This window comes from Rhyacophila brunnea, unplaced genomic scaffold, assembly GCF_057557595.1.
Source record: "Rhyacophila brunnea isolate RB1 unplaced genomic scaffold, BYU_Rbru_1.0 scaffold_7, whole genome shotgun sequence".
NCBI lineage: Eukaryota > Metazoa > Arthropoda > Insecta > Trichoptera > Rhyacophilidae > Rhyacophila > Rhyacophila brunnea.
Window position 1 is genome coordinate 36,983,908 of NW_028233339.1, and position 144,179 is coordinate 37,128,086.

The following is a 144,179-nucleotide window of genomic DNA, read 5'->3' on the forward strand; positions in this document are numbered from 1 at the left end:
TCACCCCACCCGAAATTATCCATAGTTAAAGGGACAGGTCCTGGGTCCTTGGAGGTGGACGGTTGGTCTCCGTACCTACTAGTGTCGTAAGTAGGTGAGGTATTGTATAAGGAGGTACTATCGCCCCTTTTCGTAAGTCCACTCCCCAAAAGCATTGTTTTCATCTCGGTGCCACTAGTAAGTTCTTCCCTTTTGCTGAGTTCAGGTGCGCTAGAACTCGTGGAAGTAAGTTTGGTGGGGGAAATATCCACGCCAGTCTGAAGTCCTATACTCGGCTGAAGGCGTCGTGAAACAACGCGCCATTGTCTGCAACGTCTCGTGAGACGTATGTTGCAACGACATGTGCTGTTTCGCTTGCGAATATATCCACCTCGGGAACTCCCCATCTTTGAAACAGCGGGGTGGTTGCGGTGTTGATGAGGTGCAATTCGGGAATGAGTTGTCTGCGGGAGAGATGATCTGCCACGCAGTTGTAATTTCTGCGGGGTATTGTGCAGTAAACATGATGTTGACTCGATTGGTAAATACTAGTATCTGCCGGCATAGGTTTAGGAGGTTGGCAGATTTTGTGCCGCCCTCGTTGTTAATGTATGCCACCACTGTTTTGTTGTCTGTCTGCAGAAGCAGATCTGAGGATTGCTTGTACCCGAGATTGAATTGCAAACATTTCCTTTCTGTTGGAATGCCATGCCATGCTAACTGGTCTTGTTTCCACGTACCTGATAGGTGGTGTTCATTCAGTTGGGCTCCCCAGCCTGTGTCGGCTGCGTCTGTCGTCAGGAAGTGATTGAATGTCGTTCTGTGTGTCAACTCTGAGGATCTTCTCGCCTAGAGCCACCACATGATGTCCTGTTGGGCCTGTGGTGGGATTGTCATCAATTGGCGAGGATGGGACCTCGGCCATATTGATGACTGGAGCGTTGTAGCCATCGGCAATACAACCTTCCTCGTGGAGGTAGGATGTGAAGTTGAGTCGTCCCAGAAGGGAATATATATGTGCCTGTCTTACGGACCAGCTGCCTTTTTGTACCTGCGTTAGCAGATGGTGACGGAGTGCTACACACTTCTCCGGCGACAGAAACCTCCGCTTGTAGTGTGTGTCCCACATGATGTCCAGGAACCCTCATTGTTGGCTTGGGATCAGACAGGATCTTTTTATATTTATTAACCACCCTAAAGACTGTAGGAAGGTTATCCTGTATTCCATCTGAATCGAGACTGTTTCTCGGATTGGTTGGCTACTACGCTTCTTCTAGAGCCCCTGAGTTCTTTAAGTCCTCGATCTCGAGAGTGACCTCTGCTGATTGTTGCGTTTGAAATTCTTTCCGTATGGTGATGTCCGCACAAAAGGTATGGGGGCTACGGCTATTATTTTTACCAATGTTGGGGGGGGGGTACACTACGCCATCAAGACTCCCCGAAAGTCTCTTAGGCGGCCTCCAATGTTGTTGGTCGTCCAGATGCGGTCACCTCCGCTTAGAGTACGGATCCCTGGTGGAGCCCGTATCTCCGATGGAGAACTCCCTTCCCACAGTACTTCGCCCCTTGGGAGTACCCCCGGCCATAATGTGAGTTCGAGGGCCTTCCGAGACTCTGAGCTCGGAGAAATTCTTGATAGTGCCTCCCGAGTGAAGTTATCTTTCACTGAGGACGAAATTACCTGGCGCCGAGCTTGTATAATCTCGGCGCGCTTCCCGGTAAGGATCTGAGTCATGTCCTCGCAAATTTTATTATGCGTTGTACCCAAAACCCTCTTCGATTTTTTGGTACAGGCCCATCGCTGTTATAATGTTTAGGGATTGGTTGCCCAATCCACTCACCCTTGCGTACCCTTCCAGAAGCTGTCCCGTTGGGAAAACATCGCATTCTGGAGGGCTGCGATTGTCCTCTCCGTCAGATGGTTATCTGATGACGAGTGGTCGTACCGACGCAACTCGTCATTTAGACCTAACTCTACGACCGTAGGGGCCGCCAAGAATTGTTTTTGGGCGTTGTGCTACTCCTTGCCAGTCCCCCTGCTGAAATAATGTACGTAACGAGGATACCTAAAACATCAGCATCTTAATCGACGCTCGTACGTTGAACTTTTCCTCCTGTAGCAGTTCTGCTTCGCCGTCTGTTGTCCATTGCTTTTAGAATATCCTCCTCACGGTCATTCAGATGTTGCGCCACAATCACTGATCACTTAACGTTCACTTAACTATCACGTAACGTTCGTCCAAGATATTTTTTTTTTGATAGTTAGAAATGAAATGTCACCGCTATATTTAAACAATAAGAAAGTCAAATCCATAATGAAGACAAAGGAGTCCCAAACTCCCTACATACCACCACAGACCAGGAATTAAAAAGGGAGGAATGACCAACGACAAGAAAAAGGAAATTAAAGTAGTAGAATAACGCCTCACGCGAAGAAGGAAGAGCAAACCCTGTCTCAAGGACTTCAAAGTCAAATTCGAATAATGATCATTTCAGAACGTGACCTCGTACAGAATGTTGAAAGCAGTTGTATCTAACCTGCCTATAACAGTTGTGTAAAACTATAAATTGCACATTTATTTTCATTTAACTTTCAAATTGATTTACTCCAAGGTATCGATCGGTACAGTAATATTATATTCGTCAAACCTCAGCATCTCATTTATTCAAAATGCCAATACAATTCATACCGATCAACACAAAAGGTACCGAATTATCTACCGATTGAATTGACCAAATTTGAGAAATATCCGATGATTTTCCAGAAACGTGACGTTTATATCCGATATTTTCTCATATACCGTGTACGATTTCCCATATTTCTTTTAACGCACAACAGAATGACGTCTTCGTCGCTTAATAAAGACCTTCTTAGCCTGATTTATCTCCTTTCTGTCATATGAATTTCTGTATTTATCAAAATCGGTGATATTATATTATATCTATTTATATTTCCATTATCATCATGAGCCTGAATCAATCCACCGGTGGATGAAGGCCTCTCTAAGTTCTTTGAATTTCTGTCGGTCATATGAATTGCTATATTTATCAAAATTCCTGATATTATATTTACCCATTCCCATCCATCTATTATCATTATCAACCAAGATCAATCCACTGCTGGATGAAGGTTATCCGAACCTAATTCTACTCTTCTTGGTCATATAAACTGCTGTATTTTTTTAAATTTGTGATTTTATATACCTACCCATTTATATTGTCATCAACCTGTATCGATCCACTGCTGGATGAAGGCCACTTTAAGCTGATTCCACATCTTTAGGTCTTATAAATTCCTATTCTTATCAGATATAATAGGTATTGCTTCATTATTTATCAACATTTGTCTCGATATGAATGTCCCGCACCGGGAAACTATATTGTTTAAGGTTAATTTTTAATTCAAATTTTGATTTTTTAAATATTATTCTATGGCTGCAAGCATTTATTTTTTATAGATAATGAAACAAAATAATGTTTAAATTTTTTTACACTCCTAACCTTCTTCTATTATCTCAATGGGACCCGTAGGATATTAATATCACGTTATATTAGATCGCTATTTATGATAATCACATAATATATTGCTTTATATTCGAATGATTGAGATGTTTTATTTATCATATTTAACTGCACATACCTACACATAATATTGTATTAAAATGTCAGTGGTAGCAATCGGCGATTGCCAGCTGTTCTGCTAGGCATAGCAGCCTAAGGTGGTGTAAGACGATATTGTGAAGGCCAGACTCCTGAATATACTACGCATATGAGTCCAAATTTATATATTATGCAGTGACGATTTGCAAATCGTAAAACTGACAAATCAGCGAAATGTCAAACTGTCTGACGTTAATAAAAAAGCCATCCCGAAGGATAAACTATGGCGCCATCTAAGCATACTTCACAATTATATTAAAATCCAACACCGCCAAGCCGTCTGCAAGACCTAGCGAGACAGACTGGCGACCGCCAGCCGGCTCAGCTAGTGATTATATATTATAATGTATCGTAGATTGTATGCTAAATTTGTTAACACCCAATAAAATAATAATAAAATTGAAAAAGTGATAGGTACGTTTGTCTCAACTCAAAGAGATGCTCAGGCATATTTTTTTCAATTTGTTTTTCTTTATTTAAGTCTAGCATCCCCATCGGCTCATCTTTGAGAAAGTATGGAGAAAGTATTTAGTCTATGTTTGTTTACATTTTACTGTCAATATGTAGTGTCAATTTTATGAAATTTGCGTGAATGCTGAAATGATTTAAATTAATTACAAAACCAAGATTGTATCTGTTCATAAGAAAAAATAACGTTGATATTATATATAATATAAAACATGAAACGGCAACGACATAATGAAGGTTGGTCAGAAACAGATGAACTCAGTAGTAAATCTTCAATTGAATATAATAGTAATCTTGATGACAATAAACCAGTATTTCTAAAAGAGGGTGATTATGGATCTACAAATTCTACAGAGCCGACGATAGCCACACGACTTCGTAAATTTATCGATGGTAATACGAACGATTCGAATAATTTCATATACAAAAAAGATGTCGATAATAATTCAACTGATCTTCAAATTATATCATCCGACGACCCCCTTCTATTGGAAAAACATACATTTAAAACAAAAAAACGGAAAACTGATAATTATCAAGACCGTAGCGATGATAGTGAGAGGCGTATGAGATTGGCAAAAATGGCTGAATACGCAGCCAGAAGATTGGCGAAAGAAACTCCGCATCAAAGGGCGATGAGGCTAAAAAAAATGTCATTGTACACATCAGAAAAGCTGGCGAATGAAACAGTCGACGAACGTACGATTCGGTTGGCCAAGATGTCGGCGTACACCGCTCGGAGGTTGGCAGCGGAAACCCCAGAGCAAAGAAGACTCCGCTTACAGAGAATGTCTGCTTATTCCGCTCGTCGAAAAGCTCAAAAAACTAAAATTAATCTGTTAGAATTCTCAGAGTCTTCAAAATTAAACGAATAATTTAAATTAAATTAAAGACTCCAAACTTTTTTGATTCCGTACCTCTAAGGCAGAAAATACCCCCAATACAATATAAATCTTTATATATTATATTTATACTTATTTGCGAATTAATTTAACAGACATCTAGGTACAGTGAAAAGTAATGTAAAGAGGAATCTTCATATAATAAACAAACAAGTTATTATGCATGGTACTTACCTATTTATTATATAAAAATCGTGCGTACACATTTATTTTTCTCATTACAATTTAATGTGAGGACTTCGACTGGGTTTGTTTAACGTTTAACCTATTAAATAATTAGAGGTATTAGCTTGGCGGGACACAGCGGGGCCCAAATTTCTATGAAAATATAAAACCTTATAAACATATTTTTTTTGTTAACCTTTTCTATGCCTCACGATATTACTATGGCAGTCCGCAGATTTTTTAGCAAAAATAAAACCTAATATACTTAATTATATTTTTTTGAAATATTTTGAACTTATATCATAAGGGAAATGGAGATGGGTGGGGGCACATTGCTCGCCGAAAGGACGGCCGCTGGACAAATGCTGTCACCCAGTGGTACCAAAGGGGCACGAAACGGCCACAGGGTCGCCTTAAAAGCCGCTGGATTGACGAACTGGTAAAGTTCGGCGGAAATACGTGACAGCGAATGACACAGGACCGAGAGAGTTGGAAGAAGCTTGGGGAGGCCTTCATCCAGCAGTGGATTGAGCCCGGCTGATGATGATATGATAAGGGCATAAGGGTCGAATAAATACACTATGTGTCGTTTGTGCCGCCAATTGCGCAGAAGAACACATTTAAAATTTTTACAAAGCATCAGGGTTGTCGCAAAACTTAATGCGAACTTTCGCCCAGATGTTCTCCTTCCATTTTGAGGCCGAAAAAATCAGAAGTTTACGACGTAAAGTAAAAAAAACACTTGACCTTTAATTATGAGTGGATAATATAAAAATATAGACAATAAAAACTTAAGACAGTGCACTTTATCCTGATACTCTAAAATCTTATGAAATACACAAACTGCACATCGCAGATATAAAACAAATAAACGCACCGAAGAATTTCCGTAATAAAGTTGTCAATTATTAAATACATACGCAATTTCCTTTTCACAGGTAATGTTTTAAAAACACACAGGAAAGAAATAGACTATAAAACCACAATATTCCACCCGCGAAATATGTCAAGTAATATTAGATATACCTCAACGAAAAATGCTCCAGCTATTGAAAGGGGAATCCTCTCTGTTTATTTTAAATAGTCTGACAACCCTGCAATAATGACACACGTTGAATGTAGAGCAAAGCTCTTATTAAAATCGCTGTAATACTGATAATTTTCATAATTCTTCGTGGCTTAGTATTTCATAATTCAAACAGATGTCAGTGAGTTTAATTTTTTAGATTATGCAAATCAACTGACAGTGGCTAGTAATTTGAGTTTAAAGTCGGACGAGATAACTCGCGAAATTTGTAAGTGTGGCCTGTCGATCACGGCCTCATATAGCGAGAAAGCTCGCTGAAGGCATAGAACCGGTTAACCGGTATATCTTAAAGACTTATATTTCAGTTAAGTATTTCACCATGATTCCAAGAGATGGCGGTGTGTGTACAATATAATAAATAAATTGACTGTGGTTAATATAATAAATGTAAAGTACAGTGTGTATTCTATGGCCGTTCTTGCGCGCACAAAATTGTGGAGCGCTTGTGGCATACATCCGGTTAATAATATCTAAAAGTTCTGGTTTGATGCTCTCTGATACAGCAATACGCAGGTCCAGTTGCTGTTAAATATATTTTGATACTCGATTCCTCTCACACAAGATACGTAGAGCAAAGTAGTAGGAGTGTATTGGTAACTGTGTTTACTGTATTGGGGTAGTATGTCTATATTAGAATACAATATGTTTAATTAACGTAAGAAGTTAATATTTGTGATTCATTCATGATTAACTAATTTCCTATAACTATTCTTGTCAATGTAAAACTTGTTTTTTTGGTGTACGTACGCCAACGGATTTCTACTTTGGAAACTACTGATTTAAATTGAGTAAAGATATTTATGTTTGTTTATTATTATTAGTCAAAAGAAAGTGTTATCTACTTAGGCCGAGGCCACACACGTAGGTGCTTCGCTTGGTGCTTAGTGCTATGCTACGAGCTACGTGACGTGTCCTAGCGAACGGACGCACACTAAGTATACTATCGCAATGGCCACAATGCACGCTTTGTGCCTCGCTACGTGATTATTACTCACCTAGTGAGTCTCCTGGCGAACAGACATGTTGGTTAATTTTATTGTGTCACCTAGTGATTTTGTAAGATGGAGGAAGTTTTAATAGGAGCAGTTTATAAAAGAAAGTATATAAAGTTGTTCCTCGGGTGTTATAGAACATTTGAAATGCGTATCATCATTTTGTAATGTCTCTTTTAATTTGCCCAACAAGTCAAATGTTTCCTGGTTCATCCTGAAATAATTAAACTTTTCATCGTATTTCCGAAATTGACGAGTTGAATTTGAGAAGAGTTTTTTAGAATTGAATCCGAGAAGTTGAAACTCTCCAAGAGTACTTCTAGATGAATTGACATTATGCACCCAACAAGTTAGAATTTGAGACTTTCGAAATTTTAAACTTAAATTCTCTGTGAGAAGTAGCTTTCTGGTTAGTTTTGAGAGTGACATTATTGTTGAGACTTGAGCACTCCCAAATGTCAACTTGTACGTAAGCACGTAGCGTACAATGTGGCAGTAGTGTTTTCAGTAGACAAGCATAGCACCTAGCTTAGCACTAAGCGAAGCACTTCGGTGTGGCCAAAGCCTTAGGGTTCACTCATAATGTCATTCAACAATGATCTTATTTGTTTTTTAAATACAACATTATATTAATTTTGAACATATATAATTCTGAAAATACAAAATATAGCCAATAGAAAAAATCTTTTTTTGAAAAAAGTTAAGACACCCAGCAGGAATCGAACCTTTATCCCTTAGGTATCGCGCCCTGTGCATTACCACTATGCTACGGGGGGTGGATTTATGGTATTCTGAGCGGGCACGCAGCAGATTCTAAAATAATTTTTATATTTATGAAATTTATCATAATCGGGTGTTGCAAATTGCTTGTAACTGCTAAACGGACAGTAAAAGTTTATATTGTATACAAATAAATAAAAAGTATGTTTCCTCAATGATTTATTTAATAATAAAATTCGATATAAAGTCACATTACAATATGGGCGAATTATTCACCAACTTAATATAATAATGGAAAAACATGGAATATTCTTATTAAAAGTGTTGGTACATTGGGCCAATTTAGTTAGTTATTTAACTGAGAAAATAATATCAGGTAATGAGGAATTCTTTTCTGAATATACTATATTATTAAAAATAAATACTTGTTCGGTGAAATACCAATTTATTGCACATAATTGCATAACTTTACTGAGAAAATGCCAATTAATATAAAATATTGGAAATTCGATTGACCATTTAACTCATTATTCACTTAAAATTAAAAATAATACATTCTTATAATAAGTATATAGAATAAACAATATTTTGCAATTCCTTCACCAGTTAAATGCATTTCTTATGAGAAAAATAGTACATAATGTAGGTAGTATAGATTTCTTCATTGATCAGTTATTTTCAGTATACTCTTCAATGGACGCTTCTAGTATATAGTATATTAGTCTATGGACGCTTCCACCGGCAACATTTATTTGAGAAGGGTATTAGGAAGAGACCACGGAGACATATTATTCTGATATGATGTTACACATATCATGGTATTCATTTCTTTGAATAGAAAAGTTTATTGTTTATTCTTTTGAGTATATTATGAATTTTGTACATCACAAGTTTCACTATAAAACTACGATTTCTCTAACTGTACAACGATAAAGTTTAAAAACTTGTAGCAATACATACAAAAACACTATCAGTCGTTGAAATCAGTTGTATAGTATTTTTCTGGCAAGCCGAAAATCATAAAAAGGCTCCAAACTATTACATACTTTTCTTTGTGGTGTAATTATTCATATATCTTGGGTGACAACTTTAACTTTTCTTTTAATTTGGTTAAGGGTGCCTTGATATGGGTGTTGATTTGATTTGTCGATGAAATCTACCTATAAATAATATTTCATTATAATGACTACAATATAACCAGATCATCCCGGAGCGTTGTTAAATCACAACCACGTTGAATGAAAATAGCTAGCCACAAGAATATTATCCTAAAATAATTCAGCGTGTGAAAGGTAAAGAGATATAAGTATAAAACGACTACTTTTCAGGAGAGCAAAAAGAAGTTTTGGATAACTCATCCCTAATTAATTTGACATCTTATTAAGTCAATTCTCCATTTACATACTCTTATCTTTTTTTCCTTTCACACAGATTTATAAAGTAGGACAATTTATAAAACTGCCCTGGACTGGCTGGTTGCCTGCACCCTATACTATAGGATATTCCAAATAAATCTAAAATATAAATAGATAAAGCAAATAATTTCATTTACACAATATATTATGCACGTATTTATGACATAATAATATGGAGTTTATTCTTACAATATTAATAATTCACCTTACCATATCCCCCCCGTTTAACTTACATTTCAATCAACTATCTACATACTAAGAAATAATTATAATACATAATGTACAAAAGAACACATACAAAATAAATTAACAAAATAATAGGAGTATAAAATTATCCATCAGTTGACTTGATTTTATAAAAACTACCCTAACTTGGAATGTATCATGAGATTCAGTTTGTTGCGTCACATCTATTCACGTGACATTGTAGATTGTCGAAGGTGTTACAATCTATGAAATATATTCTAAAATAAGACGAGTTGCAGTATTTCGATCAGCTGCACTGATAAAGGATGACATTTTCAAAGAATACAAGAAGAGGCCCGAATAAATATTAATTTAACTCTCAGAATTAATATTCTGCGGAACGGCGGCGAGCTGGTGGTGCAGTGTCGTCGGGTTGGTCGCGGCCGAGGTCGTGTTGGGGTTCGCCAGCAATTGTCTCGTGGAGGAGGAAGAGCTATAGGAATCGCCCGAAGATCTATTGCTCACATGGCTAAGCGGTGTTCCTAGAATAAAATAAAAAAAACAATTAATTCTGTTATGCAATATTACATTTTCTTTAATGGTGTTAACTGCCAATTCTCAATGGGGACATTGTATTAATTTAAATAAACACAATATGCAGTACTTAATCCACATAGTTTAATAAATATTGCATATCATGTTTTATTATTAATGTAATATTACAATTTTAACAAAACTCATCGAACTCGATACGCAAAATATTATGATCCTTTTGTAATGTCCACGATAAGGTAAAATAAAGAGTTTTGTTACATGCAATTTTTCATAAATTCAAATTCAGTTTTAAAATTTAGTTTTTCAAGAGTACTTTTTTTACATCAACTTGTTATCGAGGCGTTTAAATAAATAGATTCAAGCCTTTAATAACACTGTAAATAATGCAAGCAAATTAATTAATAATATTATTAATAATCATCTAATATTATAAACTCATGCCTGTCAACGGATCCGTGTGCACCATGACACACAAATAATTCTCAAATTAATATCATTTTTGAAGTTATACTTCTTTAGGCGCGTTTGGAAAATCAGATCAGAGTGTATTTTTGGTGTGTGACATGCAACACATAATTTATTCTTTCACATGAATAAAATCGAGCTCGATTGGATTCAAAGCACGATTTCCACAATATGATAATGCAATCGTGACGATTATACAGTATAATATTATAGTTTATTCTGTTGCCTAGGCAGCGAATTTATTATTATATGTACGGAGAATTGTTCCGTTACCTAGGAAACGAATTTATTATTGTTGGCCAAAATAAAATAAAAACACCGAGAAATAATTAAATAATTTATTTAGTGATATAACTTAAACTGTCTAGAAATAAACCAGCGGCACTCCAATAAGCGGCCCTCCTTTATTCTAGTTTTTATTGATATGGGGCTATTAAATCATCAATTCTATCTTATATCACTTTATTATTTGACAGATCTGAACATGACGTCTCGCGCAATGATGTGATCATAGCCGACCATAGTGACCATAGCTGGTGAAAAATATTCTTTCACTTTGTGAATTGTACCTACTCCTTTTTATATGTGAATAGCTGTCAAAACTAAGCTTAATATTTTTAAGTGTGGTAGGTATGTTACTTTTGTTTGGTATTACATATTTAGTTTATGTGAAAACTATTTTCTAACTGTTTGAATATTTTTGGTTGATGTGAATTTTGACTAACGCGGTGTGCGATTATTTTATTTTGTTACGCCAAAGAAGTATAACTTCTAGCACACGTACGTAAGTACACACACTGATCTTTTTTTTTTAAATTATCATTTATTTATTTGATGATTCACAGGCCGTCAGTAATTTTGAAGAACGCTGACTCGGTGAGAAAGGCGAAAAATAAGTTTGTTCATTACATACATTTTCTTGTATACAAAATTCAGTCAAATTACTTCTTGTAAGAAAGCACTTTTCCACCTCAGTAACATTATTTATTAATGTTAATATATTAAAAGTTTTTCTCACCAAAAGCCTGGGATACTTGTGTAAGCATTTATTTTAACCGTGTTGGGTTAAATATAAAAGCTAGAACAATCTAACAAATAGCTCACTCAATAGTCTCACTTAGTAATCTCTAAGAACTATCTCACTCCACTACCAAAGTAGTGACTCCGAGTTCTTCACACGCATAATCATCAACTCCTCACGTCACCCATCATTCCTCTCACCTTCATGCCAAAAATTTGAATGAATACCTGGCAATGATGTAACATGGTGCGGTTTGGCCCATCTCTGAGGCGTGCTCTCAGTTGAACTAATAGATACCATGTTCCCGACAGTATCCTACCAAAAATAATCATAATATGGTAAGTATCAGTAATAGTGCTAAAAGAATCAACACAATACCTACATAGTAAATATAAAAATAATTGTAAAAAACCTTCCGAGTAATACAAATATGTATTTGTGGTTGTTTTACATTGATGAAGATTGTAGAGTATAATATTGTGTATTTCAAATGAAGCATTTTGCTGTGATGGGTTTCTTCATCCAAGGCATCCGAGCAAAGTTATTTTATTTATTTAGCACAAAAAGAAAACATCTCAAAATGTGCTAAATGCTAAAAATAGCAATTTACACACATTAATAATGGTTCACGGGTATAACATAATATATGACTGAAGTAAGTATATCAAAAGTACTCGACATTTAAAATGGTTTATTTTTTCACAACAAGACTGGTTGGCTACATTAAAATCATAACTGAAAACTTATTGTGGTATTTGAACCTTTTTTCCAAACATTAAAATAATAAACAAACGCCGAAAACATAGAATTCCTGTTTTCAATGACAAAATAGAAGATTTAAAGGTAGATTTATATGGGTAAAATTACTCACATGCTTATTATTAGGCACATGGTTGGGAGATGTCAAAATGGTTGTATGAGTATCTTCGGGGGTGAAATAATCGGAATCCTCCGCAGGTGCCCCTGTTTCATTTTCGGCTGCGCATGGGGGTCCTCCAACGGCTATAATTGATGGTATTATTTATTAATTACAATCCGTGTTACTTTATTTACATATCTAAACCATCTTGGGTTAACGGTGTTTCTGCCAAGCTCTATCTATGTAATATAAGATGAATGTTAAATCAGCTAACTATTTTCGAAACTACGTACTAGGGTGGCCATACATAAAAAAAATGGTGATTTGCTGTGACGTAGATAACAAAAAATCAGTCCAAACTGATTTTTAAACTCATATTATTATAAATTCTAATGGATATAAATTCAAATTCCATCTAATGTTAATATGATATTTTTTTTTATTTTGCAGACACGCTGTTCAGATGTTTGAATTGGACTTATTTTTAAATTCAAAATTTAAAATTATAAATATAAAAATATTTTTATACAATACTAAATATGAGTTGTGAGATGAGTTTATTCGGTCGACGGCGTGCATCAGGATTTTCCCATGGCTCCCAAATTCAGAACATACCTAATAATTCACATTCAACATATTATAATTTTATTATTTGATTAATAAAAAGTTGGCTTGAGCCATTTTTCAGTTAATAAAATTGTTATTTGAGATTTCAAATCCGAGTATAACTCACACAGTAAAAATTATGACTTGGGCCATATTGTCCTTTATACAAATAAGTTGATTCTTCTATAATAGTTAAGATCATAGATACCTCCATAAATTTACTGACTGGATTTTACAAACAGAACTAGTAATAAAAAAATAAAATAATGCAAGGTGCAAGTAAAACCTTAAAATTACATAAAGGATAATCAAACATGCAACAATAGAGATCCATGTTCTTTTGAGGGAGTTTTGAATTAAGTGCGATTCCATAAACTTTACATCTGAAGCCAAAGGACCGATGAATGCAGTGATTGCTAACATTTTTTTGTCTACATATTGGTAGAGAAATGAATGTCGTCCAGGTACCCAAACCCTACAGAAATGTATGTTTGGAATTGTAAAAAAAAAACAATAATATCCGGTTTGTGACAAGAAAAATAGAAAAAAACATACATAAATTTAACCAATATGTTGAAACAATTTCATCATTACATATTTTGCTTTCAACTTAATAATTTTTAAAATGTGATAATCGATCTTTTAGTTCTAACCAACAGTAAGTATTTAAAAAATAACTATTTCCTGAAATTGTCACTTGATCCAATCCAATTGATACCATTATTATGTCGTTGACATGGAGCCCTCAATATGTAAACTTACATGCGCTAGATAGCTGCTCAGGTTCATCTGTATCGGTATCATCGATAGGTTCTATGACTGCTTCCAAATGCAAAGGCAGCTTATTGACCGCCATAGGACCGTTACTCGTAACACTAACAGTGACCGGTCCATTTTTGGTGACGCCGTTGACTCGATTATTGGGATTTTCATTACTGGCATCTGTCAAGAGGAGAGACAGTTTTTCCGCATCACTATCAGCTTCACCATCAACTTCCACCTCTCCTTCTCCTTCTTGGCTATCAGCTTCCAAATCGTCTGTACTATACTCATCGGTAATCTGAAAAGTTTAGTGTTTGTTTCAGAACTCAGGAATTTTGGACAAATATGTGTTCTGCAATCAATATTTTTTCTAACACAGTCCCAGGTTAGCCAATTTATTATTTAAGGCTGTTTAGTGTGTTTTATTCATTACACGTTTGATGTGTGAAAAAGTATCTCAAAACCTTACGATTTTTTGTGTTTCACTGAAGTTTCCTCTTAAATATATTGAGTATTTAAAAACAGTGACTAAATAGTATAACAGGGTATGTTAGATGCTAATGGTAAATCCGTACAATTCCTATTTATATTAACAAACTCTTGGCGAAAAAATCTATATAAACCCAGCATGAATGAGCCCATAAGGTAATTATTTTCAAAGGATTGTATCTAGGTTTGTCACTGGCACTTAGAAGACACGTAAAATATTGTTAATTTCATAAAATATGCGAATGACTAATGAAATCACAAAAATAATAAAACAGCATTAAATCCTCCAATAATTTGGAACCAGGTAGCTTATGAACTAATTCTAAATTTATTGAAATAAGCATGTAATTAATGACTCACACCACCATAGATAGATACTGATTAGTAAATAATATAATATTTTTTTTGTTTTAATTAATAGTATCATACTGTTAAAATTATAAAAGTTATACCTACCTAATAGAAAATATATGTAAAGTTTTCCAACTTTTGTCTTCTGCGATCATTTGGCAGCCAGCATACATATTTGTATGAGTAATATCAGTGGCTATCGTTCCATCATAATAGTAAATTAAATATTATGTACAATAAACTAAATATAATGAAACTCATATCCCAATTCAAAATACAGTAACATGTGATATTTCACAACTTTCATGTAGCAATACATACTGTATTGAACTAATTAGATATTGTTATTTGGGATAACTTACAATATTAAATGAAATGTTTGTTTTTAATGCGGCATGTCTAAATTACGAGACAACAGAGTGTGGAAAACACAAATGGACACAATAACCATTATTTTGTGATTGCACAGGTCGTAGCTACTCATAAGTGAGCATCCCACTAGTGGTTGTTTGTTAGCCCAGGTAATTTTGCTAGAATCGAAGCGCTGAGTATCTAGGCATGAGGAAATAGTATATTCCACCACGGTGGAAGCAATGAAGCACAGCAAGCAGTAGGTGAGGTTAGAGCGGCAGTATCAGTGGCACCGGCAAGCTGCAGACTTTCCAAACTCTGTAGCAAGACATATCTGACTGTTGTACACTACGATGCTCCTCAAAGGTGACAAGGCTGTTGTTGGTGACTTTCACCTAGCCTCCAAACCTTGATACTGAAAAAGCATCCCTGAGGAAGCGGACAATACATCTTATGGCGCTAGATGTGGCATCGAAGACCTGGCAGCGAAAGTAGGATGCTTCTACCATGGGCAGGCACACATATTTGTTCTTTCTATTGGAGATAACCAAATTGACTCCTGACCACTCCACCAGTCAGTTTTTGACAGGACATGGTGGATCCGCTGCCAAGCTCTCCGAGCTTGGACTTGTTACCGAGCCAACATGTCCATGTGGCGGAGAACTACAGGATGCACATCACATCCTCTGGGTCCCTCCGTCTCGTCCGAAAATGTGCTCAGAGAGGGAAGAGATACAAAAGTCGGCCAACCAGCTGTTGGGCCCATCGGGCCATCCAACCTAGTCGCCACAAAGGCCAATTATTTAAAACATTTGCGGCGTCTTATTGCGGACGTGAAGATCTCTTCACATAGTTTTGTCCATATTGTTTTTTGTACCTCGTATATCATTAAATTCATTTATTTTTCCGTGCTTTCTCTCTCATGGCACTTTTTATTAAATTACATTTTTCATTAAACTCAAAGCTCATTTGAGAGCCAAGACTTGGGTATCTGCTCCTGAGAGATTACCAGGTGTAAACAACTGGTGATGATTCACATCCAAACGTAGGGCCTCGTGATACGCTCGATTAAGACCGAGTGTGATGCGGGGCAGGTGAGTTTAAAGGGTCCTTGATGGGTTAAAGGGTGTTGTCGTACACTACCCAGCACGTGCAGACGATTATTTCACAATAAAATTGTCACAGTAAAATAATATTTGAATACATGAGTTTCAAATTAAAATTGTGTTGTCAGTGCTTGCGTTTTGTGTACTTCCTGTTTATAATATTTATTGAATTATAAATAATAGTATCATCCCCCATATCATTTTTCTGGACGGGACAATCATTAAATACATATTCTTTTATTAATGCTTAAGTTACCCCAAATGACACATCATTATGTATCTAAAATAGATTTCGTCTCAGGCTACTAGAATATAATGACACGTTCCTGCTTTGAATTGGGTCATGAACAGTATAAGTGATACATATTGACTTACTGAGTTCTTGGCTTTAGTAACATCGGCTTTTGTCTTTTGGCCAACCGATAAAGGTGTCACCGCCATTTTGATGTTAAGGGGTTTAATACTCTCTTCTTCCCTTGCCAATAGTACAGACATACGGAACTATAAATATACATGCATTGTTATTTAAGACTCTGCTAAACCTGTAGCATTATAAAAAGCATTAGTGGTAAGCATGTCGAGTAGATGGAGAATTTTAATGGTTTAATTAAAATCTGCATGAGCATGGAGTAAATATGTATATAGAAAATTTTATATAAATGGTTTTAGGTTAATTCGACAAATAAAATGAGCGTCCTGATTATCAAGAAGAATTCATTAGACAAAGTTTTGAAAACATGATGAATAGTAATTAAAATGTACTATTGAGAAGCACTGAAAGACGTGGCACAAATTATTTATAGACCACGTAATCGTTGCATTTGATTTTTAATCATTTTGTTGACACACTGAAAAGAAATTTATTACTTCTGGTGTATTTGTTTGAGCGAGCGCTCTGTCTCGAGGACTTTTCCCTTCTAAATCTTTTTGATTGTGTTTAAAGGTGGCTCCTTGAACACCTTTCACTTTGTTACTGCCTCCGATGCTTCCTGAAGAATGCCTTTCAAGATTACAACGGTTTAAAGCTTCAGCCGCCTAAAATTTGAAACACGGTGAGGAAGATGAATTAACAAAATATAAACACTTAAAATAAAAATGTTAAAAACCAAACTCCGTAAACAAAAAATTATTCATGAACAGAAGATGAAAGCTTTGTTCCACACCCAGGAAAATATGTCACAATTGTTTTTTACTATAAATTTCATTTTGAAGTATTTCCATACAAGTATATAACTGTATAACAAAATGAATAAAATATTACAATAAAATTATTACATTCAATCTTACTTTATATGAATGTCTTTCAATTTACAATACCTTGATAAGTTTTCAATGGATTGACAAGCATGACAGACTTTCCTATGACGCATTAAGTTAATGTACGATAATATGGCCGGGTTTAATCAGAGTATAAGATCCCTAGACCAGCAGCGATGGGTTTTTTGACTAATTGCGAAAACGAAATGTAAAATAAAAATATTAAAGGTTTCTTCAATATTTACATCTGCCTCTGGACTGGCATTGGTGGCCGTTTGATGATTAGACTGCGGAGTGGGAGGCAAAGCCACCCGTACCGGACCCGGCCCGTTTAGTGCCTCTATCAACGACACTGCTTCATAGCCGGCCGGAATATTCTCTGAACTTCCCTGTAATAAATTGCATTATAATCTTTGATGTGTGTCTGCTATGAGTATATAGTAGAAAAAAACGCATCAACCATCATCATAATGTGGTTACGACCATACACAATGAATCCTTCAAATATTGGGTTCAAGAGAACACGATTTAAAAGTAAATTATCATTTCACTACTTAGCGGAGCATATGGACCTCCACAGATCAAATCTTTTTGTTAGGCATTCTTCCAACACATTGGGTCCTTGCACCGGATCAAACATATATTGAAAATACAGCATGCATAATTTGTAAAAGTCACAGGCACCGTGGGTGCTTTTACTGTACAACATTTTGTGTTTACTAAAATATTGTCTTGAATTTGCATTTGATGCAGAATATTATTACAATTTTGAAGGTGTTATAGCAGCAAAACTATAAATGAATTATTAGACCTGTCACACCGAATGGCCTACTGCACGATGCTTTAAGGAGGTTATTTCCATTTCTATTCATTTATTTGTCAAAGTAAAAATAGTCTGGACATTACTCACATCGGGTGGGCTTGCCGGTAAAGGCTGCGGTTGTCCTGACTGCTTTTGCAGTGCCCTGATTTGCAACAATGCACGGAAAGGGGCCCGGCAAATAGGGCAGTTGTTGGCCTGATAACGTAAAGAATCAGCGCACGAATTACAGAGACAGAGATGGCGGCACGGGAGAATGAGGGTGTCGCGCACATCGCACATGCAGATTACACATTCACTACCATTGTCATCAGAGTCTTCGTCGCCATTTCCCTGGACAGAACAGATGGCAATGAAAGCAATTTTTCAATTGTTTTATAACAATGCATCTTATATATTACTTATTTGTTATGTAAAAAAAATAATTTATACACATAAAAAATTTTTCTTGCTAATACTTGATGGCAAGACATTATATTATAAAAACAAACACTTACATAAATTATGAAAGTTATTATAAAGTGTTTCGACTTGTGGATCCTTCATTCATGTTTTGAGCGAAACCTTAACATCTACTTTTACTGATGAAAATAGGACCAGGTAAGGTATGACAACACATGAACCACAGGCAGCCTAAAATCCTTTAAATGTTTGATTGCTAATATGTATGTAGAATTTTTCTTGACAATTAATGCGTATTCCATGTTATTTGATTGGATTTCTAATCAAATTGACATGGACAATCTCATACACTTGTAAAGGTTGCATATTACTCAGTGATATTGATTTGTATTTCTGCAGCAGAAAAAATAAATAGACGACCAGTACATTTATCTTTTACATTTATTCCCTACTTATATGTATTTGATTCCATCAATTGTCTTCAACTTTCATTTATACCATTGGACTAACTTCGGTTAATAGTGTGATTAAATTGTAAATGTGTTACATATACACTAGATTAAAAGTTCTGGTTAGATAAACCATTGAATGTAATACATAATTATATTTAGTAGAATAAACTTATACCTTGTTGCTTTCTACGTTTTTATTTTCTATGCCGTATATTTCTTGCAATAAATAACACAGACCATCCACATAGAGCTTCTGCTTAAGAGCTTTAAGCACAAAAGTTCCATCTGAATGTTTCTCTACTACCGCTATGGTGGAGTGTGATTGACGAATATCTGAAAAAAATCATTGAAAGAATATAAATCAATGATAATCGAGAAACAATTGAAAAACTTGTCAATTATCTTTTCTTTTAAGCATTACGGGACAAATATTAAACATCGATTAGAATTAACTTCGAGACGGAAGTCATGTTTTTACATTTTACACGCTTGCAGATATAAACTTGAAACGATCGCAACTCGCCAACTATTCAATTTAATTGATGTTATATTATGATATAATATTCACAAATCACATGTACATTAAAGTACTGATGCATACAGAATGGCCTTAGCATTATCGCTTGGAAAAAACTCTACGTGCGGTTGCAAAAATTGGAAGGCGTGTTTGGGATGAGTATCGTTTGTGACTTTAGTTCATATAGTTGCCGTCACCAGTTTGTCAAAATACGAAAAATTCATGGTGACCAGGCACGATTGATTATAGATCACGTATTCTCTACAGATGACTTGTAAAAAACATCTTTGCGTACGATAGATTTAAAATGTTCTTTCGACAAAAATTAAAACACTGTAATCAGGATCTCAATGATTGATAGATGTACCCAGTACCACCACCTATTTCATATTTTTCTTAAGCACAAATACAGAATCATTGCTACTTTGCCTGATGATGCTCACTAATATTGAACCGGTTTGATTGTTTAATGATTCGATCATAGAAAGAAAAATTTTCTTGGCGTTCATACGCTATAATCTAAGTATTGAATGAATTAATGCTAATGCATAGATAGTTAAGCAAGTCTCGCATTATATGGAATAATACGAGGGTGGTCCGTAAACTAAGGTCTCCAATTTTTTTTCACAAAGAAAAACAATAATTGTTTGCAATGAATTATACATTGTTGGAAAGCCTGGACTTTCTACTATTTTTCTACATAATCCCCGTTGCGATTAATGCATTTTTGCATGCGGTGTAGCATTTTTCGTATAACCGTGTCATAGAACTCTCCCGCCGCAGCGAGCAGATAGCGTACCTCTTCTTTCAACTCCTCGTCGGTCCTGAAATTTGTCCCACCCAGGTGTGACTTCAACGCAGGAAAAAGGTGATAATCACTAAACTTGGTGCTAGGTCCAAGCTGTAGGGGGGGTGTGTGACGTTATCCCATCCAAATTGGTTGATGAGGTCGGATCGTGATATTCGGTGAGCATTTTGGGGACCCACCTAGCACATACCCTGTGATAATGCAAATGTTCTGTCAAAATCTTGTCAATAGTAGTCTTACTGACATCCGGGATCAATTTGCACAGCTCCCGAATCGTCACCCGTCGATTTTCAAGCATTACCCTCTCCACTTTTGCAATCGTTTCGTCTGAAACCGATAGCCGTCCGGCACGCTGTACATCATGGACGTCTGTATGTCTGTTTTTAAACCCTCTGCACCATTTTCGCACGTTTTTGATGTCCATACACTTCACATAACTGTCGATAAATTCGTAGTGTCCTTAGCACATAAAAAACAATAACAAAACGTAACTCACACCTGGCGGTAGTGGCGAGTGGAAGCTCCATCGCGAACGGCTACCAAACCAAGACTAAGCGTCGTAGACAGCTCGGAGTTGTAGGGATTTGTAGACAGGGAACCAAGCTACACACCAGTGTTGCCGAATCTTGCATTAAAACGTTCCTCGCGACTCCAGCGGCTTGGAGACCATATTTTACGGACAACCCTCGTATTATAAAATAACGAAATGTTTCCTAAAACTTAATAACAAATACTAAATCAAATAATACCATCCGGTCCATCTTCCACGACACAATGTATTGCTATTGGAAACATGTCCTTGTCTGAGTTGTATATGAGATCCTCCTCGGAATATTTACTGGGATCAAATATGTGAGTGGCTTGAGAGAATTGCTGGTTAGCACCTCGTTTATAACGGTATGTGTGAGAGTTCATGGTTTCATCACGAGGATTATAACTGAAAACAGCAAAAATATATACATATAAAAACCAGTAGCGTGTAGTGACTTTTGGGATTGGGGATGCTCTTCTTTAAAAAGTGGTTTTATCCATCAAATAGCAATTTATTAGTTGCTTTATTATTACTTATTTGAACTTGATATCTAAATATATGGAATTTGTGCAGGAAGTATAATTATATTTTGAAAAATAATATTATTTACAAACAATGTGTCATCACTGCCCCGATTTCAAGCAAAACACCCGGTAATCCCATGTACCTTTATTTAATTACATATACCCCTGGACTACATATTATAAAATTACTGTTTATAGGTATGTTAAATGCTTACATGACACCGTTTGGAGTGAATTCTTCGGTACAAAAATAATATATAGTGATGGCACAACGTGAATCACAATCGAAGGTGAACTCGATGTTGAACTGTGTGGATTTGTTCAAGATGTCACTTTCACCGTGCTCTGGTATCTTTCCGATGGAATCAGCGCAGCGGACAAACCGAAGGGACTCTTTCCTTATATTTACCAAACTCTTCAAAGTCTTCGTTGGTTCGTTCACTTGAGGGGGTGGATAGGGAAACTAGTAACACAACACAATATTATAGTCATTCCACATCAAATCAATATTGATTATAAGTACAGTAGGTGCTCGGTAATCCGGCACCCATATTTTTTCACCTATCGGAAATGCCGGATTATTGGACGTGCCGGACTGGTGAACGCCGGATTACCGATCGCCTACTGTACATAATAACAGTTAAGACATATCTACCAGTATAAGTTGTCCACCGAGTGAGGGCATTAGTTAATATTTAGCATATCATTTAGTTGTTTTATTTGGTGATGAGCTTAGTTCTAAATTTGAACAGTGGACAACTTATGTTGGTATCTCTCGGAAAAAAGACCTGTTAATTAAAATAAAACACAATATTTACGTATAATTTAATAATGATTAGATTGATAATTTACTTATCATTTTACTTTTAAACACATCAACGTCATTATTTTTTTTAACTCTTAGTCAATAAAAAAGTATGACGTACTAGTTTAACCTGGAATAGAGGGGTAGAAATAGAAAAGAAGCTTTTTAAACTCTTTATCTCTTACATAGAGTGCACATACTATAAATTGTAATCGTGGATCTGTTCAACTAGGTAGGTAGGTCTGTTCATACATTTTAATTATTGACGCATTAGCTAACAAATAATTGTAGTTTAATTGTTTATTGGGATGAAAATGAACCTAATAACGAATGATATTCATTACTCTCAGACGACTGACAATATTTATATTACCGGGGTGGGGCGACTTCCTAAAAAGTTTAAATCAGCGTTTTCTCCAAACAGGTACGCCTCAGGCTGGGGGGTATCAAACCTCTCTCCTCCCATTATGAAATGACTTCCAAAGTAATTTCCTACAATACAATACAAGGGCATATTGAAGCTGACTAGTCAATTAAAATGTCACAGAAAATAATTTATTTCTGCCAAGTTTGAAATAGTATATACCAGATCTTGGAGGATATTTATATGCATGGTTAGATATAACATCTACTTCTTCTACTCCTGCATTTTGCCTGCTGGTTAGAGCTCCCATTATTAAAATTTACAACAAAAGAAATATAAAATAATTAAGAATGGATTAAAACGTCATTCGGAGCTAAATATTATGGCTTTTTCTAATGTTGGCAGTCTTACAGCAATGTTGCTATTCCTCGAAACACCTTCTCACAATAAAATAATACTTGGTACAATATTATAAAAGTAACTATTTTAGAGATATTATATTATAATAATAACAATTATAAAAACACAATTTTATAATAGACTAGTGTGATATGTCGATATGTGTATATTTTTTGATTAAAATTTCATAAAAATATTTCTAGACTATACGAGTCGAGTGCCGACGCAATTTTAGGTTGTATTATGGCTACATTAATTACAGCACACTGGTACCAACAGTAACCAAACGAAGCCGACGGCCAACCAAACCTGTCAATTCGTATTCCGGTACTAACCTATTTTCATTTATTTCTTGTTGATATACTTATTAAATTGTATATTAAAACTCATATCCTTTTTATATTTGATATGGGATAAGGCTATGGATTCGGTTAATAATGAACTGAACAATGAGCCAAATAATTTCACTCCTTTAACGGTTCAGGAAGTTGATATAGAGATTTTGCCAATCGTTTACGATATAATAAGAAGGTAAGATTCCACTCATTCAATTGACGTTTTCAAATAATCACCGAATGTTTTTTGCGCATTTAGTTATTATTAGATTTGAAATACTTTGGCTTGTTGGTAAACATTCAATCAGATCTTATATAACCTATTAAATTGCAGTGTGGAGCGTGATGTGTCAGACAAGGCTAGGGAATCTCAAGACTGCAGTTTGAAGGTACTCGAACTGCAAAAAAAGTTGGATTCCGCCAGGGCACAGGTAAACAATATTTTTTTTGGTAAATGTTCCGCAGCTGCCGTCATGAGATTTTATAACTTTCTTTTTAGACCAAACCAAACCTAATCTAACCTACCCCAACCTAATATTACCTAAGTAATATAATCTTATAGTGCCTGTACACATGCATGGAATTACTGTCGGCAATTGTGCTTATTTTAAACTGTCATGACAATAACTGTTTACACGTAAAAGTGCTGACTGTCTCTGCAATCTCATTCTTCAAGAGTAAGCGAGGCGCGATGTTGTCATTTTATACAGTTCATATTGAAAACCGGAGCTCAAAATGAGTGGTTCATTTGTTTACCGGCATGTTTGCCCCTATCGCTCTACTGCGCTGGCGTAGATCGGAAATAATCTTACTTGCGCGCAATAAATCATCACAATTTGGAATCTTCCAATCTTGTTTGATTTATGCACGCAATTTTGCCAAATACATATTTCCCCATACTTTTTCTTACTGTGCACAGTACATCCATGCACGTCTAACGGGGTATGAGTTTGTGATAATGATGCATCAAAATGTATGAATATTTCAAATTTTTAATTAAAACAGCTTAATGTCCGCATGTTTTTTCATTGAACTACACCTGGCGGCCCGGCGATTTTGCAAAAAATTCGCAAAAAATTGTCATTTCACTAAATTCACTATAACTTGTAAACCAATTGAGATATCTTAACCAAATTTGATTTGATGGCTTCCAGATACTTCGCCGCATAAATCAATGCCATTTGAGCAGTGGTTCTATATCTGTGGGTTGCATACTTATGTGGTGTAGTGAAAAAAACTTAAATCTACTAAAAGGTCTTTTTTTTAAATATGTAAAATCTACTTTTTCACATTGTTTTCTTTGCTTTTATGATCATAGGTGTGAGAATTTAATTGGATGAACTCTTTAAATACAATTGTAGAATACAAGTATTTTAGAAAATCATAAAAAAATATATTATAGATTATAACAAATTCCACCTATCATTTATGGGTTGATTGGTAAATACACAATTGCAACTTGTGTTTACGTCATCGATAGACCTATATTGAATCTGAAGATGCCGAAAGGTGAAACCCAGATGGTTAGAACGATTTAAACCACGAAAAAGTACACTATTCTCAAGAATTTAGCTGTAAATAGATTATTTTACTTGAAACCATATTTGTTTTGATGAGGAAGTGGAAAAAAAAAGGTTTTCCTACCCATACTGTATCTTTTGTGAGTATTATCTGCCCGCATAGACCCACAATAATATCTAATAAAAATATAAGAATGACGATAAAATCATGCTACAAACATTATCGAACAAAAATGATAATGTTATATCATATTATAAATACCCAAAGTTTAAAAATCTCTGCTTCTCAAATCATCCCTGTTGCAGATTCGACCCCATCCCCATGTAAGTTTGTTTCCTTATTTTTTTCAGTCATTCTGAGAAATCATAGGTTCATATTACTCTTATTAGTAGGTATTAAAGAAATCTGGGTAGTGTCTTATAAGTTTTTATACAATCTATATAAGTAAATTGTATTCAGTCTTTTTGAACTATCGGTCAAAACATCGCGAAAATTGCTCTTCTCATGCTAATCTTTTATGATATAATATATAAATTTTATTTTTATTCACCTCAAAAGGGGCGGAGGAGATGGAACATATTTAGAAAAATTTCAAAGAAATATTTTTTTATTTGTTTCGTAAACATATGTTCAGAACCCCTGCCACTAAGTTTGAATAGGTCATAATATTATCAACTTCCCTATAAACACGTCAATAATTGTTTTCGGTTATCTGACTCTGCACCATAAAAAATGCCATGTGGCCCATTCCATAAATCACTACGTATAGTGTAATAATAACCAATACTACGATATTTAGTCAAAGGCCCCAAGGTGCATTCCAGCATCCACTGCTTGTATGTATTACGTATAATAAATATGTGTGAGAATTCACTCTCTCGCTAAGCAGAGACACAAACCAGCAAAATTTAAAAATACAAACATTATTATGAAAAGGCACGTGTTCTTCTCACACACGTTAGTCTACCATCTAGGATTAGTTTTACAAAACTATTTAGTAAAAATAATAGTTTATTTTTTGTTAAATAATACGTTGATGTGTACACTACCATCTATCATCGACATTTGAAATCAAACTCAATTATAACCCAGTATTTTTTCAATAGAATGTAATGTATGACGTAGGACGCATATACGCGTCCACGGACAGCAAACAACGTACTTCAAGGACGCAAATACGAGTCCGCGGACATTAAGCTGTTAAACAATTATTGGATTGAAGAGCCTATGCGCTGACAGAAAAGGGTATTTATTATAATTGTCTACATGATATAAACTGTTTTCGTAAAAAAAAAAAATATAAAATCTCATGTGGCACAATTACCAAAAAAAAATTGCGTTTTATTAAATAAAACAGCAGCACGTTTATTTTTTTTATTATTTGTACCCAATATTTTTTTATTGTATTACCTACATTGCATAAACTGGTGCGGTATACATTCATTGTGAGTTCTACGTTAAAAAATGTGAATTACTTAATTACGGGCCATTTAAAAAAAAAAATCAACGATATTGAGTAAATACAGTCTCTCTAGCACTTTGGTAAAATGAGAGATTTAATTAATGGTAGGCTTTGCATCTAAGCTGATCACAATTGAAAAATGTCAATGCTATTATTTAGAACGAGGGAGACAAAAATCCCACTTGCAGTTTTGACTTAACTGCCATTAGTGATATAAAACCTCTTTACTAATAGGTTGAGAACTATGTACACGTCAAACCCACCCCATATGGTAAATCAATGTATTGACCAGTGTTGCTATCAATTTGACTACCTAATAATTATGTGTGTGTTCATGGACCTCAAAAAGCTAAAGTCATGCATGGAAGAATAAAAGTACCAATCTATGAGCATTTTAATTCCCCATTGAGTGTCCTCAGCTATTTATTTTAACAGAATAATGAAAAGATTTATCACACTGGCCAATTCGCACCGTGAGTGTAAAACCAAGGCATCTGCAAATTTTTCATTTTCGAGATTAAATGCAAAACAACTGCAAAAGTCGTAATCTTGATATTGTAAAAGTAAGGTAACTGAAAGAACATGCAATATAATGTACCTAGATATAAACTAAATATTATGTTTTTTTTTTTAGAAACTCTATTTGTCCTTACAAAACGAAGACTTCAAACCCTAATATATGCAAAATATGTCTTTTGCACTTGCCTTGGTTTTACACTCACGGTGCGAATTATTGATATATTATGTTTTCTTTACTCTTTATCCAATTAGAATTTTGAAAACCCCATGGCAGAACATGCCAACATTCTTGTCGTATATGAGTTATAGTATGTATCAGTAGCGAAGGGTGTAGGTAGGCTGTTTAGATCCATTATAAATAGTGCACATTAAACTTTGTTAGTCATACGTATTTCTTTCTATTGAACCAAGACTACAATTTACAGATGGTGTTGGTTAGTTTTTAAAAATAATTAAACCCTGTCCCATACCAAATCATAATAGTTTTGGTGTGTTATGGGCGATTCGACAAAATAGTGCATTCATACTTATTTTGTTTTCATTGAATTAAGAATACATATTACGCATATTAAATTGTTGGTTCATTTTTTAAATTCATTAAGCCCTGCCTAACCAAACTATAATAGATAAAAAACATTATTCTATCAATAAAATATCTAAAGTTGATTTAATTGCATAATTTTAGATATTTTATAGATAGACGAGTATTTTTTGACTATTATATATTATTATGGCTTGGTTTTCGCAGGGTTTAATTGAAGTTTAAAAACTAACCAACACCATCGGTAAATTGTAGTCTTAGTTCAATGGAAACAAATAGGTATGACTGACAAAGTTTAATGTGCACTATCTTTGGCGGATCTTAACAGTCTTCCTCCACCCTTCGCCACTGGTATGTACTAGCCTTAATTTTGAATGCTCTTTCCAGTGAAATAATTCTTATTGTTCGAAAGTGGCCACAACATATTAAACTAAATATTATTAGGTGTTGAATACACTGGCGCCCTGCTTAGGTCATTCGGTCATTGACCTGCCAAAATAAATACCTTACAATCGACATAATAATATTAATAATATGTGCAATGTCATATATAATAATATTAATAATAATCGGTGGATTTGAAATTATAGGGCGCGCGATATTGTGTCGACCCAGTCTATTGGGCTTTTTTTTGTTTGGGCGATAATTCCTCGAACAAAAATATTGTGTTCGCCGGCAATCTGAAAATTGACCCAAATTGAATATTTTTTTTAAATTTTCTCTCTCGTTTCTCATACATATAAGACAGAGATCGATATAACACAAAATACGAGATCGAAGCTTGTAATGGTGCGTGAATTACTGTAATATCGGCAATGCCCGAGTGTGAGACAAAAGATTTTTTCACCTAATTAAATGAAACAGAATGATAACACTGACTAGATAATTGGTCTCAAGACGCAACTGTGTATGCGGTTCGGATTCGTTGACAGGTTTTGACGAATGCCTTTGGTTATTTTAATCATATGTAAGGAGTTTTTGGTGCAGTTATTGCATATATACACACAACGTTTGGTTTTTAATGATTTATAACATTTTTGTGAAGCAGTTAGTACGCACGCAGTAGCAATTGAAGTCTGTGATACAATTATAATGGAAATGGAAGCACGATTCGCATCCAACGATCATCTCATTATATCCGATTTGTTCAATAAAGAAAATTACACTGATTTTAAAAATAATTTTCCCACACGTCAAGTAAATTTGGTAAAACTGTTAGAAGAAATAAACATAATCAAGTTAAAAAATGAATTATTGGTGTTTTATCAACGAGATGATTTGCATGGCGCTAATAGTGCAGTTTCTCTTCTACATTTTTTACTCAGCAATAATTTCAACGAAACATTTTCCGAGTCGATCAAAGTTCTCCAATTTATTTGCGTCATACCAATGACAACAGTTGAAAGTGAAAGAGGTTTTTCCACTCTCAAAAGAATAAAAACCTTTCTACGCAATACGATGGGCCAAGATAGACTGACCGCTCTTGCAATGCTCAGTATTGAAAAAAAATATGTGGGAAAAATAGACAATTTTTATAATCGTGTGATTGATGATTTTTCAAAAAGCAAAGAAAGAAAAGTGGACCTAATTTACAAAAAATTATAACGCGTTGTGTGCAATTTCGATTAACGATGGGTTGGTGTTATGAAAAACGGACATTTTTTGAAGGGTAAGTAGGTACCTACCTATAACAATTTCTAGCACTTCTTCTATAATGTATAAAAAGTCAATTTGCAATACGTCTTTTCAGTATACAACGAAAAGGCAAATTAAAATAATATATTCAAAATTGACCTGCTAGTTTTTTTCCGGATTAAGCCGCCAATGGTTGAATATGTTAACTGCATTTTTCTATGAAGACCGAATCAATAAATTATGGCATATTTTCATGTAAAACTTGAAGTTAACATGCTTTGCCATAATTTTTTCAGGCAACATGTTCTTTACATTAGCTGCGTCATCAAATTTATGGTTAACATATTTTTTTTAGTTACAGTAATACCGTTGTTGATTGAATGTTTTGACGCATGTGGGAATTGTGGATTCCTCTCGAGAGAAATTCCTCCCAAAATTTTTCTAAAAACAAAATTACTTAAAATAGAATATTATAAATTTTATATCAATTAGAATTTATATTCAAATTCATCAAGTACCTAAGTCATCAGTATCTATTTTTTAGAAAGGCTATTTATAGGCCATCCATGGACTGAAACGGTATGCGGTTTCGAACCGTGTGCCATACTAAAGCTTATCTTTTCTGTTCATGGAAATATATTTTCACAAAGTATATTATAAGCATCTGATCGTATCCGTTTATACCATACACTTACGCATTTAGTGAAAATATATTTTCATAGACAAAAATCATAAGTTTAGTATGGCACACGGATCTAAACCGCATACGGTTTCAGTCCATGGATGGCCTCTCAAATATTATTTTAAATTCTAATAGATTTAAATTTTGTACCATACCATTTGAGTTGTCCTTTACTTGGTAGGTAGGTAATAAGGTTTTTACCTACTTTTATTGGAATAATTTATTATATAAGCAGGAATTAACTGTATTCGTTTGTCAGTGTGCATAGTGCCTGAAGATGCCGAAAGGCGAATCCCGGGTCGCAAAAAATTACTCAAATGGAATGGTACATACTTTAAATCCATTAGAATTGAAATTCCATCAAGTATCCTCGGACGATAGTATTAATATTATAAAAAAAAAATATTCCATACTGAAGGTTTAAGAATTTTCGATTCTTTATTAGTTATAGAAAAAACACAATTTTGAAAAAACTCAGAAACATACATAATATGTGTTTGAAAAGTAAGTCCCACTCGGTCTTTCTAATTGTGTTTTTTTTTCTAGAATATTATTTTATAGAAATATAAATTAAACTGGTAGGTATTATGCTATGGTGAAAACACTATGATACAATACAAATTTGGTGAAGTTTTATATGACCGTCATTTCAACTTATCATCACTTTGTTTATTATTAAAACTAAATTTCTGTTTGCACTGTCAAATCCAGTAGATTTAATAGTCTCCATTCCCATTATTCGACTAATGAACTATGTACCATCTGGTATTAAATAATATGTAAAATTATAGACCTGTACATTAGCTACATACTTATTCAAATATTATGATTCTCCTCTTTGATGGCACTACACCCCTGGCCTCCTCAATCCTCCGTCTCCACAACACCCGGTTCCTCGCCGCTAACCTACAGTCGTTTCCCAGCAACAGCTACCTGACATACCTTCCCACATTGTCTCTCCAATATTATGATTGGTATTGTCATAAACATCCAACCTACCGGTATTATGATTGATTTTGACAACATAATAAGTTTTTTTTTAAATTTGTAATTTGTCAGGCAATCTATGAAGGATGAAAGGTTATCTAATCAGTTGGACACAGTAACATAAATAATATTTTGTTATTCCAATATTAATAACCTGTGTTTTGGTTGCCAATAAAAAAACAAAAATAAGTAAAGTAGTCCAATGTGACAGGTTATTTGATATGATATAACAGTAATACCATTGTGATTTTTTAAACCATTCTTTTTCATATTATATTATATAAGGCATCCATTGACAAAAACTGATGGTTCCACAATTCAATATTATTTCAAGCGTAAATGATTGTTTTTAACTTTGTTAAGTTTCTTTTTTTCATCTTATATTTTCAAACTAGAACAATGTGGCCACTCTTAATTCTTGTTTAACCCTTTATTGCAATATGTACAAAATATAAGAAAAATTTAATTGAACATATTGTCATCATTTTAATTAATCAGTTTCTTACAAGTTTTTGAACATTTTTTTCATATGGCGGGTTTTTTAACTCTGTAGATTATTACATCTTGTATGATAAGACATATTTAATATTTCTAGTCTTTCTAGGGCTTTCTTTCTGACTAGGGCATAAGCTGATATTTTAATAAGCACTATGTACATAATAATAATAATTATGTACCATTTTGAATTTATTTACTGAAATAAATGTTTTATCAGCTTATAAAAATGAGTATATTTTTTAGATACAAGAAGATAGAAAGAAGAACCTGATGATAAAACCAACTATCTCCACTTGAAACACAAGTTTTACACATTGTGTTTAATTATGGATTTATCGGTATTTAAGAATAGAAGCCTCATTCCATACAATATTGAATAATATACTAGGGTTGAGCCTGACCATATTTAAATATTATTTATTATTTTATAAATATGAAATCTATAAGTATGTACCTACATATAAATGTATATATATATATATTCTTTTTAACACTACAAGTCATGAGACCCAATGACAGTATTGTAGTGAAACAATGAAGCACCCAGGCTTTGAGACAATCACATAAATATATTGCGACTTCACCGGGTCAAGCCAAGAGCCCCCGGATGAGAGGTCAGTGCCTTACGCACTGGACCACGGAAGTTAATTATGTTAATTTAGAATTCGTTTCTTGATTTCAGGTGAGGCGTCTGCCGGGGATTGATTTTAATAAACAGGAACAACTCCGTCAGTTTGAAATTCTCCGCAGTCAGTTAAACTTGAAGCGTGAACTGCTACAAAAATATAGGAATATGTGCTCATTCGATACACCATTCAAATAATTAGAGTACATAGTGTAAATAGAAACCAAAATGCCGCTGAGATTTTTGAAATACCTCGCCAATAATGAGCGCCTCGTCCAGCGCATCGCTGAATCGTATCCCGTGAAGAGAGCGGCCCAATTATGTGTCTCACTTTATTATCGGGCGCAGACCATAATAACAAAAGAGAACATACCGCCGCCTGATAAAATAAGTTCTACTTGGATTATTTCATTTTTAAGACGTTTCCGAGCCAATCTATCTGAAGGGCTGAAGGATGCAAAACAACAAATTAAAGACAACGATAAGAAATTAAAGTGATGAATTACCAAAAATAGTTTCTAAAGTAATAACATAAATTAATTAATTGCTTAGGTATTGTCCATACACCCCAATTTGATACTTGTATAAAAATGTATAGCTTTGTAATTACAATTTTTCCGTATTTAAAACCATTTGTCAGTTGTGTAGTTTCTCCTGTTTGTCAAAATAAATCAAGATAAAACATTTAATTCTTTCCTTTGACCATGACCATGACCTACCAGGATCATCTTAATTTACTATATGTAATATTCCAAAACAATTATTATGCCTAGTCCAGACAAAGATGCATCTGTCCGCAAATAAATGAATATTGTATAAAAATTGTTGATTTTATATTTGTAATTCGGGGCAGGACTGAACGTAAATCGTTGTAAATTAAAAAAAAAAGTTTTTAATGAAAAATCATACAAATTGGTTTGTGCTTTGTAGTATATTATGCCGTGTTCTTTCACACCTTTTTGGAAATGTTTCTTTTCTTTTAAACTGACAATGTTTTTCGTAAATAAGGAAAAACAACAAACTTAATCGCATTGTGTATGACGTAACCTCGGTTTCGTCCACTGCTGACATGACTTCTATAAAAAGAATGCGCATCCGGAATTAGTAAAATAAAAACTAAAATAAGACTAAAATAAAAAACAATTTAAAATGAGATATCACTCCTTAATTTTTATTCAAATAACATAAAACATCACATATTTCATTAGCGCAAGTAGTGAATTTAGATACATATTACACTAATGAATTCAATACAATTAAACACCAAGATTCGATAAAAATATATTATAGGTACTTTGTATGCTGTATTTCGAAAATTAATATTAAGATAACTTAGATTTTGTACTTTTTCATTATGGATATTGAATATAGACGTCTTTCGCTCTTGTCTTTAACAAAGGTTGGTGAACTAACTTTAAATGAGATTATTCTATCGATGATCATAATATGTACCTTAAACAAATGAATCAGTAGTTATAGTTTGTTCCTAAGTATCTCAAAAGATTAATATTATATTCAACGTCATTGTTTTGCTAATGACATAGAAACCGCCAAACACGTAATCAAGTCTAATTTATTATAGCAGACTCAGCTTTAGATAATGAATTGATTTGTAAGCATTTCCCAGGAGAAAGGGTTCAATATTGTTACATTGTAAATGATATGCGGGTACATAACACACCCATCTCAAGTTTATCGAACCCCTGCTACTTGAATATGTGTACAAAGAAATTGTCAGAGATGATTGAACAACATTAGGCCTTGCACTCACGAAGTTACCGCAGCCGTATAATGACACCACTCATCTGCAACAGTAAACTGTCTTAGTGTGCTTAATAGCATTTTTATTAACATCAAAGGGTTTGCACATGGTTGTCCAGTTGCAGTACGTATGTTCTAAAATCTGAATGCTATTACAGCACATCAGTAAGAACACTCTCTAACATGTGTGAAGGTCTACAGAAGGCGGTGTGGCGAGTAGAATCATGAAGTAAACAAAAATAGCACACTGCCCATTTTAGTATCGAAGTAGTGAAATATTTGCCCCTCTGTATCCAGGCAAGTAGATCGAAGGCATATTTTTTTTATTTCTATGAGGAAATCCACCAAGAAGAATTGATTAGTGAAAAATTCAGATCGATAAGACCAACTACAAATAAATATAGGTAAGTGTACTATGTGGTGTCTTCGGTTATCCACACCTTCAATGGTGTAAACTATTAACTTGTTATACTTAGTGAGCTCTGCGGTATTTGATTACATTGTATTTTTGACTGGACGCTCTGTTAGAAAAATCGGCACACGCTGTCGTCACTCCTGTAGGCTTTGCACCTATAAGTTGTTGTAACTGAGTGCAGGGTCTAACATGTTGAATAAATGTAAATGAAATAATATATTATACACCTACTTAATGTCATTTCATGTGTTCATTATTTGAATTGAAAGCGACTACAATAATATAAATTCTATACAAAATGTTTTGTACAAAAATATAGACAAAACGTGCCTGGGACTAATCTTTTGATAGCAATGTCTGCATTGCAAGAAAAAGATGTCTAGGTGATGTTATTATAATTATTGTATTATTTGTGGACTAAAAATGGTACATTCAATTGTAAATTTATTTGAATATAACAGTGTGCTATAAGTGACTAAGAAATTATGCGGATCATCGTAATTAATTTTGTCTAAAGTAATATTTTTCTAAGTTATTAATTTTGCAATACTTATATAAAAATAGTGTATGACACTAAAGACAATAATTTTTTTTGTACACGAAAGTGTTGATAGTTAAAATATTGAATTTTAAAATTACTTACTTAAAATATTTTTATTTACGCTACGGTTCAAACCCTGATCTAACTTTTAAAATAGTACTTACTATAATACTTGCCAATATAACACTATATAGGCATCCCTAAAAAAATATAAACATCTAATTTTTTTTTTTAACATAAGTATAAGAAAATATTTATTTAAAATCTCTACGGAGGCTCAAAGTATGTACTAGGAAATTAAATAATATGTTTGTAATAATTCCGTGTATGGCATGAATATGTTGATAAGTCTAAAAACATAAATTCTCAGGGCAGCTATTTGTACCCTTAGCTTTCTGTGGTAAATCAGATTAAGTATGTTTTTAAATTTTAGTAAAAAATTCCTGATTTATCACAAAGCCAAGCGTACAAATAGTTTCCCTGAGAATTTATGTTTTTAAACTAGTCAACATATTCATGCCACACGGAATTATAGTCGGGCCAAGTGGTGTAACAATGCAACAACGGGTGATGTCAATTTGTATGAATGTTGTATTGACGTGTTTACTTATGACAATGTATCACTTTGAGGCTGTATTTTATGCTCAGCATGTTTCCAACCTTATGTGTCCATATACCAGGGATGAAATTTTCTTATGCATATATTGAAAATATAATAAACATACTAACTTGCTGGATACAAGAAAACACTACGCTTATCTGATCACACAAACAATAAAAAAAAAAAAAATTGTCAAACTAATATATACTAAATAATGAAATTATTTGAATTTTTTTGTTCATTTGAAATCGAATCAAGGAATAATAAAATATAATATATTATGTAGTATGGAAGAATTTTGTCATAGCATTAAAAACAACATATTGTGAAGACGATTGAGATATAAATATTGTATGTATCTGAATAAATAGTTATGTAAATGTATTTGATCAAAATTCTACATAATATCTGGTACCTGGGATCCTCCATTATAAGTAATAATTGTAATCATAAAAAATTGGTAACAAATGTCACTTCATTCTAATGAAGGTGCCACGTTCCAAAGCATCGAAATGATACTTGAAATGAAGCGCCTAGTTTCAAATCCCCCTAAAATGGTTTTTGAAAAATTTTGAGTTAGATATGTATTTAGATGGATATTTTTGTTACCTATATGATGGCCAAAGATTGAACTTTAAAAAACGCCAAAAACCGTCAATACGTATGATCATAAATTATGGTAAATTTCAAAACCCGTTGAAATGGTTGGGTGTGCTTTTCAAAAACCAATAAAATGGATAAGACAAAATACTCTTTAGAATGTACGAATTAAATAATAAATACATACGTTCACAGATTTCATAGATATGAGTTTTTCTCATTTCGAAACTACCTAAAATCGTTAAGGGGGTTTTGAAACAAGGTGCTTCAAATGCATCTTATACAAAACACTAAAAAGACCAGTCGTCGTGTATGGCTTGGAAATCTGGTGTGTGACCAAAAGCATGAAAAGAGTGCTGGGGCTATTTGAGCGGAGCAGCATCATCAGACCCATTATTGACACAGGACAGAGATACAATTACGAGCTGTACAGGAGCCCACACAGCCGAGTCCATCAAATTGAGTTGCCTTAAATGACTGTACACACAATATGGATGAGTCACACATTGGCAGTGAAGCACATTCAGGAAAGGCAAATGAAGACCTAGTCGATAAGATGCGAGGAATAGTGTTGAGTTGGATTTAAGACCTTGGGCGTCCAAAACTGAACGGAAGCGGCTTTGAATAGACTTGGATGGAGGCAGATACTAGCGGATGCCAAGACCCATATAGGATTGCAGCTCCAGGAAGAAGATGGAAATTTAATTAAAATCATCTACACTCACTGTATTCAGATTCACTAGGATAAAAAATAGAATAGTAGGTCACATTTACAAATTGTAGAAATATAACTAGTCACCCATTTTTATAATAGGTATACAGAAAAAAAAACAATTCTAAAAAATATTGAAGCATATTGAGGAAATTCTTAATACATATGTAAATAAATACATAAAGTGCTAGCTTCAAAAAGTTGCCTGCAGTTTCCAAAAAAATATAAATAATAAATGAAATCAATTGAACTTATACGAGGAAGCTTCTTTGCATTAAACACTCATTTTCAATGCTTGTTGCTCTGGTGTGGTGATATTTTGATCGGTTGAGTCTTTCGGAGAGTCCTCGGCATTCATGTGAGAAGAATGATCGCTTTTCTTCCCCCGAGATCGCCGACCTGTCGATCGCTGCTGCAAGGAATCTTTTCTTTTATCGTTTTGGACTTCAAATGGTGATCCTGAGTTTGTTACGTCAGAGGGCTAAAAACACATTCTTTGATATACGCAAGAGTCTAATAAATTCAATTGTGCTAATTTAATTGTGAGTACAAATGATGAAAATGAAATATGCATACGAAAAATAAAGAAATAAAACTGAAATTCATATAGAACGGACAACTGATTATTCTGAATTATTAATTAATAGTTTTAACCTGTTCTGCCTAAACATGAGAAATTCTCGTGTTAGAACAGATACTTGGTAATGTTTTTTTTTTTTACACTATTAGGTCTTTTATTGAAAATTTCTGGTATTAAATGTTTTGAGATATAAATTTGCTACAGGGTGACTATAATAGAAAACAGGGATTCTTACCAACCATATTTACATTTTGAAGTCAATAAAAAATGTTACATTCTCAAATCTTATGAATTATTCGTTGAATGAAAACAACAGTTTATTCGATCATATTAGTCCAAAACTGTGAATCAATATGAATATAGGGCATGTACATAATGTTTTGATTAATTCTAACTATGGAAACTGAGGTTTATTCCTGGCTGCCTCTACAGGCGATGTATATAGATTCTATAATAATATTATGTTATTGTTTCGAACAAAGATGTTGAAGAAATTCTTTTTGCATAGACCACATCCGATCCTAATAAGATCATTATTATGAGAAATGGATATTAGCCATTTGCTCAACATATTGGATTCATACTGACTCCAACCACAAACTGAAAAACAATATGTGTATTTACCAGACCCACGATTCGAACATTGGACCCACAACATTATAAGCCATCGCATAAGCCGTTCGGCCATCGTGGGGTAGAGATGGAGCATAAATGTATGAAAGTGAGACAAAAAAAGGGACATCTAATTATCATACAAACTCTCAGTGTTCTTCAACATCTTATTTCTGTCTTTTATACAAAAATAGCACTTACGTCAAACTAAAACTTGCTTCAGTAATAATATTTATAGAGAAATCACTGAAGATTCAATATCATCAGTTTCAAAGGACTAATTATTTCAAGATAAGACATATCAGTCACATGTATCACCAATAGCATTTTAAAATCAGAAAGTTACGGGAAGCAACGATTATAATAAAGCAACAGACTTAGCTGACCAGTGGTAAATTTGGTGGATGGGGAACAGACGCTGTATTATTTGACGCGGCGTTATTAGCTGCAGTGTTGGAGTTTTGCTGTCCTCGACCGTGCATTTTATTCGCTTTCGTTCTCGGAGGTTGCAGAGGGTTATTAGAATGGATCAACTTCAGTACATTGCCAACTGCTTTCGTTCGTCCCTCTCGGAAAAGCTAAAAATTAAATTCATTTATTTTTACTTTTACAAATTAGTTAAAAATGTATTCAGTGTGCAAACACTGATCATTTGTTACATAATATGAAAAATAAAATGTTTTCTTACCATACGTTGACCGGGTTTAATATACTCTGGATGCTTTATGAAACGGAACCGCACATGCGCTTTATCACCGGTTCGCAAGAACTCTTGAGACATCCCGAGTATAGATGCGGTTTGTCTAATGCTTCCGCAGTGTACTGCAATGGAGAAGTTTGTTATACCAAGTGATTTGTCTTTCATGTAGGTACTTAGTTTTCTGTACATTATATAAAATAACATAAAACCGGACAATGAAGTGAAGATTACATACCCATCGCTTGATAACTCGACAGTATTGTTGTGGGATGGTGTAAAACTAAAATTTCTCCTTCAAATTGCCAACATGCCTGTGGGTTTAAAGCCGGGGATACCATCACCATTCCTTTACGTATTTGAGATCTTTTTATCTGAAACAGTTGAATTTTGTTTCATCTTCACCTTCGCATCATCACATATCTTTATGAGTCATGGTAAACATTAAATAATCATTTGATATTGAGTCTTCGCTACTGGTGGATATAGTATTCACCCTTATTTTGATAATGAGAAGATTGCTTACTAAAACAAAATAATAATGAGACTACGGGAGCAAATGTGGTGTGGTGTGAGATTTGTTATTTGCTAATGAAAAATAAAATTGGTACATATAGTGGAAATTACAAGTTCGGTTTTAATATTACATGAAACTGGAATAAAATATCTGTTAAAAAATAATTTGTAAATACCGTAAACGTTTAGCTTGCCCACGTCACACGCATTTTTGTTAGATGGCAATTCTTAGATCTATACTGGCCATAAAACTGAATAAAAATGTAGCATAAGTCAACAGAGAAAAAATATTTTTAATTTCTAAGAGCACTCAAGTTATTCTGCTGAACCAATAATATCATCACTTGATAGCAGGTCCAATCACTTGGATATGCTGCTGTAGTGCATTTTAATTTTTTTGAAGCAGCTTGTTTACCTTGCCCACTCCACATGCAATTTTGTTTGATAAGCAATAGTTCTTAGATCTAACTGAGCTCGGAAAAAACTGAATGAAAAATTATCAACAGTAGATAGAAAAAATACATTTTAAAAATTCTCAGGGCACCGAAGTTGTTTTAATAGGTTTTAAAATTCGTTGGATCAAACAAAATTTCTGACATTAGAGAATAAATTGTCATATAAACAGTTTGTATGCAAGTGACAAAAGATAAAATAAGTATTCGTTTTTCTTTTTAATCTATAGTATACAAGTGACAGTATTTACGACCTTCTTTTGTCTTTTTGTATAATATGAGCGGATATCAAAATAATGCATTTTGAATTTGGAATGGTAACATATTATAAAGATATAAAGATATAAACATATATCGGAAAACGCCCCTTACACATTTAATATATAATTGATATATATACCTTCTTGAGGGCAAAGCTAGCAGTCTGCCCGCCCCTGACTTCACGAACGTTCATTCTTTTCCTGTGGATACTTTTGACAGCGATAGGTATGAAATGACCCAAAGGATCTGGTCCGAGTAGTAACGTATCATTTAAGCGTATAGTTCCTTGCAGTGTAGTCCCCGAGACGACAGTACCGACACCCTGAAACACAGAATTTATAAAATGATGATCATCCTTGTTTTTGAAGAGTTTGTACATATGTTTTGAAATCAAAAATACCAACCGGAACGGAATAGGTGTCATCGATTTGAAACTCGGCCGGTTCTTGGTCGCGCGATGGCATCCGAGTGTTCAACAGATTCAAAAACATAGTCAATAGATCCAGATTTTCACCACTCATATTAGAAACTTGGAAGATTGGACATAACCTACAACAATATTCATATTAAGGAAAATATTCAATTTGTATATTAAATAAAAAGTATATAATATGTAACTAACGACTAAAAACATGATACTAATCAAAATCATGTTACCTTTCAGACACGAAATTGGTAGCACTTAGTATTACATCGTCGCTCGTTTTTACCATTACAGGAACTTTACGGCATCCGGGGGATTTCAATAAACGAATTAATAATTTCAAATTTTCCTAAAAAAGAGAAGGCAGTCATAATTATGTTAAGTATTATATTATATTTCATTAATCGTGTTGTTGATTCTTGATGGAATGACATAGTATCAATAAATATTAAACTGATGGTAATCATCAGCCAAGAATATACATCCGAGTGGATGACACCAGTTCTGTAGCCCTATTTTAGCAGTCATGTTCACCGTTAACACAAAATTTAGCACCTGTCCGCATGATTAAAATGTGTATGACAATTATTTACAACATTGACAATATTTTGTATGTAAACACAATATGTGCTACAATTTCTGACTGTTATTAAATTATGTGGATTAAGCACTATCAGCACTTCATTACATACAATCAGGCTTTTCACTATAACCTTTTTTAAATTATGGAGCAATTTCAATTTACAGCCCCATTTTTTTCGAACGATTATTTTTACTGGCACATTTATTGTGCCAGTAAAAATATGTGTATGTATAGTAAACATTTGGTGATAGAAATATTTGGACCTGATGCAAAATAATAACAAATTATGAGAACACCTGCATTATAAACATGGACAAACTACACTTGTGCATCTATTCTATACACGAGGCTGCTATCGGCGGCTATTGATATTTATGTATTGAAGTATTATAATTGTTACAATAAGTTAGCCGTCTAAACTGTCTCACTCTAAAATTAACACAGCCAACAGAGGTGCTGTTAAAACGAAGCATTTATTATAACAATTATAATACCTCAATACATAAATATGATAAACTACCCTCGATAGCGGCCGATAGCAGCCTTGTGCATAGAATAGATGCGCTAACAAGAACTACTCGGCGGAGAGTTCACCTCAAAGGATTTTGGTGCTTTTTTCTTTTTAAGATAAACCATAATAACGAATAACAGTTGTGTAGTAATAGAATTGAAAAACTTCACTGGGTATTGAGCCCGAAGCACTGGATGAGAAGCCAATGCCTTACGTATTGGACCATAGGACCATGAGGGCTACCAAAATTTTTCGGCATTTCGCTTTACAGCCAAACTTTGTACATGGTGTATTATAAAATGTGCTTTATTTTAACTAATCAAGTACGATTAAAAGTATTTTTGAAATACTAACATTGGTTTTTTCTACTTACCATTAGTACATTTGGTGGACACATATCAATTTTAGTTACGACAACAAAAACTGGGACTGATAATGCTAACGCAAGTCCTAAGTGTTCTTTAGTCATTCCAACTATGCCAGCATTTGCACCTATCTGAAATTAATTAACATTGAGAAATGTATTATATGTTTCACAGTTGCGAATGAACGAAATATCTAATTGGAGTAAAAATGTTTATTATTTACCATCAACATTCCGAAGTCGGGAGCATGACCTGTCATGCCAAACACGGTTGTCTTCAAATAACGCTCATGGCCGGCTAAATCGATAAACGTTATCACTTTGGAGGATTTAGTGCAAACGTTGACCCAATCCAAGGTTCCATGCGAAGGTTTATTTACGACATTTCCTTAAAAATAATAAAAACTCATCAGTAATTAGTTGTGCTCAAACGTTCTGACACCGATTATAAAATTTAAGGAATATTTACCTAAGCTGTCAAATCCTAAGATATCATTTCCAACAGAACTAGTACGCCCACTTTCCATTTCATGTTTATGACGAAATAGCCTCTGACGTGCATATCCTCTTCCATTATCTAATTCTCCATGGGTCAATACTCCTAGTAAGGTTGATTTTCCAGCATCAACGTTACCTACTACAGCCACCCTAAAATCAATCAATGCTTTTAACATCATGCTAACAAGACAATTTTATTATTCTTTGTTTCCAGGGTAAGTTCTTATATGTTACGTTTTGACGAAAATGATATTTTAAATCCATTGTGTACAAAATGCTGCTCTTTTATGTGTATTTTGACAAAAGTCAGCAAACTACAGTAATTACAAAATTAATATAATAGTTGGTACATATCTATCTAAGTAATGTACCAGTCTAGTGTTTCCAAAAATATTTTTTCAAAATTTATAAAACAAGTTTTTATATTTGCTTCTTTACTTAGTAATAAAGTTTCATGTTATTTTATTGTATTGATAATCATATTCTGTGTCAGTGTGGATTTGCCATTCATTGGTGAGTGCGCACAGTGCCTGAAGATGCCGAAAGGCGAAACCATGGTCTCAAAAAGACTCAAATGGAATAATACAAAACTAAAATCAATTAGAATTTAAAGTTCGTAAGACATGAAAATATGTAAAATTAAATTACTTCAGTAATACAAAAGAAATAGAGTAATGAATACCATTAATATTCCTTACTGTATTTCTTGTTTTCACTTTAATCCTTTCCACGCGGACGGCACACCTGTTGTGCCCTCATTAATTGGCATTCGATATAATTAGCGTGTTATTTAAATGTGGTAATTAAATAGTAATTAAATGCTCCGCGGTCAACAAGTGAAGATGCAACATTTTGAAAACTTCAATAATACATTAATTAAAGTCCGATTATCTCAGCTGCAACAAAACTGACTCAAGAACTTTTAATCCAGAACCACAGAATAATTATAGTAAGTATTTAAAATATTTAATTCTACAACAGGGTATTTAAATAAAAACTAAAGACATTCATGTTTTCATAAGTTTGTTAACCATAAACTAAAGCAATCAGTACATTTATAATTGTCTATAGAGCTATATGACAGTAAAAATATGGGTAATCAACCTTATTTCCATAAAGTCAGAGTCTTCCAGTTTTTTCCTAATTAAATACTGCCCAGTTTTCAGTTGTTGCGGTTGCGATCCGACCCGTCTCCTCAATTCCACACAAGATGCACCTAGAGCGGTAGCGAGCATCTGGAGAGTGGCCAGTGATGCATTGTAGTCATCGTCACACAGCCCACTCTCGCTGTCATCTAAAAACCAGGAAAATAAAATTAATCAATAAAAGCACAGATTAATATATGAATTTTATTTTGTATTTTCAAGATAAAATAATTTTCTATTTCGTTCTCTTCAAATGTAATAAAAATAGTGAATCTATCAGAAATATTTAGCCAATAGATACCTAAATACTTATTTTGGAGAGTATCCCTTTGTTCTATTAAAACAATGTTTGAATATTATTATATACATTGAGGTGATTTGGTACCCTGTCAAATAATGTGAAAATGAGTTATATAATACACAGCATCTTTCAACGTTTATTGTATTTCAATTTTTGTGTAGATTAAAATGATATCTCCTCACCTTCATCCACACCAATTTCATAAATTATTTCACCATGGCCGACCTCTATCCTCTCCATTAGCTGCTTTTGTAAGAGGTCATATTGCTCTCCTGTAGGACTCACCAAAATGGTCTAAAACAATAAAAGATATCAACTTTAAAACTACTTTCTTATAAGCGTTACTCATTGTATCAGAGAATAGGTATTTTAAAATGAGCGGTCACATAACACAAAAAGTCGAAAATAAAAAAGTTGAAAACCATCGTAAAAATCCCCGAAACAAGCATGGCATTCATAAACTACAAAAGAAGTTGTTTATTGTAATGAACGCTGGTAGTTACCTACGGACTGCACAAACCTTGGATTTTCCAACCATATGCGTAAATACTTCTTCATTATTGTCGGCGAAAATACCAATTAGGTAGGTACTTAGACACTTAACTAGTGTCATAAACGTAATCCGACCCCGGCGGCATCCTGTCCGGTCGGATTTTATTGCTTAGGGTCGAAATGTTTTTTAAACGATCGACACATTAACAGTTTTAAGAAAAATATTTTAGCTCGGTATATCCGATAAGTTGCTCGTTATAACAGTGAATAAATGTATGGAGAAAATCATAAACAAAAATGTCAACGAATGTTTCCTCATTACATCTGAGATCTCGCTATGTCTGAGATCGTAATAACCGAGTTCGACTGTATATCAATTATGGTTTGGTTAGGCAGGGCTTAATGAATTTTAAACAACTAACCAACAACACCATCTGTACTATGAGTTCTTAATTCAACGAAAACAAATAAATATGACTGAAAAATTTGCACTATTTTTGTTGGATCGCCAATAACATACCTAAACTATTATGGTTTAGTTTAGGCAGCGTTTAATTGAATTTAAAAAACTAACTAGCGAACTGCAAATTGTATTCTTGATTCAATGAAAACAAATAAGCATGACTGACAGTTTAGTGTGCACTATTTATGTTGAATCTTAACAGCGTACCTCCACCCTTCGCCACTGAGTGGTAAGTATATACATAATCCTTATCGATGATCGTGCGTTGAAAAAAAAAGATGAACAAGTATGTAGTATAATAGTAAAAGAAATAGTATAATAAATCTTAATAGCCTACCTCCACCCCTCGCCAATGTAGCACGGGTCTATTAATTTTAATAAACTAAATAAGTATACCAATAAAATATGACTATTAATTACTGTGTGTTTTGAAATCATTACCTACTTAACGAAAGATATACCTACTTATTATTAAAAATAACTGTAAAGTAGCATTGTTTTTATAAAATAAAAATGATAATGCAATAAATATTACTCAAAACAATACTTACAAAGAAGTCTAATAAAAAAAATGATGAAATATAGTGTCAACAATGATGACATTTTTTATTAACATTACTTCCTTGATTAGGTACTTAGGTATTGGAATAAAAATTTTGTGGGTAAGATAAACAATCAGGTATTATTGATATTTATTGAGGGTATTATAGATGGGTATAGGTATATGAGGGAACAAACAACATTCGTGTCATAGACATACCACATTAACAGAGAATAATTCATAGTCAAAGCGACACCGAGCGAGAGAAAGCGATGCAATAGGCATGATGTAAGTGAAATCAGGAATGGAAATCGTAACCATAATCTAATTCGTGCACACTATAAGAAATCACATCTGTGCATGTTCGAGGTTAAATTGTACCACTATAATTAAGTATTCTAAGTAATAATTATAGAGTTTTAAACCAAACGTTTTAATGATATAGAAATCTTTGTGAGTGATGCAATCATTATATCGTAATTACACATTGTTGAGAGGATTAACATGTCTTCCAAGGTATCTACACTCTTATGATTAGTATATTGGTCTATGAGAGAATAATGAAGATACTATTTTTTTAGTAAATTAATGATAGACTCAAGAGTTCATTGAAACTTTTTATTTTACAAACTTTTATGGCGATTCCGGAAAGGGTAATTATGCTGCCGATGCCCGCATGAGCTTTTATAAATTTTTTTTACGAAAAAGTTTATTCCATGTAGACAATTGTATTAAATACCTATTCCTGTCGGCGCAGATGCTTTTCGATCCAATAATTGTTAATTTAAATTTTGAAAATTTCATACATTTCGATGCATCATTATCACACACTAAGATTATATTAGGTTGGGGTAGGTTAGGTTGGATTAGGTTGGGTTTTGTCTAAAAGGAAAGTTATAAAACTCATGCTGGCATCTGCGGCACATTTACCCACAATTCATCCCGCCGCAATGGCGAAAGCTCATATTCACACTGTTTAATTAATATATAAATAGAAAAACAAACCTTTCCACGGATTGCCGAATAGTCAGTCGATGGGATATTGCCATTGCTAGATTCCACATCGATACTCGGTTCGGCAGTCGTATTAGAAGGTGATGGTTTTAAAGGTTCCATTGTTAACGGGATCTGGCACTGAACAGTGTTTTTTTCGAATTAATTAACTTGGCCCTTGGCAAATTTCACTTTAGATGTACAATTTTCATTCAAAATAATACAAATAATCGCAATCTATTTGAGGAACGACTTGTAACAGCAGAGATTCGAAAGTCAACTAATGTAACTGTATTCATCCCATCTAGACGCATTTTTCAACACAAATGAAGATAAAAACAAGGCATTTACTTATTTTACCGCTCTTATCAACTGAGTTATTGCACAACAATGGTTAAATTTAACATATTATTTTGGAAGCTTTGTTGCATGACAGCTGTCAGATATTTTCTCGGGATACGTCACCGGGTTGTGGGTTTGTAAACGTATACAAAAATCTAAAAAATACAGTGTATCAGTTCTCGGTCATGTTCCAATTACCGTTGTGTATAATTATTATAGAATAAATGTGTACCTAAATAATAAAAACACAAGAGTAGTAAAAAAAGATTTTACCATTTTATAAATTTTCTGAAAATAAATATGATGAAATCAATTGATGACAAAATTGAATTCATTTTAGATATCATAGATAATATATCTCCGGTGATGGCAACACTGCAACAACCTGTCAGGGAATTGTGGTTCGACTGGCGAGTGTTTTTCTAATATTGGCCCGATATAATATATTTTTATTATTGTGCCATGAATAATATTAAAATAATGGCATAATTATTCATAAAATGGTCGGATGGTCCTGAGGTTGGACATTTCTTTGGAGAAAATTATGCATTGCTTCATAAATAACTTATGTTCGTTCGATTTTGGCATGATACGTAAAGTATGAGTGATACTAATCGTATTTATCACGAAAAACAACTCAAAGAACTATGCGCGCTCCATGCACTTAATAATTTATTTCAAGTAAGTATAATAAAGAAAAGGATATTTAATATATTCTTATATAATATGTAGAATTAATGTCGTATTTATCCAGAATAAGTACACTTAATATCCTATGAAAATCTCATCAGCCTATTAAGTTAAAAGTTGTCATCTAAATATAAACAGACTGTCAATTGGCTCAATTAAAAACAACGTATATGCAACTATTTGTAACTCATGGCCATGGATTTCTTATAACTTGTTATTTCACAATAATAATTATAAAAACCTTCCTTATTAATTATTATTCATTCTCTATTATTGTGAGAAATTCTTTTATATATTACTTATAGGTTTTATTTGAATATTGTTTAATGAAGCTTTAAATTTATTTTCAGACTCGGGGATCTTATTCCAAAGCAGAATTGGATTCCATCTGTAATAATTTATCACCTAATGTATGGATCAATCCACATAAGTCAATCTTGGGTCTTGGAAATTATGACATCAACGTTATAATGGCTGCTCTTCAAAAAAAGGGATACGAAGCTGTTTGGTTTGATAAGAGAAAGTATGTTTTTATTCAGTTGATATACTTACTATATTTCATCTCTTGTATTAGAGCTCAGATATTGACTAAAAACAACATATAATTTTCATCAGCCATCAGGATTTTAACCTGTAACTCACCAATCAAAAAAGCAATGCGATAACCTATGATCCACAGAGTTTGGCAATTTTTTAGTTAAGGCTATAATACTTCAGCTGGGGCACAGTCTAAAACGATCGTGACTATGCGAAGCGAAGATTGTGCAAACGATATAATTTGTCATAAAAATTCAACACGCGTCCATTTAATGTTAGGTTTATTGTTCTATTAGTAATAATAATAATATATTCATTGACATGTTTTCTTTTTTAAGTAAATGGGTAACGTTTTTTAGTCATCTTTACACGATTTAAGAATTAATTCCTCCGACGCCATCACAAAACAAATTGACGTGTTCACAGCTCGACTATCGCTCTCCGATTGGCACCGAGTCATAAATTTCATTGCACGTATACTGCCGTACTAAGCACAGAGGCCGTAACTGACGTATTTAGGTATTTTCATGTTTTTAGATATTTGAATTCTGCAGAGTTTTTGTATAAGATCGGTGAATAAATCCAAGCCGTAACTGCTATAGTTACGGAGAAATCAAGGGTTTTAATAGCCGTATCTACGGAGTTTGAGAAATAAACTCGATTAATACTAAGCGATTTGGTTGTAACTATCATTTACTAAGGCATATTAGCCGTATCTGACATATATATGGCTAATATCAATACATAATAACGATAATAATAATAACATAAATCAAATTTTCAAGGTATGTAAATAAATCTTAAACCAAAATTAACTATTATAAGCAAATAAAATAAATAAAAAGTTCCCCAGTATTAGCAGGAAAAGTAAAATAATATGAAAGCTCAGATCTCCCACTTGCCTAAAATGCAGATACGGCCTCTGTGCTTAGTACGGCAGTATAGTTGAAAATTTTTTGCCGTTTCACAGAAGTATGCTCTTAACAGTAAAATCAACATTTTATTGAATATACATAATTCGGAACACCTCAGAAACATAAATATTTTGAGAAAATATTGGTACCAGACCGGACTTAAACCTGCATCCTTCGGATTCCGGCCAACGTGCTTTATCAATCCAGCCACCTGTACATAACTAATCGTGGCAAAATTTACCAATATTTGTTTTAATGGGTGATTGTTATAGATACATTATAGGTATTATTTCAATAAATAAACATTTTTTTCCTCCTAACGGCCACTACAGAAAATTCCTATCTAATATCAATGTATTAATGCGCAAAAGATTATCTATGTGTGATGAAATGAAATCACACTTCCGACAGCATACACAAACGTGATTTCGATGTGTACATCATGTAGACAAAGTTGATATAATGGTGCAGTCACACCGAGTTTGTATGTGCGATTGCAAAACACTATCGATCACAGTTCATACAATTTTCTATCTCTGAACAAACGGTTGTGTTTTTTAGTTGGTATCAAAGTATTTTGTCACTCACGCTCAACAGTTATGAGACTCAAAGGTGTTCTTTCAAATATAAATTAATTTCTTTCAAAATTACATTGAATAGTTTTTACTTTTCATTAATTATTTTTTAATGGTTTCTTCACAGGGACCCAGGGTGCTTAGACTTGACAAACATATGTGGATTTATACTAAATGTACCATCAGAATACAAACTAGGCTTTGTAATGCTACCCTTAAGACGGCGTCATTGGATAACGCTAAGGCAAATTCAAGGAAACTTTTATAATCTAGATTCAAAATTGGACAACCCTCTTTTAATCGGAAGAGTAAGTATTTTATAATTTACTCGAAGCTCATTTACCATGGACCAATTGTAAACTTAAGCTATTTTGGCCATGCCTTAGATCTAAACCTCCATTGATTGAGAAAAAAATATGTGGATTTTACCCATATACAATCCATAAGAGGCAGGCATTCTAATATCAACCATGATTGACAATAATATATCTGTTGTTTTATCTCTGTTTGGGGACAGCATATGCGGTGGTGTAGTGACCGAGCGTCCGCTTTAGAATCTGAGAGTTGTAGGTATGAACGCATTTAAAAAAATCACATGATGCTTTTCAATATGTGCTTTCAGAGCAAAGATCCAATGAGTTAACAATGACTCCCCTAAAAAACCTCCACCGCTTCATTTATCTATGCGGCGCCCAAATATCTGTCGTTCATTTGTCCTGGTGTCCAATCGGCGGTACCGAATTGTCCCATTTTCTATATAAAGAATGCATATTATATTGTAATATTAATAGTCTTAATTCTTTCAGGGTAGCGACTTAATTCTATATCTTAAAGAACAGTTAGCGTGCAAGGACAAAGAACTCTTCATTGTGGTCAGTAAAGAGGTTGAAGAAAAGCATTCGTGGAAACATCACTACGCGATGCAACCAGAACTCAACTTCACCAAGTACTCTTGCACAAATAACAAGCAGTATAATAGCAATAACATACAACATGTGGATAATCGTGATGCGGAATGCATAACCCTTAACGATGTTCATCCAATTGAACACAGTGAATGTGTTAACAGTAATAATAAAGTATCCTCACACAATATTCCATTACGGACAGATAGCTAAAGAAAGTGTTTTGAGTTTATTTGTTTGATTTGTTTAATTCCTCCAAATTGTTAAATACTTTATTATGTTTTCATATTTTATAGCTGTAAAAAAAGCATTACCTTCATGTAGCTTCTAATATATTTTTGTTAAGTTTTTTTTCACATTTAATCTTCTACGGTGGAGGGAAAATGATTTCAGCTTTTTAATGTTTTTTTAATAATATTCTGACTTTTCCAAATCTTCTGTAAGCTCTATTGTATTGAAATACTAATTTTATAATTAAAAACGTACGTACCTGGCAATACTTCTGTCTGTACAATGAATCTTTTGGTGTGTTTTGTGCATGGATTTTACATTGCTTTTTTTAATGTAATGTATATATTATTATACCTACATAGATTTAAAGAAAGGCAAACTATCATAATACTTTACCAGTACATAACAAAATAATAAATGAATGTACATAATATATAGGTATTTTATACTTTTTATAGCTTTTCTGTGTCAAATAAAAAGTAACAATCTTATATTCTACGTAATATTTAACGTTTACTTCTGGCGGTTCACCATGTTTTACAAAATAGTTTTCCCGATAAAACGGATTCACTGCAGATTCCATTTTCTCAAGGAAAATTACTCAAAGGGAAATATCGGTATACTATTTTTCACAACGTGCTGGATACCCAGAAGACATTAACAGAAAAAGATTTAGTAAGTTAATTTTATGAATTGTTATCTGACTACGTATTTGAATTTAGACTAGAAGACTTTCCCATTTGACTTGTATTAATTAGATACAGGGATTAATTATTTCATCATATTACTTACTATTGTAGGTATTAAAAATTCTTTTCACACTACTCATGTTGCGTCTGATAATCTTATTGAGCTTACCCATTTTGTATAAAAAACCTAAATTCTAAAATATTGTAAAGACATCTTATATGTATTAATAAAACATAGGTCTTAGATTAAGTTTCTTTTTCAACAGCTAACCAAGTTTGATCCATTACACTACACATGATACTTGAAAATCGTAAATAATATTAAAAAAAAAATTGTCTAAAATAGTTTTTTCTTCAATATAAAGAAGACTTTTGTCTTAGAACAGACGTGATCAATAATTTATTACACTCAGTTGACTCTATTTTATTATAAATCATATGTTAAAAATATATAAATAAAAAGATAATATTTACTGTTTCGAATTGTGTATTTCAGAGACAATAATTATTACATAGTATTTATTTATTCCGTTACTGGATTGTTATATTATTCTTTCTTCTTAAAATGATTCTGTTGGATCACAATTGTCATTTTTTGAGATGATCAATCTTCCTGTATCCAGGTCAAAGCTCCTTATTTTGTTGTAAACAGTAATTCTCATTTTAGCCCCGATGCGTGTTGTTCTCCCGAATATCCAAAAACGATCTAAAACAATAAATTGTTATGTAAAGTAACCTGTATAATAGCAAATTACCTGTTTTGTAATATTTCACTAACTATACCAATAGGACAGCATTCTTCATTTTATGGGTCAAGAAACATAAAATAAATGAGTATGATGGCCGAACGGCTAACACATCGGCTTATAATGTTGTAGGTCCCAGGTTTGAATCCTCGGTCTCACAAATACACATATTGTTTTTCAATGTGTATTTGGAGTCACAGTATGGACCTAATAGGCTGGGCAAGTGTATAACATCTGATTTTTCGTAAAAACGTAAATGTGTTCTCTCTGTGGAGGCCGATATGATCTTCTTAGGATCGGGCTTGGTAAAAAAAATGTATTACAGCTGCTAGAAAACCATTATATAAATAGCAGAAGTTGAGCCATCCAAAAATAATCCATTCAGACTGAAGCTGAAACACTGGTTACCAATTCTAATGATTAAATTAGCTGCAACTAACTCACTTTGAATTGCCAATTCATTTATAACAACAAAATAATGTACTGACAAACACGCGAATATGGTTGTATTTGGAGGATTTTTTAAATCTTTCATCACAAACAGCAATGTGGTCTTGTGGAATATTGTTTTGATTTTGAAGCGTGCAGATTTTTATGATGTGGACTGTTCAAAATACATTTAATTTGACGGCAATGATTGCCAATGTGGATCTGTACTGAGTTTAAAACAAATGATTGTGGATAGACATTTTTGTAGTGGTAAAAGTTTATAAACCATTGTACAATTAATTGCATGCAGATATGTATATTGATCTTGACTAGTCTCTACTTGACCTATGAATGCAAAACGCAGTCTAATTGTTAATCGTCAGGATGATTAATTGCTTATGAGAGGTGACAGTATTTTCATTAGCATATAGTTTTCTTGTTTAATTTTATATTTTGGATCTAATACTATGGCTGCCTGGATAAATTTATGGAAGTGATTTAAATTTAGAACTTTTATAAGTGAACATGAAAGCTTGTCTTTCGAACTTGCCGATCGGAATATACACCACCGACATGAGATACTACTGCTTCAAAACATTTAGTATTATGTATCGCACTCGACACATTTGGTCGGCGCATCCGTCGGGTGTAGCACTACATTTCTAGCAGTATAATTTGTCGTATGTCGCCAAACTCAAAATGCTACCTTATGAAACAATGAGCTAAATACTATACGCATATTCAATTCTTTTACAAACCTGTGTATCCGAATGCATAACTGGAGCATGACCACATTATTGCATAATTGTCAAAATCTGTATACAATATAGTATATATTCCAGCTCCTGGAAGTAAACGAGCTATTGAAAAAGGTAGACTTGTATCTATTTTAAATCTCAAAACAGACGATCCTTTAGACATGGGTATAGCTTTACCGCTGCTCGTTGAATATATTTCGGTCCTAAAAATAGAAAACAATCTTAATTACCTTATATATCTTTTTAGCATACTGTCATCTATTGAATGTTTGTGTCGCAATAATATAATATAATGTGAAAAATTATTAGATTTGACAGAATAATGAAAACTATCATAGGGTTAAGTTTGATTTCTTAAATAATAAACTATATTGCTTGCCACGCTATTCTAAAAGATCCAATGTATAAAATTTACCATCTATTCATAGTGGATGCCACAACATCAAGGTTTCCCCGAGCATTCATAGTTAAATTCAAAGATGTACAGCTAGATACCACCTCCAGCAAATAAAATGATCTTTCGACTTCATACCATTGACCTGTAAACTGGAAAAAAGTATAAATTTCCCTGTCACAATTTATTTTATAATTTACTTAAATATTAAATAAATACATAATTAGAATTACCTTGTCAATGCTGAAATCAGGCATAGGCGAATACTTTGGGCATTTTCCAAAACTCGATGCGGAAATAACAGACACGTAAGAAAATGATATCGCGAACCAATACAGTTTCATTGTTATACAATATTTTATTTAAATAACACTCAATTGAATACAATTTGAAATAAGATATATTTCATTTTAATCTATCAATTTATTCATAACATACTTATGTTGGTATATGATTTAGCTAAAATACCAAATGTCACATGCATACCAATAATAGATGAATTTAGCATTTAATGGTAAAACAAAAAAATAATTACATTGTACCTTTATACAAATTATCTGTTTATTTTATTATTATTAATTTATTTAAATCCGGTTTATGTAATTGAATAGATCTTTTTAGTGGTTGTTACAGTTGACCATTTTCAAGTATACCGATATATATATAACTATAACTGTTGAATACTGTAATAGAAGGAACATAATACTCTTCAGTTGAATGAAATTATAAAAGCAGAATTTAAATACATGAATAATACATAGTAAAGGTCACTTCAATTAATAGTGCTCCTCAAAGAGTGTATATTCACCATTATTTTGGGCAACTTATTTCTTAAAAATTGTAATGTACGCTTCTTATTGTAAGTTGTAACTTTGCTGTTAATATTATCGTTTCGTATTATTATTTTCATAATAAATATTATTTTATTTACAAAGATATTTTGGATTTATTATTTTCAATCTCACCTATGAATTAAATCTCCATTCTGTGCAGTTCCATATCGTCATTCTGTATTGTAAACCTAAATCCAAAAAGTAAAATCTATTTTATTTCTAAATTGAAAAAATTTAAAACAAGATTATCTTAATTAACAATTTTTTGTATTCAACGAATAATTCACAAGATTTAACAATGTAACATTCTAATTATTGAACATACATAATTTTGAAAACACTTCTGAGAAAATATATTATAACCAATAGAAAATTTTTTTTCGGAATTTTAAAACACCCGCAGGAATCGAACCTGCATCTCTTGGGTTTCGTGCCCATGCACATAGTTTATATTGGTCTATAAACATGGGCGCGAATCTCGAGAGATGCAGGTTCGATTCTCGAAATTATCTATGTTCAAAGATTATCTTAAAAAAAGCATCCAATATTTGAAGGATATAATTTTAGGTTTCTAGATAATCGGAGTTTAATCCAATTGTCACAATTATTCTTGGGCTACTTTTTTAGGAAACTTTACAAGGAATTCTATTTTAAAATTTCAATTGTCGGAAAATAACACATTTTACGAAAATGATCAATTAATTTTTTACGGCTAATGGACAACGTACAACATTGCCAATGTAAATATATCAAATCTGCGGGCAGAGTGAACGTATCCTCTGAATCTGGTTGCATTGTGACGACCGTGGGAGAAATGAGAAGCAGCTCAAAGTCAAATTATACCCCATGTGAATTACAGTGAAAAACGATTTTATGTTTTTGAAGAGACTGACAAAAAAAAGAAAATAGCGGGAAAATTAAAAAAAAATATTCAAATTGGTTTGGTGCATATTTTTGGATTGTTTATATAAAAAAACTCAATATTATGAATTGATTTGAAGATTTCGTCCTGTACATCATCAATGCTAGTAAAATAGCTTTTTAGTCGCTCGATACCTCGTTGCATCTTTTCATATCACCAATTGCAACAGGCCGGGTGAGTTACATCATTGTTTTTAAATCATCAACACAGTAATATTCGAGCTAAAACGGAGTATGACAAAAAATACCGTTTGCCCACTGGCTAAAGTAAAAGATCACTCACCAACTGCGTTGTATAAACTTAGCCTGTACGCTGCAACCGTGTCTACAAAAAAGGAATTCACATAATATGCATCAGTAATTAATTACATAACGGATGTAATTATTATAAGAAATCAGGACCTAAATAAGAAACAGTTTAATTCTTTTATCAACATTTGCGCCATTAGACCAAAGTCTCTTATGCATGATCTTGTTTTATGATTTATTTTATTTTGCTGTTCACTAACCATTCACTCTGAACTCATTGTCCACCACCCTGTTGAACTTGGTCTTGAACTCTTCAAGATGTCTCCACCAAACTGATCGGCCGGTGATATCAATTATTTGATATTCATCTGGTATATTATTTGCATTTTGTGTTCTTATTATATGACATTTGTTGAATATACCTATACTTATAACGAGCATGCTATATAGTGAGATATAATTGTATACTTTTTTTAGTTAACGTAGATTGGTACATAAAATTTTAATAAGATTTGACCAAAAAAATGTTGAAGTCATCGCTGTTGCATAATACCAATAACCGAGTAAATGTTTTACACACCTATGTACACATTTAATGACCTTTGGAGTATGTTAATAATGATTTTAACATTTAAAGTATCTACCAATGCATTCGTAATTATGAATTTTTATATAGGCCATGAAAATTTCAAAATAAAAAGTAAATTACCATATTCAATCCTAAGCAGAGCATATGGGCTTACACAAAGTGGATGTTTTGATGGAGATTTTTAATTTTTACACTTGCTCAATCCATTAAGAGACTCAGGATTCGAATCTGAGTACCCACAAATTTATAAGTCTACAAACGATATCAATACGTTATGATAAAAATGTAAGTATTTTATTGATGCGATAGTAAAATTAGTTTGTTAATAAAAGTCAATTGTGAAACGATTCAACTTTGAAAAAAAAATAAGGTTAAAATAGATAAATACAATGAATTCGTTATTTTATTGGGTTGGACTAATATGAAATAGCTTCATAAATATCAAGGCTGGAATATTAATTTATTTTGACTTGGACTAATAAGGAATTATATTTATATTTTATGAGACATTTTAGGTTGTCATCGTTTCTTCCTCAATGTTTCGGGCTTGGTGCAGACACCATTCTCAAAAGATGTATTGAAGTGTACTGTTAGGTGTATAAATGCAAACATCGCTAAGTGTGTCGAAAGGGCATCTGCTTAGCTGAGAGCAAACGTTTGTCTGAGAAAAAAAGAGGGTGATATTGAACTGTCTCAGTTGCTTTGATCGGATATTGATTCTGACGAAAGTGCTGGAATCCACGAAGTTGGAATCGGTTACTGATTCCTAAATAACCCGATAACTGAGTAATGTTTTTCTCCCGGTTAATTGGATGGTTAAATAATCGATTATTAATTGCGACACATCGGGACTAGAGCATTTTGAATTCCACATAAATATTTAATTTTCTCTCAAATAAAAATTAGATATATTTCTATACAATAGCAATATAAAATAATAAATTCTAAAATAAAGTAATATGTACATGCAATTTAATTTTATAAATGGCTGGCTTGTAATTATATTCAGCCAAGTAATTTTACTTGAAAGTGTTAAATCATTTCTTGGCATCTTGGCGAGGGCCATAAATTTGTAAATAAAAATGACAAAAAGCAAATTTACACATACATCGCGCACAAGAGGCGGTGTAGCGGTAAATAAATATGATACGGTACGGTAATGGTAGACTTTTGAGATACTGAGAAAAAGGCAATTAAAATGTAGTACTGGAAGCGGATGTTGGATCTTATAAACGGCCAAATGAACAAATGAGTCATTTGACATTCGAGTTCTCCTCGGTTTACCCGTGCTAGTCTCCAGTTTTATGACCATAAAGCTCATAGTGAGGATGATAACCTGGAAAAACATGTGTCATTTGATCAGGATGAAGGTTGGAGAGAACACAAAAGAGTTCCCACCAGATAGATGTACCAAAGAAAAATGTAACAGTTTTTCACTGCCAGTTCTACTGTGCCGGTGAATGCTGAGAGGAGTGGATGTGAGCTGTATAGGAGGCTGCTGAACGACAGCTATATTATCTGGTTCACAATCCTCAGCCATGAGACCCAATTTACGTCTACATATTCTAATATATATAGTATAAGGAGCAAAGCTCGCAATAAAAGGAATGAGAGTATCCTGAATGGTTCACGTGATATTTTCTTGTTGCGCTGCCTTCCATGCCATGTAATTTCTAGTAGAATTTGAGCCTTAAACATTGTTGAAGACTAAATATATTTTTAAATTATAATTTTATTAATTTTAAAAATGTTAAGGGTAGGTTCAAATAAATGCCACAACTAAGTGTAAAAAATAATGTTTATTTATTATACTATTCCATTACATTTCTGATACATATTTACTGTCTACATTTACCATTTAATATTAAGTGCTACATCACTTTTCTTTATAGCGTGGTATTCCGTATGTAATAAAGCCTTCGCTTTGTCGGAATCTTTTCCATCTAGCCAGTGTGCATAGAGATGATTAGTTAACTTGTTCGATGCCGGTGAAACCTTTTGAAGAGCATGATACATTATTTCTAAAGAGTTGACAAGTTCTTTGTAATTCTCTCCTCCTTGCGGCCTTATCTGAGCACCACCATTTAAGCAACCTGAAAAATCAATTTAATTAAGCACTGACATAAACCAAAAATATTTAACCCACCCCCCCCCCCCCCCCTCGCTAATAACAGAACTATCCGTTTATTTAGAATATTTATTTGGATTAAATTACCCCCCGAAAATAATTAAATTAACATATTGGTATAATGTTGCGATTATTTACCAGACGGGCAGGCCATTACTTCTACGTAATCGTAAGTACATTTCTTCTTTTTAAGCTTTTGTACAAGATTTTGAATGTTTTTAAAACCATTTGCAATGGCAAATTTAAGAACTTCTTTTCCATCTTTTATGAGTTCTACTTCTTTAAAATCCGGATTCCTGCAACAATAAAAATTAATTACACTTATTTTAATACAGCCTCTGCCTATGGCGTCATGGGTCCCAGGTTTGAATCCTAGGTCTAGGGCAAATACACATATTATTTTTCAATTTGTGTTTGAGTCAGAGAATGGACCTAATAATTTGGGCAAGTGGATAACATCCATTCCATTTCTCCATTTTCGTCAGTTGTTGTGCCAACACCCGCAAAGGTTTCTGAATTAGTACAACCATCCTATTTTTCTTCTTATTCTTTTTCTATTCTATCTTCTTCTATTCGTATGGTTCCTATACCATTCATCCGATTGCAATGAAGCTTTCATCAATTGTTATGCCCACACACCCGCGAAGGTTTCTGAATTACTACAACCATCTTCTTCTTCTCTTCATCTATTCTATCTTCTTCTATTCGTATGCGTTCCTATACCATTCATCCGATTGGAATAAAACTTTCGTCAGTTGTTGTGCCAACACCCGTGAAGGTTTCTGAATTAGTACAACCATCATCTTCTCCTTCTTCTTCTTCTATTTGTATGTGTTCCTATACCATTCATCCGATTGCAATGAAATTTTGATCAAGTGTTGTGCTCACGCCTGCAAAGGTTTCTGAATTGGTACAACCATTTTCTTCTATTCATATGCGTTCTTATACCATTCATCCGATTGCGATGAAATTTTTATCAGTTGTTGTGCGCATGCCCGCGAAGGTTTCTCAATTAGAAAAACCATCTTCTTCGTCTATTCGTATGCGTTCCTATACCCTATTGCCATATTGTATTACACAGATATTTTAATATTAACCCGGCACCTGCCTCAAAAATCGTATGACGCACCATAACTACGCATGAATTTCATTATCGTCTTTGTTCTATACTAAAAAAAGCAATAAAAAATATGTCACAGCTCCAGTCGAGAACCCAAAGCCATTAAGATAATTTCGACACACTAAAAAACCGTAATAAATCAGTTTATAATATCAGAAACACTCAAACAAACGAATGCTATCCAAATTTGAAAGAACTTACCGAAGTCGCCATTTTGTAGCAAATAGTTAGAGCTCTGCGCGGTGTGTAATATTTCGACACTTGTGCATACGTTCCCACGAATGGAGCGTTACTAATTTTCAAGTGCATATCGATAAATCACATATTAATGTCTTCGGGTTGAGTCGTAAACAAATATAAAGGGGACCCTTTTAATATATTTAAACTACACAAACACTTCACTTATTGAATATTATTGATAAATTAACACGAACTCACATATTAAAAAAAAAACAAATACAATAATAAACCTATTTTAAAATTCTTTAGATGTGTGATATATTTTAAAGCAAGGTGACAGACATAACGCAACATCACACGTTGGGCACATATAGCGAGAGAGTTTTGTTTTTTTCGGATTTTTTTTAGAATTCCCGCATACGAAACATCTTCTTCTAGGCTTATCGGTATTTTGTGTCGGTAAAATGTATTCTGGAAAATGTCCCGTTGCACTTTTGGGCAATAATCGTACGGGATTATCGCTAGTTGACCCTGTCGGCTTAGGCAGGGGTGCATTTGAAATTCTCACACAATATTTGTCCACTAGTTGTTTTATTACACAGAGTTGAAAATCGCCCAATGTTTTTTTGTCAGATTTAATAAATTTATATAAATAAAAAGCATTTAATAAATATAAGTCGATCATGTGGAATGCGACCTTTTTATACCACTTGATCGATTTTCTCATACACGACAAGTTGCTAAGCATCATGTCGGACTTATCTACCGTACCCATATTTTTGTTATAATCTATAACACATTTTGGTTTTTCAATGTTTTCGCCAGTTCTATAGTTCACTTTTCCCGTTGGTCCAAATGATGCATCGTGGAGGGTGGATAGCATGTGAACATCCCTCCTATCGTGCCATTTCAGAGCCAAAAGTGGACTATTGTTCTTAGCCTCGGTATCTCCCTTTTTCAGTTTGCTGAACTCTGGCATATCTTTACGATTTTTTCTCACTGTACCGCAAGCATTCGTTTTGTGAGAGTGAAGGTATTTAAAGAGCGCCGGACTCGAATACCAGTTATCACACCATAAGGTGTGACCTTTCCCGATATAGTCTTTCATTAGCGTTGTCACTACCGCACCTGAAATACCGAGATTTTCATTGTCTTGTATGTCAGTCCCTTCCCCACAATAAATTATAAAGTCAATAATATATCCTGTCATTACGTCATACATCACAAACATTTTTATTCCAAATCGATGTCTTTTGGAAGGAATGAATTGTTTAAAAATTAATCTACCCTTAAACACGATTATGCTCTCATCTATGCAAAGATTCTGATACGGTATCATCGTTTCCCTAAAAATTGTTCTTGTGTGTTCTAACAGTAATCTAATTTTAGCTAGTCTATCATTTGAGGCGGTCACACTAGGATCAGAAAAATGAAGCATTTGTAAAATAAGTTGGTATCGATTTCTAGCCATTATTTTCCCAAAAATGTCTGCATGCAGGTAAGGATCGGTACTCCAATGTTCCTCTATCGACGTGTGCTTATTTCGAGTCATCAGCATTGATACGGCAAAAAATGTATACAACTCCGGCACTGACGTGTCTGTCCAATTGTGTGACCGCGATTTCGGTCCGAGGTCTCCCGCACTGTACGAATGGTTAAAAAATGAATTCGTTTGGTTCACTATTTCCGACATTATATTTTTATTCAAAAAATGTTCAAAGAAAAGACATTCGGGAGAGGATTCGTCCAAGTCGTTCGATGTCACGCCAGATCGACAATCATTGAATTCGTGAACTATTGGAATATACGGACCAGTTCTCCATGACCGCAAAAATTCAATTGGCTCGTCAGAGTCCGTATCGTCAACATCATGATCAGTCTCATGTTGTTCCAATTCCTCTTCCGACATGTCATAATCTGAGTCCAATTCCTCATTAGTACGCACATTTTCTTCCTCCATATTTACGCACTATAAAACTATGAAATGTTTTTAAAATGTTTAACTACAGTATTAAGAAACGCCAAATCACAGAAACCATTAAACTCACACACCATAGTTATTGATATCAGTATTAATTTTCACATTCACTAAAATGGGACACGGTAGACAGTACAAAAAATATTTTAAAAATCGCGATAAAATAAAATCATACGTTCAATAGTTAATCATGCCAGTTTTAATGTGATAAGTACACCAGACAGCAAAAAAAGTATTTATCAACGATTGCGGTAAATATTCAACTTGTATGCGATAAATACAATCCCGCGCAATGGCCCGCTCGGTTGAAAGTCTGTCGTATACTGCGCAGTCGCGGCGCGCAGTTCAAACTGATTTCTGTCGACCGGCAAAACTTGGCCGTACGAATTGGTTCGAAACTTTGGTGATTATTTTATATTTAGAACCAATGCTTTTAAAATATGTCATAGGTGGCAGGAGAAGGACAAATCAGGCCAAATTTACGTGAAAAAATCAGTCCCGTATGATAAATATGGACGCGGTGGCATCGATTTATACACATGCGCATTGCGAATTTGGCCGATTTGTACAAGGTGTGTGACATCGGCGCCGGCCGGGTTAAAAAGATAATTACTTATTATTATCTTTTAGATATCTAAGATAAATGTATCCACAAAGCAACCTTGTGCGAAGCCGGGTACTTCAGCTTGTAGATAATAAAATTAAGGAAATCGTTTTTATATCAAAGTATAATAATTGTTATCAGAAAGTAAGTTTAGGGAATGTGGGTTATGAATTCATTATTTTCATATGCCTATTTTAATCCTTACAGCGCTGACGGCTCAGCTTTTGTGTCAGCGTTAGATGGCCATTAGATATAATTAGCATGTTATTTAAATTTGGTAATTAAATGGTAATGAAAAATGTTCCGCTGTGAATGAGTTAACAGAAATCTAAATACAGCTAACCTTAAATTTTTGTAGTTTAATGTTAAATCCTCGTCTCCAAATATTTCCTTTGCGGCAAACAAGAATATTTGATCAGCATGGCCTCCCGATCCAGACCCTATGTAACTGTTCAATTGGCTGATGCTCGGTTGGATGGAATCTTCTGTGCACCATGGCCAGTCAACATCCATCGGACTAAAGTCATCAAGGGTTTTGTCATCCTGTGATAACATTTGCTCCAGCTCAACTAAAAAAGCAGAAATTTCTTGTGAGAGCACAGCTTATTGCCAAAGCTCAAAGATCTGGCTTCAGAATTTTTCAATAAAAGCAAATTGTTAAGAAGACTGATCTACTGTCCAATATCAAAACCGGCTGTGATCAACCGCACTATCCCATTGTCATTCTTCAACATAAACAGGCGTATAATATTTGGCTGGGGACATTGAGGCGTTATAAATCATACAAAAATCACAAATAAGTTGTCAATTTCCCATTCGTTCTGAAAATTATAAATTTTGATCTTCTTTTGGGCACTTATTGCACTCATCATCAAACTATTCTCCTACTGTGCAAAAAGCCAACTGTAAGAGAAAACTACGCCTATGCTTAAAGCATATAGATTCACATCTTCTCTTTCCTTCACTCCTGTGTGTGTCGTCGTGAATGATATAATACGAATCAAGTGATACGACAAGGTAATAGAGATTTCCTAATGGTTAATTTGAAAATGATTTTCACATAAGCTGGTCAAGGAAATAAATATAGAAATGGTTAATCCTTTTTCTTCAAAATCTCAATGAAATAATATTTTATTTCAACTGAACGCACATTATTTTCACGAATCGATCGACTAAAATCCATTCCATTCACGACATGACGGACATGCCTGGAGTGGATTAAGAGAGAATGGCAGTATTCAACTGCAGATTTTTATAAAATATAACTGCATGAAATCATACCTGACGTAATAACGCAATCAACATCACGGCAATTGAACACCTCACTGAAGAAATCTTCTCTAGACGCTTCAAGTTTCTTGTCATAGCACGGCATGACGGTCACATGGTAAATTTTGTCGGGAGATAATTGCCTTAATGAACATAAATAGTCTTTTACCAAAGAGCCCATTATTTGCTGGGGTGATTTTGTTGTAGAGATATACGGCAATATAAAATTGCCGTGTGTTTTTTCAGCGTAGCAAACCCATCCTAAAAATAATGAAATTCACATACAGTTGACTAAAGTATCAGATAAAATATAGTTCCACCTAAAGTACTGAGGAAAACCTTTATTGCACAGACGGAACCGAAATATGTACACCCGACAGTGTTGCCAACCGTACTATAATTATAGTACAATACTATAATTTTGATTCTGCAAAAAATGTAAAATACTATAATTTTACACCAAATATGCCAAAATACTATAATCTTAAAGGATTTAAACCGAAAAATGTTCCTGTACTATATTTTTTACAGAAATACTATAATTTTTACGCCTTTGTACTATAATCAGCACAGAAAAAGATGGCAACACTGACACCTGATCCTATTTTTGCACATGCAAAACAAAACCGTGTAAAATAAGATAAGGTGCAAATGTGCAAAAATGGTAGATAGGTTACATTACTTAAAATCAACTCAAAATACGAAATTCTTCGATAAAATTAATCGAATTTATTTATTATTTATTCATAAAAATATGTACATAGTTTTAGATTTAAATTAAATTTAGCATAGAGAAATATATTAATTCAGTATCGCTACTTGACAACGAATGTGCCCGTTTACTGCTGTTTTTCGCTGGCGAAAAATCACTCTCATCGCTGGAAATATTTAATGACGCTGACGCCGAAGCACGCGGCGCGTCTCGTATCGCACCCGAAGTGACTGACTAGTAGTGTGATGTATGTCCGTATGTATGCCTGGACGGCATCCGGTGACAGCATATGTATGTATGCACCAGTGGCGTGCGGTCCATTGCAACGTGAATTTTTGGATAAATATGTACATACATACGTATTTTTATTCTTTTTAGTTTTTTTAAACTGTGTTAAAGCAAAAAAATCAGTGTAAATAAAAAATAATTGGTACTTTTTTTAAACTGTGTAATTTCGAAACCGTGCAAAACGAGGATCGGGTGTATATGAAAGTGTAATGGTTAAATTATCTAAAAGTTATTTCACATTCCAGATGTATTTGTTTCACAATGGTATCGACTCAAATAAATCCACAGATATATGTACATTGCAAAAATTGCTTATACCATACGAACATAATAACGAAACATTAAACAAGCCTAGTCATCCAATACAGTGTATTTGAATATACCAATATACGGAATATTAATTTTTCCATGGCCACCAATTCAACTACATTAATAACGTTGTGGAATCGCCATCAAATGTTGTAATACAAAAAGTTAATAAAACTACCTTTAAAACTTTGTAAAATCCATTCATTTTTTTAATATTGGTACAGGAAAATAATAAAAATAAGAAGTATTAATTAAAATAAATACTTAGTTCCACTTAGTTTAATAATAATCAGAACATAGGCTAGATAAATTTAATTCATTTTGAACAGAGAATGTCTTAGAATTTCAATTAAGTGGTTAATTACAATGATCTGTATTATTGTGTATTTAGTATCAGTTGGCGGTGTTCTTTTGAAGTAGACGAAAGCCGAATTATTATTGTTGGGTCACTAGTGTGGTGTCGATGTGTAGGTAGAGGATGATGATAATGAAGTCTTCGATGTAGCAGGGTGAGATTTATTAGCAGCATATCGGTACAATAGTATATTATACATGATAGTTACGAGCTAGGTACTTGGATTCGAGTGACATCTAGATAAATTATTCTTCGTTATTTATACAATAAAAAGTAACACATTAACATAAAATTCTGGTACATAATCATATTAGACTAATTATAGAATCAGCGTTTTAAATTGAGTAGCGAAATGAAATATTATTTGTTATTACAGTTGTAAGAAAATATGATACTATGAAAAATGATTATTCGGCTAATACACCGTAATTGTATAATGTGCTGTGATATGATGTAATAATACACTGTCTCTATTTTCGCCAATCGACTTGCTGATCTAGCTAAGTTGTTTACTGGAAATGGATTCGCTGGGAATATATTACTGCAGAGTAATTTGATATCTTAAAAAATAGATATTTGATCGCTATTATTCTGCAGCTACATTATTAAACTAAGTGGAATAAGTACTGCATTTATTTTTATTTTAATTAAGTACTACAATGTATTTCCACCAAGAATTGACAATTAATACCATAAAGGAAAAGGAAAAAATGACAAGTATAGATGTTTCTGTTCTTCACTCATTCTTTAAATAAATTCATTCCAGCATTGTCTTTATGGAAATGAATACTAAATGTACCTGGGCACGAAGAGGCTAGCATTGGGAGTTGGTCAGAATTGGAATTTTCTTTGCTAGATTTGAATCTTTCCACAAACTCCTTCTGTGATTCCAAAAGGGCCAAATCATCCGCGATTTGCATATTCACCACCATATCTGCACCCAATTGTTTCAAATAACCTGTAAAACAGATAAGAAGATTACGTCTTAAAAAACAAGAATATACCACGACCAATTTAGCAATGTTTATCTCGAGTAGCAATGGAAGCAAATTACATGATCATCGCTATTATAGACAGCAGATAGTGTTTTTTTTTATGACTGATCTTCTGCAGCTTAGATATTACTGTTAGATAAATCATCATTTCTGTCACAAGATACGTCAAATCAATTAATAGAGTATCTCACAGATGCATTATAATAATTAGTTGTTATCCAAAGAAGCGAAATGGTAGAAAAAAATTACATGTTGTGAATTTTCCATAAGCAGGTGGAGCGTGGTGCGCTAAACTTTGTTTCTTGGTGAGTGACTAACATAATTCTAAATAAGTTGATAAGTATTATTCATTAAGACATAATTACCAGTAAGTCGCCGATTTGCATCTTCAGGTGTTAGATTATATCGAGCTGCCAGTGATAATATTGGTTGTATTGAAACCGATACCACAATCAATTTTATGTTGCCTTCGCCATTGGTGTCCGTGACTTTCTTTTCATTGAAAACTCTAAAATTCATTTAACCATAAAACAATATGAAATAAATTCTATACACTATGGAAAAAGTCCAAAGTTCTCTTGTATAAAGATGGTTTTACACCAGTTATCACCAGTGATGAATTTATACTGTGTATAATAAATATAAATATATAAAGACAGGTGAAGTATTATTCTTTTCAGTAATGGGAAGCAAAGGGGAATTTTATTCGATAAATTTAATATAGGTATTTTCTTTCAGAGAAAAGGTTGAAAACTAATTCAAAACTATTAATTTCTAATAAAAACCAAAACATACATAATATGATATAAATGGAAATTTAAAATTTAAAAAATCGAGGAATCGTTTATTTTATTCGGGTCGTTAAAGAAAACAAATAACACTCTCATAATAGTTTGACAGATTCTAATAAATATAAGTTTTGTACAATTCCATTTGAGTTTCTATTTCCATTCGTACATTCCATCGTATTCCAATAGTACAAAACCTTAATCCATTAGAATTTAAATTCATATTCAATCAAGTACCTTCAATCGATAGTATTAGTTTGACAGATGCTGAAAGCAGTAATAGCATATCAAGTGATTTAGAGAACAGAGAAATTAGTGTGGTATCCAAGAGATTAAGGGTAATTATAATAGGGACAGGGTGCCGTAACCTGTTATAACTTTACAAGCAATCAAAAAATAGAAATATTATAGATGAGGAAGAACTGTCAGCTAAGTGTCCCCATTTGACAAATGAATGAGTTCAGTGATGGTGTGCTTGACAAAGTCGTGAGACTCTAGAAAGACTCCGCCAGGCCGATGCAGCAGCTCACAAACAAATAATAGTAAGAAAGAACATACACGTGAACGCATGAGAGAGAGAAAATACTTGTGTGAATGTTGACTTGCCAATTATTATAATATTTAGTCAATATAAAAATGACATTATTCCCATTAAACACACCTTATGAGCTCTTCTTGGCTCTGTTTCGTCACCAAAACACTCTCAGCAGAAGTAATGCATCCACTGCAAGCAAGGCAATCAGACAACGTGATCTCAACCTTTTTTAATTTCTGGTGCGTGCCCCCAACTATTTGAACGTAGGAACCTTCATTTTCAATGGTTATCTTTGCTCCTGTTTCAAATTTGGTTTTTTCAATCTTAACTGGCTTGATGCATTCCTACAATCAAAGTGAATTTTCGTGACGTAAATATGTTACAACACAATTTTAAATAATTACAATTTCGATAACAATAATAAAATTGACTTACTTGAGATGGCGTGATAAAATCATCCAAATCTGTCAGCTGCAGCGCTCCACTAAACCGTGACACCATATTTATGGAAGTAAAATTACACAATTATATATATAACAGGCTGTTTATTACTAGGTATTATATTGTAAATTTTGCAGATAAAATCATTATCTTCATAACAATGTGCGCGCAAACAGGTGACAGGCGAGCCTGACAGAGGCAGTGTTGCCATCTATTCAAAGTAGAATTATAGTACAGAGTCTACAAAATTATAGTATTTGGGGAAAAAATATAGTACGCGTTGTTATGTGTTGAAAATGTATAGGTTTTTTGTGTCTCAGAAAAAAAATAATAGAGAATTTGAGAAACTCCGAGACCCCTTTTTATTTAGGTAGGTACCTCTTCCAACCAAAAATGCTTACCGAAGAATTAAAAAAAAATCATTTTAAACCAAAGTCAAGGATTTTTTTACGTTTTTCGAGCAATTTGTTCTCCACATCTTCTTATATTACGAAATTATATTACTATGCACCAATCTATCGAACGAAAATATCGAAATTTTACTACTTTTTACATGGTTTTTCCGATATTTAATAGTATTTTAGGCGTACTATACCTGTTTTATATCGTACATAGTACGCGGACCAAAAATATAGTACAATACTATAATTATAGTACGGTTGGCAACACAGGACAGAGGCGACAGTCATAGATAATATACGTAAAGTGACAGTTGTGACATTTCAGTGCTGCCAGTTGTTTGAAATTGATAATAATTATCGGAGCAAGGAAGGTGTTCCATTCATAGATAATAATATACTATTCCTATTTTATTTATTTTACTCTGCAATAAAATTTGAATTGTAATATATTAAAATTAAATTAGCTCACGAGAAAATTATTTAAATTTCAACTCAATTCAAAAATAAATCGCAATAACCTCAGCGTGTTCACTATTGTTTCATATCCCAATATGACACATAGATATTTCCAAAACAAAATAAATATATTTGTACATCTTTATAAGAAGGTTCAGGAGTAAATAATTAAATGTTAAAGGACAATACTAATCGTATTAGATTTTTGGATTGTCACCCCGTGTTCTTCCTTCTTCTTTCCTCAATGTTTCAAGCTCATTGCAGAGACCATTCTCGCGAGATAATGATAATAAAAGGTAGGTAAACACTGCAAAATATTTTTTTTATATGCATCGATATATTATGCAGATGTAGAGCTGATTTATCTAAATGGCCCTTTTTTGTCTCCTACTGATCGAAATCCTGTTTTTTTTAGATGCCTTTATGGATAGGTACCTACATACCTCGAATTACTATCAAACTTTCAATGGGTAGGTACCTACTTAAAGAATTTGACACGAAAACTACTCTACTTGATGCTAATTCAAATGAAGTTTGTTCCGACTAAGAAAAATGCCTTATTGAAAACAATAATAAATATTCGTGTATCAGTTCGTCTTTGGAGGGAAATATTATTGTCACCTTGTATATTTAGCCTATATATCTGTATTTGAATATTAATATAAGTAGGTAGGTACTGACATGCCCATGAACTTCCCGTCTTAAATGGGAAGCAGGACATAAGGTTTTGTAGGCCCAAAAGTGCGGCTCTTGACCTCCTAGTCAATTAAGAGTACAGGAAAAACTTACGACGTACCTATCACTTGATTATCTAGCGGGATGCTTTGTTTTCTGTTTCAGAATAAATCCCACGTTTGTGTTCTTGAGACTAGGAAAATGACACGTGGATGAAACGGTAAAGGAATACTTTGTTTTCCCACCACCACCCGTCATGTATGTACAACCGTGGATATGCAGGGCCGCCTTCCATGACGCTATAAACGTGTCTGAAAGAAGTGATTTTAAGTGCTCATTCCGTCCCGAAACGGAGTCGCACGGGACTGATGCTACAACCATACACCGTAGTGCTTAAAGAAGAAAATTAAGAAAAGAAGAAAAAAATCATTTTGGACTGACTCTGCTGTACGCTGACGTTAAGCGCCCTATGACGGATGTATAATGGTAAGTATTTAGCTTTTGCCTCTGATTTCACAACACATTTAAGCCAAAAAGTCAAAAGGTGATTACGCTTCATTTAATGTAGTGTTGGATCCCTGCTAATCTAAGTGCCAAATACCAAGTTCTAGCTGACTTAATAATAACAATAAAAATAATAATTACCCTAGCTAGGTTACCAGAATGTTCGGGGCTTGAAAACAAAATCTGCCGACTTTTAAGCAATGTTTTGGCTGGTGACTATGACGTGATAAGGTTAACTAAAACATGGCTCAATGATAGTGTTTATAGTCGTAAGTATTTTGGAAATTTGAAGAATTTGAACAAGAGGCATTATTCAAAGGTTTACAAAGTGCTCATAACTAAAGTCTAACAACAGCGCAACCATGCCTAAAATCTAGGAAAAAATTTCATTAGGTCATCCGAGGAGATTTCGGAGCCGCCTGCGGTGGAAAGTATGGTGAAGTGCCGTTAAGCAGCCTTCTCAATTGTACTAATAAATTATCCGACGAGAACCTGCCACGGGCGCACTTTTATCGCTATGCCAAAGTGTAAAAACACCATTGCAACAATCTATGATTGTATCGTACCTAAATAATAGTATCATTTATCAATAGATGATACGAAACGACAGTGTGGCTACCGGCTGCGGCTCAGACATGGCCCCCACATCCTAAAGCGGATCCCCGGCCGGGATCTTTGGCGCCCCCTACATATCTCAAAGTTTGATGGCATGTGTGACGCACAACATAAGCGTTTTCAAAATTGTGTTGGAGGTAGAGTAAGGGCTTTCAGTTTATTTTTTGCTATTATTTGTAGTGTTTTATAGATAGGTACATACCTAACTTGAATTATGGGGTTGTCGAGTAGCAACGCAATACAATAAAAAATTGCATTTTACAAATTCATATTTTAAATGTTAACAACCCCCTCGAGAAGTAGCACCGCAGGCGACTTTTTTACTATTAGAGCAAATTTGTGGTGTGTGTTTATCTCACATATCTCATAGACCGGCCACTCCGGACCCCTATGCTAGAGCCCTGTCAGCCCCTCCTCCCTTGTGGGGGCCATGAGCTCAGACACACAGCACTGCAGTTTCAGCGCACCGACGCAGGTATTAGATACTTAATTCCAATAATTGTAGGTAGGTAATCTATTTGAATTCTAATTTGGATTTTTAAAAATCAAATTGAAGATTCCAATCGGATACATTTGGAATCAAGTAAGACATGCGTCGACGCGCTGCAACTTCCAGCTATGTGTGTCTGAGCCCAACAGTTACAGTAGTTACACAGTGTTACGGTGGTCAGACATCTCCTCAAAAATCTTAATACAAAAGGGGGCGGCATTTTCAGTTTACTAAGGGCGGCACTTTGCCCAGAGACACCGCTGCTTGCCATTCGCTTCTAGCTGTACCTACCCAGCTAGTAGCTAGGTACTTACCTAAAATAATGACCTTGCCTTCTATTTTTTTTTTCATTTTCTTTAAAACCGAGTAGTTAGTTTTAACATGGCAATACCAGAGTTGGATATGGAACCGGAATCGAACCCCTGATCCCCGAGAACCCCTTAATTATTTTAGAGCCGGAACCTTTGATTAAGAATCTCGAGAATCCCAAACCAGAACCTTTCAAAAAGTCAGAACTCCGAAGGTTCCTTTGTATTTTTTTTTGTTTTTATATTACCATGTAAGTATTAATAATTTTTATATTGTATAATATGTACTTACTTATTTATTTTTATATAATTACTAGGTATGTTTGGTCTTCGTTCATTCAGTTATTCCATAATTTAGTTCTTTTCGATTTGTGCCAACAGTCCCAGGACTTTTTGGTAGCACGATCGCACAATTATTATTACCTAACCTACCTATATTGGTGTATGTAGATTACACAATATCTTCAATGTGGTTCAAATTTTGTGGATGGAGTGGTATTGATCAGTGCTCGAAATAGAAAATCTTACGAACCGGAGCGCTGAATAATCATTTAAAAATATCAAATTATTTTAATATTTTTCGGATATCATAAGGGCGATATGCCTAATAATCAGGGTTTCATTTATACTTGAAGGGGCTCTGCGCTAATACACATTACCCCCCCCCCCCAATACAACATTAAAATGTACTTTTTTTTAATGGGTACACTACTCATTTTTGCAAAATCACTTATTTTTCGTAAATTTTCTTAGAATTGGGCTCTTATCATCAAAATTCTAGAAGCTCGTACATTTATGTATTCCGTCGCTGCAAGGTTCTTTTGTGATTCCAAATTTTTTTAGGTTCCGTAGACCTACTTTTTTAAGGTCCTGGACCTATAGCCCCTTTGCCTTTTTGTGTCACATCTGAAGTCGGAACAGTCTATATTATATTATATTATAGACCTTGTATGACTAATCATTAATAAATAATATAAACATTTTGTCAGCGCCGTAGGCAAATATTTTTCCCACAAATCAGTTCTTACAACTTTAAAAACTACATACCTACATGCAATATTATCTCAATAACATGAAATTTTAAATAACACGCAATTTTCAAAGAATCCACGAGCCGGGACGGTATCTTTTAGAATTTCACGAACAGGAACGGCGCTCCGGTGCGTTCCGGTCTATTTCGAGCCCTGGTATTGATTGATTGTGGTAACTGATTATTAAATATTACCTATTAACTATTTTTTAATAGGTACCTATTCATATACCTATCTACATAATGTTTTTAAACCTTTCAGTAAATAACGCCAATCTTCACTTTCAGGACTCACGGGCAAACGTAATGTTTTTTTGCTAATGTGATTGACTACCTACAAATTGCGGTGTCCATTGTCCATACGCCGGTAAAGCGGTAAAGATATGTTACATTTTTTTTTGTTTACTTATGGATGACTAGATAGTATAAATAGGTAAGTATGATGAGTAGGTACTGTTACACTCCCGAATGGTCCCCATTTGGGGATGTCTCTGTGTATCTGGAGAGGCCCGAGTCGGTATCAAATCCAACAAATAGTAAGGGTTGATTGCGAAAATAATTAAATAATGTTAAATATCAGCAGCCCAAATTCGTAACTATCGACTCGTGTGGTCGACAACCGTGTGGGATGACAAGTTAGTATCGCCCGTTTCATGCCGTATAGATAATACCTATTTTTGAAGCCACTCGCTACGGACTATTTTAATTCGCGAGTGACCAGTTGGCAACATCGCCAAAACCGAGAAAATCGGTGTCTATGGTACAAGATGAAACGTCAAAAATGAAATGTCAAACGAAATCATTATTTTTGTTGGTTATGTTTGTGTATAATTCCTACAATATTCGATTGATTTAGTATTATGATATATATATATGTACGTAGAATATAACCTTACATAAATGCGAAACCATATAATATTATTACACTGTAAAACAAGATTTAACAAAATAAACACAGTGTCTTCAATAACATTTATTTTTATGTAGGTATTTATTCATTACAAACCATTATAAAACATTAACATAATTAATTGAACTCAAGATAACAGAGTATTAAGTAACACTGTGAATAGGTAATATAATAATTCGACATCTTTATTGTTTATAAATTGGTATGCCGTGTTCTTTCCGTCAGCGAACTCATTCATTTTGACGTTTTGATTTTCAAGGTCACTGTCACATACGAAACGAAATATCAAAATAAACATGGAAATCGGGTAATAGGTACATGAATTCACGTCCTTCGTCGTGCAAAAGAATGGAGAGGTTTCAATTAAGTGATCTTAATTGAAATGAGGTAGGTGAGGTTATGTCCGTCTCAACATTATACCTACCTACGACTTTTTAATTCTCCATGGATATAATATTATAAACGTAATAATGTGTCAAAATATAACATACATCTTCTATGTCTTTGATTAATTTTAATCTATACAACCATATTCATTTTTTCGCATTGTAAACTCTTCACGCTTATAGGTAGGTAGTAACATTAAACTTAAGATACCTAATAAACCTATATGGCGTGAGAATTTGTAAAATATATCTCACAAGCTCTTTGTTTAATCGAAAATTACGTATAAATAGTGCATCACTGAGTGAAAAAGCATTTTGACATAAGTTAACATAATTATTTGATCTGTTTCGCGGATGATTACGTGATCCTAAAAGTGCCGCAAAAGTAACTATTTATGGGATTGACATATTTTACAATAATTGGGTGAACGATACAAATCTATAGCAATGCTTTGGCGAAATATAAAATAATATTATGTAGGTAATTATTCTCGCGAGCCCAATAATAAAATACTATCTTTTCGCAGCCTAACCTTTCACTTTTATTTGACAGTTGAAAACTAAACTGCGTTATCGGCGCGAGACATCAGTGCGCATGCTCACATACTCAACTCGTATGGGGGACTATGGTCACGAGTGCCCTTTGGTATGGGCAATATTGTCGACACAGATTATGACTAATTCAGGTAGTGATAAGTTTCGACATGCCTTATTTCGATAACCTACGTCACTTTCGCGAATGACTACGATGTTTCACACGACTCGCAAGTTCTAACATAAGGCCCCTACCGGCAACATTGTCTGAATGCCGTTAAAAAAATACGAATGGCAACGCCGCATTTGTACGGCTCTCAAGCGACCGTTTGTTTTAGCGGGAGAAGCATTTTTGGCAGCAACGCAGTAAGCAGTGTTAACCTCGCTATCCGACAAAACCATAAATTGAAAAGAATTTGTATAAAAATGTAACCTTTAGAATATATTAACGTAATTATACCTTGCCGTTTCCAAAACAATTCCGGTGTGTTATTTATTCACCTCTAAGTCCTAAATCCAGACGAAAATCCATACAACGAAGCAAAGTGACTGACTGTTTTCACTTTCGAAAATGGAGGGAAATGACAGTACCTATCATACGGGGCAGGGCTATTCTAACATATCACTTAACTCCAAAACCAATAAAAAAAGTGATAAATGTGATATGTCGTATTCAGGCAGTTAATTGCCCATCCCAAAAAAAGTCGTTGAGTAACACACAATACTGCGTCTTACTTGATGCCAAATTGATCCTATTAGAATCTCCAATTGGATAAAAAAAAGTCTAATTATTGGAGGGTCTCATCGTATCCATTTGGAATCAAGTAAGACGCAGTGTGATGTGTTAACTATATTATTGTAGATAACTACCTTGTTTATGGAATTTCTCCGAGTGATATCTGTGTTATTTTGGAGCAATAAAAATAACGGAAACGTTCTAGCACTATTCGATTTTCCCACTCATACTGAATCCGGAACCGAATCTTTAAAAAAATGTGAGTTTCAACAGCTCTGGTCAATACCTAATTATTATAAAGATAAATACTTACATTATTGACATGTAAGTGTGGTAAATTATTATTTCTGGACAAAAAAACCGGTCGTGTGATCTCATAATTCATGACGGTGTGATTGTATGAATCATTAACAAAAAAGGCTTCTTATTAAAACCTATTAGTGTCTCTCCCCCACCAATAAACGAAGGCCAAGAATGGATACTTACGATACTTACTATGAAATGTATACAAAGCAATGTGGGTTTCTACAAACAATGGGCAAAAAATCAATCAAATCCGTTCCGGCGTTCCGCGGCGCGATGTGACGGTGGATTGCAGTGGATAGAATAGCGTCGCGATGAATAAACAGAGGGGGGCAGTTGGGAATTGAATGTCGGCGTCTGTTGTTGACGAGCGAAGATTTCTATTATTTTTATAATAATAATGGCTGAAGGTGAACCCATCCATAAAGAGAAAATTGTGCACACTTATCCAGTTGTCAGAGTAAGAAATCATTCTAGTTTTATATTATCACCCATGTAAAAGTGTGCAATAAAAATACGATTATAAATTGATAGTAATGAGTATTTATTTCCAGATATGTTTACATATTTTTTTCTCTGGTGTTTACTATAATAAATTTATTCAAATTAACGCATTAGATTAATAAGTTATAGATACCTAATATGAATAAAAATGAAAATAATTTAAATCATATCTAATGCACATAATAATATTAAAAGGCAGCGTCGTTACAATGTTTTTATTTTCGCGTTCAATGCCTATTTTGTAAAAATATTGATTATACAATGTGACTCCTAATGTCGCCTGCAAAGTCTCGTGGAAACGTAAAAAAGCACATAACATAGCAATTACCGATCTTGACAATAACCGATGTTTTTTTTAAATTTATGATTATAGGTATCTGGTACCTACTAAACTATTATATAACTCGAGAGTTAATAGTATTTTGCGTTGTCTGTCTGTATTTTTAAAAGATCGTTATACGAATGAATAAATCCTGGGTAGATAGGTACTCATTTTGAGAGAAAACCATTAACTTATTATCATACATACATATACGGAACGTAGCACATAATTTAATAATTATTTGCACAATATAATAATAGACCTACCTATTATACATATATAAAATATGTCGAGTGACGACAACTTTACATTGAATTGATTTTCAAATCCAGTTAGTTTCCTATTGGAACTTTATTAAACAATAGGTAGGTACCTATACTTTTTGGTAGTGTCATCGTCACTCATCATAACAAGAAACAATTTTATGTACATATTATTTCGCTACGCTGTTTATGGATACAAACGCACCATCAAAACAATCAATGCAGGATTAATAAAAATATATTTTTATTGTTTTACTGAATTCTACTAGGTACAAAGTAGGTAGATATATTTTTTGTAAAATAGGTACCTATGATGATTCCATTTCTAAAATTATTTATATGGTGGTACCAAATTGTAATAATTAGACCTATCTTTCAATTTTAATAGAATTTCATAGAATCCATTAGCTTTCCCTGTCAAAATAATTGAGGTAAAGGATTTTCTTGAGGTGAGTAATGTACAAATTCACTTATCGGAATATAGGTAATAAAATCGCGATTTAAAAATATGTCGGTACCTAGTCAGAGGGAAAGTGAAAGGCAATATAATTTAAATTGATGATGATTATGTGAAAGCCATGTCAGAATATACCGTGGATGTAAAGGGGCCAAAGCACCCAAATTTGCAAGGGATACATGGTTCATGAAAAAATATTTAATTGCTGAGGGGAACAGTTTTTTCCCCAGATTTCTGCGATTAAAAACATCAACATCGATCAGTAAAGCTCATTTCCTCTGATGCGAGAAGAGTCTAAAATACTTGATTTTATTCGATTTTGATTATAAATAATTTTCAGAACAATAATCTAGAAAAGTTACCTACCTACAACATATTATTTGTTATTGTTTATGGTTTAACAACACCAATATCGAGCATGTTCATTTACACTAATATCGATAATCTTTTATATATAATTAATTATAATAGTTATTAGATTTTGATGTTTTAGTGATTTTCGAACAAAAATAAAAAAATGTTATTGTTTAATTTTTTAAATTAGACATGTTTTTAATATGTTTGGTCCAGGTGTGTATTAAGACATTAAATGGCCCTTTAAGAGTAAATCTGGTCCTGGGATGAAAGCATTCGTCAAAAAATATTGCAATCTCTGAAAAAAATATAATAATTTTTAGCTTACCCATTTCCATGAAACATAGGCATAATACAATAATGATAGTATGTATTTACGCAGGCCCACTACTGACTATTTAAGTCTTTTCTTAAAATATTATAAATTGATAATAATGAATGAATACTAGATTGAGGTGTGTAAAACATAATCTGATAAATCCACTTTCTTATGTTCTAAAATTTCAATAAACACTGACTATCGCCTTTCTTATGTAATGTCACTAGGGGGTGTAGCAGACTGCTACTAATGCTACATATTTTCATTTAAAAAATCATTTTAAAGTCTCTTAAAACACATATATTTTTTTTTAAATTCTGCTGCTTCTAATAATTTTAATTAAAACTGTTATAAAATGTGGATTCGAAATTTTTGGATATACATATTATATACCTACTATGTTTGATCCTAAAGCTGGGTACTCATTAGCGAGCCGTAACTGTGACCGTTGTTGCAGATACAGTAACTAGTGTGGACATCAAATAATTAGTTTGCAAGCCTAATAAATAATTTAATAAACTACTTAGCGAATGAATGAATAAGCAAAAGATTTCAGAATGTAACATTCTATAATTATACATAATTAGAAACAATAAAAAATCATTTTGTAGAAAAAAATACGACACCCGACAGGCAGCGTTGCCAATTTAGTGTTTTTCTTGCAGATCTAGCATTTTTCGATAGGCATCACTAGCTTGCAAAAAAGCATCTGGCTTGTGGCGTTTTTACTAGCATTTTTTGATCCCTCCAATAGCTTTAAATGTGTTGAAAATACGCTAGATATTTAGTTTATTTTATTTTCACGGGCATCAAATGTCTGACTATCAGATACAATACTTAATGCAGGTAGGTCGGTACCTTTTATTGTAGCATGAGAAATAAAACAACATAATTTAACAGGTTGCAACAATAATTGCATTTATGGACATAGTGAAATGGTATAATATAATTTAATGTGTGCTTAGGTAGGTAATTGACATCAATTTGACAAATTATCGGAATGAAGGAAAGGTATTGGCTTCGTTCTTGGTAGAATAAGTAAATTTTTTTTCACAAAATCTAGCATTTTTTCCTGTCAGATAGCTTGTTTTCGTACCCCATCTGGCATGTTTTTGTCAACGACAGATGGCAACACTGCCGACGGGACTTGAACATGTATCTGCTGCAATTCGATAAGCATTTCATGTAACAACTACTAGTTAAAATTGTCGTGATTATATAAGATTCCTGTAGCTTAATTGGGAAAGCATACTAGCGCAAATCAGAGTGTGACGAAAAGATATATTAAACACTTTTTTAAATTACATATAAATAGGTACATTAAAACTATGACTTATTCAATAATCTTTTGGTCATCTTATAATTTGGAATTTGACTCTGAAGAATTTATTAAATTACATTTTAATGATAATTAATTTATTTTTAATTAATATGAGGCGTCTAATTACAAAAAGCGACAAGTCCACAATTCAATATTATCGGGAAACAACGTTTTTATGTTTCTAGCTTCAATTATTTGTTTTAACGTGAGATTTTTTTTCCCGTTGTATTCTATATCGAAATTAGAACCAAATGGCAATTTGTTTCAGCCGATAAACTCTTAAATGTAATAAATATAGGCAAAATAAAATTGGACTTAGCGCTACTTGTACTTCACTTTTTAATTTATCCCGCATAAGGCACATATTTCCGTGGCACTGTCATAAGTTTACCAGTTGCTACAGCATGGGAGACGCCCTTTTCAATATTGAACGTTCCCTTATTGGTTGACTTAAACACACGCGAAATCAACCAAGCTTTAAATAATATGAAACACGGACTTGACGCTTTTTGTAATAAATCGAGACTTAAAATATTTTTTTTCGTAGGGTTATGTCGCGTTTTGAAATTTATAGATCAATACATATTGTGTAAAATTATACAAAGAATACGTGGGTATTTTTTTCTCGATTTTGACCAAATGTGGACTTTTCGCATTTTGGAATTAGACGCCTCATATATAAAAAGATACTCTTGTACGACATTTTTAACAGGTTTCTTTTAATTGATTTTAAAAATATTTCTTTTTTGCAACATATTGATTACATGCTTCAAATACTGTCACTAGATGCCTCTAGTAGAATTGCCATTGTTATACACTTCGCCTTAATCGACTAATATAATATTATATTTATATAAATTATTGTGGTAAATATAATATTTATTTTTCTAGCACTCCGATATGCCAGAAGAAATGAGACTCGAAGCAACAGAACTGAGTGTAACAGCTTGTGAAAAATTCGCTAGCAATAATGAACACGCCGCCAAAATGATTAAAGAAACTATGGATAAAAAATTCGGACCCAGTTTTCATGTCGTCGTCGGGGAGGGATATGGATTTGAAGTATCGTATGAAGTAAAAAATATATTGTACCTGTATTTTGGTGGAAACCAAGCAATTTGTATATGGAAATGTTCGTGATTTATTACCCAATCTATAGGTATTTTTTGCATTCAATTATGTAATAATTCATACCTACATATAAGCTGTGGATAAATTAAAATAATGCTGCTAACTTTTTAGATTCAAAAGTTATATGTACTTAAATAATATTTATAAGGTGTAATCCATTTTTGGGTTTGCGAAATCTTGTTTGTGCCTAACAAGTAGGTAGATACCAAAATAATTAATTACTAGCATGAACAACCGGCGATTGCCGACTATTCCGCTAGGTCTTGGAGTCTGAATGCTAAACCATAATAAATGGTTAACATTATGTATGCATGATTCTGATCAATCCAATATTCGGCTGTATTATAAAAATAGCTTTCCATGACACAATGTAGATATCATTAAGATGATGCCTTTTACAAAGATTCTTCTGATAAGACCCTTTATTACCAAAATTTGGTAAGTAGGTATTGTGAGTATTCAGAAAAAGATTCTAATAACGTTTCTATTAATATTTTTTTACCAATGATTGAATTTTTAAAGGTGTTTCATAATATAGTTGCTTTTCGCCGTGCAGTACCTACCATGCTGCTGAAAGTAATGTTAAATAGTATTTATTTAAATATGAGAACTATAATAATTTAGGTTTGAGACACACCAGCTACAAAAAGAGTTTGATAGTAAGTTATCAAAGACATTACTGCAGTTGACATGGGTAATATAAATTTTATACATTTTTCTCTTTTGAGTAGGTATATCAGAATGTGAAAATCGTGTTTTGCAATTGGGATGGCTGGACCCCTTAGCACTATAGTATGATAGATATGAGTGGCGTGCATTTAAACCTTAGGAAACACCCAAACACAACCATTAACCACAGCCACTCACTATTTTTTATAGGAATGTGCACGACAGTGAGAAATGCAGTCTACTGCCTATGGGTACTACCAGTGGCTGTGGTTGTATCTGCACCCGGCCCTATAGCACCTGTACACGTGCATGGATTTACTGGCACCAAGTGTTTATTTTAAATTAATGCGATAATTACTGTCTACATGTAAAAGTGTTAACTGTCTCGCACACCTAATTCTACAAGTGTAAGCAAGACGCGATGTTGTCATTGTATGGTGCTATTTGACAGGTTGTGGAAATTAGTAAACGTCAAAAAGTTCATATTTTATCTGGCAGGTTCATCACTATCTTTCTGCTGCGTAAGTGCAAATATCGCACAAGTTCAAACAATCACGTGAAAATTCAGAAGCTGCTAAACTTTTTTGATCCATGATGCAATCTTGCAACTTGCACGATAATACGTATTGACGTGTGCATTTACTTGTTATGGCCACGATAATACATAATTACAGTACTAAATCCATGCATGTGTAAACGGGGCTTTAGAGCGTCTGTACACGTGCATGGATTTACTTGCACCAATAGTGGTGTATTTTAAACTATCGCGATAAATACTGTTCACACATAAGACCCGTTTCACATGGGACATCTGTGTGGCGCCACCGGCGTGATGAGATTCCGCATATACATATAAATGAACGCGACAATCGCGTGTGCCCGTCTGAACGCACCCATTCAGTTATTTGGAAATGTGGAATCTCGCCACGCCAGTAGCGCCATACAGGCGTCCCGTGTGAAACGGATCTAAAAGTGCGGTCTCTCCAATCTCATTCTTCAAGCGGAAGCGAGACACTATGTTGTCTTCGTATGGTGCTATTTGACAGACTCAGACGGGTTCGTAGATTATCGGTAGACGTCAAAATATTCTATGCGGCGTAGTTTGTATTTCTTCTGGCATGTTTGCTACTATCGCGCTGTTTACTACTGCGCATGCGCACCGCTATATAAGTACCAATTATTGCATGAAAATTCGGAAGCTTCTAAATTTTTTTGATACATGCATGCGTGTTTACACATGCATTTTCTTGTTATGGCTGCAATAAGAAGTACTGTCAGCAGTAAATCCATGGACGTGCAAACAGGGTTTTACTTTGCATTCAAGCGATAGTTGACGTAATACCTAATACCCATTTAGGTACTTCTATTATTTTAAAAATTAAATATACTAATTAAATGCTTACGACTTACAATCTATTATTCCGGGTACTCATTAGCAAGCCGTAACTGTGACTGTTGCAGATACAGTAACCACTATGGAAGTCAAACAATTAGTTCGCAAGCCTAATAAATAATTATTTCGCATCTAGAGTTGATTACAGTTACGGCGGCCCGCTAATGAGTACCCGTCTTTATTATTCTCACTTACCATTATAAAATTGTCCAAAAATATTTATATAGTAGTCCAATGATTTGCACAGGGGAGAATGAAATTCGATATGGTGAATTGATTTTGTGTAACTATTTGTTTATAATAAAAAGACTGATATTTTTTATTCAATAGATTTATAAATTTATATAACTTTTTGGTGATTTTTAAAAGTATTATAACTGTTGTACTAAATTTTAGTACTCATTAACGCCTTGTATTTCTATAATATGGCCATAAACTTAACCAAACTCATCGTTATTTAATATTTTCTAATGATTATGTATATAACAAAGAAAATATTTTAATGTTATACCTTGGATAAGTATTATTCTCAAATATCTCTTTGATACTAACACAGTAAAAAGATAATTTTTTCATAAATATTAATTATTCTACATTTTGTAAACAAATTGTATTGAGATATAATATTTATTTCTATTGTCAAACCAAAGGTACCTACTGAGGCAAAGTAGCTTTGTTATTTTGGAACAGGGATTTAAAAACAATTAACCAATGAGCTTAAAATGTATATACCTAAATGATGTAAATATAATACATGTATTTATACAAATTTAATATATTATAATAAACTGAGATATATTATTATGATACTAAAGATGATTATTCCGATACCAGTCAAGGGTTCCCAAAAATTACCTATATTATTATGTACTTATATGTTAACTAACTTAGCAAATAACCTAACATACTTAGTTTAGATTATATCTTTATTTATTTTGTGTTAGGTGAATTTTTTACAAAGTAATTTATTTTGATAAAATTAAACAATTTAAATACAAATAATTGTTATCATTGATTGTTTATTACCTTTATAGCACATCTGTAATTAGTACAATAAGGACAATCCATGGTAGAATATGAATCAGTCTATTTTCACATTGGTTACATTTTCCAATTGGGTGTCTACTGCAAAAAATGACTAAAATACTCGGAGAAATAATATAAAGAGAGTGGCTATTATTCGGCAAAATGAAGCCGTGTTTCTCGCGTATAACGCACAGTAGAACCTCAATTTTATTATTATTAAGTTAACTGTGAAACGTTATACCAACTTGTTGCTTCTCAGTACGGCTACCAAATTTAAACACAACAAACATATTTTCTACTAAATTAACTAAAAATAGTTACCACTAACTTTATATTTAACAGAAAAACAATAAATTTAAGCAACACGTGCTCGCGGTTTTTAAAAGAATGTAATCATTCAAATCAATAGCTACCAGCGACTTTTCCAAACAATATTGAATTCAGCCGAAGAAATTCTATCTTACTCAAACACATATTGCAGAGATATAAGCATGCCGAATGCTTTCTCATTCGCATTTATGGTTCATTTTTGTTCAGGCCTTGCTAAAATAACTATTCGCGAAGTACCAGAAAAAAACATAATAAAATCAGGTATGTTTGTCATTATATTAGGTAGGTATAGTTTATGAATTTTTAAAATTCAATGCTGAACAAAAAAAATGTTTCAAGGATGGGTTTATTTAAAAGATATTGAAGAAACCGTTCTTGCGTTCTTTCCTATTGCTGAAGCAAGTTTTGTAACAGCTATTTTTCTATGAAACACTGAGAAATTTAATTAAAATTAAATTTTAAAAAATATTAATAGACACGGGATTCTTTTTGTTTGTTTCATTTTCATAATATATTTAGGCCCCATCTCTAATGAAGGTTTTCTTTAATATCTTTGGTTTATTACCACTTTTTCCTATTACATAGTTGTTTGGTTGATATACTTACCTACTTTTAGTTTGGATTATTCAATGACATTAATATGGACGAATCATATGGAAAAGAAAATGACACTCACTTTATTGTCGGGTCTGCCGAATGGCATAATCTGTTCTAACGCCATCACAATAAAGGTGATATTGCAATAAATTCCTGATGTTGGGTCTGCCGAGTGGTTCGGTTCGAACGGGTTCGCTCAAATGAACATTGACATTAGAAACACTGCTCTAACGCCATTTCAATAAAGGTCATATTGCTATAAATTCCCGATGCGTGATATCGCATAATGGAAATTGTGTAACGTCTACCTATACATGCGAATGCGCGAATTTACTTGCTAGCTACTGTATTGAGTGCGTCGTACATTAATAATGTCATTGGGATTATTATTATCATTAGCCTTGCAACATGTGGACCTCGGCCGCGTCCTGGATTCTCGCTCCCTTCTGTTTGCTACAAGATCTCTTACGACAATAGATTTAGAGATGCTGTCTGTTTCCATACATGATATCATCGGGATGCTAGATACAAATATGGAAGTGACTAAAACCTTACATAAGCCACTGTATTTTCTTATGGTCTGGGATTGAGTTATTCGTGATAAGCGAATAAATAATAATAAAATAAGTAATATAAAAAAATACTTTATTGAGTTTTTTAGGGACATTAAAATGTTCACTTAAATATAATCTTCATTGAAAAATCATAATTCTTTCGAAGTTACCTAATGAATACAGGTTAATAATAATGAATGCGATTTACATTTTCAAAAGACAAACATGATATAAGTAATTTTTTATACAAATCAACATTTTATATTTTATTATTATAAAATTAATACCGAAAACGATTTATAAATATACATTAGTAATTGATTAGATATTAAAATAAGGCTTTGTCGGAAAAACGTAGGTATTGATATTACAAAATAACTGTTAAATATTTTATCAGGTATACTGGCATGCTTCTACCTATTCTAACATATTTTATATAATATTCTTATTAACTCATCAAGCACAAAGCTATCATATATATATGTAAACGGAGCACCAGATTCACACCGTAAACAAAAAAGCATACACCTTTTAAACTTCACTTGACATTTAAAAAAAATCCTAGAATTAAAAACATCAGTGTGATAATATTTAAAGTAATACTTCTCGATAATCAGTAAGTATCTAATATTAATGTAAAATAATACTGATTTCAACAACTGGAAGCCTTAAAAAATTGTGACCTTTATTTAGTACATCGTTAGGGAAAGCTTCAAAATTATATTACCCGTCGAAATGCATCGAGAGCTAAAGAAGAATTCATTAATGTCATTGTAACATAAGTTATATATCTATATAGGATACTATTAAAGAAGCAATATTTAAAAGGGTTAAATAAGTATAGTCAGTCAGCTGAAAACATTATTCGGCAAGAAAAATTTGGCACATCTTCATAATATATCATTTTAGAAAGAATAACTGATTTGTCATAAAAATATTGTTTCAATTTGAAAAAAATCATTCATACACCAACCTACTTTCCTCGCCATATTTTGTGAATTTGAATAATTAATTAATTTAAACTAATATTATGAACAGAAATCAATCAATTTCAAATGAAAAAAATACACCTTAACAAGGAATTATATAATTTTTGAACCTAATAAATTAATCATAACTTTTTGGTGTCATTTTGTAAGGCAAACCCGTATAATTTGTGAATTTTACTGCTTCAACATCATATGTATAAACAAAAAACATTTAATTCATTACAAGCAGTATTTCCCAAACTGTGGTATGCGGTTAAACGCTCTTTTCATTAAAATATTAATTGTGACGCAAATAGAACAAGGATATCAAATCAGATATAGGTACATAGTTGCACCGACATAATATAATATGATAACAATTAGTTTCATCAGTGATTTAACAGTTTTAATTATGTGTACATATAAATATTTTCTGTATTTTTGAAAATATTAAGAAATAAATCATTTTTTTAAAACTATTACAGTATAACCTCGTTTTTACGTGCCCGGAATTCACGTTTTCCCGGCAATTGCGTGTAATTTTTTCAGTCCCGATGTATTTCAGTACATTTAATACCCGCATTTACGTTTTTCTTTCCCGCGATTTACGTCGGAAATATTCAAAATATGCGAGTTACGCGCGCTTCTGAAGAACTGTCTGATGAAGAAGAGGTTGATATTCCAACAAAAGAAGAAGCAATGAGGTTCACCGAGGGTTTAAAAACCTACTTTACAAACTTTGCTGATATCCAAGATGACACTTTTAAATGTTTATATAGTCTTGAAAGAGAATTACATAACAAAAAAACAAAAATGCAAAAAACTAATAATGATTTTTTCAATAAAAATTTAAATTGAATGTTGTTTTTTGATAAAACGTTATTTTTTTAGAAACATAAAATTTTAATGTTCTTTTTTTCAATACTCCCCTTTTACACTTTCCCTCCAATTAGGTTTTTTTTCCAGTCCCTTAAAAAACGTAAAATAGGGGTTATACTGTATTATAAAGACATATTATGCATTGTGTAACGGTTACACAATGCCTCTTATTCTTTCTAATCATTCTTGTCAAAAGTGGGGTACAACAGTTAGGGATTTCAAAAACTATCAATACTTCACATCTAAGTAATACTTTTCATTTGACACAATAATTCCAATACAATACTTTTTTTTTCCGAAATAAATGCTTTCACAGACATGGATCATTTGATACCGATAATTGCAATTGGCTAGTATTTTGATATTTCTCTTCCGAAACCTTTACCAGTTTTACTTTTTCATTTGATGTGATATTCCTAGGTATGCCGGTAAAATCTATGTCATTATAGGGGATACAAGCTTGCTGTAAGTTTGGGAAATACTGCAGTACATTATTTGTGTCATGAGAGGGTCATTAGTAACGACCGCTGCCACTTTAAACTGGGCAATGTTTCGCATGTTCATATCAGAGGTTATTAACATAAACATATCTTTCTGTGGATTTCCGAATGAAACCAAAAAGGCAGCAAATTATTAATTTATTTAACCTATCATTAAAGCATTAGCACCTAATATTTTATGCTAAAGGGCAATAAATTTAAACTTTTCAATAAGCTACTTATAACAATTTCATTCATTATTTATTAACAGATAACATCCCTCTTCATAATATAATATATGAATGTTCATATTCGTATTCACTTGAAGCTACATTATATTATTATATAATATATAAATAGATTTTATTAAAATTATTGCATGGTCGAATTGTAACCTGAATAAATACTTTCATAAAATATACATCGATATTGTAGTAATATTTATAAGCGCAGTGAAACTTTTATTTGCATAAAACGTTAATTAAAATAACATAGTAAATGCACGAAATTAGTGACACCTGTAAAAAATATATAATTGTAGATAAGCCAAAGGCTTTCATATAATGAGTTTTTACCTTATCACTTTTCTATTGTGCAAACGCCTTCTCAGTCATTTGACTTGTTACTAAGAATCGACGACTTCATAAGCAGTTCCAATTCTGCATCATTCTTCATGATTCTTCCCCAGTTATCAGATGAGCAGATTGCCGACACCAATTAACATCCTGTCACATTTTTGATGGGATCGGTCTAGCGTGCGAGTGTTCTTCCTCTTCCATCATTTACGTCACCAATGATGATTGATCTCTCCAACATGTTACTCCCCTCCGTGAGTTAGCCCACACTGCGCTGAAAATTGATGCAAACTCCGATACCATACCGTCGATCTTGCCCGATTCCAATTGGATTCAATTGAAATTCGGTAAGATCGGCTTTGTGACATCACAGTTTGCGTCAATTTGAAGCACCGTGTGGGCCTGTCTTTATCCTTAGCTCTTCAAGGATGGCTTTATTAGTATGTCAGGCAATTCCACGTCTCAAAAATATCAATTTACTGTTTTTACAGTTCATGAAGACTAGAGGTACAAGTTGGATTTTAGTCAGAATTAAGACGCCTCTTTCTTTCCATATCTTTTCCAGTTGCAACAGTGCACTCTTAGCCATTGTAATGCATCATCTTAGTTCTCTTTCGTATATTCCACCATTGTCGATGCAACATCCCAGATAGACAAAAATTGTTCACCATCTCTAGGGTGTGAGATAAGTTATTATTTTATAATATGCAGTGCTGTCAACTATAGGGTTAGATATTATGATGCAACTCTGAAATAATGTTTTCTATTACACGGTGTCTGTGGTCAGAATACGCTTGATGGTTTCTAACTTCCGATAATAAAGCACTAGTAAACTATGAAATAAATGAATTCACTGTCACTCAAACTATAACGTTGTAGATAGCTATTATATCAATCACTGAATCTAATATGTAAAAATATTCTAATAGTTTCAGTCAGTCAAATTACCCTATGTACACCGCTTCCACAATGTCATGTTCAGTTTAGCAAATGTACACAATTCGTGATTTAAACGATGCAGCAGACGCAACATCAACCTAATTCAGTTTCTTGATTAATCGCATTTGATTTTTTCAAGCTACAAATACAAATTAGTGTAAGAGCTCTTTACCTCACGATTTACATTGACGGTACTGTCTGACAGTTTTAAAGGTAATAAAAATACATTATGGCATTGATATACTTTGTACATAACGAATTCTTTTGATATCAGTCGTTATTATTGCAGTACCTACTGATAATTATTTATATGTGTATTATCTACTGCGTTAACATTCAGTTCAGACTAAAAGGCTACATTTTTAATGATATATGGGTATATAATATGCGGCCTGCGATAAATATTTAAACATTGTTAACAGAATTTCATAGTATAAAACAACGTACATCGATGCCTGGTTTAATATTGTGACAACAGAAAAAATTGTAGTCATTTTGATCTTCTAATTTGCAACTAATATACTAGGAATCTTCTTCATCCAATTGAAAGTTAGTCACCAGTAATTTAGTTGCTTTCGCCAGCTCGTACGCGGCCGTGCGAATGTTCAGCATGAATCCGTCTACCTCTGACGGTTCGTTGATGGCGCCCCACTGCGAGCAGATTTTTGAAAGATTTTCACAAGCCGTAGACAGTTGGCTAAGGACTGCACACACATTGTCATCAGGGTATTTCTATAAAAAAAAAAAAAAAAAAAAAGTAATGTTATTGACAGTTTATAACTGTGGGAGAATTCTATATTAGAGGTGGTGTATCTATAAACACACCACATAAACGTTGCGACGCTGAGCGAGATAAAACGATGCAATAGGCTGTAAGAACGGTCGGAAATAGTATCAGTAACTAAATACATCCTGTGTAATTTGTGCACACTAGAAGACATCGCAATCTGCACAAGTTCAAGTTTAAGTTGTTCCACCATAATAATGATTGGAAAAATTATGATAATTTTACATGAATTGATTGCACATAGATTGACCTTGTATTAGGAATGTATTTCGGCTGTTATCTCATTATTTAAATATCCATTCGATTACTGGACAGAAACAAAAAAACATCCATTATAAGTTAATAGATACGAAAATTCTATTAGATGTTCACATATTTGCACCAAATTTCGTGGTTGGATGGTAATTTATATTTAAGCTTACCTCTGGAAATATGGAGATTAGCTTTATCACGGCTTGCGTAATTTTATCAGCCTTAAACTCAAATGAGTGGCCGAAAGCAGTCGGATCTTGCATCGCCCCCCACAATTCCTGAATTCCTTTGGTTATGACTTCTGTGTGTTTATTCACATCTTTAGCCGTGGGTATTAGACTCAACATACTTTCTTCCGGCACCAAAAGCACAGTGCCCGAATTTTGATTGACAGGTGTATCCAAACCGCCGATGGTTGTCAGCTAAAATTAAATACAAAAAGAGTTTTGAATTTTTTTATTTGCAAATTAATAGAAGTAACTTTCATATTTTTCTTCATACAATAAATACATTGTAATTAAGAAAATGACAGCACGAGTCATCCGCTGTAAATGATTTTTCTCACTACGACACCTTGTTAAGACTTTCGAAACGCCAATATAATCCAAACTCAGATACAAAATTGCATTCCTGTCCATTCACACAGATGCGATTAAATAAATAGTCGAAATGTCAAAAATCTCATGTGAAAATATTATAACCGGATGAATGTTATAGCACAAAGATGTATCAAACGAAGAACAGTCATTTTACAGTATGAAATAAACGAAAATATTGGGTACAAACATCAATTATATTATACCGAAGCAGTCTTTCAATAATTGTTAAAAGGATATTTCTCAATTTCTCAAATGAAAAAAATGTTATTAACATCACTGTCCATTAGTATTTTCTTGATGGCCCCCACAGGAGGGGGACTGACAGGGCTGTAGCTTAGGGGCCCGGGCTCAGGGGGGGCCCGGTAAGTCGACCAGATCAATGAGATATTCAGTCGAATACGGGACACGGCAAAAGTCGTTTTTGTTGACTGTCAGTTGTTTGCGGGAAACGGCTTTTCACGGGTTTGTATATAGGCGTGAAATAAAACCCCGCACCTAATTATCGTTAGTTCTACTTCTTCGCTAGATTATAAGAGTAAACAAAGAATTAACTGTCGTATAGATTTGTTTTGCTATCTCAATCTCTAGTTCAGTTTGAGTCGTTTCACGTGTCGGACTATTTTTCATATCGCTCGCGCTGTTTTGTTTACTGTTTCGTATTTTATTATTCGAATATAATATTACACACCTTTCTTTAGTATGTGATTGATTATCAACATATAATGGAGTGTATTGATTCTTTGGAAGTTGTATGGTTTCTTCAAATTAGGCGCGGCAACCGCCAAAGACCCTTTTTTGACAAGAAGCAATAAAACTTATAAGTTATTATACACTGAATGTTCGCCAACAGCGTTTAGGCGACACGTATTTCTCAAATATTTACGCGATCAGATTTCACACATCCAGCGATTGTAAACTTTAATATTGAGTGCCATTTACTAAATTGATAGCAGGTTTTTATATTCAGCTTAGAAATATAGTGAAATTATGATGTAATCAAAGTATTTATAATTTATTTTTAATAATCAAATGTCACATATGATTTCTTTGAAAATTTCAATCGAAAATATTGTTTGGTTTAGAAGTTGTGTCAATTTTAAGAAAGCAATATATTTTTGTGCTAATCGCGAAAAACGCCTGCCACAGGATAGTGTCTATTGTTCCAGGCGCCCGATTAAAAGTGTCTAATGGCAAAAAAGTCTTTTTTATTATTTTACTTTGTTAAAAAATCACTAAAAATACACTGAATTTCATTTGACCTCGAACACCATTTGAAAAACGCCACTGTAGTAGACTGCCTTTAACAGTCTGTCGCTAAGCGATGGGTAGAGGGGCCGTCAAATATCCTGCCTGGGGGGCCTGCTTCAGGATGTGGGGGCCATGATTTTCTTGGTGCAATTTGACAGGCCGATGCGGCAGCCGTCTGAACTATGGCCAAAAAGCAACACAGGCGCTATGACTCAGTGGCGAAGGGTGGAGGTAGGCTGTTAAGATCCGCCATAAATAGTGCACATTAAACTTTTTCAGACATACATATTTGTTTTCATTGAATTAAGACTACAATTTACAGATAGTGTAGGTTAGATTTTAAAATTCAATTAAACTCTGAGAAACCAAGCCATAATAGATATTAGTCAAAAAATACATGTCTATCTATAAAATATCTAAAATTATGCAATTGAATCATACATAACTTTGAGTATTTTATAGATAGAATAATATTTTTTATTTATTATAGTTTGGTTTACGCAGGGCTTAATGAATCAAAAAAAAGAACCAAAAATATGTGTAATATGTAGTTTTAATCCAACGAAAACAAATAACTATGAATGAAAAATTGTACACAATTTTGTCGTATTGCCCAAATTAGACCAAATCTATTATGGTTTCGTTTAGGCAGGGTTTAATTGATTTTAAAAAACTAACTAATACCATCTGTAAATTGTAGTCTTAGTTCAATAAAAACAAATACATATGACTAACAAAGTTTGGTGTGCACTATTTATAGCGAATCTTAACAGCCTACCTCCACCCTTCGCCACTGCTATGACTAGTATGAATTTTGTATGTTTTGACAGAAACGTGGCGATAACTATTTGAACTACAGACAGTATTATGGATATTTATACTGAACACATTACAACTTTACAGCAAAGGCAAATGGCTGTTTTTCAACAAACAATATTTTGTCGACCTTGTGTGCATTAAGTTACATGTTTTCCTCAAACTCAACTAAATCACATAGATAAAGTCGACAAATCATAGCCACGCCAAGTTTGTGTGTACGAGACCGCTTACATACTATTGTAGTAGTAAATCAAAAACATATAAACAAATAATATTATTGGAGTCTCATCGAATTAAGATTGATTGAAGAACAATAAGGTTTATAGCTGTGACTACGGTATGAACTATATAGGGGTACGCAAAAAGTATACGTAACATAACATTATGTGTAGAAAATATCTCACCTGATGTTTCGTGATTCTCCAATTAGCTTTGGGGCCTTCTCTTGTTTCATACATACTAGTCGGTCTTTGGTTGTTAGTTATTAGATTTCTGAATTCATCACTTTGTTTAATTTTAGCGTTTGTATTGTTTAAGACGGCTTGATTGATAGGAAGACTAATATCCCTGGTTGGCGGCGAACTGCTCAAAGGGACACTATTGCCTTTTTCAACAAAACTTCTCAACGCAACGTTTTCATTGGTTAGATTCTCGATTGTTTTCTGCAGGGATTTCAACTCGGACTGGAGTTCTAGGATAACATCGTCTTTGGAATTTATTCTCTCTTGTAACAGTTCTATCTCTCTCATTTTCAGCTTATTTATGTGGCTTTCTTGATGCGCTTCGTTGATAACAGGCGATTGGTTGTGTGCTGCAACTGATGATGGATCAATGGGAAAGGAAGCGTCGTATGTTTTAGAAACCGTCTCTCCACATTTCGGGGAATTATGCACTCCTTTTGAATCCTGTCGATTAAGTAATAAATTACACTGATTAGAAATAGCATTGATATTAGGAATTTATTTTAAATAATTACAAGATAAAAAGAACTTTTTATATACCACGTTTTTAAATTTTCTGTTGAATCATATAAACTTGACAATTCTATGTATTAATAAATACTTTTTTTGTACTTGATAGAAATACTGAATAAATATTATAGAATACTGAAATGTCATTTTGACATTTCATATTGATTTCCATAGAAACGCAAGTATATATTAATAATTTAGTTGCTAGGACCCCCTTAGCAACCAATAATAGTGAGTAGTAAATATTACTTTTAACGAATTTTTTCCAAACATACAAAACAGAATTAACTGAAAATGAATTCAATTCTGCTTAAAGATGGCCAAAAGTATTAAAAGAATGCATTGTCGTCGTGATCTGATATATTCTAAAAGTTTCAAATGTCTAGCTAGTCGGGAAGTTAGTTAAAAATCTTCAATCGTCTAATACAAATCTCGGACAAACAAGAAAAAATCTGTACCGGACAAACAAGAATACGAGCTAATAAAAACGTGGTAAAAAATGGCAAGTATACATGGGAACTGATGTCTCGGAGATTTTGGTTTAGGTCAATTATAGATATTGATCCGTTCTCACATCTGAACATTTATTTCAACATGAAAATACATTTTTTAAAACAATTATAGAATTAACTCAAAATTGAATCGATATGACCTGGACATGACATGGGGAAAACAATATCAGTCGAATAAAAGTTAGGTTTGTTAAAAAAAAGTTTTACGGTAAATACCTACTTGAAGACAAATGAATAAATTGGCAAATTTGAAATTGACCCAAGTAGTAACATATAACATGATTACAGTTAATAAACAAAATATACACTTGAGCACAGATTAAGATAACATTTTAGCTGATTTATTCTAACTACATGACACCGTAACACCTTTTTGTTATATTTCTGGATAGTCGAACAGAGGCGGTGTTAAGCTTCATAAAGTCATCATATTATTATCGTAGTGGACACTGCAAGGAATATTTTGCAAACCTAACTAACATTTTCTATTATCCGTTACTGTCAGGAATAATACCGGAAATATTGCGTGGCTAATTTACTAAAACAAACTTACATTTGGCGCAACAGGAACGAGTGCAGCATAATCATCATCAGAAGCAACCGAGTCGTACAAAGGTTCGTCGTCCGATAATTGTGAAAACTGTTTTGAATTACTCACTTTAGACGAGTCTCTGTATGATATCAAAGATGCGATTGCTGAAAACATAATTCAATGTAAAAATAAACATGTAAGAAAGAGAAAATTGAAACTTTTTGTTTTGCACGTCGTTGTCAATAAATATAATTATGCACAAAATTCTCATCATCAGTATAATCCATCTCATCTTCACTTCCAATAACGTTCTCCGCATACACACAATGTTGCTAATTTATTATCTTCATGACATATTTCTATACCTATGTCAAGAAACATTTTCAATTTTCAACAATAACAAAATTTTTGAGATAAAACTGAAACTTTCAATAATTTTTTTACTTGGCTGCGAAACCAAATTATTACCCTTATCTGGGTCACGCCTCAAAAAGGTTAAGAAACCCGTTTAAAAGACAAATTAGTTAAAGTAGGTACCGTGTATCATGGCTTGTCTTTGATGCTTCAAATGCATAATGTACTAAATTTTACTCGTGATTTCTTTTTTGTTATTCTCAAAGTTTACACAGTTGTGTGAGCAAAGAGAGATTAACACGGTTGGCCAACCGATTCAAAATTAAAGCAATCCACCTTCCGGTCTCAATGGTGCACTTGGTAGTGCGCTCGACCGTCAACCGAAAGGTTGGTGGTTTGACGCTGACTGTAGGCATTTTTTTTGACTGTCTCGAAGTTTTTCATTACACATCAACCGAATTCACATCACATTCGAAATCGGTGTACCTCGCATTAAAATGTTTCATTTAAGGATTATATCAATTCTATAAACATTCATGAAGTAGTGTGTAGACTTAGCTGCTTCGACGAACTTAACCGGCTTTAGATCATTAACCTATTTAAAGGTATGTATTTAGTTTAATCAATGTCAATTTTGAAACTTACATTGTGGTTTCAGTGTTGCAATATGCTGCCTTCGAGTTGCGTCTATTAATACATCTCTTAAAAGTGCTGCCATTTCTTTTGGTGAGAGACGGGCTAACTTCTGCCTGCCTTGATTTCTTGGTGCACTTAATATAGGGTTTACGGGTAGGAAAGCCACTCCAAATCTTTCCAAGCCTATTGCACTCAAGGTCCATACTGTAAATTGAATTAAGTATAACGTTGACACATAAATACCATAAAAATTAAAAATGTATAACTGAGAAAAAATAACGGAATAATGGAAACTATTTTTCAATGAAATTATTTTTAATTTGGCTTACCTGCTTCGCATTCTCGGCGATCAACTTCGTCATAAATATCCATGACCAATTCTTCAAAGAGATGATTCGGTAACTGAAATCATTAATCATTCAAAATGTTATGAATTCTCAAACAAAAAATACTCAAAAACTGGGCAAAATAAATTGCAAATAATTGAAAAGCACATTAAAAATGAGTTTTTTTTTTTTTATTATGGAATTACGTACTAATTGCAATTTTCCTCTAGCAGCTTTTGCGACATCTGTCATCTCGTGGGCGTCTGACTTTTCCAGAGATATATAATGCTGTCCGGATTTGTGATCAGGCTTTTTATTGCATAGGTAATGAGCCAAACGGTCTGTCACTTCGTACACCAGTTCTATCATTCGATCGGCCAATTCGATGTGACCGCCTTGCCTGTAAGTAAACGTCAACTTTCATAAATTCTGTGATAGCGGAACGGATTTGAATTTTTTTCTATTTTTGTTTCGTTAAAGTGAGTGAAGATTCAAATACCTCACAGCAACTGAACCTGTCATACGTCGCTATACAATGAATCTTAACAAAAGATCTGTATTTACGCGGTTAAGGATTCAATTTACAGAAGCAAACTATTTACAATGTCATAATCCGTCAATTGGGATTTAATCAATTAACATTACCCTTTTTCGTCGGGGCTAAGTGAAGCAAGCGGTTTATGCTTACAATCCATGAACGATTGAAGAGCTTTAAAAAACCTCCGATCTGTTATCACAGAAATAAGTGTGTTACAGTAATGTTTTCATGTGACGGCAAAGTTTGCCAAAGTAATGGTATAATGCCAGAGGATGATTTCAAGAGTCTACCCATATGTAGTCACCACTCTGGTAATCAATATGTTTAAAAAATCTGTCTCTAAAAATGCTTGTGATACATCTTGTCATCTCCACCATACCTACTAACAATCATCTTCGGTATTTCAATCTCTTTTATCCAGTCATTGGGCAGTTTATCACTCAGAGTGATGGCTAGAGAACACAGTTACATATTAAATACAAAAATAAAAGTTTGGATTCTATCATTAACTTATAAAAATTAGTTAATACCTTGCAGCGTTCGAAGGTGTATTTCCAGACGAGTCTTTCATGTTAGGATCGGCGCCCCATGCCACTAAGAGTTCCGCTTGGGCGGAGTGACCTGTTCTACAAGCCACATGCAAGCAGCTTGTCCCCTTTTCCTGTGAAGAAACATTATAAGATACTCTATTCATTGAGATCCAATGAGAAGACAATAAGCATGCTTCAAACACAATATTTGATCGGCTGCTACATATTTGTGTACTATTTTAAGCTAAAATACAGTTTAATCACAGCATGATTGCTTTGTATTTATAACTGATAAAATTCGGCACCTTGAATTTATTTACAGCACTGGTGAAGACTCCATACAAGGCTATTATTGAAAGGCTACCTACTTAAGAAAAATATTTTTTAATTGCCTATCGATGAATTTAAATAATAACTTTATTATTCTATATTCTACAAAACTAATATAATTTGCCAACATCTGTCTGTAGGTGTGTATTATGAATTGTTTGTCAGCTTGCCTAAACAAATGGATACGTAGCTATGGCATGGTGTCATATTATCGCGTACCCTGAGGCTGTAGGTATTTTAGCCTAATGTGCTTACAGAGATGTAACTTTTGTAAATACATATATTAATTTACGCCGAATTCAATGACTAATGGTCTCTTGGTCAAGACACCTGACTATTGACACAGTAGAATTTTCTAGCCCGAGTTCGAATAGAGGTTGGGCATTACTTTTTTTTAATATCTATTCTAATGTCTGTTGTCTTTTTTTAGTGAAATATCTATTATAAAGGGGTAAAATATAATATTTTTTATCCTGTAAATCTAGCTCTTCAAGGATTTTTTTTCAGTCACCTATCTTCAACAGGCACCGTTCACCACTGATTAGTATTTATATGTAATATTTTGAAAAGGATATGTTTTAATAAAACAATATTCGTAAAATACCTGGTTGAAGTAATTGGGGTCAGCACCCTGAACCAGTAATCTTAATGATGTGTCCAAATTAGCACTGCGGACACTGGAATGAAGCTGCCGACTAAGTTCATTGTTACTGCATGGTGTGTCATCTCTCCTTGGTCGAAAAACATAAGCCAACCTTCTGTGTTTGGCGTGGATGAATTCAGACTTTGCTGGGCTGCAATCATTTTTAGTAATGAACACATATTTATTTATGGATGGGATATGAAATCTTTTAATATTATCATTTTAGAATTATAGCGAACCATGTCCTACATTTGGGTATGTCAAAATCTTTCCCTAAAATGCTATACTATTGTTTTTTTTTTACATAATGTAAAGTCTCATTTTCACCCATATCCAATTTTCTTATTTATGGATTAGTGTTTCCCAACTGCCAGTCCATATCAATATCCGGTCAGTCCGCAAATAATTATTTACAATTTAAAAATGCATAATATGCCAGTCCTCATTCATAAAAAGTAATCCCTTCATTAAGAACGTCAATCCTCACGCAATTAAAATTCCAGAATAAGTGATCCACCTTAATTTGTGAAGTTGTTTTTTGATCTTACTTTGGTATCCAGACATAAAATACAAACATTGTTGCATACTTACAAGCCATTAAATTACCGTCCATGTTCTCTACTACATTTGAATAGATTTTTTCGGCCATGTCACTAATAAAAACGAAATAGAGAACCGAATTTACCGAATGGATGTCAATGTAGGGCTTTGTCTCTATCATCAGCCATTCTAGTAAATATGTAGCAGCAGATTTCGCACAATTTCTTTAAAATTAACTTTCTCAAAATTCCAGAAGTTTTATTAGTAACAATTTATTTACTGATCGGTTTCTGATTATTTCGATTAACAATAGAATTTTCATGTCATATTTGTTGTATTCGCCATCAGACTGTTAAATAGAGACTGTATATCTGTTATAATATAAGATTTAAAAACTAATAAACAAAATACTCTATAAATACTGGTGTTTTTCTTCATTAGCGGTTCGTTCGTGGAATATTTTTCATATTATCATCCGCCGGTCTAAAGAGGATGAGGCACACTGCATCAGATAACTCTTTCGGTCAAAAAACAATGTTTGAATTTGACGCAGCCCGGGAAATAGAGTACGCTAAACTCTGCTCGACAGTGGGTAATTGAATATTGAACAAAATAAAAAAACGTCATGTTTGCAACTTACTGTAAAGTATCCTTTGGCTGGGGTTTCCTGCGTACATTTTTTGGTGGGGCGAGATCAAGAGAATGTTCCCAAATACTGTTTACATTTTGGGATGTCAGAGAATGAATCATCTGTGAAAGTAAGTGAGACAGGACATTAAGGTAGGTTGGTAAACCGCCATTTCAGGAAATAAGAATCTCTACATTGTGGAGTAACTCCTTGGGCTCCTGAGCTTGATCCAACGCAAATATTAAAAGAAAAAATTTACAAATTGAAATTTATTTACTTATGTTCTGTGGATGAAATCAATGATTGTACAGCTTCATAGAGCTTGTGTGCAAATTCATTTTTCAATAATATATTTAGAATAAATGTTGCATACAAAATAAATGTTGGTACAACTATCTTTAACCGGCAGTGGTAAAGGGTGACTTTTGGAAAGAGGTAGAGAAGAAAAGAAGGAAAAAGGTACGTAGTAGGGGCAGCACACTTGTTTGGTATAGTTACAGGAAATAGGAAGATAATACGATATTGCTACTGTAAAATAGGTACACACTGAATCAATGAAATTTCAATAGCTCACTGACAGTATAACAAATGATGTATTTTCTTAAACATTTATACACATCAAAAATTATTAGATAAAGTTAATTTTTATTTTTAAAACAATCTATATTTATAGGCGTGCATTTTTGAAGCAAGTATTAATAGACAATTTTGAAAAGTTTTTAAATAACAACTGTCAGAATTTTAAATGAATGGTAAGTATTTATTTCAAAGTATCGGTATAAGCCCGCCAGTTTTAATGTTGAATGTAAAATATTGGTACAGCAAGAAATAATATTCAAAAATCAGTAGTAAAAATAAATAATCATTATTTAAATGACATGGGCCAATAGATAAAATCAATATCCATTATTATTTTGATAGTATGAAAAGTAAAAAACATTCAATGGGGCGCACGGCATTTTAGGGTTACCATTATCGCATATAAAGTATATTAGTCTATGCATTCATGAATATCGGTAAGAACAAACTATTTATGATTTTATTATTATTAAAAGAAGATCAAATAAGAAGTCGCAGAGGTGCAGAAAAAAGAGCTAGATGGACATTTCACAAAATAAATGCGAATAACCTCAAAGATTAAATTAATAATTGATAGGTTCTCTAGGTAGGTACTACAAATATTACAGAAATCATTTTTTTAAGCTAAGTACATTTATATTACCTATTATTGTCTAATTTTATAAAAAAAAAATTAATCTCAGTTTGGGTACAACAATAATTAATAGTATGATATTAAATTTATCTCAATTAAAATTGTATGCTAAATTAATTAGTTAGGGTTCGTGGATTTTTTATATTTTACATGTTTTTTACTCATCATTGCAAAAAAGGTTTTTTTCAACGTCTTTTAAAATTACTAATTTAAGTAAGTATCTTAATTATTTATATAATATGTATATTATTATTTTTACTATTAGTGTAAATGCCGAATCAGATAATAATTTAATATTGTTAATTTATTACAGTATGTAATGTAAACAAGACCGTGAAACGTATTGCCATTGGCGAGCCAAAAGTCCGATGACAATTAATAAGTTGTCCGATTTGTCTATGCTCTGATACTGATCAACGAACGAATAAAAAAACCCAGCTGTCAAAAGTTGCGATTATCGGAATGTTTTCCGATAATCCTAAAATGTTGTGTTATTTATATGTAGAATTGCATAAAATAATATAACAGTAAAAACAACACAAATTTTATGTTTTCTTTTATGAATTTCATAAACGTTTTAGTAATAGGTTGTACGTAATTGAAGGAAAAGATTTTTATGTTATCGTTTGACTGGGTGTGTATTCTAGATTACCATTTTCAATCATTCACATTGATCGACATCGGTCGTCTTTAGTAATAGGTTGTATGTAATTGATATATCATTGAAGGAAACGTCTTATTCTGTCATATGTTTGTTACCATTGATTATTATTGTCAATTTTTGAACACAAGAAATACATTTATTGTAAACAACTGAAGTCTGTCTTATTATTTAATTCTGATACTGAAAATAATATGTAATAAGCACTATACAAGTCTGAAGTATGTCTTGTTATTATTGCAAAGTTGAAAATGTATATAATAGACACTACAATTTATTTAACTCCGCAATGAAGTGAAGATTAAGGGTTTGAATCTCATAAGGTAAGGTTACATATATCTTTGAAGTGCGCTTAGATCAAGAGTGTATGCCTAACAGCTACCTACAACTGATGGTTCGGAAGGTGCAGTGAAGTTAAGTTACAGCTGATAGTTAAAATCGAGGGCTTAGTGTCAAACAACACTATCTACAAAAGTGCAACTTTACAGGAGAGCCAAAAATCGTTATTTTAGATTCTTGTAACTCAACGAGGGAAATGTTTATTTAAAACCTAATGTTAATATTTTATAATTTTTTGTGTATTGTACATTTATCTTGCTTATGATGATGTTAAAATTTATAAGGATAGTTTTAAAAAAATATGAAAACAAGGGTAACTTATGTAGTTAGCGTTAAACTTTACTGACGATTTAATAAGAAATTAGAAAAGATTGACATAACGTTGTTTGACTATCATGTAGCCGTAAATGTAAAATAACGTTATTTCAAAAAAAAAAAAAAAAACACTGTTTTGTAGATAACGTTGTCTGACTTTAAGCACTCGAAATGAAATAGTATCTTAAAGGCACTAGAAGCTTGCTCAGGAGACTCGCATTGCATCATTGAGCCATTTTATAGATACACAAATGCTGCTACACTAAATGGGCGTAAGGGATGAAATAATAGAGAAATACCATTCCAATAGTACAATCTGTTCTGGAGAGCCAGATAGAAAGAACAATAATATCCTACTAAATTTAACATAATAAGGAAGCTACTAAATAAGTTATTTTTGTAAAAGAAAAAATCTGTCCAAAATAGATTTTATACTGACAAATTGATATTTATACTTACCATTAATTATTTAAATAGTTCCCTATCATAATTTAAATACTTCCATTGTTTTATTATAATACTTACCAATAATCATTTTTTACCTGCTATTCATATTAAATAGTTCCCACCTTTTTAATAAAATACTTGCTGTTAATGCATATATATACTTACCCAATAATTTGAAGCCATATTTATATGTGATTGAACGCAATAGAAATAATTTTTTAAATTATCTTATTAATTATTATTTTGGACAAAGCTGCAGTCATAGACAATGATATTACCGTGCAAAGGTTTTAGGCTTCATCTTTTGAGCCTACCATATTGCATACATTTCGGTCATAGAAAATAAATCTGAATTCCTAACAAAATAATTATATAAATAGAATAGTTGAAGACAGGCGTTGTCCACCGATAAACCGTGAGCGCATGTTGCTAAAATTGCTATTTTTTGTGTTAAATATACAGTTAGTGGTAAATATTTTTAGTTAATTTAGTAGAAAAGATGGTAGTGTGTGTTGTATTCAAATGTGGTATCCGTACTGACAAGCAAGAAGATGGAATTACGTTTCATAGTTAAGTTGATACATCTTCGTGATAATTTATTTGTATATTATTATATTTTTTAATATCAAGTGACCTAGTGTTTTTTCTAAAATAACTTAAATTATGGATATCTTTACCTAATGGTTGCATTTTGACCGCTTAAAAATACTATGTAACGTAAAAAAATAGAAAATTATATTTTAATTCTGAGCGTCTACTGCAGGGGGGGGCAAACTTTTTGGATGGAGGGCCAAATTCAAGAATTCAAAATGAGCAGCGGGCCGCAAGTAAAATACCATTTTTAGATACACTATTTATTATCACGAAAAATAAACATTACAAAAATATTAATGAGAAGAATGAAACTATTGTACATTTTTGAACATTTTTTTAAATTCAGGTGTTAATTTTGTAGTTGATATTCTCAAAACTGCTTCTAAATGGGCATCGGAGATATTTGATCGTAAAGAATTTTTATTAAGGATCATGATCGAAAATGTTTGTTCACATATTTATAGGTTGATCCAAAAATAACGAACATTTTTCTTGCATAATCTTAAAGTTGGTCAAATTTCTCTGAATTAAGGGAATTGTAAAATTTGGAGATTTCTTCACGACTATTCTCGACGCAATTCTCTTAAATCTGTGTCACACTGCAGATCAATAATCTCAAGTTGTAGCTCTGTCGGTACACTATCAATATCTATTGATCTACATACAATATCTACATCCAGAGCGAGATTACAATCCGAAATTTCTTTCCATTCAGTCCCAATCGATGTTAAACGTAGAAAATAGTGGTTACATAGTGTGGGACGAGACGCAAGGACGACGGACTGAGATAATACATTTACGAAACAATAAATTCTTCAAATTTTAATCTATCGTTAATATTTTTTAAAAAATTATAAAAAAAGTTATTCGTAATCAGTACAATTAATAATGGCGGGTCGCAAAAAAATACCCGGGGGCCACATGCGGCCCGCAGTTTGCCCCCCCCTGGTCTAGTGCAAGCACTTTGGGTGAGCACTAGCAAAATGGTCTATGATCTCAAACAATTGTATACGCATATGTTCGCTCGCCCACAAACCAAACGCACGGCACGCAGCTTCATTTAGCAATGCAATGGGTGGCGTCTAGATGTATCTATAGTCTAAGGGACAGCATCATCGCCATATTCCAGGTCATGCAGTAACATATCTAAAAATATTGGGCCCCTATGCAAATATCATAAAAGCCCCCCCCCCCACCCTTTTTAGCTTTTACTTCTACACTATCGGCCTCAGATCTAGGGCCCTTTATCATCATTGTTTTCGTAAGATAATAGATTCATTCCGAAATATCTACATCTTTATTATGATTAATCTGTCCTTATCTAATCTATTAATTGTTGCAATAAATCGGTACATCATGTTGAATACGTTATATGCTTACGGCAAGAAGTAGTGGAGGCCATGATCCCTGTCGTAATGATTTGACATGAGAAATATGACGGCCCATACTCCGATGAACACTGCAGCATTGAACACATAATAAGATTCCCCGGTTGATTGACGCCCATGAAGGATCTACAAACGAAATATTTTTATTAAATATAATTGCAATACAAACAATTTTTGCGATCCAAATTGTTTAAACACATCTTTAAGCCCAATCAGGTTGGAAATCTCTTCAAGTTTTAACTACAAACCAAGACCTCTGGAGCGAATCATTTGGAATTTACATTATTTTAATTCTGGAAAATGAAAGTTAATAAAAAATAAAGGAAGTTGACATATCTTAGATTCATACCTATGTGGAACAATATTACACAGCCGTTTACCAATAACATAAAATTGTAACACAATGCGAATCGAAGATATTGTGAGATATTTATTATGGTAATTTAACAAGATTTGTGAACCAAATATGGGATCAATTTGAGATCGGACTGCGAATGATAGATTGCAAAGAAAACAGTCATCTTCATGCAGAATGATAGCCAATTAGAGGCAATCAATGTTCATTAAAAGATAATATTATACGTCTAATTAGTAACTATTTATTTATAGTGTTCTACATTTTGACAATATTGATAACATGGATCCAACTTGCCTGAAGACCCGCAATCCGCACAAACATCCATGGAAGATTTTGATTTAGAGCGCGACATGATATTAACAACAATAAAACTAAAAGTATTGCTTTAAAATATTCCAAATAAAATAAATAAACGCCGCCCAACACTCATACTAAACGCAAACACACGATAAAAACATTTTTTTTATGTAATTATTGTTTTCGTCTGCATCACTCATTAATTTCTGCGTGTATAACTAGCCAGGTAGATCTAGAGTATTGTTTTATTTTAGTAATATTATTATGTAAATAAAAAATAACGCTGCATTTTAAACGGATTTACTAGATAAATTGTGTGTATCTTTAATATTTGAATAAAAACCTTTTTTTATTTTATAATTTGGTACCTAGATTGTCAGGTCCATTCAAAAAAGGTATAGTCTTTAAAATAATCTCATTTCGGTCTCTGCACTGAGTCATGCACGCCAAAATGCCAGGCAAGCGATGTCGGGCATGACGTCATAGGAAATATGTACATGGTGATAAATAGATGCAAAAGCATACCTTCTTTTAGAATACCATGGTTTTGATAATTATTAGTGCAACACTGGAGAATAAAGCATGCTCGATTGAATGAAAATAAAACCATAGATAATATAATAAAACTTCGATAGTTCGATGGTCTATGGCCACGTTTCTGTCAAAACCAAACGTCAAAGTTTTATGAAAGTTTTCTTTATTAAATAGGTATTAGGTATAGGTAGTACATAAAGTTATAACGAAAACGTCAGCGCTCTAAATTGTTTCTAGCATGCCGACATTGTGTTCAAAAGCTTGTGGTAGTAGAGCTATATTAAAGGTAACTTCAAATTTGACTAGTTTCATAAATTAGTTGACACTTTTTTTAATATTTCATAATACTTTCGGTGATTACGTTTGAATCATAATTTACATCGCACTACGTATTTAGATGCTTTCATGTTTTTAGGGTATAATCGACCAATATCGTTTTATTTTCAGAGGCCTAAAACGGGCGATGCTCTTTGTAAACAATGCTTCTTTTTAGCATTCGAAAGTGAAATACACCATACAATCACTGAGGGACATCTCTTTAATAGAGGCGATTTGGTTGCTGTGGCTGCGTCAGGAGGAAAAGATTCTACCGTCTTGGCATATGTCCTTAAATTGCTTAATGCGAAGTATGATTACGGCTTGAAATTGATTCTCCTCTCGATTGACGAAGGCATCCGAGGATATCGAGATGACAGCCTCGAAACAGTAAAGAAAAACAGAGACGACTATGAAATGCCACTGACAACACTATCATATAAAGATTTGTATGGCTGGACGATGGATGAGATTGTGTCGCAAGTTGGCAAAAAAAACAACTGCACATTTTGTGGAGTGTTCAGGCGGCAGGCATTAGATCGTGGAGCTGCCTTGCTAAATGTCAACCGTGTTGCGACAGGACATAATGCCGATGACATTGCTGAAACTGTACTTATGAACGTGTTACGAGGAGATATAGCACGGCTACAAAGATGTACATCTATAATAACGGTATAATAATAGTAATTATTTGCAGTGCAATTATTTATATAATTATTTGCGTGGCAGCAAAGAACTAGGGACAGAGAAGAGTAGAGGGAGCTAAAGCCGTGTTGACACGGTCCAAGTACGATCCAAGTGCACTTGGACCGAGCACCATCCAAGCCCACTCGTACGGGACATCTTCATACAAATTACTCCTATCAGTCCTATCCAAGCTACTTGCACCGCGTCCTACTCATCCAAGCTAGCTTGGATAGGAATAATTAGTATGAAGATGTCTCATACGAGTGCGCTCGTTCCAAGTCAACTTGGATTGTGTCAATGCAGCTTTATGGAGGTCTTCATCCAGCAATGGATCGCGCCAGGCTGATGATAAATAATTGTATTAATTTATTGTATACAGTAGAAAATCTGGCACTATCTAAATGAGGTAGGGCCGTCAAAAGCATATTGATTTTTTTTACTGATGCTCCGAACAATACCAGTACCAATCAATACTTCAATTCGTCAATATCGGAGCATTCCATACTTTTGGAATATTTAAATGGTCTTTGGCGTTTACACTGCATTACGATGTTAGCTATTATTTAGTGATTTTATAAATATTCTTTGTTCGTTATTTACCAATAAATATACATAATTATATCGAAATAAATTCTAATTGAACTATTCAATTTGTTGTGATCCGGGTTTCGCCTTTCGACATCTTCAGGCACTATGCGCACTCACCAATAGAAATTACACACTGACGAAATAAAAAAAGGTAAAAACCTTATTACCTATGTAAAGGATCAAATATAAAAATAATTTTCAATATTAAATTACAAGTTACCGACTTTTAAACTAACATTTCTCATATAATAATTGTTGACAGTTCAATTCTTATTCCTTTAACCTACTAAACGTTCACTTGGTAGCCACTTCAATAATAATCATGAGACGATATCCGATCAATTTAATTTTTCAAAATACTCTTTTGTTTAAAAATACGTCAGTCAACTTGTACTTTTTTTATAAACTATTGCGAATTCTCACTGAAACCAGTTGGGTATCACTGTATACTATACTTATACATATGTTACTATACTTAAACATGACTTTTATTCTAGGGAGGAGATGATGGAATACCGAGGGTAAAACCACTCAAGTACACATATGAAAAAGAGATTGTCATGTACGCATATTTTAAGAAATTGATCTATTTCTCTACGGAATGTATTTACGCACCCAATGCATATAGGGGTTACGCAAGGGCCCTTTTAAAGGATTTTGAAAAAATTCGACCCACAACCATCATGGACATTCTTCATTCTGGTAAAAAAATACTATTTGATATTATAGTTTAGTCTTAAATAACGCAAATGTTCATATTATATTCATCTATTATATTGCACTCTTGTTGACTGAGCGGTAATGTGTCAGCTTATGTCATGGGTCCAGGGATCAAATGCCGGGTCTGGCAAATTGACATATTGTTTTTCAATGTGTGTTTGAGGCCACAGTGTGCACCTAATAGATTGAGCAAGTGGCTAACATCCATTTCTCGTAAAAACAAAAAAATTGTTAATAAAAAGCTATCCAAGTTCTGGTACGAATTTGTTTTTTTTTTACCTACAATAAAGCCAGTGTTTTACGAGCACTATGGCATATGGGCCCATCCTGTTGGAACCACATGTTTTTCAAATCAAAATCTTCCAATTTTGGCCACAGCCTACACCGGACACCATTGACCATGTAACGATTGCTCTTCATCTTCATAATTTTCGAAGTACGGACCGATGACGCCTACATCTTAAAAACCGCAATAAACAGTAACTTTCGCAACAGCCTCTCTTGAATCACTTGTTGGTTTTTCTTGCCCCACATACGGCCGTTTTGCTTATTAACACAACCAATCAGGTGAAAATGTGCCTCATCACTGAAGATAATTTTCCTTGAAACCGATTGAAACTGAAGATGATTTTTCACGCAATCGGTGAATCTGCGATGCTTCCCATGGTCTGTTGGTTTTAGTTCAATTTTCGGTTTAGACAGTGTGTCAAGAAATACCCGTGAAATATTGTACACATAACAAATTTGTGAGAAACTGAAATTTGTACGAGTTGGATAAGCCTGTACAACCTTCACTTTGTGGAGACCCATTGATCGCAGACGCAGTTCCGTCAAAGCAGGTCTTGATTCTAAATGTATTCAATTGGAATTATTATATGTAATTGGAATGGTCTTGCTTGACTCCAATTGAACACATTTGGAATCAAGTAAGACCTTCTTAGACGCAACGGCACTTGCGTTGTTGTGTGTCTTAGCCCTTTGTGGAAATGCACGAAACACGTTCGGTGTGCACATACACTTACGCGAGTACGCTGTAAATTCTGCCACAGCTCTCGCTTGCTTTGCTTAATGCCCATAGGTATGTACTGGCCATAAGAGGTATCCGACGAATTGTTAATCTGCCTTACCTGTTTACCATAAATGTATGTGTCCTTATACTTGGAAACAAACTTGCCAGTTTGACCTAAATGAGCTGCTAAACATGTTTCACACTGCAACAAGTATACACTGCTTCTCTAAAGTGGATTTATTTGGTCTTTACTATATTTAAAAACAGTGCTTAGGTTATTTTTTTACTTTAAATGTGACATTTAACTAAAATGTAACACTTTACTAAAATTATGAATTTTATATTTTAGGGGAGAAACTGTCAATCAAGGAAACTATAAAGCTTCCAGAAAGAGGAAAGTGCCAGAGGTGTAACTTTGTGTCTTCACAGGAAATCTGTAAAGCCTGTGTTCTCTTAGAAGGATTAAATAAAGGTTTGCCGAGATTGGGAATAGGAAAGAGTTCTAAAGTAAAGAAGATTCTTATAGAAAATTCTAATTTATTATAACTTATATTTACAACTTGTGCTTCAGCAATGAATACACATATTTTACAAGTTAACATGACATTTTAAATTCAAATTATTATTTATTTTAACTTGTTTCCCTGATAAGTATTATAGGTAAATCATTTTACAGTGGCACCGTAGGCGATGATTCACAAGTGTATTGGCATTGTTTACTGCAATGCTTGTTTCAATGCTACCAATCAATACGACTATAACTGTAAACCGCATTTACTGTGCCTACGATGCCAGAAATTAATTGAATTTGATTAATACTACAATACTGGATTAACGTGGTTACATTGCTATTAAGACATATTTGATTATATTAACTCTATGCTAACCACATTTTATAATATGTATACATCTTTCAGTTGATGTTAAAAAGATGAAATTTGATGTCTTTTGGATAATTTATTCATAAATCAATAATAATACACTACAGAAATTTCAATTGTCATGAAACCCGATCTCTATACTGATAGTTTTTTCAACTTTAAGGTAGCACCATTTGTATGTGACCATACATTGCAAAGACGATTAAGTTATAAATGCGGGTGCTTTCGATTCTATTGGCGTACGGCAGACTGGACAAAAATCTTTTATGTTATCTGAGCACTCTTCACAAAGCGAAACATGCCCACATGGCAGAAGAATTATCTGAAAGAAAGAAAACATTAAAAAATTTAAGAATTAAGAAAAAAAATTATGGCATTATTGTTGTAGAAATCAACTTCTGGAAAAAAAGTATAGCCAGCTATATAGATTTCTCTTTTTTTATGTAAGGAGACTGTCCCTTGAAATATGTTAAAAAATAATCTCATAATAAAGCTGTTGTTCTATGATAGTGCCAGGAATAAAAGGTTTAATTTAAATTTAAAATAAGACGGTTATCGCATAAGTAATAGCAATTGGTCGTACCAGAATCCTGATTAACTGGGATCCAGAAAGATATTTCCTTTATCACGAGGATGCACCAAAGCCACATTAAACACAGCCCTTCCAGCCCTCAATAGGTCTACGTATAAATTAATCTAAATAGTAAAGATAAATATTTTGAAAAAAGGCACCTCTTTAGGGTTTTCAGTGCATACAACACAGATTTGAGAATCCTTTAAGTTAGACTCCCTCGCCATGATTCTTCTCTCTCTTCTAGATACAGCCAACTGCTGTTTCATCTTTTCTTCGGCTTCAAGTTTTCTCTTCCTTGTAATATATTTATACAAAATACGACCCGATATAGCTACTGCCATCGATCCAAATATCATAATTAGTATTCTGGAAAAAATGAATTGGCCAATTTTATTTTGATTCAATCAAAAGTGACAGTAGTATTTAGGTGTTTGACAGAAAACCATCAAACGCAAAATACAAGATGACCGACCACAGGTGTGATATGTTTATTATTAGGTTCATATTGAGGTAGTTTTTACGGTCATTAATGGAGTCCTTACAAATCCTGAATCATTAGGTATGTTCGGAAAGCGGGGCGGGATGGGTACAATGCCCTTCACACACTTACCCGACCACCTGCTCACAAATGCTGAACATAGGCATAATTCAGGACTATTTGTAAGAGCTCTACCACCTAATCATCATCATATACAAATACATTAATTCATAGCCAAGGATAAGCAGATCGCACATGCGCATCTATTCTATACACAAGACTGCTTTCGGCCGCTACAACAGCTAACTAGGGTAAGAAAGTATCGAAATATTAGCATTTATTGTAACAATTACAATAAGTTAGCCGTCTGAACGGTCAAAACTGTCTATCTGGCTCTAAAATTTATAACAGCCAAGAGAGGTGCTGTTAAAACATAGCACTTATTGTAACAATTACAACTAATTTATTGTAATTGTTACAATAAGTGCTAATACTTGGATACTTTCCTACCCTAGATAGCGGCCGAAAGCAGCCTTGTGTATAGAATAGATGCAATGGTGTACTTAAATAAACACCAGATATTTATTATACCACTTTAATCACGTTAATCGATTATCCAGTAATAAATAATTATAACACTATATTAAAATAATTAATGGTATATTAAATTCATTAAAATAATAAACTATACAATATACACAGAATATTACAATTGCAGAGCCTAGTTTGAAAAGCCCCTAAAACGATTTTAGGTAGTTCTGAGAAAAATGAGAAAAACTCATCTATTAAATCTGTGAACTTTATGTATTTATTTTAATTCGTTACATTCTCAAGAGTATTTTGGCTTTCCATTTTAGAGGTATTTGAAAAGCACACCCAACCATTTTAGCGGGTTTTGAAATTTACCCAAATTTTTCATCATACGTATTGACAGCTTTTGGCGTTTTTTAAAGTTCAATCATTGGCCATCATATAGGTAATAAAAATATCCATCTAAATACATATCTAACTCAAAAACCGTTTTAGGGGGATTTGAAACTAGGCGCTTCAATTTTAATTTATCAACCATTAGGATCGGTTTCGTCTGTTTTGTTGCAATTTCATCAACTGGTTAACTGGTTACAAATTATTGTTTATCTAAGAGCCAGTGATTCCCAATTTTAGTCTCTGGGAACCCCTATATGACTGACACATGGTATGTTCGACAGTTGTAAAAAATCACCCAGCAAACATAAGAAAATTGTTAACCTTAAAAAGTCTTTTGATTCTCGTATTTTCTTAAGTAGGCTTCCTTTGGTAGTCGTCGTTAAAAATAAAGGTAAACCATCTTTCGGCGGTTGCAATTTTAAAACACCACCTTCGCTACCAGACAGTTCTCCAATGGCAGTAATATATGTGCCGACTCGAAGCATTTCTTCTGTCGTTTGTAATCCTCTCTGCCTCACACCCGAGAAAAAACCCCACAGATGATCGATAATACTCGGTGTCAGCGGTTCAAAGCGATCTGATATAACATCCAAATCTAAGCAGAAAGATATGTCAAAATTATTACACGTACATATTATTAAAATATAATAGTATTAAAAACTGAGTGCATTTGGTTTCTAAATCGTACTCTAGAGTCCAGAGATCAGCCATTTAAAACCATTTAAAAATCAGAGATGCTTAACCAGCAACATGAAATTTTGAATCTAAAAAATATTTGTGAGAAAATTTTGTATGTATAAATTATTTTATAAACTGATTCATTTCTGAATTTTCCGCTCTTCGGATAACTGCCGCCCACTGATTTACCATTTAGGACAGGCCTTTAGTTAAATTCACATAGATTTGATGTGTACACAATTTCAGACAGTTCATAAAGCATTCGAAACCATTATTTGGTCGGCGTATTTGTATTAAAAGGTATGCAGTCAATGAGGCCAATGAAATTTTATAATGTTATGATGCAGGTTTACCAAAACCGAAAGTGGGCAATGTACTGTTTTCGTTGAAAAAATGTCTCCACAAGTGCATCGAAAAAATTAAGCTTCATTGCTGCTGCCTGTTTACGGACAAGAGCTGCCTGCACCTCACTCAAAATAGAAAATGTCAGAAAGCGAAATCCAGTACGTTAAACGCAAATCCTATAGAATATATTTTCTTAACTCTCATTAATTCTTTATTGTATTATTTTATTAATTCTTTCTTTTCATTAGGATCTCATGACTAAGGAGTGTGACCTACATAGTTTATTTGACCGTCTTCTCCACTGCTTGACTATGTCCCATCTGGCATTCAGAGGAATGCAGGGCCTGTGTCAGTGGGAAACCTGTGACATTCTTAATTTGGTCCATCCATCTGGTGGAAGCTCTACGTCTTTCTCTTCGACTTTTGTCCTGACCAAATATCAAGAGTTTTTCCCAATTGTCTTTTTCCTACCGGTTATATGACCAAAGAATCGAAGAGTTCTGCGAAGAACCCACGAGAGTTTGTCTCGAATCTGGAGTTTGCTGATTATGATCGTTAATTATATTGAGTAATATTAACGGGCATTTGTGTATATGTACCTATTCCAATCATATTACTAGGGTAGGTAAGGTTATGATAACTACGCTTTGGTGTAACAGAATTTGTTTTTTAAGAAAAACACCTACCTAATAGAAAAACAGTATTTTTGCTGACGGTTGAAATTAAATAGAAATTGGAATCGCTTATTTTTTTTTGTAGCAAAATAACACAAATCCTTATTATTGTTTGTGGATGACATGTCATATATAATATTTTTTACCACGCCTCCAACAATTTTTGTATTAAAATTCAGGTAAAAATATGTAAAATAAATGAATTTAATTCTTTTTTTAATAATTCACGTACCGGAATGCAATTTTTCCATGAGACGGAGCGATAGTCTCAAGGGTTTTACGAACTGTGTGTTCCATTCCATTCTGGGCGCTGTTAAAGATAGTACATTTAAGAGATAGGTTCTAAGATGCATCTGCTAAAAATCATTTATATACATACCTAATATATTTGCTTCAAGAGCGTCTATTATTTCGACACTGATTTTATCTCCAGCTATAACGAATGGCATAATGTTTTCCACCTCGTGGACAGTCCTCGACTGGTCAGACCAGAATCCGGCAGTAGTTCTGGCGACAACATGCTCTTTGATTGTAAGCTTTTGGATAACTCCAGTGATAGTATCATTTGTGTTACTTTTTATAGGATTACCCAACGGTTTTACCAAACCTCGGAGCACCACATAACTTATGGCTTTGCTTGGTTGCTTATTCAATTCAGACTTAAGGTCATCATTGATTTCTAAAGTTGGAGCGCTCTATGAAAAAATACAAATTGTTTAGACATTGGCATACTTATAAATGATATTATTACATTTAGGGGCATAAGTGGCTGTAAAGTGTAAGTAAGTATAAGTGTAAAATAATTGCTTAATAATACATGTTTCTTAGTTCTTTTTAAATAATTATCCATCATGCCATAAATTTAAAAAAAAAACAAAAATGTTGCTATTGTAGAACATACAGGACAATTTGTGTGAAACAAAGTATTTATTCTGGTTAAGAATGGGAAGTCTACTTTGCGACCCCTTCGACGGTTATCCAGAGGGCGCACATTTAAAAAGTTACATTAACAAATTTTGATTGATGGATTAAAGGAAAATTTGAATTAAAATGGGATGAATGATTCTCCACAAATATGCAACCGGGTAGACTGTGTCTTATAAATAAAATAACACAGACTGGCAGATCTCATGGCCACCCTACTAGGTACTTACATTCAAAGAGGAAATTATATTTCGGCATCTGAATAACTGTTTAATACAAATGCCTAATATTAAGGAATCGAGTCCAAGCGCAATAACTTCTCCAGCAAAATCATACACAATATCCATGATTGTTTACTTAATAAGACTCGAAATTTTCTCGATTTGTAAAACTAATAACGTAACTTGAAATTGAAATGTCAGATTACTCCATAGACTAATGATTACTCAGATTGAGGCGCATAGATAATAATATGTCAGACCTATATTATCTATGGTACTAATGTGCTAACTTGTCCATGATTCATAGGTTCGATAAATTTGAAAGGAGTTTTCAACCATGTACATGGAAAGTCACGATGGTCTATACCTCGTCAATAAATCATTGTCACATACAGGAATTTGGCATACCCAACACCGTGATAACAAACAGATATCTCAAGGACTTCAAAGTCAAATTCGAATAATGAAAGGAGTTTTACCTACCAATAAAACTCTTATTATTCATGTTGACTTTGAAGTCCTTGGAGATAGGGTTTCTTCTTTCTTCTTCGCGTGAGGTTATATTCAACTAATTTATTTTCCTTTTTCTTGTCGTTGGTCATTCCTCCGTTTTTATTTAGGTACTGGTATACCCGCGCGTCAATTTTTTGAGGAATATTTATATTCGCACAATTGAATAACTGTTTTCACAAAGCGCTGACAACATTTAAAAAGATGTTCGTCACATCGGAAATGGATGATATTCACAAATCAACTACAACTCTCAAATGATCGATTTGCACTAAGGAAAAAGTAGTCTTCACGTATCAATATACTATTGTAACTAATTAATCGTAAATGAACACAAACACTAAGAAAAATAGGTTTAATGATATTAAACAATATTTTGGCAAAACATAAGTAGTATGTATTAGGTACCTACTTTCAGATTAAAATAATACTTTAAGTACCTATTTAAAAAGTGACGTTATTAAAACTTAGGTAATTGTGCCGCAGATGCCGTCATGAGCTTTTATGATTTTTTTTACGAAAACAGTTTATTACATGTAGACAATTATAATAAATACCTTTTTCTGTCGGCGCATAGGTTTTTCGATCCAATAATTGTTAATTTAAAATGCTCATAGATTTTGATGCATCATTAACACAAACTAAGATTATATTAGGTAATATTTTTTTTTTTCTAGATGCCTTTATGGATACCTCGCATTTACTATCGAGGTTTCTTAAGGACTTTGGCACGCAAACTATTCTACTTGATGCTAGTCAAATGAAAATTGTGCCGGCTGAGAATATGCCTCATTGAAAACTATTCTTCTACCCGCATCGGGTATTGCTAATTTGAATTTCGCCAGGACCTATGAAACCACCTTGCAAAAACCCTGGAAAATTCTTTGTAGCGCAAGGCGTTGATGATTCTGATGAATATTTTGTCGTATTCATTGGGAACTGAGGACTGCGATTTGTAGTCGAGTTTTTTCCCGTGGTAAAAGAAATGTCGCATAGTACCGATATTCTGAGCATATACTTATCCTATCTTATATGATTGCAGTCACTGGATCTGAAAGGCATGAATCATCATTACATGTCACCATTTATTGTTTTTATTGCATCAATAAAGAAATTAAAAAGTGCATCTCTTCCGGCCTCGTTTGCCATGGTCCCCGGAAGGTCTCGAATGTCCGCATCTGCCATCTGTAATAAAAAGTTCAGGTTGTGCCGCTCCTTGCTGAAGATTTGACAATCTAGGAGTAAATGTGTCACAAGGATTTCAAAATCAGCCAAGTCCATAATATATGAATAGGAGAAAAACAACTATTTGTTTTCTCAAATACACAGTCACAAGGGTGAAAGTTTATATTATTTCGAGTATAGAATATTTAAAATTAATAAATTCCACATTTTGATAATGAAGAAATATAAGAAAGCAGTAGTTCTTCAGCAATTCATAAAAAAGTCAAAAATACCTAAAGGTGGACTTGGCTGATTTTGAAATATAGCGAAACTTGATGATTGTCTAGCAACTAGGTTTCTTACAATGTAACATGGGTTCTAAGGTACTTAAATAGATTATGATGATAACTTAAATGAACTATGATGAACAAATCACTGGTCGCTTCCATCGTCGCATGGACACTTTCCATCAGATGTTATTTTAAACCGGTGCAGGTATGCTCGCATGACTCCGTGACCTGTAAGAATCTGAATCATCTCAAAACACAGCTCCTTATGCACCCTGACGTCTTGTGTTGCTGAAATCGAAGGTAAAAATTTTGGGTCAACTCCCCTGTCGATGAGTATCGTGAGTTCCATTCCTGCATTCATGGCCTGCATTACCGTACAATAGCTGGCAAGGCGGTACTTACGAGCAGCTATCCCACCGCCATTAATGTATGCCACAAACCCTGCACCAGTACCGCCATCAATTTTGCTCCCATCCGTGAAAATCGGCATGTTATTGCATTCGTTGCTTTCCAACGTTGCAGGATAAGAAACCACTTCAGAAAATAGTTTAGCCGGATGTGGCAGCCTTCTATAGTCCACCGGTTTTTCGTAAAGCCTATCGTAAGGCAGAAAACCTGCGAGGCCCTCCTCGCCCTTCTTAGCTTTGTAAGTGAGAGCGATTTGTTTTAAACGTAAATCTAGAGGCATAAGTCCTGCTAGAGCTTGCGTTGAATTTAGCGAAGCCGTGCGGTAAGCTCTGCATATTCGTATTGCTAGTGCTCACTGAACCGTATTGAGTTTTTTTGCTATGTTTTTCCGTTTGGCAGCTTCATACCATATGCTGGCCGCATACGTGATCATAGGCTCAATAGCACAAGTGTAGAGAATTCGAAGAGCTTCAGAAGATACACCCCATGTGGGTTTGGCATTCTTGCTAGTTTGAGCGAAGTCACCGCTGCTCTTTTGCAGATGCTGTCCGCGTGCTTTGACCAATTTAGTTTCTCATCGATTACTACCCCTAACAGTTTAAAATCCCTAGAAAAAGATAGAGGTTGCCCATTCATCACCAGCGAAGGCGGAGAGACGCGCCTCCTAGTAAAGAATAAGGCCTTCGTTTTTTCCGCGGAGAAAGACAGTTTGACCTTCCTTCCCCAGGCCTCGACGCTCTCCAACACGCTGTTAGTCATGGTTTTTAGAGAACCAAGATCTTTGGATTCCACAATCAGCAATACATCATCAGCAAAAAAGGCCTTTGCGTGTACACCTTCAGGAAACGGCATAGAGAGAAGATCGTCGAGAACTATGTTCCACAGGACAGGGCGGGTATGTTAGAACTTGCGAGTCGTATGTTCGAAAACCGTGTGGTATGACAAGTTAGTATCGCCCGTTTCATACCTTATACGATAACACCTATTTTTGAAGCCACTCGCTACGGACTATTTTAATTCGCGAGTGACTAGTTGGCAACATCGCCGAAACCGAGAAAATCGGTGTCTATGGTACAAGATGAAACGTCAAAAATGAAATGTCAAACGAAATCATTATTTTTGTTGGTTATGTTTGTGTATAATTCCTACAATATTCGATTGATTTAGTATAATATGATATAGATATATGTACGTAGAATATAACCTTACATAAATGCGAAACCATATAATATTATTACACTGTAAAACAAGATTTAACAAAATAAACACAGTGTCTTCAATAAAATTTATTTTTATGTAGGTATTTATTCATTACAAACCATTAACATAATTAATTGAACTCAAGATATCAAGGTATTAAGTAACATTGTGAATAGGTAATATAATAATTCGGCATCTTTATTGTTTATAAATTGGTAATGCCGTGTTCTTTCCGTCAGCGAACTCATTCATTTTGACGTTTTGATTTTCAAGGTCACTGTCACATACGAAACGAAATATCAAAATAAACATGGAAATCGGGTAATAGGTACATGAATTCACGTCCTTCGTCGTGCAAAAGTATGGAGAGGTTTCAATTAAGTGATCTTAATTGAAATGAGGTAGGTGAGGTTATGTCCGTCTCAACATTATACCTACCTACCTACGACTTTTTAATTCTCCATGGATATAATATTATAAACGTAATAATGTGTCAAAATATAACATACATCTTCTATGTCTTTGATTAATTTTAATCTATACAACCATATTCATTTTTTCGCATTGTAAACTCTTCACGCTTGTAGGTAGGTAGTAACATTAAACTTAAGATACCTAATAAACCTATATGGCGTGAGAATTTGTAAAATATATCTCACAAGCTCTTTGTTTAATCGAAAATTACGTATAAATAGTGCATCACTGAGTGAAAAAGCATTTTGACATAAGTTAACATAATTATTTGATCCTAAAAGTGCCGCAAAAGTAACTATTTATGGGATTGACATATTTTACAATAATTGGGTGAACGATACAAATCTATAGCAATGCTTTGGCGAAATATAAAATAATAATATGTAGGTAATTATTCTCGCGAGCCCAATAATAAAATACTATCTTTTCGCAGCCTAACCTTTCACTTTTATTTGACAGTTGAAAACTAAACTGCGTTATCGGCGCGAGACATCAGTGCGCATGCTCACATACTCAACTCGTATGGGGGACTATGGTCACGAGTGCCCTTTGGTATGGGCAATATTGTCGACACAGATTATGACTAATTCAGGTAGTGATAAGTTTCGACATGCCTTATTTCGATAACCTACGTCACTTTCGCGAATGACTACGATGTTTCACACGACTCGCAAGTTCTAACATAAGGCCCCAGGGCCGCATCTTGTATGCATCCCTTTGATGTCTCTTTGGTAGCAGATGCTCCAGCATATTCGACGAAGACTTCTCGGTCGGATAGATAGTTTTTGATCAGCCTGAAAATGTTAGCGGGACAATTTTTAGATTTCAACTGTTGAAGAAGATATGGCCACCATGCGTTGTCAAACGCGCCTTTAGGTAAGGTTGGGTTAGGTAAGGTTAGGTTAGATTAGGTTAGGTTCCTCCCTGCATCTGTCACCTTGCCGTGGTAGGGAGGCTTCAGCTGCTCCGGCAGTCACCAAGAACAGACAACGTCTTTAATCCAAGATAAAGTGGAAGGCATCATGCTGATGGATGAGTGTTCTGTAGACGCAAAATAACAGGCCGCAAACGATCCCTCATAGGTACCTGCCAACCCCTATGAGTATCCTGGCTTATCCGGCTATGCGGGGCTCTGGTCGGACGGACTTTTTTTCCCTAGCTACTCGTGGGATAAATCATGGAGAAAAAAACTAAAACAAACGATATGTGGAAGCTATTTGACATACTAGATGGACGGGTAAATTCTTTAATGGTTTACATTAAAGAAAAAACCAACGTACACGCCCCAATTAAAGAAGGGCTAGTCGAAATCAATAGACTGGTTCGCGGCATTGCTGCTCATAAGGATACCGCAAATGCCCTTTCTGCAGAGCTGACAGTTGTCAAAAACGACAAAACAACGCAAACAGAATACAAAGAGAAGAAAACAACCAAAGAGAACTGGCAGGTCTCTAAGAGGCCAAGAAAACCCAAAAGAGTGCCTACCAAACATGAGGCCTCGTAAAAGGCGAATCAGGCTGCAAAAGACCTGCCTTTAGCCGCCAAGAGAATGGAAGGCTCGGAAGGGACGAAATCACGTGTCAAATCATTGAAACGGCGATCGCCTCCTGGACCCAGGAATGAAGCAATTCAGATCCAAAATGAAGGCTTTTCTTTATCTTATGCCGACACACTCGGGAAGATAAAAAAAGAGGTAACGCTGAGAGATGTGGAAGTGTCGTCCATTCGAAAATCGAAGCGAGGCGACCTGCTACTCCATATGAGACATGGGATGCAACAAACCGACGAGCTGATGGGGGCCATTGCCAGGGTTCTTGGTAAGAGTGCGACGCTCAGCAAACTTACCCCTAGCGTCACCGTCGAGATACGCGACATTGAAGGCGCAACAGATGAGGGTGAGCTCCTTGAGTCGCTATCGGCCGTTTCACCGGAGATAAAAACACAGTTTCACTTTTAATCAATAAATTAGGACCTGTTTCGTCCGCCTCAGAGGGACATTTTCAACTGAATCTTCCCTTGTTCAGTTGAAAATGTTTTTTTAAAGAATTAAACAACAATAAATATTAACGTAATACAATGACTAAGTGAAAATCTGAAGCAATATTATATTGCAAAACCTTTAGAAGAATGCAATTACGGCTTCCGCAATACATAATATTATAATAGTAGGTATTATAATTATTCAAACGAATATTTCCAGGGATGTCTCGCATCTACAGATGTACGCCACTGGTATTTTGAAGATGAAATTTCTTAGGATCGATTTGATGAAATTCTTCAATGTCAATAGTTTATAATCAAATAGCAGAGCACAAAATACTTAAATATCTAAAGAAATAAACAAGTAGGTATAAGACTTTTTTTATCGATATGTAGGTACGGTATTGTTGCTTGGTAATACTAATAGGTATCAATATGATACATTTAGAACATAAAACGGGTCAGCGGACAAAATCTTTCAATATTTGTATTTATATTAGTGGTTGGTACGCAAAAGCTATTCGATATTTAATTATGAAAAAACATATTCTACACGCATTTTATAAAAATGGTTTACCATTACTTACCTGCAATAAAAAAAACCATCAGTTTTGTAATGCGACCTTTTTAATAGCAATGTGCGAATTTGAATTTGTTTGACGAGGCCGCACTTCGCGTTATAATATTGGCAAGATGATTATTTTAATTACCATCGCACCTGAGCTGGCAGAAAAAACAACTGACAAATTGTAGAAATCCATACTAAGAATCATTTGGGCAAAAGTCTCCTTAGGATATTGGATTCGTCCACCAATTTAATGTGTTTTTTTATGGGTTGACGGTTAAAAACTTTAACAGGCCGGCCTTTAATTATAATATTACCTGCTCCAGTGTATTTTTTTAATTATGCAGAACATAAAATGAAATATTATAATTTTAATTTTTGCTGGCGACAAAGTTATTTTGTTATTGTTATAATAATAATAATACCGACTGTTTACATACGCGGCAGGCACCTCGATAAATTTCTTATTTTATTGCGAGGCGTCATATTTCTTTTCAAAACCGTAAGCGGTCAGTGCTGTGAAACCTTTTATTATTTTATTATATTATTTAATTCTGAATAAAATAATATTTAATAAACTTATACCAGATTTCATACAATATTATAATTAACGTTTCAAAAAATGCGCTTGTGCGTTACTAAACAATTCAAAGTTTTCAATTCTTATTGTTTTTTTAGTAGTTCGGCATTTTTCTGGTTTGGTTAATCTTATAGGTATGCTGAAAATTCACTGTTTTTGTGGAATACGGGATTTTTACATACACAATAAAAAAAAACCGGCTTCTGTGTGGGAAATTATATACTTAAACCTTATTTTGTATATCACTTTTGATCTAGTGACTGTCGGGCTATGTAAATTATTTATGTTTATTTACATAATATTTTGAATATTTAGCTTTGCGTGTATAATAAAATGAACACTTTATAAAATTACACTTGTTTACGCAGGCGTGTGTAGTCGAGATCTTTCAATATGCCGACATGATCTCAATAATTCTTCTTCTTGGTCGTACACTCATGGCTGAGGATCGTGACCAAATTTGAATTTGATCATCCTTTGAGCGACCAAGACTTTCCATCCTTCTCGATCTTCCGCTTCTCTCAGGGCAGAATGGATGGTGCAATAATTTTAACATGATTACAAATTCACCAATACTAAAAACGTTGTGGAACCGCCATCATGTGCCGAGTTATGCCAAGTCGCAAATCAAGATAAATAAAAAAAACATTATATAAACAGTTTTAACCCGGCACCCGCTTCTGTCACGAGTGTAGTACGCGAAATTTCGCAAAACTACGGGGCTACAGCGCTTCTGTCGCCAATGTCGTATGCAAAAATGCACCGGTCGATTATGTAGAATATACATGACGCATGATTTTGAAATCTCTACCATAATTTGCCTTATTTCATTTCCAACGGTGACATATATGTAATATTGTCAAATAAATTTTGTTACAATACTAAAACTTAGATGTTTGACATGCCTTCGACAGGCCGTCAATCTACGCTCATTTAATTTTGGTTTGAAACATCGCGCCACTTTACTGCGTTTGCGCATTATGCGTAATATCACTGTTGTGAGAGGACTGTGCAAGGAATCGCTCTTGTCGTTTTTCCGTACAAAATATTACATATTTTACGCGATCTATTGTATTGTGTGAATTTTATTATAATATTTATAAATATTTTGTCTGTGTTATTGTTTATGTGTTTTTAACTATACCATTCATGTGTATTAAACTGTTGTAAAGTGTTTTGACTATATTTTTTTGGACTATTTTACCTTTGTTATCGTGTGAGTGTTTGGTTGAGAACTTTTTTCAAACTTCAATATGGCTGGTTTAAGTGAGGAATTGGACTCCGATTACGAAATGTCTGAAGAAGAATTGGAGTTTGATGATTTTAAATCCGGCATAGCAAACAGCGATTTGACTGAGACTTCGCCTGAGTGTCTTTTTTTTGAACATTTTTTAAACCGTGATATAATGTTGAAGGTAGTCCAACAAACAAACATTTTTTTCCACTACCAGTATAACACTCAAGAACTTCGACCAAAATCACGTTCTCATAATTGGATCGATACAACTGTATCAGAATTATATGCATTTTTTGCGGTGTCAATGCTCATGACACGAAACAAACATTTGTCACTAGAAGAACACTGGAGTACGGATTGTTTTTTAAGTGCACCCATTTTCGGTCAGACGATGCCTAGAGACCGATATGAGTTATTGCTCCAAATGCTCCATTTTTCCGATCCAACAAGTGTTACCTCAGATAGACTAAATAAAATTAGGTTACTTTTAGAGCATACATGCAAAATTTTCAAAGACACGATGATTCCGCATCAAAATCTCTGTATCGATGAGAGCATTATTGTTTTTAAAGGGAGACTTATTTTTAAACAATTTATTCCATCGAAGCGTCATCGTTTCGGTATCAAAATGTTCGTGCTGTGTGACGTTATGACGGGTTATATTTTAGATTTTATTATTTATTGTGGTGACGGGACAGACATAGTGGATAGCCAAAACTTTGGAATTTCCGGAGCTGTTGTAACAATGCTGCTGACTGAGTATCTGGGCAAAGGGCATTCGTTGTGGTGCGATAACTGGTACACCGGTCCACAGTTATTCAAACACCTCCATGAAAATAAAACCAATGCTTGTGGGACTGTACGTAAGAATCGCAAAGAAATGCCATGCTTCAAAAAGCTGAAAAAGGGGGAGACAGAGGTAAAGTCAAACAGCAGATTGTTGGCTCTCAAATGGTGTGACAGAAGAGATGTCCACATGCTTACAACCATGCACGATGACTCCTTCAGGTCCAACCGGTAAAACTAATTTTAGAACCGGAGAACCCATTATGAAGCCAAAGTGCATCTTAGAGTATAATAAAAATATGGGGACTGTTGACAAGGCCGACATGATGCTCAGCAGCTTGTCATGCATGAGGAAATCTGTGAAATGGTACAAAAAGGTAGCATTTCACATGATTGACCTCTATTTATTAAATGCTTTCTATATGTATAAATCTGTTACTGGTAGTAAAAAAACTTTAGGAGAATTTCAGTTAATCGTGATAAAACAATTAGTTGCTAAGTACGCTGTGAAAATCACGAAAACTCCACAACCCAGACCATCGACTAGTGAAAATCCATTGAGGTTGTTGCCTAGAACTTTAACAGATCATTTGCCGGAACACATTCCGCCCATGGCAAATAATAAAAAGCCCAGAAGACGCTGTCATGTGTGCGGAAATTCAAAAATTAATAAAAAAAAAAACATTGTTGTATTTGCAATGTGGCTTTGTGTCTCAGTCCATGTTATAAAATCTACCACTCTTCAAAACAATTTTAAATGTGTAAAGTAAAAATAAATATGTAACTAAGTAATAATATTTAATAGCTGTTTAAGTGTCTGCCTAAAAGTGTGTTTAGTCTAAAATAATTATTGTGCTATATTGACGACCCTACTCAGGGAAAAAACATTATGTGTGATTTTATTACCACTAGTGAAGTGTTTCTATACTCGCGTCAAGCACGAGCGTGACGAATAACAAAATGCAAGCCTTGCAGTGCTCCATATACATAAAACAAAATGGCGGAACTCTTCTAAATGGTGAGTCTTTGTATAGAATTAATTTCTTCGGATATTTTTGACATTATGACTGATTTATTACTGTTTTTTAATGTTGTAAAATAATCTGAACATGTCTAGGCGCCTAAAGAGCCATAAAACTCATTTTATATTACCATTTTTATTATGAAGCGCAGAAGTTAAATAAAACAAAAAATGTCACCACGGAGAGTGAATTCGTCATACTACAATAGCCCGCGAGTGCTAGGTTAAAGTTGCATATCAATTGTTTGCAAACATTTGTATAAAAACAATTCATAGATACTATTTTAAACAAATGTGCACTTTTTTTTGTATTTCGCCACGAATAGAAAACGTATGCAAACGCACACACAAACATGCGAGCGTGGACGTGTCTACAGATTTTGTTTCACTAAAAGTAACGCCGTGTGGTCTCGACAAATGTTGTTTTGATTAAATCTCATAAATCTGTATGATACGGGCTGCCCAGACTACATTTAATTGATAACAATGTGTGCAGGTGAATACGTGCGTAGACTACAAATGTTTGTAACGTGCATTTGTTAAGCGATATCAGTTTACAAACAATGTGGGTATTCTACAAAAAGATCATACAATACCCTCTGGTTATAATCCAAACAACTCTGTTCAGGTTCTCAATTTCTTTAAATATATTAAATAAATATTTATATTGAAAAGGTGAAGTGCCACTGGCTCACACCGCTGGTAAAGGACGCTCCTACGTGGGACAGGCCAAGCATTTGGAGCGGATAATTAGTCTAGACTTCATCGCGCGTTGCATGAGCGTTTCCACCAACATGACATGCACAATAAAAAAATAACCTATATTTATGTGACACATGGAAGAATGTCATATTGTTTGAGCAATTTCTTAATTTTTTTTTATTTTCAGTCCACATTCAACTGATATACATCAATGTTTACATACTACAAAAATATATTTGTAAAAAATAAAAAATTAATGCCATTTTGTCCATAGGGCGAATACTGCCACAATTCTGTAGGAGTCTTAATGATCAAACAATCCAGGGTTCAAGTAGCAATATTGGCCAAACCCACGACACTCAATAACAGGTGTTTGCACATATTTTCCAAAGTTCAAGGCCTTCATTCGGTTGCTGATCATTTTGAATAAAGCTTCAATGTGGGTGTTGTGTGCGTGCTGTTGGACGATATCGCAAAATGTGTGTATATACCATGAACCAAGATATATATCCCGAAATGACTTATGATCTGAAAGAAATTGTCAATGTTTTTATAATATATTTTGTACCAGGTGGTTCTGTTATAATATTACATTATAATAGCGAATTCATAGACAATGTTATTAGATACATATTATCATTTAATCAGTTCTCATTTAGAAACAATACTATACACTCTATGACGATCGGTCATATATATGCCGAAAAACCCGTTTCTTATGTTGGCGTCCTGTGTCACATGGTGTCACAGAGTGTAAATACGATGTCATAGCTCTCATACAATATGTATACGTATAATATGTCGGAATGGCATAGATTTGATCATAGAAATGTTAGAAAACAGTAGTTCTTCAGCAATTCACAAAAAAGTAAAAAATACCTAAAGGTGGACTTGGCTGATTTTGAAATATAGCGACACATATGTACCCGATCGTCATATAGTCTATTTGAACCCTAAACAAGACTAATCATTATATTATCTACCTCAGCATGAAAGCGATGACATCTAAATTATATTTTGTAATACAGTCCCTTTACAGCACATACAAACTCATCTCGACTGCAACACGTCGTTATTGATGTGATTTTGTCGGGATTCAAACTTAATATACTAGCCGGTTTACATGTGCATGGATTTACTTCTGGCAGTACATATTGTCGCGACAATAATAAATAAAATGCAAAGGAAAAATGCAAGTTGCAAGACTGCTTGCATGGATCACAAAAATTTAAAGGTTTCTGAATTTTCACACGATAGTTGCAATTTGCACGACATATCGTCTCTGTTCTGGCAGAACACACTAACTGGAGAATACTAGTTTTGAGTAATTTGACTTTGAAGTTGTTAAAATGTTTGAAATGGTGTATCATGTGAGTTTATTAAGTAATCGTAAAAAGGATGACTTTAAAATAAAGACTGTTTATTTATTAAGAAGGTTTCCAGACGGCAAAGTTTGAAATAAGGAACATTTTGGTATAACTAACTCAATATATCATTTTATAATAATTATAGTGACGATATTATGTGCATTAGAACGAAAGTGGCATACCTTTCGAAAAAAATACAAACTACACCGTGCAGAGCATTTTGACGTTTACTGATTTTCACAACATATCTGAATCAGTCATGTGAAATGCGTTTGCTTATGCTTGAAGAATGAGATGTCGAGATAGTCAGCACTTTGTGTGTTAACAGTTATTGTTGCGATAGTTTAATTTACACGCTATTGTTGCCAGTAAATCCGTGCATGTGTACAGTCGCTATATTGACTCTCACAGTGTAAATGCAGCATTTTTGGTTGACGATATTTCTCTGTCACATATAAAAAATTCGGAAGGACATGGCATGAATGTTACTTGTGTGCAGTTCAAAAAGGTGCTGTTTACCATGGGTGGTTGAGCTGCTTAAATCCACATCCTCGGATGGCAGCTTGTGCCTTTTTCAATATGTGCAGCGGCATATTATTGTAAAGACGCAGCACACTTGATGTAAGCCTTCCAAGACTGTCCTCCTGTACTTTCGCAATGCGGTTATTTTGTTTGTATAACTCTCTCCTGTTATGATTATCTGATGTGACATGAGCCATTTCCATGAGCAAAAGTCTCTCTTTATCTCAGAAGACAGTTGTCAGGCAATCAGGCAAATCAGGCAACTTCTTAGTGGGTTCACAAGGGGACCCACATACCATTTTGTTACTTTGAATATCAGAAACGCACTAAGTCAAGACTATGAATGAATCACCTCAAGACACGTCCCAACATGTGCTGACTTGTTTCAATTTGGTCACGATTTACTTTTATACTGAGGTAGAGTGTTAATGAACGCCTTTAATATGAATTATTTAATAAAACCTTAAGAAATTATTTTGCCGCCGTTTATCAAAATACCTTTCATATGTATTCCTTCTTTTTGTCTTTTATCGAAGGTTGGCCTGGGAAGGTCGTATCGAATCACCAATGCTTTGGACATTTAACCACTTAAAAAAGTTGTGAGGCCAACGGAATCTTCTTCTGATCACGCTTCTATTCCCCTCTACCTTTCCCTGCATTATGAGCCGGGGTAAATTATTCATCTCATTGCAAAAAATATTGCAGAAATGTGAAGTCTTTTTGTGCTTGATTCGCGGTAACATTCCACCAATTATCGTAATCTCATATTGAATGATCTAATAAATAATTTTATAAACATCATAAACATGCAATAAGGAATCTATTGTACGATTATAAACAATTTAAAAACATACTTGGTAATGTTGAGTATGCAATAAGCATGTCGGAATACAAAGGTATTTTTGTATTAGTAGACTTGCCATCAGATTGTGTGCGGAAAGCATTTATACTGTCAGCTTCAGTACCCAAATCATACTCGGACCCGCTGTAACATAAAAATTAACCATGTATCATTGAACCTTTGGGGTTGTCCATATATGATGTCATGTCTTAGTGGGGCGGAGTGGGTATGATGTAATGTTAGGAATGGGAGAGGTTGTAGAAAATGTGAGATTACAAAACCAACAAAATTTTAATAAAATAAAAATATTCTGAAAAGACAGTGAAATCAAACAACGTCTTTATACATGTGAAAAATTAATAAATTGTTATTTTTCATTAGGCAAGTCGTTTTATCTTGATGAAGTTTGGAATACGTAGAACTTTGGTTATCTGGATCTCGATTATCCGGACCTTCAATTATTTGGATTTCTCTTTCTCTATCAGTTTCATATGATTACAAGAAAAGGTACAACTAGTAAAAAAAAAAGGTGAATTTTTCTAAAATTGTGATGAAAATTGAAAAATTGTGATGTGAAAAGTTTATTCTGTAAGTAAAATAGACGCTTTGCTCTTTTTTTGATTATCGAATTTTATTATTATTTGGACTACTACTTCATCTCCAATTAGTTTGGATAATCAAGGTCCTACTGTAACACAAAAATTAGACTTAATTTGCATGAGTTATAGGTGGGCCGATAGCTCAATGAAAGATACGAGATTCGAGTCCCACTTGGTCAACCATTTTTTCTATGATTTTTTCAAATAGTTGTTTTATGTTAGAAATACAAATTTAAAAAATAAGAATGTAGCACTCTTCAATCTAATGCGTATGTATTCAGTATGGAATAAAAAAAATAATAAATTGTAAGTTCATTTTAATTGCTATGTCCTAAATATGTTGCAAAATTATATTTTTTAAATTAAGGGCGGACATGCTCAGCGTAGGTCAAAATGGAGCTTTTATTATATTTTCAAAGCATGATCCTGGACATTCCTTAAACGTTGTAGATAATCTTTTTATATAATTTTGAAGCCTTATTATCCTTTATATTTATTTTAAACTTTTGATGACCGCATAAAGTATTTTTATTACATAAAATAGTATTCTTTTAAACCTCTCGCTCTAATGTTTTAGAATATAGTCATATTTCAGTACATGAATGTGCAGTGGTGTTAAGATTTTTTACATTTATTAATTTTTAAACGCATTTATAAAACCATTAGTATAATTTATGTCGAGATAATTTTAGTAAAATATTTACGATAAAAAATTATATTGATAATCTCTGTGATCCCAAATTTGACAAGAATTAGGAATAATAACCAACAGGCCGCACCACTTTGGGAAACCATGCGATAATGCTTTTATTTCAAAAATGTATACAATGAAGAGTAAAATACGAACCGGCATAGTTGCAATATAAAAATTTTGGGTTTAGTCAGTAGATTTGGACAATTCTCGCTATTGAACAAACTGATTACTTTGTTTATGGACAGCCTAAGGCCGTCGGATCCTTCAATGAAAATATCACCTTTATCGTCAGTTCCACCATGGCTTCCGATTACAACAAACAAACAGTCAATTTGTTTTAAAACATGAGATTTTGCCAATTTCTCGAGCTCGTTCTGCATAGTCTAAAAGAAATCATTTAATTTGTGTTAGTATGCAACTCTATTTTTATACAGTCATTAATATGTACACAACAATATACATACATAATATTTGAAGAATACTGATAAATTATTAATGCAAACATAATCAGCAATGGAAATAATATAAAAAAAAGTTTTGCCCTACTGCGCTACGTATGATTGATAAAAATAGAGGGTAGGTATTTGATGATTGAAGTTTACAAACTACAGATAATTTTGAATTATAATAATAATGTTTATAGAAGAGACTACCATAGCACCCAAATTTTGACAGACAATGTCAAGGAATCCAATCTGTTTGAACAGTTCAATCAAATTATCTTGATCACATGAGGCTCCTCTACGGAATTTTTTTTCGATTGGGAATTCAATATTGTTGATCATAAAAAATACTCCTCTTTGTTTAGATCTCATGGAGTAGCATAATATTTCCGGATCAGGGCTTTCTCCAAAAGTCCTCCCTTTTATAACCACAATAGGTTTAGGTTGGGGAAAATTACCACCTGCCACAGTTTGCGGCTCACACAGTGGCTGGCTTATTGGAGTTATTGAATTTTCCACTGAAAAATAAAACACACATTCTAGTTATCTTTTATAGGCCTAATACACAGAAGATCAACATTATCTAAAACTAATAAGAAGATGGGCCTCTACAGAGTGGAGGTTTTTACTAACAGATTTTGTTTTTAAGAGAAATGGATTTCAGCCACTCACTCAACCTTTTAAGTCTGTGGAGGCCCATATGATCTTATTAGGATCGGACATGGTCGAAAAAAATAAGAAGATGAGAAAAATTAACTGACAAACATGGCAGCATTGCTATCCCTGACTCTTTGTCATATTGTGGTATTAATGCTAATAACTCATGACAACACAGTTAAAGCCAAATGCCGCTTATTCAACGCTTGCTTTCTGACGGTGCTGCTTTACGGTAACGAATCATGGTACGAAGGCTCAGACAAACTGTATATTAAGAACAGAGAATGGATACTGTGTGAGCCAGTGGCAAAGGGTGACTTTTGGAAAGAGGTAGGCTGTGGAGATCAGAGAAAAAGAACATACTTGTCAGGTATACTTACGGGAGATAAGAAGATAATACTTACAATATTACTACTGATGAATTGGTGCACACTAAAATGACAACGACACACTGAATCCACTGCCAGTTGAAAACGAATATTTATGATATAAATTGTTGTGATAATATCCAATATAAGATTTTTTTTGCTGTGTGCAAATCTAAATGAACCCTTGACCTTCCAGCTTTGATAATATATGATTTTTTAACAAACGTCAAACTCGAGAATTATATTCTTAAAATTTGGTCTGTCATACTTATGAAAATCAATCGGAAAACTAGACATTTAATAAATACTTATATATTTAAAGCACTGACGAATGACTTAGGGTACAAAATAAGATAATCTTTCCCCATTCAGAACACAATAAATCACTGAATTTTGTTTAACAAAATAAAACTTTACCACTGTGTTTGGAACAACAATCTGACTGAATTATAATGATATAAATTATGTTTGTCTATGACTGAATTAATCTAAATAATAATCGCGAGATACAATTATTTGTTATTTTTAAAAACAATCAATGATTATATCTGATTGAACACAATAAATATTATTTTTTTAAATCATCTTATTTATTTATTATTTGCTTAAAGCGGCAGGCATAGACAATAAAATTTGCATAAACAGTTATAAGCTGTGTCTCGAGCGCTTACCAAACGAGACAAAATTTGTAGACTTGCCTGAAGAGATGAGTCATCATAAGTATAGAAAACAATATTCGATTATGATGTCAATAATCGTCATTCAAAGAACAAAAACAGATGTCGCTACTCGCGCGTAATTTTTTGTTTGATTCTCTTTGAGTCAAGATTGATTAAATGCTTGCTAATAATTCATTCCATTTTGGTTGGCGTTTGCGTAGATCGGGGGTAGTCAACCTTTTTATACCTACCGCCCACTTTTATATCTCTGTTGGTTGTAAAATTTTCTAACCGTCCACCGGTTCTAGAGTAATGGTGATTTACAAAGTAGGGAAGTAACTTTACTTTGGATCTTAGTAGCCTACCTACACCCTTCGCCAATGACGTATAGGGTTATTCAATTCGTGGTACGAATTTCAGTCCTGTCATTTATTACCTGTCCAATATGTCATGCGTATTTTTATGACATATTGTCAGTTGAAAGCCTACCATTGGCACAATGGATCGTTTCTCTACCGCACAATGCATACAAATCATATAATTAAACTATGAAAATCGCAAATTTTTGATGGTTGTATTGCGAAAATTAAGGTCAAAAATTTGTATTCGCAAGCTGATTAAAAAATTTGAAGAGACTGGTAGTATTTTGGATTACCTGACACCAGTATATGTTCGTGCAGCCTGTTCACACGAAAACATTCCTGCTATAAACGAAAGTGTGACTGAAGAGCCAGAAATTGGGCAGTGTCGCAGATTCGCCGATTGGGTCTTGGAAGAGCAGACGACCGATGACGATTTTCCTTGAAAATCATCTTCACTGATGAGGCACATTTTCAACACAATCTGTACGTTAATAAGCAAAACTGCCATATTTGGGGTGAGGAAAACCCACAAGTGATTCAAGAAAGGCTGTTACATACTGCAAAAATGTTTTTTTGCAACTATTTTTTTAGTTATAAATTAGTATAACATAATTATTAATTCTAATTCATCACTTATGAAAAAACCAGTGATTTTTGTCTGCATCTTTTATATTTGGGGCACATGCACCTATTAAACTGAATTTTGACGATTTTCTAATATCGGGTATGAATTTCCTAAGAGCTATTATATCAGTATAATATGTATTCAAATCCCCGTAGGTCGATGTACTCTAATAAAGAATCAACAGAAGTCAGTGCCACTAAAACGATTGATAATTTTTTCTTCTTCACTTGCATTCTCATTCTTAACGTCTTCCTCTTCTGGTTTACTGATAGACTATTGAAACTACATTCATTTCATGTACGGATAATATTATGCATACTGGATAATCAAAAGTTCTCTATTACAATTCAACATTTCATGTACGGATAATATTATGCATACTGGATAATCAAAAGCTCTATATTACGACGGCTTACCCTGGATAAACGTCAGATTTCTTTAGTCAATACTTGAAAGCATCTAAGCGACACTTTTGGAGCATAGACAATCATGGAAAAACCGCTATTATAAGCGTAGACAATAAGTACAAATATAAAAATCATTTACAATTCAAACATTTGAAATTAATAAAATTTGCCGTTTTCAAAAATCAGTATAGCATAATAGAGTTCGCCAATGCATTTCATAAAATTTAAATAGGTAATTATAAAGTAACCTTTGACACAACGGCATTCGTGCTTAATGCTGTCCACACACTAAAGCAAATTATTTGCAGCGAATATTCGCCAATCAAGCTTGTATTGGCTTACGGGAAAGAGCACGCGACACACAGATTTCGGAAGGGAATTAAGTTATTATCTTACAAAGTTCAATATGGAGCACTGCGATTGTTTGACATTTCGGTATCGAGCATTCAAATATATCAATAATTTTATATTATCATTGATACAATAATTTGTCCCCAACACTGCCATCCATTCGCATTTACCTCGTCAAAATATCCCGAAAAAAGCACCCGCATCAGTATGGAAGGTCCGGTCAAAAGAGTCTCAAAAAATAGCCAAATATATGACAAATTGATGGCTGTCATTGTATCTTTAGATCTCCTGCGTAAATAAATGTTTCGTTTGTTCATTAAGAACAGGTAAGTAGGGAGCATTACAGCGGCGTTGGCTTTTTTTGAGACTCTTTTGACCGGACCTTCCGTACCGATGGAGGGTGCTTTTTTCGGGATATTTTGACGGGGTACTTGGTGAATATTCGCGTTGGTTTGTGCGAGCCTTGCCTTCGTATAAAATCGCTCTAAATAGTTATGCGAAAATAAGGAACATTTTTCAAAATAACGTTATAGATAACAATATTTTTTATATCAAATTTAGCCGTGTTAACTAAACGACATTGTTATTATTTCAGATAATTCCGACTCAAATTTTATCAATAAAATAAGAAATACGAGTGAAAATGGCTTGGATGGCTCTTATTTAATCTTTGATTAGTGATTGTTCTTATAAGATTACAATATATATCCATAGTCAGTATCCCGTATGCGTATTCATTTAATTAAATGTATAATAAATAAAACAGACTCCAGTTTATGAGCCCCACAAAAACATTTCGCTTCCACAAACAAATGGCCCGGTCATACATCCTCGATAAAACGGCTCACACTCAACTGATTGAAATTAAACGTTACTGATTTTTATTAAAATGCCACTTTTCCTACTTAAAATTTACGTTTCGGCATAATATACATATCATAAATATTCATGAAGCGTGTTATCTTTCATATTAAACTAACCTCGTAATTTTTTTTTAATCTTAATTTTCTCGGTTATGCGTTCAACCCAGGGGTAGACTACAACTTAATATATTATAACTACTATCTTATTACTTGTATTGAAGACCGACGAAAAAACTTTGGAATATGTAAATAAGTGTCTTATGAAACGTATCTGCATTGCAACCGCGTTTATCGTCGGCTTTCGTAGACGACATTAATTATTATTGTTTCAAAATTAGCCATTTACAAGGTTGAGGTAGCTAGCTTCATTTAAAAAAAAAAAGCCAAAATATAACCAACGCTCGAAAGAAATAGGAACTTGCATATTTTATTACATAAGTATTGTCGCCAACGTAATACTTGTATTGTTAATTATTAAGTTTATTAAAATATTTCACTGTTCTCTGTGACTACTTATTGTCTACGCTTATAATAGCGGTTTTGCCATGGTTGTCTATTCCCAAAAAGTGGCGTTTAGATACTTTCAAGTATTGAATAAAAAAATCTGACGTTTCTCCGCGGTAAGCTTTCGGTAAATTGAGCCCAAAAGTTTACTATATTTAGTGGACCTGGAGGGAGATGGAAGAGTGCAGGAAGATTGAAAACCTCGTTGGATTATAAGTGTACTGAAACATCTGCAAAAATAAAGAAAGAGCATCATTTATTACACTGACCTTTTGGTTGACGACTCATGATACGATTTATTGTTTTCTCATCTTTAATACTTATGAATTTATTGTCACTTAAGTGATGGTCAGTTTTGAGTAAACGGACGAGATCCCAGTGGGCAGTCTCACGAAGAGCATTAACCAAGTTCTCGAATGCTTCAGGTCCTCGCCTCTGTACATTCAAATAAAGTTTTATTTTTCGCTCTCGGGAATCCGTTCGAAGATCCTAAAAAAAATTATTTATTAAATATACTATTTTACCTTTCAAGAAACTGCAGCAATAACATTTTTCGAACTTAGTATGTATCTGGTAAAGATAAAATGAGTGAATAGATTGTCACTACTTAAAGTAGGTTTATGAGCTAAAGCTATAGGTTGCTTGACAAATTCCACTTTCATTAATCAACAATAAGTGATTAGATGCGTTGATGGCTTCTGATTTATTTGTACAAAAATTTTGCTTGAACCAGAGATGTTGAGGAAAACCCACATTCATAGACTCCGATTTCTATAAGCTGGTGTGATGGAGTTGGGGTCCGACGTAATGCAGTGTTAAGATGCTGAAGCGGGGGGACTTTAGTTCCTCTAGTTCATAAAAGAACCACGATGACGTGTACGCCAGCTTATAGAAATCGGTATCCAGTTCAGTGACGAAGGGTGGAGGTAGGCTGTGGAGATCCGACATAAATATTGCACACTAAACTTTATCAGTCATATTTGTTTTCATTGAACTAAGAGTAAAAATTACATATGGTGTTGGTCATTTTGTTTAAATTTATGGTTAAGTCTTCTTCTTCTTTTGCCATATCCGCCCCTTAACTGGAGCATATGGACACTACGCGGCGCCTCCAAGAATCCCTGTCGCTCGCCAGTCTTCTTGCTTCGTTCCAGGTCAAACCAGCATCCCGTAGCTCCGCCGTATACACTCTGTAGATTGTATTTAGCGGCCTTCCAGGACGCCGGAATCCGGTCGGCTTGAAGAACAGGCAAGCCAGGTTGAAGTTCTCTTCTGGCATCTGCAGCACGTGGCCGAGCCAGGTCCAACCTCGCCTCTTCACTTTCAGCGTGATGAGAGGCTGCTTGGTGCGTTCTCTTATCTCCTCGTTGCTCCTAAAGTCATACCACCGCACACCCAGTATTGGTCGCAAACATCAGTTTTCGAAGCTCAGTATACGGTTGCTCTGAGCCTTCGTAAGGTGCCATGATTCGCTACCGTAAAGCAGCACCGTCAGAATGCAAGCGTCAAATAGGCGGCATTTGGTTTTGACCGAGTACAATCGTGAGTCCCAGACATTCCGCATTGAGTTGAATGTTGCTCCAGCCATTCCCATTCGGATAGCGAGCTCTTTCTGCAAAATGCCATCTCCCGTGATGTGTACCCCCAGGTACTTGAAGCTGTCGACGCTCTCGATGTTTTGTCCGTCGCTAATCAGAGGGAAATCTGGATCAGGACAGGTGCTATTATACAAGACATTGATTTTCTTCGCGTTGATTTTCAAACCAACGCGAGAGGAGTTGTTATGCAACCTGTCGATTGTCTCTTGAATGCCCTCGATTGAGTTGTCGAATAGGACAGCGTCATCGGCGTATTCTAGGTCGCATAGCTTCACCGTGGGGGTAACAGGTATGCCTCGGTCGGGTGGTATTGACTTCCGTAGTATGAAGTCAAAGAGAATGATGAAGAGAAACGGTGCAAGGACACAACCCTGTCTGACTCCGGTTGTGACCCCGAACCATTCCGTGACAGTGTCTCCAATTCTGACACAGCATTCGCTATTTTCGTGCAGGCTTTTGATTATGGCAATGATCTTGGGAGGGATCCCGTATGCTCCCAGTATCGTCCAGAGGGAGGGGCGGTGCGGACTGTCGAAAGCCTTCTCATAATCCACAAAGCAGCAGGCCGTCGGACTGTTCAGCTTATGGCTCTGCTGGAGAAGACATCAAATGTTGTGGATTTGGTCTGCACACGCTCGACCAGGTAGAAACCCGGCTTGGTTTTTCCTGAGGACGTGCATTATTGGGTCCCTTATTCTCATCAAGAGAATGCTTGCCAAAATCTTTCCCGGAACACTGAGTAGCGTAATGCCTCGGTAATTGTCGCAGCTTGGAGGGTCACCTTTTTTGTGAAGTGTGATGATTTCACCGTTCACCCAGTCCCTTGGACAGCGCTCTTCTTCCCACACCTTTGTCATCAAATGAAACATAGGGTGCAGGATTGCGCTCAGGCTGTACTTGAGAAATTCAGGATGAATCCCGTCTCCCCCCGGTGCCTTTCCGTTCTTGAGCCTTTTCACAGCCGATTTTATCTCGGTGTGCGTGGGTGGGCAATCGGAAATGTCGGTCGCTCAGGGAATGTCCAAAAGTAAAGCTTCCGCAGATATGTCAAAGGGATCCAAAGGGGGTGGGCGGTTCAGTACTCCGCAGAAATGATTCTTCCAAATCTTCATGACACATTCTGCGTCAGACTCTATTGCTCCACTGGGACCACGAATGGCTCCGGAAGTCGGTGGTCGCCTGCCGCAGACTTCACGGGTGATTCGGAAGAGTTTCCTGGTGTCATTTCTGCTTGCTGCCTCCTCTGCCGCTTCAATTTGCCGGTTCATAAAATTGCGCTTGTCCAACCACACGGATCGTTTGACTACCCTGTCTTGGGTTTGGTAGTCAGTCCGGCGGTCCTCGGTTCGGTCGGGGTCTGTCTCCTCGTCTCTCAGGGCTTTCAGCCTGGCTCGTTTTCCAATTTCAGTCTACGTTTCGTCAGACATCAACTTTGGCTGCTCACTCCTTCTGGTACCACGGATGGTACGGGCCGACGACACAATCGCACTCTTTATGAGGCTCAATGAGATCGGATTCAGATGTGTGCCGCTCGTAGATACGATCTAAACTATCTCGTACAGCAGTTTCGAAGTCGATCCGAATTCTGCGGCGTCGGAGCTTCTCAATGTCAATTTGTTCGCGCTTTGGAGGCCTCGCCTGGCGACTGAGTTTTACTCGGATGTTTCCAATGAGTAACTCATGATCGCTATGGATATCGGCGCCTCTGTAAGTACGCACGTCGAAAAGTTCCTTTCGGTGCTTCAAGCTGTACAAGAAGTGGTCAATCTGCGTCCTAGTGCGTCCATCAGGAGACGTCCACGTATATTTGTGAATATCTTTGTGGGGAAAAACAGTGCCTCCGATGGCGAGCTCGTTCAGATCGGCAAACTCTACGAGCCTCTCACCATTATCGTTGGGGTCACCGAGGCCGTGTCGTCCCATCACCGTAGGGCCAAGCACCGGGTCTGCTCCTACTCTCGCATTATAATCCCCCAATAGAATCACGCGGTCTCTTCGGGGGATGGCGGAGACTGCCGCGTGGAGAGAATCGTAGAAGGCATCCTTTATCTGCGCGTCGGCATCCTCAGTGGGGGCGTAGCACTGAAAGACGGTCATGGAGCTATCTGGCGTCTTGAAGGAGGCACGTATCAGTCTGTCCGAGATTGGTTCCCATTTCACGAGGCAACGGGCCGCTCTCTTTGATATCAATACTGCCACTCCAAGAAGGCCAATTCTTGAATGAAGCAGTAAAAAACACCGCTTTAATGAAGCACGTAAAATTTTTAGTTTTACAGGAGATATTGTGTGTATAAAGCTTCGAACGACTTGCATTCGTGCGAGTGAGAAAGCATTCAGCATGCTTATACCTTATATCCATGCGTTAGAGCAGGGGAGGGCAAACTTTTTGGATGGAGGGCCAAATTCAAGAATTCAAAATGAGCGGCGGGCCGCAAGTAAAAACCATTTTTAGATATATACTATTATAAAATAAACATTACAAAAAAATTATGAGAAGAATGAAACTGTTGTACATTTTTTAACATATTTTTAAGTTCAGATGTTAATTTTGTAGTTGATATTCTCAAAACTGCTTGTAAATGGGCATCGGAGATATTTGATCGTAAAGAATTTTTATTGAGGTTCATGATCGAAAATGTTTGTTCACATATATAGGTTGATCCAAAAATAACGAACATTTTTCTTGCATAATCTTTGAGTTGGTCGAATTTGTTTGAATTAAGGGCATTGTAAAATTTGGAGATTTCATCACGACGATGCAATTCTCTAAAATCAGTGTCACACTGTAGATGAATAATCTCAAGTTGTAGCTCTGTCGGTACACTATCAATATCTATTGAAAATGGATCGCGTACTATTGCAAAACTTTTCTCAATTTTTCGGAAGTCACCAAATCTTTGTGAAAAATCGTCATTCAGGGCTTTAATAATTTTACCATATTCTTCAAATTTATATTCTGGTATATTCAGCAACTTGAAAGTTGGAAAGTGGTTCACGTTGTTATTCGATATTTGTCGAAGGAATAACTTGAGTTTTAATTGAAATCCATTCAAACTTTTTAGCATATTATTATCATGGGCATATATTTTTTTCCTTCCAACGCGGAGTTAAAAGTATTTAAATGTGTCACGATGTTCAACGTAGAAAATAGTGGTTACATAGTGTGAGACGAGACGCAAGAAAGACGTACTGAGATAATACATTCACGAAACAACAAATTCTTCAAATTTTACTCTATTGTCAATGTTTTTTTAAAAATTATAAATTTAATAGTTATTCGTAATCAGAAGTACAATTAATGATGGTGGGCCGCAAAAAAGTACCCGGCGGGCCGCAGTTTGCCCCCCTCTGCGTTAGAGTAAGATAGAAAGTAAACATGCCAAAACGTACCGTTTGTGAATTGTTGAAGTACGTAGCCAATTAATCAGTTACGTCTCCAATATAACAATATTACAACACGGAATTTCCGTTGTATTTTGCAAACAAACATGTGTGTTTCTGTATTACAAAATCACAATAAATATTTAAGTGAGAATTTAAACACAAACTAATACTTTCAGCGGTAATAGTTGTGTAAAAGATAGAAAAAATAGAATAACAGCCTGCTCACTACGTACAAATTTTTGACGTTTAATAATATGTCAAAGTCAAATGGAGAGTTACTAGCGCCTCTATCGGCAAAGCGTGTATAGTTAAATTGCATACTGTAGTCGACACCACCGGTCGACATTTTATATACTTCGTTGTAGCAGGTTTGCGCTTAGGTTGTGCAACCGGTAATACTGCTTCATTCAAGAATTGGCCTTCTGGCGATGATATTGCTCCTGACCTGAGTAGACAACAGAGTAACCCTCAATCAACTTTCTCCCGGCTCCTTTCCAGCGCACTTCGCTCAGCCCTAGGATGTCCACACCGTAGGTGTGCATGATGCGTGTAGCGTGCAGGTCCTTTCCGGGGGTACGCAGGGTGCGAACATTATATGTCCCAATGCGCATACTCGAGTTGTTAGAGAGGATTACTCTACCTGTTTCATTGTCCATTTCCATGCAAGGTCCACTGTCAAAACTAAACCATAATAGATAAAAAATACTCTTCAATCGAAAGGTTGCATGGCAACCCGTCTCGCGTCGGTTTGAAAATCAACACGAAGAAAACCAACGTTTTATGCAACAGCACCTGTCCTGATCCAGATTTCCCACTGATTAGCGAGCGGCAAAACATCGAGAGCGTCGACAGCTTTAAAAACCTGGGGGTACACATCACGGGAGATGGCATTTTGCAGAAAGAGCTCGCTATCCGAATGGGAATGGCTGGAGCAACATTGAACTCGATGCGGAGTGTCTGGGACTCACGATAGTACTCAGTCAAAACCAAATGCCGCCTATTCGACGCTTGCATTCTGATAGTGCTGCTTTACGGTAGCGAATCATGGCACCTTACGAAGGCTCAGAGCAATCGTATACTGAGCTTAAGTATACTGAGTCTAAGTGATCGCACCAAGCAGCCTTTCATCACACTGAGAGTAAAGAGGCAACGTTGGACCTGGCTCGGCCACGTGCTGCAGATGCCAGAAGAGAATTTCAACCTGGCTTGCCTGTTCTTCAAGCCAACCGGATTCCGGCGTCCTGGAAGGCCGCTAAATACTATCTATAGAGTGTATACGTCGGAGTTACGGGATGCTGGTTTGACCTGGAACCAATGACATTAATATGGACGAAGCATCTGAAAAAAAAAATGACACTCACTTTTTTGTCAGGACTGCCGAATGGCATAATCTCTTCTAACGCCATTACAATAAAGGTGATATTGCTATAAATTCTCGATGCTTCTTGTCGGGTCTGCCGAATGGTTCGGTTCGAACAAGTTCGCTCAAACGAACATTGATACTAGAAACACTGTTCTAACGCCATTACAATAAAGGTGATATTGCTATAAATTCCAGATGCGTGATATTGCATAATGGATATTGCGTGACGTCTACCTATGCACGTGCGAATGTTACGTTTGAATTTACTTGCTAGCTACTGTACTGAGTGCGACGTCCATTAATAATGTCATTGCCTGGAACAATGCAAGAAGACTGGCGAGCAACAGGGATTCTTGGAGGCGCCTCATGGTGTCCATATGCTCCAACTAAGGGGCGGATATGACCGAAAAAGAAGAAATGTATGACTTGTAGCCTAAACCCCGACGATGGCCAAGCGGTTACACGTTGGCTTATAATGTCGTTGGTCCCACATTTGAATCCCGGTTTTGGCAAATTCACATGTTGGTTTCCAATGTGTGTTTGGACCTAATATGTTGAGCAAGTGGTTAACATCCATGTCTTGTAAAAACAAAGATATATTAATATAACCTCCACTGCATGATCTTAGGATTGAACATAGTAAAAAAAAATGTATGAAAGTATAGCAAAGAAAGGACCCCTGTGGGTCTATTCTATACTTATCGAACACTAAAGTGATAAATAGTATCAAACTTAGGGTAGGTTTGTATTAAAATATTAGCACTTATTGTTACAACAATTACACAAAGTTGGTTTTTATTGTTGCAATAAGTGCGATATTTTAACAGCAGCAAGATAGGTAGGTGCCCACTGGTATACTAATTTTCATAATATAAAATGTGAAGATATGAGTGTTTGTGGTTGAGAAGAATGGCACTTGAATCTTACTTCACTACAACGACCGCAGTAAAGTAATTGTTAGACTGACTCAATAAGTCACCACAAAAACTACAAGCTACCCAAAGTGGCTTTAAGGGGACGCTCTACAGAAATGCCCCTGAGAATTGAAAATATGATATTTTTATATGTGGTCCGAAATAGCTGGTCTACTAGTAATATTAAAAAGTCGCCGCCAATACATGCGTCAAAAGTAATGGTCAATAAATTAAATTTAAAACAAACAAACTCGCTTCAGCTTCAACAGAGTATGGGGTGACCAAAAAATAATATCTTTTAATATACTTCAATGTTACTAAATTCAATATGTTAATCAGCTGTTTGGTGGATAGTATTGCATATGGTGGATATTGTGACGTTTTTAAACTTAGAGTTTAGTTTAGTAGTTTAGAAACTTTTTTTTTTTCGACCATGTCCGAACCTGATAGGATCATATGGGCCTCCACAAAGTGGAGGTTTGTATTGACAGATTTTGGGTCTGGCAAGTACACATATTGTTTTTCAATTTGTGTGTGTCAGGGTATGGACCTAATAGGTTGAGCAAGTGGCTGACATCCATTTCTCGTAAAAAACAAAATCTGTCAAATCTGTTTAGAAACTTAGAAATAGATTAATAACTTTTTAACCTGAAATTGTACGAGAACTAAACATACGAAGAATTTTGAAAAATATTATCTACCTACATTTTTATTTCATGTGCTATCCAAAAAACATTATTAATGAATAGTATTTATTTTGAATGTGTAAGACCTATTACATAATTATTAAAAAAATAGGTAAGTACATATTGTTTAATTCTAATGCATATTTAAAAAAAAAACGTGGAATATAGTTTATTATAAAAAGAAAGTGACTTTTTATTACTTACCCGATTGGTCAAAATTTAGTCTGACACTTTTACAAACAAGTAACGCAACTTTACTTTTAGTTGGTAGGTACAATAATTATTGTATTTTGTTGGTAAGTAAAGCCAATGCAAGAAATAATTTATACTTATAAAAAATGATTATTGACGTGGTCACCCACAGATTTTTCTTTTTTATTCAAAGCTAGCGGATCGCAGAGAACAAGACAAAAAAAACTGCCGACTTTATCGAATTACCCAGGGCTGTCGAAGACGTCTTACTTGTTTTTATGACAAATTGTTTTTAATTGTGTGCAATTTGGCGGAAAAATATAATATAATATACAGTTGCTCACCATTCGGTTATCCAATGGGCTGGGTTTTGTTTACTCTTCTGCCGACATCCTACAGTTTTATCTGATATTATAAAAGTCACACAGTACAACAGTGTTTAAATCTAATATGTAATTGCACCGGTTTAATTAAAAACTATAACGAAATTAACATTTTAATGATTTACAGATTTGCCTATGTTATATCAACTTAATAGCAATTTTAATGAGACAAGATACATATTACGATATATCCAAAATACACATCATCAGATAATATGTGAGATATTTTGATAAGCAAAAAAATAAGAACAATACAAAAATAACATAACATAATCAGCTTCTTCTTCTTCGACCATGTCCGATCCTGATAGGATCATATGGGCCTCCACAGATTGACAGATTTTGTTTTTTTTACGAGAAATGGATGTCAGCCACTTGCTCAACCTATTAGGTCCATACCCTGACACACACAAATTGAAAAACAATATGTGTACTTGCCAGACCCAGGATTCGAACCTGGGACCCACGGCTTTATAGTCCAACGCTTATGCCGCGCGGCTTTTCATAATTATTTTAGATGAATGTTGTAAGCCGTTTGACGCTTGGAAGGATGTAATTATTCCATCTGTACAGTAAGCTATTTTTAACTTTAAATTTGTAACTCTTTAAAACGTACCATTTATTAGATTGATATTATTTTGACAGCCCTGTATTGTCGGCCGGCAGAGAATTGTAATTAATAATTATTGCGTTTCTTAAAATAAATCCCCGATGGTTAGAGGTTTTTGAGGTTAGACTGAATTAAAATGACGTCCTTTCAATGCTGAGATTACTCTCTGAATGAACTATGAATGACCTTGTGCTGTTCGGCCCACTCTTAAGCGTCAATTACATTGAGCTTCTTTACGAGCTGTTTATTGGCGAATTTACAATCTGCCTGTAAAGTCGCCCAGTGTAATCATCGAACACGCTAATAAGCAGGTTGTAAACACTCTACCGAGAAAAGTTGAAAGCCGGTCAGCTTTACACGCTACACGCCGACGTGTGGGCCTACTGCGTCTGCGCAGTAGAGCGCAGTAGCAACCTCCCGGTAAAAAAACGAACTACGTTCTGTCAAAATAGTCGCTGGCTTGTGGCTTCTCAGCGAATGGAAAGTTTTGTGTGTAATCATCAAATCGCAGTAGCTGAATCGCCCGCTTTTAAATTCGCCTACACACAGCTCATAAAGAAGCTCAATGTAATTGACGCTTTAGGTCTCACAAGGAAAACTTTGATTTCCAGGAAGGCACCCTTCATCACAAGTTAACTTTTCTAATATCACTGTTGAAATTGGGTAAAATTGAAATTGTGCAGTGGTAGTAAACCGATGTCATTATCTGGTGATAGTAATTACTTATAACTAACATTGTTAAATTGTCCAAAAAATCTCATCAATCGGATAAATAAAATTATTGTAGTAAATGAGATGAAAATAAAGAATACTATTGAGACTACATAGGCCTAGATTATGTAACATTGTAACACATCACAATCACAATAGTTATACACCATGAGCCTGGCACTGACGATCTAAATGATCATAGGTATATGTTTGAAAAACAAACCAGAACCTAACACAACCTACTTATTTTGGGCAACAGTCAGTTCAGTCAGTTCAGTCAGTTCAGTCAGTTCAGTTTTAGTTGGAGTTTTAGTTTATTTAAATGATAACCATACCGTGTATGGCTCGGCCAGCTTCGATGAGAATACACCATTTTCGATAAGGAGAGGAAGTAAATAAAGCAAATTCGTCTGCTCAACGAGTGCGGAAAAGTTTTTTTCAATAAGTCTTCGATGCTCCTGCTCCATTTTATTGAATAAATCACGTTTATTCAAATTAAATTAATTTGAAAGAACTGGTCTGCAAACTTTCGTCGAAGATATTCACTATCTGTGGTAGGTAGGTATCACGAACTCAGTCGAATAAAACTTAGAACAACTTCTAATAGTTGTATAACACTAATTAAACACTATAAAACAATTCACGGCACAAACACAGTACACGATTTTAGTTGGAAAAATAGACAACAAACATTATCACTAACTGCTAACGTGCTAACCTGACCACGTTTATGATCACAATTTTATTTATAGTAGAGACGAATGGGATAATAGAAAATAGTTATCATTTTGTCAGACCATAGATAATATTTACGAAATTTGTGTTATCTATGGTTTTGTGACAGTGACAGCCAGTGCTGCCAACTGTCATTAACAAAATATGCTAGGGTGACCAGATGGAAAAAAACTAGATCCACCAACTCTGTGCT

At 34.1% G+C, this 144,179-nt stretch overlaps 12 protein-coding genes and 1 long non-coding RNA gene across 17 annotated transcripts; 6 read left to right on the forward strand and 7 right to left on the reverse strand.

Annotated features, from left to right (window-relative positions):
* Positions 1 to 8,182: 8,182 nt before the first annotated feature.
* On the reverse strand, positions 8,183 to 23,034 carry Mrgn1 (Mahogunin ring finger 1). 2 transcript variants are annotated; one of them, XM_085957638.1, is made up of 13 exons: positions 22,843 to 23,034; positions 22,630 to 22,748; positions 21,667 to 21,914; positions 21,145 to 21,332; positions 19,246 to 19,403; positions 18,307 to 18,549; positions 17,642 to 17,785; positions 17,007 to 17,174; positions 16,515 to 16,640; positions 13,843 to 14,140; positions 12,487 to 12,617; positions 11,843 to 11,930; positions 8,183 to 10,116 (listed from the first exon to the last, which is right to left on the reverse strand). In XM_085957638.1, exons 1-13 carry the CDS (start codon positions 22,928 to 22,930, stop codon positions 9,947 to 9,949), a joined length of 2,169 nt encoding a protein of 722 aa, XP_085813764.1. In that variant the 5' UTR covers positions 22,931 to 23,034; the 3' UTR covers positions 8,183 to 9,946. The 2 variants fall into 2 exon arrangements, with proteins under 2 accessions (XP_085813764.1, XP_085813765.1); XM_085957639.1 differs by lacking the exons at positions 16,515 to 16,640; positions 17,007 to 17,174 and having other exon boundaries at positions 22,843 to 23,017.
* Positions 23,035 to 23,296: 262 nt separating this feature from the next.
* MED9 (mediator complex subunit 9) lies at positions 23,297 to 32,508 on the forward strand. Its single transcript, XM_085957358.1, has 3 exons — positions 23,297 to 23,550; positions 23,689 to 23,785; positions 31,882 to 32,508. Exons 1-3 carry the CDS (start codon positions 23,441 to 23,443, stop codon positions 32,020 to 32,022), a joined length of 348 nt encoding a protein of 115 aa, XP_085813484.1. The 5' UTR covers positions 23,297 to 23,440; the 3' UTR covers positions 32,023 to 32,508.
* Positions 32,053 to 32,508, forward strand: LOC147064792 (protein NCBP2AS2 homolog). The gene has a single exon (XM_085957359.1). The coding sequence runs from the start codon at positions 32,053 to 32,055 to the stop codon at positions 32,320 to 32,322; it is 270 nt and encodes an 89-aa protein (XP_085813485.1). The 3' UTR covers positions 32,323 to 32,508.
* Positions 32,509 to 35,381: 2,873 nt separating this feature from the next.
* On the reverse strand, positions 35,382 to 46,350 carry GTPBP1 (GTP-binding protein 1). Its single transcript, XM_085957357.1, has 13 exons — positions 45,900 to 46,350; positions 43,581 to 43,692; positions 43,057 to 43,246; positions 41,924 to 42,102; positions 41,679 to 41,842; positions 41,464 to 41,586; positions 40,230 to 40,345; positions 39,977 to 40,121; positions 39,712 to 39,894; positions 38,582 to 38,717; positions 38,335 to 38,468; positions 38,033 to 38,224; positions 35,382 to 36,935 (listed from the first exon to the last, which is right to left on the reverse strand). The coding sequence occupies exons 1-13, from the start codon at positions 46,008 to 46,010 to the stop codon at positions 36,729 to 36,731; spliced, it is 1,992 nt and encodes a 663-aa protein (XP_085813483.1). The 5' UTR covers positions 46,011 to 46,350; the 3' UTR covers positions 35,382 to 36,728.
* Positions 46,351 to 46,611: 261 nt separating this feature from the next.
* Positions 46,612 to 51,207, forward strand: Josd (Josephin domain containing). The gene is made up of 4 exons (XM_085957523.1): positions 46,612 to 46,910; positions 47,270 to 47,442; positions 49,073 to 49,253; positions 49,752 to 51,207. Exons 1-4 carry the CDS (start codon positions 46,830 to 46,832, stop codon positions 50,061 to 50,063), a joined length of 747 nt encoding a protein of 248 aa, XP_085813649.1. The 5' UTR covers positions 46,612 to 46,829; the 3' UTR covers positions 50,064 to 51,207.
* A 4-nt stretch (positions 51,208 to 51,211) lies between these two features.
* Positions 51,212 to 53,581, reverse strand: LOC147064795 (apolipoprotein D-like). Its single transcript, XM_085957524.1, has 4 exons — positions 53,331 to 53,581; positions 53,119 to 53,249; positions 52,704 to 52,906; positions 51,212 to 51,476 (listed from the first exon to the last, which is right to left on the reverse strand). The coding sequence occupies exons 1-4, from the start codon at positions 53,439 to 53,441 to the stop codon at positions 51,331 to 51,333; spliced, it is 591 nt and encodes a 196-aa protein (XP_085813650.1). The 5' UTR covers positions 53,442 to 53,581; the 3' UTR covers positions 51,212 to 51,330.
* Positions 53,582 to 57,469: 3,888 nt separating this feature from the next.
* On the reverse strand, positions 57,470 to 67,603 carry LOC147064796 (putative cytosolic Fe-S cluster assembly factor AGAP009023). Its single transcript, XM_085957412.1, has 8 exons — positions 67,386 to 67,603; positions 67,077 to 67,294; positions 65,993 to 66,135; positions 65,432 to 65,590; positions 62,981 to 63,229; positions 62,043 to 62,268; positions 57,956 to 58,113; positions 57,470 to 57,782 (listed from the first exon to the last, which is right to left on the reverse strand). Exons 1-8 carry the CDS (start codon positions 67,449 to 67,451, stop codon positions 57,541 to 57,543), a joined length of 1,461 nt encoding a protein of 486 aa, XP_085813538.1. The 5' UTR covers positions 67,452 to 67,603; the 3' UTR covers positions 57,470 to 57,540.
* A 4,999-nt stretch (positions 67,604 to 72,602) lies between these two features.
* Positions 72,603 to 74,172, forward strand: LOC147064797 (uncharacterized). The gene is made up of 3 exons (XR_015071889.1): positions 72,603 to 72,853; positions 73,040 to 73,755; positions 73,948 to 74,172. It is a non-coding gene; the product is annotated as an uncharacterized LOC147064797 (long non-coding RNA).
* Positions 74,173 to 75,011: 839 nt separating this feature from the next.
* On the forward strand, positions 75,012 to 82,370 carry LOC147064798 (dynein axonemal light chain 4). Of its 2 annotated transcripts, XM_085957519.1 has the most exons (3): positions 75,012 to 75,199; positions 79,171 to 79,438; positions 80,290 to 82,370. In XM_085957519.1, exons 1-2 carry the CDS (start codon positions 75,140 to 75,142, stop codon positions 79,417 to 79,419), a joined length of 309 nt encoding a protein of 102 aa, XP_085813645.1. In that variant the 5' UTR covers positions 75,012 to 75,139; the 3' UTR covers positions 79,420 to 79,438; positions 80,290 to 82,370. The 2 variants fall into 2 exon arrangements, with proteins under 2 accessions (XP_085813645.1, XP_085813644.1); XM_085957518.1 differs by having other exon boundaries at positions 79,171 to 82,370.
* Positions 82,371 to 87,441: 5,071 nt separating this feature from the next.
* Positions 87,442 to 103,866, reverse strand: Git (ARF GTPase-activating protein GIT1). Its single transcript, XM_085957743.1, has 12 exons — positions 103,674 to 103,866; positions 103,014 to 103,147; positions 98,077 to 98,186; positions 96,858 to 97,047; positions 95,924 to 96,054; positions 95,066 to 95,255; positions 94,859 to 94,931; positions 94,539 to 94,733; positions 93,561 to 93,703; positions 91,929 to 92,429; positions 89,029 to 89,280; positions 87,442 to 88,551 (listed from the first exon to the last, which is right to left on the reverse strand). Exons 1-12 carry the CDS (start codon positions 103,729 to 103,731, stop codon positions 88,342 to 88,344), a joined length of 2,187 nt encoding a protein of 728 aa, XP_085813869.1. The 5' UTR covers positions 103,732 to 103,866; the 3' UTR covers positions 87,442 to 88,341.
* Positions 103,867 to 104,314: 448 nt separating this feature from the next.
* On the forward strand, positions 104,315 to 108,510 carry Ctu1 (Cytosolic thiouridylase subunit 1). The gene is made up of 4 exons (XM_085957395.1): positions 104,315 to 104,496; positions 104,658 to 105,197; positions 106,298 to 106,502; positions 107,879 to 108,510. The coding sequence occupies exons 1-4, from the start codon at positions 104,449 to 104,451 to the stop codon at positions 108,073 to 108,075; spliced, it is 990 nt and encodes a 329-aa protein (XP_085813521.1). The 5' UTR covers positions 104,315 to 104,448; the 3' UTR covers positions 108,076 to 108,510.
* Mul1 (Mitochondrial E3 ubiquitin protein ligase 1) lies at positions 108,052 to 113,450 on the reverse strand. Its single transcript, XM_085957394.1, has 5 exons — positions 113,241 to 113,450; positions 112,466 to 112,781; positions 110,711 to 110,984; positions 109,143 to 109,350; positions 108,052 to 108,732 (listed from the first exon to the last, which is right to left on the reverse strand). Exons 1-5 carry the CDS (start codon positions 113,355 to 113,357, stop codon positions 108,613 to 108,615), a joined length of 1,035 nt encoding a protein of 344 aa, XP_085813520.1. The 5' UTR covers positions 113,358 to 113,450; the 3' UTR covers positions 108,052 to 108,612.
* Positions 113,451 to 124,304: 10,854 nt separating this feature from the next.
* LOC147064802 (caspase Dronc-like) lies at positions 124,305 to 144,004 on the reverse strand. 3 transcript variants are annotated; one of them, XM_085958072.1, is made up of 6 exons: positions 143,587 to 144,004; positions 133,680 to 133,899; positions 128,825 to 129,132; positions 128,452 to 128,554; positions 126,892 to 127,022; positions 124,305 to 124,676 (listed from the first exon to the last, which is right to left on the reverse strand). In XM_085958072.1, exons 1-5 carry the CDS (start codon positions 143,716 to 143,718, stop codon positions 126,982 to 126,984), a joined length of 804 nt encoding a protein of 267 aa, XP_085814198.1. In that variant the 5' UTR covers positions 143,719 to 144,004; the 3' UTR covers positions 124,305 to 124,676; positions 126,892 to 126,981. The 3 variants fall into 3 exon arrangements, with proteins under 3 accessions (XP_085814198.1, XP_085814196.1, XP_085814197.1); XM_085958070.1 differs by having other exon boundaries at positions 124,307 to 124,676; positions 128,325 to 128,554; XM_085958071.1 differs by lacking the exons at positions 133,680 to 133,899; positions 143,587 to 144,004 and adding an exon at positions 134,422 to 134,573 and having other exon boundaries at positions 124,307 to 124,676; positions 128,325 to 128,554.
* Between the last annotated feature and the right edge of the window lie 175 nt (positions 144,005 to 144,179).

Bases quoted from the DNA above. Each gene is read 5' to 3' on its own strand.
- Mrgn1 (XM_085957638.1), bottom strand. From the start codon at position 22,930: ATGGGAGCTCTAACCAGCAGGCAAAATGCAGGAGTAGAAGAAGTAGAT. The intron at 17,786-18,306 runs GTGAGTAATGTC...AATTTATTACAG, and splicing joins TACCGGCAAGCCCACCCGAT to GGAAGTTCAGAGAATATTCC. The intron at 16,641-17,006 runs GTAATAAATTTC...GTATATTTATAG, and splicing joins CTCAAACAAATACACCAGAA to TTCCGTATGTCTGTACTATT.
- MED9 (XM_085957358.1), top strand. From the start codon at position 23,441: ATGGATTCGGTTAATAATGAACTGAACAATGAGCCAAATAATTTCACT. The intron at 23,551-23,688 runs GTAAGATTCCAC...ATTAAATTGCAG, and splicing joins GTTTACGATATAATAAGAAG to TGTGGAGCGTGATGTGTCAG. The intron at 23,786-31,881 runs GTAAACAATATT...TCTTGATTTCAG, and splicing joins TGGATTCCGCCAGGGCACAG to GTGAGGCGTCTGCCGGGGAT.
- LOC147064792 (XM_085957359.1), top strand. From the start codon at position 32,053: ATGCCGCTGAGATTTTTGAAATACCTCGCCAATAATGAGCGCCTCGTC.
- GTPBP1 (XM_085957357.1), bottom strand. From the start codon at position 46,010: ATGGAACCTTTAAAACCATCACCTTCTAATACGACTGCCGAACCGAGT. The intron at 43,693-45,899 runs GTTTGTTTTTCT...TTATTGTTTTAG, and splicing joins ATTCGGCAATCCGTGGAAAG to ACCATTTTGGTGAGTCCTAC. The intron at 40,346-41,463 runs GTAAGTAGAAAA...TCTCTTTTTTAG, and splicing joins GTCCACCAAATGTACTAATG to GAAAATTTGAAATTATTAAT.
- Josd (XM_085957523.1), top strand. From the start codon at position 46,830: ATGAGTGATACTAATCGTATTTATCACGAAAAACAACTCAAAGAACTA. The intron at 46,911-47,269 runs GTAAGTATAATA...ATTTATTTTCAG, and splicing joins CACTTAATAATTTATTTCAA to ACTCGGGGATCTTATTCCAA. The intron at 47,443-49,072 runs GTATGTTTTTAT...GTTTCTTCACAG, and splicing joins GTTTGGTTTGATAAGAGAAA to GGACCCAGGGTGCTTAGACT.
- LOC147064795 (XM_085957524.1), bottom strand. From the start codon at position 53,441: ATGAAACTGTATTGGTTCGCGATATCATTTTCTTACGTGTCTGTTATT. The intron at 52,907-53,118 runs GTAAATTTTATA...TTCTATTTTTAG, and splicing joins GCATCCACTATGAATAGATG to GACCGAAATATATTCAACGA. The intron at 51,477-52,703 runs GTTTGTAAAAGA...TTATTGTTTTAG, and splicing joins TTATGCATTCGGATACACAG to ATCGTTTTTGGATATTCGGG.
- LOC147064796 (XM_085957412.1), bottom strand. From the start codon at position 67,451: ATGGTGTCACGGTTTAGTGGAGCGCTGCAGCTGACAGATTTGGATGAT. The intron at 58,114-62,042 runs GTTAGCTGTATT...TTATTGTTGCAG, and splicing joins TTAAACTACAAAAATTTAAG to GAATCCGGATTTTAAAGAAG. The intron at 57,783-57,955 runs GTAAATAATCGC...TTGATTTTTCAG, and splicing joins AGTAATGGCCTGCCCGTCTG to GTTGCTTAAATGGTGGTGCT.
- LOC147064798 (XM_085957518.1), top strand. From the start codon at position 75,140: ATGGCTGAAGGTGAACCCATCCATAAAGAGAAAATTGTGCACACTTAT. The intron at 75,200-79,170 runs GTAAGAAATCAT...TTATTTTTCTAG, and splicing joins ACACTTATCCAGTTGTCAGA to CACTCCGATATGCCAGAAGA.
- Git (XM_085957743.1), bottom strand. From the start codon at position 103,731: ATGTCGCGCTCTAAATCAAAATCTTCCATGGATGTTTGTGCGGATTGC. The intron at 98,187-103,013 runs GTAAGCATATAA...TTACTTTCACAG, and splicing joins GGCCTCCACTACTTCTTGCC to ATGATTCATTCTCTGACATC. The intron at 93,704-94,538 runs GTAAGTTTCAAA...TTATGTTTTCAG, and splicing joins TGCAACACTGAAACCACAAT to CAATCGCATCTTTGATATCA.
- Ctu1 (XM_085957395.1), top strand. From the start codon at position 104,449: ATGCCGACATTGTGTTCAAAAGCTTGTGGTAGTAGAGCTATATTAAAG. The intron at 104,497-104,657 runs GTAACTTCAAAT...TTTTATTTTCAG, and splicing joins GTAGTAGAGCTATATTAAAG to AGGCCTAAAACGGGCGATGC. The intron at 106,503-107,878 runs GTAAAAAAATAC...TTTATATTTTAG, and splicing joins CATGGACATTCTTCATTCTG to GGGAGAAACTGTCAATCAAG.
- Mul1 (XM_085957394.1), bottom strand. From the start codon at position 113,357: ATGGATATTGTGTATGATTTTGCTGGAGAAGTTATTGCGCTTGGACTC. The intron at 112,782-113,240 runs GTAAGTACCTAG...ATTTTTTCATAG, and splicing joins ATATAATTTCCTCTTTGAAT to AGCGCTCCAACTTTAGAAAT. The intron at 108,733-109,142 runs GTGCCTTTTTTC...TCTTTCTTTCAG, and splicing joins GCACTGAAAACCCTAAAGAG to ATAATTCTTCTGCCATGTGG.
- LOC147064802 (XM_085958070.1), bottom strand. From the start codon at position 143,718: ATGGAGCAGGAGCATCGAAGACTTATTGAAAAAAACTTTTCCGCACTC. The intron at 129,133-133,679 runs GTCAGTGTAATA...TTTATTTTTCAG, and splicing joins CATGAGTCGTCAACCAAAAG to TGGAAAATTCAATAACTCCA. The intron at 127,023-128,324 runs GTTCGTATTTTA...TTTATGTTACAG, and splicing joins TTTATATTGCAACTATGCCG to CGGGTCCGAGTATGATTTGG.